We start from the raw sequence: 144179 nt of genomic DNA, 5'->3' as shown, positions 1-144179 counted from the left end.
ATTCCACATACTGTACATACCACCCTTTGTGTAAAAATGTTTCCTCTCAAGTTCCTATTAAATCTTTGTGACAGTTCTTGTCTGAACTGCAAAGATGGTACAAGAGGTAACCCCATGATGCAGTCTCTTATGCAAGATTGCAGAGGGGTCTGTGCCCTAGTGCATGATTCGTAAAAGAAACCAGTATGCAGGTATTGAAAGTAATCAAGAAAGCTAACAGAATGTTTTTGATTCATGCCAGGGAATCAAAAACATTGATGTGATCGTGTGCTGTGTGTTGTTTTGGTCTATTATTTTAAAAAATATATTGAAAGCATTTCAGATAAGGTTTACTGGTCTAATATTTGTAATGGGCAGGTTGTCTTATGAGGAAAGGTAGGTGAGGCTGGGCTTGTATCTGCAGTTCAGAAGAGTGAGGGAGGACTAAATTGAAACAGATAAGACCCTGAGGGGTTTGACAGAGTGGATGTGGGGAAGAATTTTCCTCTTATGAGAGAATCAAGAACCAGAGGTCACTGTTTAAGAATAAGGGTCACTCATTTAAGACAGACGAGGCAAAACCTTTTGTCTCAGAGGGTCATGAATCCTTGGAACTCTTTTCTTCAAAGGGTAGTAGAAACAGCCTTTGAATATTTTTAAGCTAGAGGTAAATAGATATTTGAGAAGCAAGAGGGTGAAAGGTTACTGCGGGTAGCCAGCAATGTGGAGTTGAATATACATTCAGATCAGCCATGATCATATTAAATGACAGCGTAGTTTGAGGAGTTGAAAGGCACCACTCCTGTTGCTAATTTGTATGTTTGTATGTAACACACTATCACTAAGGCGGTGTTTTTCCTTAGCTGCAGATAGACATATGCCAAACAACTTCCACTTTTGAAAAGAAAGCAACTTTATGAAACACTGATTAGTCTGCACCTGGAGTATTGTGTGCAGTTCTGGTCACACACTGTAGGAAGGATGTGGTTGTACTGCACGGAATGCAGAAGAAATTCACCAGGCTGTTGACTGGATTGGGGGACTTTAAATATGGGGAGACATTGGGCTGGGCTTGCTTTCCCTGGAATGAAGGAGGCTGATAAAGGTATATAAAATTATTAGAGGTGTAGATAAGGTAGATAGAATCTTTTTCCCATGGTTGGGGTATCAAAAACAAGGGGGATAAATTTAAGGTGAGAGGAATGAGTTTTGAAGGTGATTTGAGGGAAAAGTTTTTTACATAGAGAGTGATTGATATCTGGAAATCGCTGCTAGAGGAGGTGGTGGAATTAGATACAATCACTATGTTTATGAGATATTTAGACAGGCACTTAAATAGGCAAGGCATAGAGAGATATGCACCTAATCGGGCAAATAGGACTAGTGTACATGGATAAAAAAAGTCAACGTGGACGTGATCTGAAGGGTCCATTTCTGTGCTGACTCCATGGCTCCATAAGGTAAATATTGTTTTTCTATCAGATAACTATATTTACACTGGAGACTTGTGTACATTAATAAGTCAACACAGATCAGTTGCAAATTATATGTTTGGCTACATTTGAAAATACATATTGCAAATGAAGTTACATTTCATGAACTTATATACACACATCAAAACTCTCAAGTAGCAGGATTGATGTTCTCTGGAGCTCTTCTCAAAGCATCCTTTTGCTCTGTACCTTCGCTTACTCTGTATCTTCCAAAAGATTATATCCCTTATCCTCAACTAATTGGCAACTTCATAGAAACTCTTGTCTCTGTGGACACTGCTAAAGAAGCCTGCACACCCAGTGCATTCATTTGAACTCTTACTGTCTTACATGTCTGTTCAACAATGTATACTTGTCTTCTCAGATCCTGCTATTCCTATGCTGCTCCTCTGTACACATATGTTCTCAGGCTCTCCTGTTGTTGCAGTGCTCCTTTTCTTTGCTTCCTCTTTGAATTTCAACTTGCAGGTTACACCTCTCCATCCCTTCTGGAGACCTTTCGTTTGACTTCTGTCTTTGCCTAGAGACCTCAAAACCAATTCTACTGATTGGGTGAGAGCATAGTGAGCAGACAATATCTGTATTAGACCAGCTTCTATTCTGTTGAAGTGATTTATTGCTTGTCCTGTGTCCCAGTGCTGCCCCTATAATGGTATGCGTTCTTCTCTCAGTTTGCCCAGCTCCACCTGCAACTGGTTGATCCCTGTTAGGAGCTCTACAATGGCAACAATCAGGCTGAGAACAAACATATTGATAGTGACACGGTGTGCTACTAAACAGATACCTTACTTAGATCCTGCTGCACATGATGTCTTGCTTTGTGTACTATGTGATCCCAGTCAGCCTTGCTGTTGATACTGCTTTCCATTTAGCTACCAGGTCTCCTTGGTTGTATCTGTTCCAACTTAGCTGAATTAGTTGTGAAACAAGGGAATTGCCACCTTTATTCCTATCTCTCCAAACTCAAATGATTCTGAGAGGACCTTTCTGAGAAGTACCATACTGATAACTGATGTGTCTGCTGCAATAGGATTGCCCTTTTTATCATGGTTGTAAATTGCATTTGCAGATTCCTCTCTTGTTTGTGTCCTCACACTGACTGTGGTTTTCCTGCTATTGGGTCTCTTTGCATTGATTTTCTTTCTCCCACTCTCAGGCCTCTTTGGTTGCCTTGGTCTTGCAGGCTGTGGATCCTTGTATTTCACTGCCTATTGGATTCAAGTATACATACCCCAGTTTCAAATCTGACTCAGCCTGGATTCTGAGGATCTATCCTTTATCTCCAAAGTACCTTTCAGTACCATTTTCAGATCTCTGAAACTTTACCCATCATCCAGATTCTTCACAAGCACTGGGAAGGCCTCAACCATCCATATTCACTCTTCTTTCAAAACTTGCCACTCTAACTAGCACACAACACTCAACTTTACAGCTTGAACAATTGACTACTCTGGACAACTGAGGCATTTCTTTGGCAAGTTATGCAAACACTTGCCCGTTACTTGTTCTGTAGTTTGCCTCTTCAGTGGCTGCTGCACCCTCTTACAGTCAGTTAATGTGCAGATTTTCTGCTTGGGCACCCAGAGCACACTGGAAGCATACTGGGAAAATGTGTCTGATCAATCTGTGATATACCTTGGCATTTATTTTAGTAAGCAGAAAATCTCTGGCTGAGAATGCACAACATCTTTACATCTTGTGACAGTGGGGGTTACATCAAGCACAAATTTATGGGTTTGCACTTTACACTTGTCGTAACAAGGTGAAAAAGATTCTCTGAATATCTGTGCTCCAGACACCTTCTAAGCACCCGCAGGAGGCTTGACAAGAAATGGACCACAATGACTCCATTCACCTGACTGACAAAAATCCTATACAGTATTGAATTGGTATGGTGCCGATTAGGCAGGATGCCCACTTTTGTTGTCAATTGGCTTTTGGCCGTGTCTGTGGTCAGGCTGTAATTAAATTGCTTTGCTGAGTTTTTAGCACTAATCACAACACTGGCAGCTTGTCAATTAGGAAGGTGTGAGATATGGCTTTGCTTAAACACAGGTTTACATCTCCTAAAGGGAAAGTGCAAATTTCCACGCTGGTTCTTGGATATCCATACTCTGACCTTGCTGGCAAATTTACCTTGTGCAGGATGCCAGAGTTTCAAAAGGATGTTCCCTCCTCCTCTGATAAATGTTGACCACACAGGCAAAATATGCAAACTATGAGCAAATGATGGAAGATCACATTGATGCCATAAAGGTGTATAGCCGAAGACTCAGGCAGGAATACTGGAAGAAATTTAATGCCGTCACTAGGATTGTTAAAGTTATCTTTCCTTTCGTAACTCCTACTTTTTTCCATCCTGCGCAAACCATTTGCACCCAGTCACCCAAAATACTTCCTTTCCATGATGCCTTTGCTTTTCCTCCAATTAGCACATCACATTTCACTGCACCTCCTTCTACTTATACAATTAGCTCCTGCTACTGTCCTCATAGCTGCTGCTTTGGTGATAGTATTCTTATCTCTGAGTCAGAAGTTTGTGCGTTTAGGTCAAAGGTAGTCCATACAATGTTGTAGGAATACTGCACTGTGAAAGTTGCCATTTTTCAGATGAGATGCATCTGCTCTCAGGTAGATATAAAAGATACTGTTATCCTATTTTGAAGAAGAGCAGTTCAGTTGTCTCCCTTGCCCCAGACAATCCTTGTCACCAAAACAGATTACCTGACTATTATCATATTGCTGTTTGCAGGAGCTTGCTATCCACAAGTTGGTGGCCTCATTTCTTCCATTACAGCACTGACTAAACTTCAAAAGTACTTTGTTGGCTGTAGAGCGCTTTGAGCCAGAATGAAAGGAACACGAAAGAGGTCAAATAAATGCAATTTTTTTTCCTTTAGTCTTATCCATATTTTTGCTTTACTACACCAAACTCTTCAGCCATCATCACAATATTTCAACAGAAGGTAAATTTGAGTTCCAGCTCAGCTGAAGAGGACAGGAATGAGAATTTAAATGAAAAATGCTCTTTGAGCTGTGCAAATTGTTTAATACATTGGCTCTGTTGCAAAGGACCTTTTGCACTTTTGGAATTATCTTAAATTTTAAATTTCAAATTTTACTTACAGCGTGGTAACAGGCCCTTCTGGCCCAAAGAGGCCCTGCCACCCATTTAAAACCCCAAATTAACCTATCCGTACGTCTTTAGAATGTGGGAGGAAACCGGAGCACCCGGCGGAAACCCACGCAGACACAGGAGAACGTACAAACTCCTTACAGACAGTGACGGGAATCAAACCCTGATCGCTGGCGCTGTAATAACGTCGCGCTAACCGCTACGCTACCGTTCAGCATTAGGAGCTCCTGTGGCTTCATAATCCTGCAACATCTACTTGCCAGGTATTTTACAAACTAACATCTTGCAACTTTAAAATCTTAAAACGTATCATTATACCTCATCCATTAAACAAGAATTTGTTTTCCTGGTTATGTTTCTATTCACACACTCCATTAACACTATTGCCTGGGGCATTTCATTAAGATTGATTCCAGCATGGAGTTCAAACTAAACCAAGTTTTCAGACAGCAGCCACTTCACTCCCTGCAGCAATACAAATGTAGGTCAGGTATCATTGATCATTAAAGTTAAATATAGACTAACAGATGCCTTGAGCATATACCAAGTCATTAGTACAATCTCAGACTTCCGAAAAGTTAGTGCAGTCATCAGAGCCAGGAGATTGTGTTACAACCATCGCACACTCCCCAGCAACTGTTGTTTCATACAGTACCACCCCAGGCGGGTGGACATCTTCTTGATCTCTAACAATGTTGTTCTTAAACCAGTCACACTGTTCAGATTGGCTCTCATTGCAATTCTGAAGCATATGTAACATGTCCTATTACACCTTTCACGTCCTCAACATCAATGATTAGAAAATAAATAGATGATTGTTTTACTAGTTTGTACTTAAGCTGATAAATCACATGAGGGAGCTTGGTTACTATGATCATAAAGAAAGTAATTTTTTATATTCATCATGTCACAGGAAGGGAATAGTTTTCGGCATGTTGCTTTGGTCAAGTGCAAAGTATCTGATCCTTGTGCAAGTCCAAGGATCGAAGAAAAGTATCTGAAGACAACCCTGAACATTCAGACTTATGTGGAAAGAGTGCAGGTATTGAGATCCTATAGTAAGGCTTTCAGAAGCTAGGGAGGAAATTATAAGGAGGACCTTGAAGACAGTAATCTCTGGATTACTCTCTGTGTCATGGACCAATGAAGGTAGAAGAAGGAAGATAAGGAGATCCATGTGTGATGCAGGAGGGATGGTTTCGATTCTTAGGGCATTGGGACCAGTTCTGGGGCAGGGCTACACCTCAAGAGAATTGGGAGCAATGTCTTTGCGGGTTAGTTCACTAGTGTGGTTGGAGAGAGTTTAAATTGGTTTGGGACCAGCATACATAAGTTGAAAAGAGGAGTACCATGCAAAAAGGAGTGAGACTGTGGATAATACCAAAGAAGGAAGTAGTACCATAACTGATAAGAGCTAACTAAGAAGGCTTATAAGGATACAAAGAAACTGCAGAATCTGTGTATGTAAATGCATGATCAGTGAGCTACAGCTACAAATTGCTGTGTGCAACATAAAGCAGCAGCAAAATCAACGTGGCTTAAAAATGTTGAGGATTGGGTACTTAAATTATTGATACAAAATATTTGGAAAACTTTGATAAAACGTAAAAGGTGAGAAAGGAGGTTAATGCATTACTGATTATGGAAATTATGGCAGTGTTGCGACAAGAGCATTTCTTGAGAAGCCGAGGAAGAATCCATCGAGTGAGAGCTGAGAAGCAAAAGGGGTTATTGGGGGCATTCTACAGGCCTTCAACTTGTTGGAAGGAGAGTAGCTTAGAGAAACAAACCTGCATGGAAATTACAGAATTGTAACAGAACTGTACAGTGGTGATATTGGGGGATTAATTAGAGATAATTCACCTTAGAGTAAAAGAAAAGATCGATGGGGTTGTGAATTTCAGAAATGTGTTCAGGAAAAATTATTTGACCAATACATTCTTGGCCCATCTGAGAAGGAGATGTATCTGGATCTGGTGCTGGGAATGAGGTTGGCCAAGTGAACTAAGTGTCAGTGGGGAATACTTGAGGGCATTACGATATGTAAGACCCTGTCATTGGTCAGGACCCTTCTGCAGGGATCAATGCTGGGACCTCTGTTGTTTGTGATATACTGTATGTAATTGATTTGGACAAAAATGTAGGTGGGCTGATTAGTAAGTTAGCAGATGACACAAAAAATGGCAGAACTGTGATAGTGAGGCAGGTTGTCAGAGGATTCAGCATGATATAGATCAGTTGGAAATATGGGTGGAGAAATGGCAGATGGAGTTTAATCCAGTAAAGTGTGAGATATTGTGCTTTGAGAGGTCAAATGTAAGGGGAAAACATAAAGTAAATAGCAGAACCATTAGGAGCACTGATGTACAGAGGGATCTTGGGGTGTGAGTCCATAACTGCCTGAAAGTGGTATCACAAGTAGGTGGGGTGGTAAATAAGGCATCTAGCATACTTGCTTTGATCAACTGGGTGTTGAGTATAAAAGTTGGGAAGTCAAGTTGCAGTTCTATAAAACATTTGGCCATATTTGGAATATTGTGAGCAGTTCTGGTCACTGCATTACAGGAAGTCTATGGAGGCTTTGGAGAGGGTGTGGAAGAGGCTCACCAGGATGTTGCCTAGATTAGAGCATATTAGCTATAAGGAGAGGTTGGACAAACTCAAATTGTTTTATCTGGAGGTTCAGAGGCTGAGGGGTGACCTGATAGAAGTGTATAAAATTATGAGAGGGATTAGGTAGGGTAGATAGTCAGAATCTTTTTCCCAGGATGGAATTGTCAAATACTGGAGGGCATAGGTTTAAGGTGAGAAGGGGAAAGTTTAAAGGAGATTTGTGAGGCAAGTTTTTTTTACACACAGAGTGGTCAGTGCCTGGAACATGCTGCCAGGGGAAGTGGTGGAAGCAGACATGTTAGCAACATTTAAGAAGCATTTAGACAGCCACATAAACAGGCAGGGAATGGAGGGATATAGGCCATATGTAGGCAGATTTTCAGTTTAAATTGGTATCATGGTCAGCACAAACATCATGGTCTGAAGGGCCTGTTCCTCTGCTGTACTGTTTTATGTTCTTTGCTGTTGAGGTTTAGGCTCATACGTAGCAGCAAGTTGACTATATTGAATCCACAAAAGGTAAGCACATAATTTAACTGAGCACATAGGCAGCTTGCCACAGGCAGCAATTTCTAGCCAATTATATCCACAATTTAGTTTTAAGTTTATTTTCCTTCATGCACAGACTTGAAGGAGATTAAAGTTACCAGCAAACTTGGAAGGTTTGAGCTCATTCGGAGTAACCACCCCCAAGTATTTATGCTGCACTTACAAAAACCTTGCCATTGTCCAAGATGAGTTTTCTTTGGCTGGCTGCACTATATATCTGTGATCTAGTGTTTGACTTGGGGTGGGATGGTGTTGTGAGAAATCCACATGGCTGTCAGGTGACAGTAATGACACTGACCCCCGCTGACACCCCGGGTCCAAGCCAGACACAGGGGGTGCCCCCAACCGCCGGACCACGGGGGCTGCCCCTGCAAATACTGATATTGCCTCTGCCCCTCCCCCACCTGAAGCAGCCTCCCCTGCACTCATGGCTCAGCTCGGGACCTGCTGAGACAAGAAGTAGCCCATCTCTGCCAGTAGGAATCTTCACCTGCGGGGTGGCAGGCCCCCGCCCCCACCCCCCGCCACAGGATGAAGGCCAGGGGTCCCGGTGCATTTGTTCCACTGCCCTCTCCTGCCTGGGAGACCTGAGGCCACATATACCTGTAGCAATACACTGGGGAAAAAGGAACATATAGAGATGGATGGCACCCATTGACACAGGTGCCCAACACACCATCATCCCGGGTAACCCCGCTGCGTGGAAGGGGCCACAGATGCAGTTAGAGCGGTTGGGGGGGGGTTCCCCTTTGCCCGCCAGGGAAGTCAAGGTCCGCATGGCTGTTGGGAACCAACCTCCTTGGACTGTAGCTGTCTTAATTGCAGATTTGCCTGAATGCATACCGGGGATGAATGTCTTAAAGGGACAGTCCCTACACACCAACCGAGGCAAGTTCACTTTTGGAGTCGCCCGTGCCACGGTGGTGGTCGGGGCAGCCAAATGGGAACAGGTTGTTGTCCCCCCTCCCTCCAAGGTCATCTGCAGTTGGCAGTATAGGGTGCCTGGGGGACATCAAGATAGTACAGAGGCCATCAAGCCTTGTTGCAGGAGGGAGTCATTAGGCACACAGCCTCCCCTTTTAATAGCCCCGACTGGCCTGTCTGCAAAAGGAACAGGACGCGGCGCATGACGGTGGACTTGAACAAGACTGCCCCCCTCCTCTCTTCTGCTCCCCCTGGGGGTGGCAGCTACCCATTACATTGGACCCCCTCAGAAGGGAGAAGTCATTGCGTGCGGTCCTGGGACACTCGTTGGGTCGCGATTCCGGGTCGAACTAACCTGTCCTGTCTCCATACCTATCACCTGACCTGACGGGAATGAGTTTGTTTACCCCGCTACAGGACGATGGCACTGCTCTCTCCCCCCTCCATCTCTTTCTGTTGACTGTGATGATTGACGAGATGTCTGCTCAACCTTCCCTTGAAATTACTCACGGATCCACCAGCACCTCCAAAGACGGAACCGTGGAGCATGTGGAACGGTTGAATCTACCCCTGAATCCAGGCACACACCGTTGAAGCCTTGCCATCAATGATGATTCCTTTGGCTACTTGTCAGAATGGACTGTTTACATGGACTCTCTTGTTTTTATTAGTTTTCCTTTTATCTTTGTTGCGTCGGTGTTGCGCGGTTCGGTCTCCCTGTTGCGCCTGTCGGGCTAGTTATATCCATGTTCTGGGGGGCTGGATGGCAGTTCCTCATCATTTCCCCCACCATTGCACATTCTTTCCAGAGATTCTGAATGGGGTGGGTGTTTTAGGACCTGGTATTTCCCTTCATACAATTTGACCTCCATGCAAGTCCCGACCCTCAGAGTATTCCGTAGTTACTGAGCACACCAAGGGAATGCTGGTGTAAGACTCCACGATGAGTACAGTTCCACCTTTTCAGTTGGCCGTTGTGGGTTTGAGCGAGACTGGTGTCCAGGTGCCCCATGACAACTGCTGATGGTGCCGCTAAGCTGGGGCTCCCTAAACTCTGAACGTGACCCACTGGGTCTCCGGCTCCAGTACCTACCCGTGGCTCCCCATGGGCTGGTACAGTTGCTGTCTTCCAATGTTTGACAGTACCCTGAATCCACACTCGATGAACGGGGGAGCACCCAGCACACAGTGGGTACGGGGACAGCAGGGCCATCGCGGAGGTGGAGAGGCTCGAGAGGATAGCCTGCCCCCCGTATTGCACGGCCAGACTGTCCCATGAGAAACGACGACAGCAGTGGAGCTGGCTGCAGTCAGGCTGGTAACCCGGTGGAATCAGACGGCCCTGGATGGTCCACTCACTGCGAATGGTGGTACACGTGCGGTGATTACAAAGGAGTGCTGCACCTTCATCTCTGATAAATCCAGCAACCCCTCCAACCTGGCTGCTCACTTCGAGGACTCGGTGGCCAAAACTCTGAGCCAAGGGACCAGCTCCTCCAGCACTACACCTTACGGGAAACAAGTGGCCATTTGGGTCACTGGGGGATGTTGGGCTACTGTCACCCACTGGCCATTGCCTCCTTTTGTTGATTATGGTTTCTGTGTATCCTGATAGCTCCCCCCTTGATTGGTAAGTCGTCTAACTTCCGAGGGGTGGAATGTTGTGAGAAATCCACATGGCTGTCATGTGACAGTAACGACACTGACCCCCGCTGACTGGAGGACAGCATTGCTCCTCTGATTGGAAGTGATACCACTGTCAATCAAGATATGGCTCCACCCACCCCTCAGGTGTGGGAGTACCTTTTGCCTCTGAACTTGCCTGACCACTCTGAACTTGCCTGACCAGTACCCTTTGTCTCTGAACCTGCCTGACCATTGGCTGTGGCAGGAACCTTTGTCTTTGACTCCCACACCATTGGCTCGTTTAAATCACAACAGTGAGACTCCACCCAGCCTCTTAGCACCATAAAAAGGGCTGCATCCCCTAGCCCTTCCTCTTTTGACAACCCCAGGAGTAGTGAGACAATGCTGCAGAGATCACCAGTAAGAGTGCATCACCACATGGTCTGGGAGTGTTCCACACAGACTCCGGGTAGTATTAGAGCCAATGTTAGTGTGGGACAGGCATTGAAGTGTTATATCCTGAAGTTGTACATTGTTATTGTGTGCGTGTTTGTATCAGTGTGTTTGTGTGTGTGTGTGTGTGTGTGTGTGTGTGTGTGTGAGTGTATTTTACCCCAGTTACGACTCCCTCTCGTGTTTGTGGTATCCTGTGCGTGAGTGAGCGTGTGTCTGTTCCCATCCATTCTGTCCCGCATTTGCCTTTGTGATTAAACTAATTTTGGTCTACAAATCTCGTGTCCAGAGTCCTTGATCCTTAAGACAGTAAAGGAATGATTGCACATAACAGGTGGATAGAACCTTACCCACACCATGGTGGGTCCTATCCATCCCACCCTAAGTCTAACATATACTGTGGAATGATGCACACTTAAATTAGTTGAAAATTAAACATTTTTAATCTGGGGTCTTAATAATTGGAATGGGGCAAAGAAAAGTTAAGATGTATAAATCTGACACTTGGTTGTGACACTAGTTGGTTTGAGACTGGTCTGGGTGCAGAATGTTGGTCTCACTGGCTACCTGCACCATCAAATGACGGGGCAAGGTCTCAAAGGTGAAAAGGCCCCATGTGGCAAAGTGCAGAGGGCCCCTCCACTTTCCCAGAATGCCCCTATCAGGCTCTGACAAAAGGCAAAGCTGGTGACAGATATATTTGAAAACAATGACATCTTAAATAAAACTAAAATTGAAGTCAATAGTATAAAATGCAAAAATTAGTAAGATTGTTTAAATATAAAATGTTAATTAATAGACAAAGAAATAATAAAAATGTTAAATGGAAGCAAAATAATTTGCAATAGATTGCTTTGCCTTGCTTTGCCTCCTAATCCATGGACCTAGAATCCTCATTAAAGTGAAGGGGTCTCCTAAGCTAGGTCTGACTTAACGTAGTGTTGGGGAGGAAATTTCTCAGTGAGTGGCCAAGGATTCCCAAGCAAGACTAGGCTCTGTGTGGAGGTCAGCAACAGAGTGTAATGACAGATGAAGCTCTATTTGGCACTAAGGAATTCTTAGACTTCAGCCTCTGGCAGCACATGCACAGGCCAAGACTCACCAAAATTCCAATGACTGGAAGTCAATGGTTCTGATCAGTACCACTGACCCAGGAAGATCTAATCCCAATTTAAAGCTGCCAGGTAATTTCCCTGTTCTAACTTTTTGGCAGTTCCATGTCCAAAGATGTTAGAGTGACTGAACCACAGGTAAATATGACAAGCTCTCAATCGAGGTAAATTGTTATCAGCATGGAGTCTGAAATGGGATGTAATAGAAAGGAGACACAAGAGGCTGCAGATGCTGGAATCATGAGCAACAAACAACCTGCTGGAGGAATTCAGCAGGTCAAGCTGCTGAGCTCTTCCAGCAGATTGCTTGTTGCTCCAGATTCCAGTGTCTGCAGATCCCACAGATGCTGCTTGACCCGCTGAGTTCCTCCAGCAGATTGTTTGTGGGTCATAATACTTCTTTAGTTCAACATGCTTGCAGTAGTAAGACTCCACAGTGGGTTGCATTGGCGTGTATAATAGGACAGAGGTTGCAAAGCTCTGGAGCTGGCATGTACCCTTGCTGAAAGGCTACAGAGGGTCTGGAAAGATGGCTCAGAACCTCTTTCCCAGGATAGTTAGAGATAGTCAATATGTACTGATCTTACTATCACTGAAAGGAAAGAGAAATAAAAAGCAGTAATTTGGTCCCAATCTAGTTCATGTATAAATGAAATAAAATCCCTGTAGTAGCATCCTTCCTGCTTCTTTAACTCCAACTAAATGAATTCTGGCCCAGCCACTTCAAGACAGCTTCTCTTTCCAGCATTATCTGCCTTACTCATTACTGCATATAGCCTCCTTGCTTTACCTTCTCTGGCCTTGAATTTGCTTTCCAGCATTTCAGTGATGCCAAAACAACTGTCCGTGTCACCCAAACACAGATCCATAAAAATCACAATATCCATTGTTTCGTTTCAAAAGAACATGGTTGGGTTTCCCTGAATAGCTGCACTGTGTCAGTTTTATGGCATTGATCTATTGCAAGATCTTTGCATCTGTTGGTACTGTGTCCTCAGCTGCCAGCCTTTAAAGGAATAACTCTCAAGCTATCAGAGAATGCCGCTGCTTATAAAATAGATGTCGTAATGATGAGAAAAAGAACGGAAGAAGCTTCTGGGGGGCGGGGGAGTGTGGTTCTTGGAGGGGACGGGGTGGTTGTGGAACGGTAGGGGTCAGAAGGACTTGGACAAGGTGCTTCAACCTCGCTGGAGGTTGCCAGGGACTAATGTTATATGAGCACAGTCTATGAATGCCTGCTGTATGGAGCTTGCATAACGGCAAATACCTTTGCCTCCTCTGCCTGTTCCTATGGACTGAAGAAAAATAGATGAAGTTTCCGGGCTTTGAGTTGTGCAGAGGAATTTCTAGACTCATTATTTTTAAAACTCTTATATCCAGAGATATCAAATGCCCAGATTAGCCTTTTTATAATCCATCTTTCAGTTATTCTGTCATGACTACTTGTTGTAAAGGCATTAGCTTGACTTTTTTATATTTAATATTTTATATCCTTAATATTTGGATATTATTAAAGTTTAGTATATCCAAGAACTACAAGAAAGGATGTAGTTCTTGGATATATTAATTGTGAAGGAGGTCATGTTTCTAGAGATTTCCTTTCTTGTAGTCATGGCTTCTCATTGGTCTCAGCAAAGTATTGAATGATAAAATCATACTGTTGGTGCTGAACTAATCTGAAAGCTAGAAAGATCTTGACATTGCTTTATAGCTCCAAAATCTATAATTTTAGGTTTTGGCTGATTTAAAACCTGACACTGAGAGCATTGCTTTCAGTTATTTAGCAACAAAATATGGTTTGTGTGCAAGGTTTCCGAGATCAAAACCCAGAATTTATTGAATGAATCACCTTCTAATAATTAGCTAAATTGGAGTTTCAGCTCATTTTCAGTAATCATTTCCAATTATGTTAAACCTGTTATCAGAAAATGTTGAACAGCATTAAGATCCCAGAAATCATCTTTAAAAGTCAGGCTGTAATCTTCTGTTTTATGATCAGGAACCAGTAAAAATTTCCATTCTGATTATCAGGACATGCTACGTACTCTCTGTAACACAATTTCATATCTGAAATGAAGTTTCATATGGAACCCAGTAAATAGTTGAAATTAAGAATAGCTTTGATATTTTATGTAAAACAACTCAATATTGAGCCAGAATCAGCAGATGTTTTCTAACAAAAAGTACAAAGGCATCTTGCCAAGAATAGCAGCCATTAGGAATTCAGACTGTAAAAAAGACATACACATTTATGATCTAAGGGACTGGGTTTGATTATATCTTGTCTGACCTTGATCAGCTCCCAACTAAGCTGCTCCCTGAGGTCCATTTGGTAATAATTTTTCTAATAGAGTCAAAGATGGAAGTGCGCAGAACTGAGCCATGATCCACACCAGTGCAAGCATAATAGATCCTTATCACTTAAATTGGCAGCGACACACAATTTTTAACTCTCCTGTGGATGCACAAAATAAATACAGGTGTCTTCAAAGTGCACATGGATGTACAGCTGCAAATTTCTTTTTTTATGCAGATCTTTCAATCAAGATTTCTGTTCTGTTGCTAAAAATATCACAGGCAGAGTTTACTTTATCAAGCCAACTATCATGATGGTTACTTGAATATAACGTCTTGAATATAAATACTTGAATACAATAAACAAATCAATTTTAATTTTGTAAAATAAAATTTGTGAAAAGGACTTTAAATTTTAAAATACAGTTTTTAAATCTGTAAGAAGTCCTCTCAATCAGATGGAATTGGCTTAGTTTTAACATAAAGATCTGTTTGATTTGTATTAATCAGGTGCTATATTTCTAATTATTAAACTGAGAGCCCACAGATAAGTCAGGCTGATTTGAAAAAATTAAAGTGAGAATCTGACACAATTTTTAATTTTTAATTCACAATTTTAAATCTTTAGTATTTGGATAAAGGACAAATTAAGTTGACCTTTTATATTCCTTAATAGGATTTGGACATGGCTTAGAAGACCATTTATGACTAGTTCCTAATGGCTTTTGAGAAGCTGGCCTCGTTTAACAATTGTGATTTGTGTGGTGAAGGTACTCCCAAACTCCAGAGAATTCTGGAATTTTGACCTGGTGGCAATGAAATAATGGGAGTGTATTTCCAATCACTTGGTGAAATTTAACATTCCTACATGTCAGCTGTTTTTGGTCCTTCTAGGCACTCCTTGGTTTGGGAGGGACTGTCAAAAGAAGCCCTAGAGATTGCAGAGCCACAATGCACTCATGAGCAGGGAGCAAATGTTACAGGCGGGTAATGGATGCCAATTAAGCAGGCTGTTTTGTCTTGGATGCTGTCAAACATTTTGAATAGCTTGCAGCTGCACTCGTTCAGGCAAGTGGAAAGTTCTTCCTCACACTCCTGATTTCTACTTTATAGGTTGTACAACAGGTTTCAGGGAGTCAGAATGAGTCACCCAGCCTCAGACTTTCTCTGGCAGTCACAACACTTATGTGGCTGGTCTAGTTACATTTCTGGTAAAGGATAACCTCAGGATATTTATGGTGGGGAATTTGGTGATAATATTGTTGAATATTAAGTGGAGGTGGTTAGAATCTTTCTTATTTGAGGTGGTCATTGCCTTGCAGTTGGTTGGTAAAAATGCTACATTACACTTTTCATCCCAATGCTTTATGTTGCTCAGGTGTGGCATCTGCTGCTTCATTATCTGAGGAATTACCTACAGAATTAAGCATTGTGCATTCATCAACAAAAATTTTCGCTTCTGACTTATTATTGTGGAATAAGGCAACTAGAGATGATTGAGGCTTGGATACTTCCCTAAAGAATTCCCATGGCAAGATATTGGATCAAGAATGATTGGCCTCCATTAACTACAACCAGTATGGAGGTATGAAACCCAGCAGTAAAGAACTTTCTTCATAATTCCCAGCTATCTGATAAAAGCAGGTGATAAATGTATTATAAATATACGATCACCTAAGGAGTATGACTGAAATGTCACTTTCATGGATCCTTTGCCCTTCTTTCTGCCTTGTTTTTGTAAAGAAGAGCGATTATTTTATGGTCATAAAGTTCATATAGTTGCATGATTCACCGCACATCTGGTTAGATGTGTGTCAGTACATCTGGTGAGTGAGCTAGGGCTTTACTCTTTGGAGAGAAGGAAGATAAGAGGTGACTTGATAGAGGTGTACAAGATGATAAGAGGCATAGATTGAGTGGACAGTCAGAGACTTTTTCCCAGGGCAAAAATGGCTAACACAAGGGGGCATAATTTTAAGGTGATTGGAGGAAGGTATAAGGGGGATGTCAGATGTAAGTTTTTTACACAGAGAGTGGTGGGTGAGTGGGATGCACTGCCGGCAGAGGTTGTAGGGGTAGATACATTAGAGACATTTAAGAGACTCTTAGATAGACACATGAATGATAGAGAAATGGAGGGCTATGTGGGAGGGAAGGGTTAGATAGATATTAGAGCAAGATAAAATGTCGGTACAACATTGTGGGCTGAAGGGCCTGTACTGTGTTGTAATGTTCTATCTTCTATGTTCTAGTACATGGAGTATGTACAATGGTAATCTCATGCCTGTACAGTGGTAATCTCATGCCATGGTAGTCTATGCCTTTTAGCTCTTAGGTTTCCTTGAGAATTGGTACAACATCAAAAGCTCATATGTCAAATAGAACTGTGAAAAAATACAAACCTACATCTTGTGGGCTTGATGTAGTAATAACATTGCTCCATATTCAGATCACTCAGTATCAATAAAGTGCACTTAACTGAAATAATGCCTGTACATAAAAATGAGTTTTTGATATATCAAACTTTTTAGCATGGTGGTCTTGTTCAATATATGAACTTACCTTTTCCATGCTGCACAATGTACAACAAAAGGAAGAGATGAGGAAGAGTTGATGTCTTAGAGATTCAGTCACGTAGCACCCTATACTTTGGAACTCACCATTCAATGACCCTGCAGTGTACTTTTAACTGTGCTAATGAACTTCTATGACATTGTGAGCCCACGTTAGCAGAACAGCAAGAATGAGTACATTTATTATAGAGAAATGCCAAGAACAAGAAGGATCCAACTTGCCTCAAAGTTGGAAACCCCAAGGATCAGCGCAAGTCGAAAATTTTGGAATATTCATTATCTTTATATCCTCTTCCAATATTAATATAAACATCGACATTTACCAATTTACAGCATACTGTCTATGTGATGTGAATTTGGGCTAGTTTTTAGGACCAAACAAAATAGTAAATAATCTTGAATGAGTTGAGTTTCAGACCACTCTCTCCTTATTTTCGCAGTTTATCCTTATTCTACCTGTTGCCTTTGTCACTGGGATAGAATATGAGAAATGGAATGGGCAATTTGAACTTGCGGAGGCTGGAAGAGTACATGGTGACACTAACTGCTTGGGGATGGTGCAGATCAGCTGCTGGAAGGTGATGTTCAGGAAGGTTTTGGCCATTTACGAGCTTTCAGAAAAATAGTGGGAAGGGGTTGCATGGCAGGAGGGAAGGAAGTGTCTTAGCACAAGGAGTCTGCAACTTTCCTTGTGGCACACAAAGGAATGCTCCTGATTCCCCTGAATCCACAAAGTAAGATCAAACCTACTGCAGAGTCTCTGGAACAGCTCCAGACCTGCTTCTGCCTAACAATGATTTCTCTGCACAAGCTTAAATTAACATTGAGTTGGGATCTTACTGACTTAATAGGACACTTACTCAATGTATATTGTTGATAAATTAATCATTGTTTCAACATTCCCCAATGTACCTTGATTTTATCAAAACAATTTCTACTATTTCCAGAATTGTGCTGACTGACTTTTATTACATCAGTATTTCTATTGTCTTTCAATACAGCAACTATTCCCCATCCAGGAATGTTAGCATTTAAAACTGCAGAATGTCATTAATCTTAATTGCAGATGTTCAATTTTCTTGAATTCCAGCAATGTTCCAAAAGAATCTAACTTGTACTATTTTTCTCGAAACTCACTATGCTTTTGATCCTTGAAATAGAAGCTGAAAAAACAGTATCTTAAAGTGAATATCAGTTTCTTGCTGCTTTGGTAAGGAAGCCAACATAATCATAGAGCCCACCCACCCCAGACTTTCTCTCTTCTCCCTCCTCCCATCAGGCAGAAGATACAAAGGGCTGAAAGCACGTACCGCCAGGCTCAAGGACACCTTCTATCCCACTGTTATAAACAGTCCCCTAGTACGATAAGATGGACTCTTGACCTCACAATCTACCTTTTTATGGCCTTGCACCTTATTGTCTACCTGCATTGCACATTCTGCATTCTGTTATTGTTTTACCTTGTACTACCTCAATGCACTATTGTAATGGAATGATCTGTATGGACAGTATGCAAAACAAGTTTTTCACTGTACTTCAGAACATGTGACAATAATAAACCAATTTGCCAATTTACCAATGATCACTTTATTAACATTTTTTCCACATTCTTAAGATCATTCAGTGTTAGTTAGAAATAACAAATTGGCCAAGGATATCCTAACCTGTGCAATATGTTAAAGCAGGGGACTGGCAAATTATGAGAAAAGCTTCCATTCCTGTGTGAGGTGATACTAATGAGTGGAAGGAAGGGGACAGAAAAAAAAGAGCATCCTGAATTTTTGCTTGGTATACCCAGTATTCTTCAATTGGAAGTGCTGGAAAGCAGGAATTTCACACCAGTGTAAGGGATGAATCTAATCAGAGGATTTCATGTAATGGTTTTGTAGCCATGCAGTCCTTCTGATTGACACCTGTAGCAAATCATCATTGCTGCAACACCGCTTGAGCATGGACACATGCTCTGCAGCAGAAGTTAGGTTAGAAGGCGGCACTTTCTGGATGCTGGTTAATTTTTATAACTCCATTTACAAATGTCATACTTTTGGCTATCTTGATATTGCATTACTTCAGGGTAGTGCAGTTTAATTCATACTTTTATCTTAGTTGCTGTTAATATCCAAGGAAATTTGTCTGGGGCTGGCAATAAATCTTCCATTTGACATTTGCGTCCCATTAGGAACTTGCCTCTGTCTCATCCAGGACCTGAATGGGAAGGTTTATATCCAGGAACAGAGGCAGGTTGTTCAGGAGCTGCACTCCACAGATCCTTAACTATCAAATTCTTGAAGATGGCAGAGAATCTCTGGATGATTGCTGCTAATATTTCACCAAGGAGTGTGTCACAGAACATTAATTTCTCATTCTACAATCCTCTTCCATAACAGGGATGATGTGATGGTGGGATGGGGATTCAGTTGATTTCACTTGGCTACTTTTGAACTTCCTTTGAATGAGATCAGTATGATCAGGCAATATCAATGCATTAATCAAGTTAATGGTGCTTTGTTTACAATAACCAGATACGTTAATCCTGTGAATAATGACCATTAATAATAGAATCTCCTTACCTTTCCAGAATGGCACCTTATCAAAAGTGAAAGACCTCCTTAATGAAATCCTCATGGCCAAGGATTTCTTGCACCCGTTCATTATAATTTAAATACCAGGAACAACTCCATTCCATCAACATGCAAGTTGCATATGTCTATCAGGGTTACATTATGATTGTGATTAGAATTCCCAATACTTCAAGGCAATTCTGCCTGAGCTTGCTTGATCCTGGTCAAACAGACCTATCTTTCATTACCAATGGCTCATGGTCCAATTTCAACAAAACAAAATATAATGGCCTAGAAATTCACTGTTGGCTAAGAAGCACCTGCATTAATCTGTTGTTGTGAAGAACTAATGGTTGTTTTGGCAATGGGACTGCCACTTAAAACATCGATACCACCTGCGGCCAAAACCAGTAAGCATATCGAATCAGCCTCACATCAGTGTAAAGCTTTTCAATGACACATTGTACCATTGTAATCACATTCCATTCTGGAAGGGATATCTATTTTCATGTGCCATTTGTGAAAATGACAATGTTATTATCTCAAACTTCTATACAGTTGACCACTGGAAAGTATGGCTAAAACAAAGATCTGCACAGTCTGATGTCCAAATCTGTTGCACCCTATCAACTCAAATAACCAGGAGAGGACTCACCATAAAGAAAGGAGAAGAAGGGATCAGGAAGTATTGAAATAGAAGAAAATGTGACAGAGAGTTTGCCAACTTAACTGCAAGAGGAACTGAGAGAGCCAAAACAGATCATTAGAAACAAATTCTCTGCATCCAGACTTCTTTATCTGCTCACTGATGTTCTACTAAAAGCTCTCTGAAAGATTTGTTCAATATTGCGTTTTCAAAAGAGGAATGACCTGTGATGTAGGCAATTAAATATATTAATAATTAAGCCAGTAAATTCAGAAATGGCATAACATCAGAAGAATACTTTGCAACAGGAAAACGCTGTTCAGCCTATAAACAGTTTTTGGCGGACAACTCTATCTTGTTGTATTCCTCAGCCCTTCTTCATACAGCAAATCTACATCTTTAACACTTGATCATGAGTGATGATTCCACAATCCAAAGCTTCCCAACCTTTGCCATTAGTCCTGATAGCTCCTCAATAATATGGTTAACATGCTATTGATCCATATCATGTCAAATATCAAACAGAATGATTTAAGGGTTCAATTAGAAAATATATGGAAATGAATGGAGTAATTCATCAAATAAATTGAATTTTAGGAACATTCCTATTCATGCATTTGAAATTGACAAATATAATTATTTTGTTGTTCGCAATATATGATTCAGTCTAGTAGGCAGACCTTCATCTGCCCAATACCCAGATAAACATTGTGGCATTCAAAGACTGAATTGAGAATACTTACTATTATTCACTTGTTTATTGGTATCTACTGACTGCAGCTACATGATTTCCCCTATCTTCTGTGCATAGATTTAATTGAGCTCTGTAAGACCAAGAGATCGGTGGTTATCAAATTACCAGATCATATGACAATACATTAATTGATTAGCATTCATAAAAAACACTTTAATAATGTACATTTTTTCTTAACCATGATACAGTATCTTGAAGAGATATTCTGTGCCTTTTCCAACAAAGCTAAATCTCTGACACCATTGTTCACTTCTTACATTGTAAAATATTACCATGGAATTAAGTTCATCCAGACTTCTTGCTGACTGTAAACAGAGTATGCCGAGATAACTGAAGTCCTGGCCATAAATGGATGTTCTCCCATCCTTCGCATGGGTCTATTACTTGGCTGTCAATCAAATCTCTACCCAGGTTCATCTTGCTTCCTTGATCTGTGTAAGATAACTTGATAAACCCATTGTAGGATTTTTAAAAGATGTAATAAATCAATAAACTGCAAATTGCTTAAGTTGCCATTTAATTCAATCACTATTGTGAAATAAAATTATTGAATAATTAAAATAATTAACTTACAGGAATCAAAATTCAGATTAAAATTGACTATAGCCTATCAATGTAATTTCTGTACGTTCAAAAAACTATCCACGGTTACTATTATTATGTCTTTGCTAAGCATTTCACCTACTAATAATAAATCTAACTCAATTCCTAATGAAGACAGTAATGCTTTTTTCACATCCAACTTCTAACAAACTGAGCAAAGGGTTAAGAGTTTGAGCTCCATCCATTATTACTGTTCCACCTGACAGCTTGAAGATCCTAGAAAGATAAACCCCAGTAAACAAGGAAACTACCAAGGAGACAACATCAGTTCTTCAGCATCTCACTGCCCACTGAGATTGTTCAAGGCTTTAACAGAGGTTTACCATGCAGGAAACAAATTCCATCTGCCACTTTGCTGCTTGGAACTAAAATACTTTATTGTATGAGTGTTACTGCTGTCAGATATCTTGCATAATATCCCTTAACCATTGTGTTGAAAGCATCTAATGCAAACAGATTGTGGCATCTAACACTGCACATGTTAGTTTACACAAAGAGTTTATTCCCCATGGTTTCTTCCATTGCTGACATTATTTCCACTGAAATTCTGTGCTTTTTCCATTCACTGCTAATAATAACTGTGGTTCTAGGTGATGAGCAGCAACTTTAAGGTTTTAAAAATAGATGGTTACAATTCAAGTTGGTTTTATTACAAAGTTATCAAAAACAAATGCTGAGATGTCTTTGAAAAGGTAGAGAAGTGTTTGAAAATTAAATCCTAAAACAAGTTGATAATCCATTCACTTTGACTCCTTGTGGTGACACAGATAGGATACTACCAAGTCTGCTCCCCATTGTCAGAAATCTTTCTCCTTAATGTAAATGCATAGGCAGACCAAGTAGAATATATAAAAGGGACTTGATCTGTTACTGCCTGTTTTACAGACATGCCAGAGTTGAATGTTAGAACTGCTGTTGCAAACAAAGTCAACTGAAGGGCTTGTTGATAACCTGGATGAAATTATTTGCTGCGCTAATATTAACAGGTAAATTGAACTATAGTTTAGTCATCAACTCAATAAGTGCCAATATCAAATTGTGCATTGGGCACTAATTTGGCAATTGTAATGATGGGGGAACTGTCAATATTGCATCATTATACTTTCAGACTTATAGCAACTTCTGGCATCTTTACTTGTGCAACTAATTAGTGAAATTCAGAATTAGTGAAATCTCAGCAATATTCTACTCTTCCACAGGGTGCACTGTGGAAATCATAACAAATGGGATCCTTTATAAAATACTTAACTGATGAAAATTTCAACTATTTATGAACTATTTCTCTTGTAAAAACCACTGCAAATGCTTGTCAAATGGCGTGTAACTTGGTTTTTAACTGCTCACTAATCATAATTACTGAACTTCTTTGACTTGAAACATGAACTCTGTTTCTCTTTCCACAGATGCTGCCTGACCTGTTGAGTGCTTCCAGCACTTTCTGTGTTTATTCCCAATAGGTAACGTCAGAATGAAAGGTGAAGTTAAAGATAGAAAGAGCATTAAGTCCTTGTGGACAGCTTTCTTTAGGATCAGTGGTGAGCTTTGTCATTTTGTCACTAATGCAAAATTTGGATTATGATGAATCTGTGAGTATTCTCAGTAATGATGACCATAAAACCACTGGATTGTCATACAAGCCCATGTGGTTTACTAATGAACTTCAAGACAGGAGGTGTGTCATCCGTATCTGATCTGGCCAATATGTAACCTCAGACCAGCAGCAGTACTGTTGACTCTTAACTGAAGGGAAAATGAGTAAAACCTGGCACGAACATAAGCATCGAATTTGAACACAGCAAAGTTGATCCCACCCCACTTAATCTTGCAAATTCCTTCTTACAAAAATCTGGAGACTGGTGCCTAAATTGAACAATTGTCCACAGAGTAGTCAATCAATAACTCGATAAAGAAGCATACCTTACAGACAGTCCCTCTGTGACAATCTGAGGGCATGTCCTGTCCCACTGACAGAAAAGCCAGGGCAGTGGTAAACAGGATGGAGGATATAGACCTGGGAGCACTCAAAATTGACCCCAGATGACATGAAGTCTCATAGAATCAGGTCAAATATGGGCATGTACATTTTCTCCTGATTATCACTTACCATGACTGATGAATCACTGCCCCGTCATGTTAAGCAATCTTCGGAAGACACGCTGAAAATAATAATGACACAGAATTTACCCTGTGTTGGAAAATTCAACATGCGTCATGAATGATGGCTGGATAGTGCCATAATTTACTGAGCTAGCCAAGACCTGAAGGACATAGCTGCCAGACTGAGTCTGTGGCAGATGGTGAGCAGAACAATATGAGAGATAAACCTACTTAACTGATCCCCATGTGCTGTAGATGAATCTGTCTCTGGCAGCACTGATAAAATGATGGAATATTTTCCACTGCTTAGACGAGTGAACTTTCAACATTACTCAGGAAGTTCAACATCATCCAGGACAAAGCAGCTTCTCCATCAGCACCTCACAGCCAATGTATCATGCAATGCCTGTATGACCAGAATAATCCTTCTACTATGGCCTTGAATGTTCGTTAACCAGCTGAGGGAACTTAAAGAATTTTTATTTTGATCAGCTATTGTGGAAGTCTTTATGATCTATGAACTTTCTATCAATGCTAAATATCTGTGAATAGCCTCCGATTTCTTGTACCTGTGACTCACTCCTGTATCCCTCTGGAAATGGCCACCCATTCTTTCTCTCTTTCAGCATTATCCTTGGGCACTGTCATTGTTGATTTACTCATTGAAGCAAAAGAGAGGATGGGACTTACATTCAACATAAATAAAAGGAAGGTCCTCTTCCGATCAACATCTGTGGTACAACACTCCCATCTGACAATGAAGGTCCATGACGAGAACTTTGAAAATGTGAACCACTTGTCATATCTCCATGGCCTCCACTCAGCCAAGGCAGACACTGACTCACTCACCTTCAGTGCCTACACAGCCTTTGGCTGTCTGAGGGAAAAGGGTGTTTGAAGATCAAAACATCACAACCCAACTCAAAACTCACAGTCTATCAGGCAGTGATCCTTGCCTTCTCATATGGTTCTTAGATTGAGACTACTTACTGCAGGCATTTCAAAGTAATGGAGAGACATTACTACTGCTATCTCCACACAACTCACTCAATTCATTGTCTTGATAAACAAACCAACAACAGAATCCTCTCCCACACTGACATCCCCAGCACTAATTACACTAAGTCAGGCCAAATGGACAGGCCATGTTGTTTGTATGCCTCACATGAAATTACTGAAACAGATAAATGTTTCAGGATGCTCTCACAGTCTCCTTGAAGAGGTGCAATATCCCCACTGATTTCTGAGAATCTCTGACCCCTGATTGCTCAAAGAGGGAAAGGAACTTTCAAGATGGCACTGAGAGCTTTGAGTCTATGCATCAAGAGTGCACAGAAACCCATTGTAAGTGGCAGAAGAAATGTTCCCCTTCCCAAAGTACCCACCCACATGTCTTAACAAGTACCTCATGTCTCACTTGTGGCAAAATTTATAGGCCTCATTAGTCAGCTTAGAACCCATAGAAGTGGACTAGAATCAGGACATCCTTGATCCTGAGAAACACCTAAGAAGATATGTCACCATCTAATTACCTATTGCTTTCTCAAATATTTCTAAGCAATTTGACCATCAAATAAATACCTTTAAATGGTTACATTGAACACCTGCAGCGAAGTATATAATATTTTTAATTAAAATCATTTTAATCATTTTTTGATTAAAAAGTAGTATCCTGCTAAATCTAGACTCAACCTCATTCTGATGTTTTGTATTCCGTTGGCTTGAGATTCAACAATTTTATTTTCAAAGAACACTACCAATATTTTATTATGAAGTGAATGTTTAAGATTAGTGCCAGTGAATATTGTTCTTTACACACAGTTCATCTTATCCCTGTATTTTAGCAATTCCCCTTGGATTAAGTGAGATGGTATTAATCATTAATAAATTTCCATGACTGTCCTGATAAATTCTGAAGATCTACATCCTCAGAGATTGCAGAAGGAAGCAAATGCTGACTGAATATCTGTTGTGTTTTTTAGTCAATGGCAAATTTAAAAACAGTCTGGTGTTGAACATTACTAATCCAGACTGATTATTCTGGAAGAAAATAGCTTTAATCTCATTATAAAATCTGATCATTTACTATTGACCATAAGATACCTCCTCAGAGCCTGGTAAATTTAGCAGTGGGGATTGCAGCTCTCTTTGTTCTAGGTGCCTGGTGTCAATACCAAACTATCTCAAGTGGAATGTAGTAAGATTTTTTGCCTTAAAAAGCAGTTTTCTATGGTTTCCTATTCTTGTAACTGAAGGAAAGTTTATATTTAGCCCATGGCTGGAAAAAAAAGGATGTAGAGAAGGTGTTTCCTCTTGTGAAAGAATCTTGAACTAGGGGGTCAATGTTTAAGACTAAGAGGTCACCCATTTAAGGCACCGATGAAACAAAATTCATTCTCTCAGATGGTCATGAGTCTTTGGAACTCTCTTGCTCAATTTTTGTAAGAAAAAAATACTTGATAAGAAAGAGCTGAAAGATTACTGTGGGAATCTGGAGTTGGTGGTTGCAATCAAATCAGCTACAATCTTATTAAATGGTGGAGCAGGCTGAGTGTCTACTTCTGTTCCAAACATATGTCATATGTTCATATTTAGAATGCCATAAAATTAATCCCTATAAATTTGGTCCTGATCATATATATGTGAATATGAATCCACATAGATGATATCAGCATGGATTATGAAAGGGAAATAGTATTTGACTTTTGTTGGAGCTCTTTGAGGATCTGACCAGTACACCAGATAAGAGGATCTAGTGGAAATGGTGTATTTAGATTTTCAGAAGGCTTTTGATGAGGTCCCACACAGAGCACATGGGATTGAGAGTAATGCATTAACATGCAATACGAATTGGTTAATAAACAGAAAGTGAAGAGTAGGAATAAATGAGTCTTTCTCAGCTTGGTAGACTGTGATGTGGGGTGGTTGCAGGGATTGATTCTTGGACCCTACTTATTCACTATGTCAATAATTTGACCAAGGGAACTAAATATTATATTTCCCAGTTTGCTTATGATTCAAAACCAGATGGCATTGTGATCAGGGAGGGGGAAGTAGAGAGGCATCAAGTGGTTATAGTTGAGCTGAATATGTAGGTGAGCACATGGTGGAAGGAAAATAATGTGGAGAGTGGGAGGTCATCCACTTCTATGCAAAAAAAAAGGGGAGTATTTTTAAAATGGTGACAGATCAGGAAATGTTGATGTTCAAAGGATCTCGGTGTCCTTGTGCACAAGTCACTGAAAGCTACAATCATGTGCAGCAAGCAATTAGGAAGGAAAATGCTATGTTGGTCTTTGTTATGAGAGGATTTGAGTAAAGATGTCTTACTGCAATTGCACAGGAACTTGGTGACACTGTGCCTGGAGTATTGTGTATAATTGTGGTCTCCTTATCAAAATAAGAATATACATCATATAGTGAGTGCAAAGAAGATTTGCCAGATGATTTCTGGGATGTTGGGATTGCTTTTTGAGGAAAGGTTGTGTAGAGCAGTCTTGAACTCTCTACTGTTTAGAAAATAAGTGTTGATCTTATGGATGTGTGAAACGAAGTGTAAACTAACAAAATTCTTCCAGGGTTAACAGGGTTGATTTTTGGAGGATATTTCCCCTGGCTCTGGACTCCTCAAGGAAAAGGGATAGGACATTGAGGACTACAATGCAAAGAGAGATGTGGATCTTTGGCAGTCTTGCTCCCAGGCAGCTTTGAAGGCTCGATCATTGAATTCATTCAAAACAAAGATCAACAGATTTCTGGATATTAGGGAATGAAGGGATATAGGGATAGTGCTGGAAAGTGAGACTGAGGCAGATCAGTCGTGATCTCAACGAATGGAAGAACAGGCTCAAAGAATCTAATGCTCACGTCCTCCTGTGCAAACTGCAAGACCTCAGTTCTTATGAAATCTGAACAGATTTAATACAATGTGATCTGCATAACTAAATCCTGTCATTTGTCGGTATGTTATTGGTCAAAGTTGTCGCTGACATTTGTCAAATGGGGAATTTTAAAACTTAGAGACTTTTTTTAACAATTATTCTTACTTGACCAGCAAAGCCATATAGCCAGATGTCATTGCACAAACTTCCCTTACCTCCCATTGAGATGGGCACTTCTGTGTCAGCATTTCAGCATCTATCCTTAACATTTAATGACCTGAGATGATAGCCCGAAGCTGGGATGCAGACAATGAGTGTTCAGAGACCCTCTCTCAATGAAGGTCCACACCATTGCAGAAAGAGGGGAGTTCGTCTACATTATGCACAGTTTAGACTCAGTTCTCCACCCATTTGAGTTTGCTACAGATGTAAAATCATTGTAAATCCTGGTTGTATCTGACCTTGAGTCTTCAACTGACAAGCACATTCTATTCTGTAAGGTATCCTTGCCAAAAACGTTCATTGACCTCAACTATTTGACTTTGTCCATCTACGAGGCCAACTTAACAGTAAGTGTTGTTATCACAACACAAGCAATACATTGGCAGGCAAAATGTATTTTACATCTGCACTTGACTGAATTAAACTTGTTAATCACAAGTAACAAATAGAAATTAAAAACATAAAACCATGAATTTTAATGAAATTTTATTAACAGAAAGTTATCAGTAAAGAAGGGTATGTCCCTATGCTATGTACAATCTGGAGAGTGCATAACAGCAGCTCACCAAGAATATGTTGACAAGACCTCAATCCATACCTCAATATCCAGGTCAACAAGTAGGATAACATGAACAATCATAAAGAGGTGTCACCTCCACGTTTCCTTCTAAGACACACATATTGTGGATTTGTTTTATCCAGGTCAAAAACCTTTAATGCCCTGCCTATCATCATAGGGGGAATTTCATCAGCACAGTGACTTCAGTGTTCAAGGAAAAGGCCACCATCACCATCTGAGAACAACTTAAACTGGGGAACAAATACAGCCTTCTTTACATTGTGAGAACAATTACAGAAAAATCTAATTGTTGAAAACATATTTTAGGTCCTTTCAGACACGCATATTAATTTTACAAGTTTCCATTTGACTAAGACTCAGAATTTCTAACTCAATTAACTGTATTTGGACTGTATTCTACAGCCAGAGTTCCAGTTGATGACATTATTCAGGAGAAAGCTTAAGATGGCACACTCTATTTCTCTGCTGTTTAATTCTGCCTGCACTTAGCCCTGATGGAATATAAGAAGTAAGGCCTGCTACAATCAAACTAATGTACTTCAATGCATAAAAACCTTGTTGTTAACATCATTAAAGGCCACACTGATGATAGTTAGCTACTTGGTGGAGTGTGTTGCTATTAGCAACCATTGCAGCAACACCCTTGATTAAATAAGATAGGTCAGTGATATAGAAGGGAAACGAAGTGTAATTAAAAATTAAAGCATATTTATTACTCTCTGATATTTACAACAATTTAATAAATTGCTTATTCATTGTCAACCTAGTTAATATGGAGAACATTTTCTCATTGCACAAAGGATCAAGAATTAGCTTCTTGTTCCCATGAGCTTTTTCCAGCATTTAATGAGAATAGGAGTGATCTATAATCTAAGTCCACATATAAGATTTTGCTCCAGATCTCTAATTACCTGTGGTCCACAGAAATATGTCAGTCACAGAATTATGACTAAAATCTGATCCAGGATCAACTGCTGTTGCAGAAATTTCTAGCACCCTCAGTGTGAAGAAGGGTTTATAAATTTCATTTCTGGAAGTTATGGTTCTAATTTTTTAATGGTATTGCTCCCACCATCATAGTATGTCTTTGTGGAACCTATCAGCTTCCTTTTGTATCTTGGAACCTTTTAACAAATAATCCTTTAATTTTTTTTAATCTCTTTAATCCTCCAAGGAGTACAACCTTACTTTAAGCAATCTGACCACAGAATTTGAAATCCAGTTAACGTTCTGGTGAATATATGCACTACTGCCTCCAATATATGCATTTGATGCCTGGAGCAAAACAATACATTCCACCTATGGTCTAGTCAGGGATCTGGACACTAGCAGCTGGATAACTAACACCTGGTACATGTTGTTTGCCTTTTAAATTGCTGTACCTGTAAGTTAACTCTCAGTGAGTTGTGTGCAAGGACATCCAGGTACCCCCGAAAACCAACACCTTACAGTCTTACAGTGTTTAAAAAAATCTTCCATTTTTATACTTGTAGCATCCTACTGAAATCAGGCGTACCTAAATCTAGCATCTTAATGGATTTTCATGTTTCTCCTTTTCAAATACACCACTGAAATAAATTATATTATGTTTTCTATTGAATAAGTGTTCCCAATTCCTCAGCTTTTAGCAATATAGATTGCTGATTGCTCCTTATTAAATCTAACGTGGTCCATCTTCTAGTTAGTGATGGAAAAAACCCTGCAAAAATTCATTATGTAACAGGGATGCTGGTCTTTTTATCAGGATCTGAATGAAAGTTAAAATCCTTCATTAAACCCAATTTGCTTTTCCTATATCTTTGTCTAACTTTTGTTCTGACTTTGTTCTACCATCCTACCAGTTCATAGTAGCTACCTGGGGGCATATATGGTGGTGGTGATGTTGGGGTAGGAAGGGTGGTTATTATATTGTCTTAAATCCTTTTTCTTAATTTTTAATTATATTCATAAAGGCTCTGCAACCTGCTAAACTCTTATCATTGAGGTAATTTTACCTTTAATCTTTAATGCTATACACCCCCTTCCACACCTACACCCCATTAGGTTATCCTTCCTGTAGACTTTCTAGTCTGACAGATTTACCTCCCAGTTTTTGTCTTGGTAATGACTGCCGTATTGTACCAAGTTGATTTTGTGCTGACAGTTCATTGAATTTGTTCCTTGCGCTCCATGTATATGTCTAATATAATTACCTGAGCCACACGCCCTATTGTCCTAGCATGACCACTGATTGAAAAAAAGTGACTGCAATCTTGAAGCCCTGGCCTCATTTTCATTGGGCAGCAAACTGAATCAGGATGAAAAATTGGTGCTCTGATTCACCTCACCAAATCAAGCCTGGATTGTTCCTCTGCTGACAAAAGCTAAGCCAGTGGAGGGTGAGAAGGTTGTAATTATCAGTGCAGAATTTGGATAGTTTTGGGGAGCTTCATAGAGAGCTTCTGCCCCATTGAGCAGACAATATTCTATCTTACTGAAACTTGAACCAGATAATTGTTTAAAATATATTATTCATTCTTTTTGTTCTATTTAAGATTTCCTTATGACATAGAAAGAAACCATTCAGCCCACCGAGATAATGCCAGCACTCAGAGCATTCTTATCAGTCCCATTCATAGAACATAGAACATTACATTCCCCCCAATTATTTTCCTGTAATTCATTCTTTATCACATCCTCAGTGACACTTCACTGACTCTCAATTCTCCTCCCACCCAGCTACGCTAAGGGTCATTTATTCTGGCCAGTTGATCTCATAACTGGCATATCTTTGTGATGTAGGAGAAAATCAGAGCACTCGAAGGAAACTCGCACTGTCAGTGGGAGGACATGCAAACACCACACAGACAACTCTGGAGGTCAGAATCGAACCCGAGTCCCTGGAACCATGAAAGAGTTTCACCACATGCAGCACCACTGTGCCACCCCAGGAAGTTACCATAAGCCAACCTGTTTATGTTGGAGTACAACTAGCAATTCCCTACTCAGAGCTTGCAACTTTATTTTTGTTCAACCATTTTTTAAATAAGTTTTCATAAAATTGTCAGGTGAAGTACTTATCTGGAGTTCTCAAGGTCTCTTGTTCTTTTCTGATGCACAGATATTTTTCAATTAAAATAGGCAGCAATGGTTGATAAAGACGCTTGAAACACATTAATTAGAACAGCTATAAGCTCCTTGGCCTTTTGTTCTGCTTCCATTTCTGGAAGCATAATCCAAAAACAATTAATTAAAAGAAAGGGCTTTGTGGCTGTAGAATGAATAATCAACAGGATGCACTGAGGCAACTTATCAAGTCTGTTTTGACAGCATCTGCATCCCCCGTGACCAGAAGAATGTTGTAGATAATAGTTGGCAGGTTCAAACGTAAGGTGCAGCAAAAAGTAGCTGAGACTGGAAAGTCCAGCTGAAATTCTAGCTTTCTTGTTTTGGATCCAGAGACAATGACAAGTAGGCAGCATTCCTCAAACTATTGCTTTCACTCTTCCCAAGATATGAGTGGCACATGCATGCTCCCAAACTTTCTCTTCAGCAGCACCACCTCACTGTGTCTCAAAACTGTCCTGGCCTACAGTTCCGTTACATCCTTTGCCTCTTCTGGTATTTTTGTCTTCCTTTCAGACACCAGGAATTGCAAACTTCAGTAACCTTCTCTGTCCTTGCTTACTCCTCTGTCTTTGTTTTTACTATCCATTCTGACTTCTTCTGTCTGGTCCCAAATAATAAATCCACCTGAGAGGTCTCAGCTCCCTTACCCCCATCATCAACCCCAACCACCCCCCCCCCCCCACCCTTTCCCACACTCCCCTTACAGTATTTCAGTAAATTTCATGCTTGGAATAATGAGAAGATGTTCTGTCACCTTCATCCTTGCATCTTCATGCTCACATAACTGGCTGGGCATCTCTCCCATATGCATTAGACCCTTTTTCACATCAGCAGAATTTTAGTCTATCAGGACCCCTCTGACCTACTATCCTCAGTAGATTTTTTTCATTGCAAGGGCTGATTTGACATTAAAATACCTCAATCTTTCAACTCCACTTGCCAACTCTAAGCTACTATCATTTGTTTCACTAGGAGCAACCCCCAAATTGTCATTAGACCTGCTGACAAGGGTAGCTGTTGTATGGTGAACTGACCTCTATCTTGTTGCACACTCGTTCTTCTTCCCTCTTCTCATTTCTCCCTCCAGACTATGAGACAACCATAGAATATCACTTCCCAGACTCTCACTGATGAAAGATCATTGACGAGATGTGTTAAACTCTCTCCATGTATTCTGCCTGACCTGCTGAGTGTTCATAGCATTTATTTCACATTTCCAGATTCTCCAGTATTTTGTATGCTCATCACCAATTTCTTCTGGAGATCTTCTTGTTGTTGTTTCCAAGTCCATAGCTCCATCATCTTGGAAAGGAAGTAAAGTGTGCTGTTCCTTCCTTGAATGGAGGCTAAACCTGCCACTATCCTCCACCACCCTCACCCAGCCTGTCTGAACTTGCTCTCAATTTGAACAAATTTTCCTTTGACACCATTCATTTCCTCCAGGTATAAGCTGTTGCTATGGGAATTATATGGATCCAACTTAACCCTGCTTCTTTGTGGGATATGTCAAACATTCTTTTCTCCAGTTCTAATTAGTTCCCCTCCCTCATCCGACAAATGAGTGGCTGCTTCTTATTCTAACCTTGAGTTAGGAAATGGAATCAACCTTATTATCAATTCTTAGCCATCCCTCACCTTCACATACTCCCTCTCCAACTCTTCCCTTCCTTTCTTCAGCACTTTTATCCCTATTTCAGGGTATGGGGTAAATCTGAATCTCAGCCCATTGTCCCCCATGATTACATTTCCTTCCATGTCACTTCTAGCAAGGTCTCTATTCCATTCTCTCAGGTTTTCCATCTTGATTGGATTTGTTCTGACAATACCATAATCTACATCAGAGTCTTCACAGTGTCATACCTTCTCTTCAGAACATTTCCCCTTACCAGGGCTGTCAGAGCTTTGATCATTTGTGCTTCATTCACTGCAACCCTGCTGTCACACTTCCAACACAATAGGATTTCCTTTGTCCTCAACTTTTACCCTGGCAGCTTCCACGTTCAATGGGTGATTCCCTCAGACTGTTTCCTTTACACCAGTTCATTCTTATTAACAATCCCCTTCCTTTCCCATGCAAACATCCATGTAAGCAAAGGAGGTGCTTGACCTGCACCCTTCCCTCCTTAATGTCACTATCAGGGAGCCCACTCCAGGTTAAACAATACTTGACTTATACCATTCAATTTAGAAAAAAATAAAGACAGTAATCCGCCTTCACAACCTGTTCAGGCTTCCCTCTGCCCTGTGCGCTGGCTCGTCACATTGTGTTTCTTCACTTTGCCCGGTCCACTTCCAATCATCCCGCTCTCCTTTCTTCACTCTGCAGGTAATTACTGTTGCGCATTCCTTGGTTAGCTGCTTCTTCAATGTGCCCATCCCTGCTCCTGGTTCACCCGACGTGGTCCGCTAAGCCATAAATCTTTCAGGTCCACTAGGCCATAAATCTTTCGGGTCTGCTTGAGCAGTACCTTGGTGTACCTCTTTCAGGTCTGCTTTAGCTCCATCCAGCCATCACCCTTTCAGGTCCACTTTAGTGGCACACTAGCATTTCTCTTTCAGGTCCGCCTGGCCCATCTGGATGTATTTGAGGAGAAATGTATTCAGACGCTCAGGTTTTCAAAATCTGCAGGAGGACCTTGGTACTGAACTGCTCAGGTTTTCAAAATCTGCAGGAGGACCTTGGTACTGAACTGCTCACACCTTGGAGTCAAGGTGTCACTGATTCTTTACTTCCTGGCCATTGGATTATTGCAAACTGCCACAGGACATAAATGCCGTAATTCTTAATTTTCTGTTTGTTGTAGCATCGGAGAGGTTGTTGAGGTTCTTTACTCATGAAGAAAAGATTTCATCTTTTTTTATTTCACTGAGGAGAGAGTAGAAATTGGTGTATAGGTATTTGCCAGCATTGTTTGTTTCCCTTGTGTACAAGAAGCCATGATCTCCAAGCAATAACCTAGAGCCATCAACAGCAAGGGTCTCCATTTCCTAAATACCACTGAACATGAGAAGACTTCCACAGTGGTGAATGCCATGGCTCTTGGCAGCACCTGCGACTCCTTCATCCTGAGTGAGTCTACACTGCTGCTCACTTTCAGCGGTTTGAACTGCCCTGCAAGTTCTCTGGAAGTTGAGAGCTTTGGCTGCTGTTCAAAATCAATGGTCAATATTCACAAATGATAGCAATGTAGCTGAGAGCAATATATTGATCAGATGGGCATGTAATGGATAGGAAGATGCATCAGAGGGTGAATATTTCAAGGCAATGAAGTCAAAATTCATTGAACGATGCAAAATCACACATGGAATTTGTGTTGAAAAAGTGTGGTTCTTTTTCAGTCATAATATAAATTGACCATTTTACTCAAACCACACAATTATCATTTCAACAGACCTGGATCAGAGATGGCTGGCAGATCCAACTCACAAGAGTCTGGTCCCTGCTGTCGACACTCTTCCCTTCAGAGTTAGCTGTCTGCTCAATCTGAGCAGCCCCTGCTAGTTATGAAGACGTGTGAATGGTGGAGCCATGTTTCTGCTTCTGCTGAAGACAGATGAATTGAATTCACTCGGTCGATGTATGAAAAATGTTTGAGCAGGTTAGGCCCATCCTCATCGGAATTTAGAAAAATGAAGTTGTCTCCATCAGCTCAGTCAGACAGTGTACTCAAGGGGGTCCCCCTCCCAGGTGGCTGGCCTCAGTCCCATTCCCACTGTGGTGACTTAAAAGGAGGAGATGAAGGACATTATGTCTCCTATTTGTTATCCTGTCTTTAGAGGCTTGAAAACCCAACAATGGTCATGTCCCATCGGTGCCCCTGTTGTCTTGCACCAACATTCCATTTGCTATTTCATCTCTCCTGCCTTTCACCCCTTCACGGACCTTCCTTTTTATTCTTTCCTCTGCTCCTTGTTTTCTCCCCATCATAAAATTGTTTGATCTCCAAGTTTTTCCAATTCTGATGAAAGGCGATCAATTTGGAACATTAACCCTGTTTCCCTCTCCACAGGTGCCACTTGACCTGCTGAGTATTTCCAGCATTTCCCGTTTTTATTTAAGATTAGAAGATATCCTGGCACTCAGATACCATACCAGTTCTGCTTCCTGATCCAACTCTTCCTTTAACCCAATTTTTTGTTTGATTTCTGCTCCCTCTCTCTACTTTTCCATTTCTGCCTCTTTCTATTTCAGCTTCTAACTCTGAGACCTTCAACTTTGGCTGATACTTAAATTAGACCCAAATCTATTTTCCATGGTGTTTGCATGTTAAATATTTCTCCCATGCCTTCTCACCCATTGGCATTCTGCTCCATTCATTGGTTCAGTAACTGTCTCTGATTGAGGCATAGGCTTCCTTCCAGATCAAGGCTTTGGCCCTGGTCCCCCTGTTTTGACTGTCTTCTTTCTTGCTTGTTTCATGGAATCGGTTTATTTAGTTCTATCACTCATTTCAGGGAAGCATGTGAACTGATCACGTATAATACAATCATTGATGTCCCAGTAGGTTCTGTTGCACTGATGTGTATCAGTTGGCCTTTAGTATATCACTGCAAACAAACAAATGTGAAGCAAAAGTGTCCCGCCAGCATAATGTTGTAACCTTTACTTTGAATCTGGCCTTCGGAAGGATGAACAGGGATTGCGTCTGTGGGAGGGGATACACTTCAGGAACACATGAAGGGTGCACGAAGATCTGACTATAATGTAGAAAGAATCAGAGAACAACAGAGGGTAGTAAACAAAGAGATATATAATGCAGAGGGAAAATAACAGGACCAACATTCAGGTAAGAAATAGAATGATCCAGAATGTAGAATAGAAATAATGCATATAACCATAAACTACAAAGAGATAAATGAGAACATTTTTGAAAGTGGTAATAGATGGCGTCTGGGAATAGGTGAAACAATAATGCAGGAATATTATAATGTTCTAAACAAAACAATTAAAAAACAACAGCATAACCATCTTTCCTAATATAAAAAGAATAAATTATGTCATGAATATCAAACTTTGTAAAGCAGTAAGAAAATAAAAATTAGTGTGAACTAATGAGAAAAAATTAAATTCCATAATGCAAAAAAGAATTATCCAGAAAATGCATGATCTACAAATACTTGAAGGGTTTTATATTTTCTCCTTGTGAAGGTTGCTATTGCAGCTCAGCTAATAGTATGTGAAAGGCTAACTTCAGGCCAAGTTCAGCACTTAACTCAGTTGAAATATTGCACAATTAAATTGTTTACTTGGATTGGGCTCAGAGTTATAGTAATACTGCCCAAAACCAAGATAATGTTTGGAGCTGTCAGTTGGCACAAATAGAAAATTTAATGTGTCTCTCAAAGATTGCAAAAGAGTGTTGTAATGAAGAGTACTGATACTATATCAGAGGGCTTCTTCTAAAACACTAGTCTGTTAGTGTTTTTAAAGAAGCTGTCATGTATAGTATCAGTACTCTTCAGTTTATTATGTTACATTATTCACAGATTGTATGCAGATGGAAGCTGTCCAATTAAAGCCGACTGGAAAATCCCTGATTCCATTTGTCACTATTGTGGTGGTATTGTGGGTGAGTCCTTTGCTGCCACATTGGAGCGACAAACTTTAATAGCACCATGAAAACTGCTTCCATCAGTAATTGCTGCCCAGTATCCTCTCCAAAGAATTTGACCAAATGTTGCAGCAAAGAGCAGATTGATAGGCATTGTTAAGTTAATGCTACATAGATAAATATTTATGATAATACATTTTTAAAGCCATTTATTTGTGCCATTATTCATTCAGATCATCAACTTTGAAGATGATAAATTAGGAAAATATTAAGAAGATAAATGTTGAAGTTCTTGGAGAATAATTTTGAGCATTTCTTTTGCTTTCAAAGATATGTTATTCCAAATTAACACAAATCCTTTCTTTTGTAACAATAAATCATTAAATTTAAAGTTACTTTAGGCCATGGAAGGAAAGGGAGAGAAATCACCTGGAAGAAAAATATAGGTAATTAATTACTGGCCTGATGCAGTTCACTGGAATAACATATCTGATGATCAACCTCAATAACTTTCAATAATTTCAGTAATTAGAAATCTCCACAATCACTCAAAGCAGGTGAGTTCACATTGCAAAAGTAAACTTGCAGTCAAAATGGTTCAAGAAACAATTATGTATTGCTGTAGAAGGCTTGCAATGTATGGTAAATATATGAATGGGCTAAATTCTGATTCTAAAATAAAGTTTGTTCATTTATTTATTACAAGGTGTGATGTATGGAAGCAGATATTGTGTGAAGAGTAGTTTTTGAGGTGAAGAGTCGGTTGGCTCCCAGCAAGCAAGTCTCCCTTGGAAGTGAACTGACTGTTGTAATCTGGGAAAGGCAGCAGCCAACTTGTGCACAGCAAGATCCCACAATCAATAATGCAATAAAAATCGCATAATTTTTATCTTGTGATATTGATAGAAATATTGGCCTTGGCACAGAGTGAACATCGACGTATCATAAGATCTTATACAGCTATCTAAGAAGTAAATTAATGTTTCATTTGATAGATGAGACATTATTTGAGCATATTTGGGAGTTCAGCTAATTGCATGCAAAAGACTGGCTTCAGACTGAGTTGACCACTCAACCCATTTGAAATATTGCACAATCAAATTGTCTACTTAGATTGGGCTCAGAATTACAGTAATGGTAGATAACCTCAGGAAGGGTGTGCAACAAGGAATATGGCAGCATGAATAGGAAAGCAATGCAATTTTATGTAATCAGTAGAAAGATACTGAAGTTTGTGTATAATTACAGATATCAAAGACATAATTCCCTGAGGGTAAAACTAGCTCAGGAAGGCATCTTGTTCAGCATGGACGGGTTGGGCCAAAGGGCCTGTTTCTGTGCTGTATAACTCCATAACTCTAATTGCTGCTCTATACTTAACTCCCTTTTCCCACTCAGTTAGCTCCAAGCAATAGATTCAATCCAGGCTTAGAGCTCATAATAGAATTAGGTTGAGTTCTAGTGGAGTTGACCATTCCCAAAACATGAATAGAAAGTTCACAGACTGAGTACTTGAACTTGGAATTCCACTCTAATGAAGTTATCATTATTCAAACAGTACATAACTGGCCAATGGAATGCATTGACCTACCTTAGCATGACAGGCATCTCATAACTTTCAGTGATAGCCCCTTGGAGTTTTATACCACTTTGGTAATGAGTTAACATTTCTGATGAATTGAAATGTTTTTTTTCCTCATGTAATATTGCAGCTGTCACCAATGGCATACACAATGGAATAGTTCAATAAATTTCTGAGGAATGCATTCTTTTGAAAGAATTTAAGTCAATGACGCATTTCTTTAAAAATAATTAAGTCTGTCTTTTGACAGCTGCCAATTCCTTTCTAAATTATTCATTTAATCCTTAGTTAAATCATAGAAAACAAATTCCTAGGGAGAAGCAGAATTTGCAGGAAGTGATACCACATCCTCAGTAGCTTCCAGGAAGGTTGTGCAGCAGTTTGTAGGGGCAGCTAGTTCCAGGTGTCATAAACTGACTTTAGTCCTTGGGACACAGACTTTTCCGATTTTCATTTGCACGTGCTGCATTAGAAGCTGCCGAATTCCTCAAAGGAAATCCTTAAGGAAATGCTTGAGCACATGGCGCAATGTTTCCAAAAGAGTCACTGATCAAGAATGTCATCCTGCTATGTGCTATGCTACAGATGTTGTCATTGTCAGCACACTCTGGAAGCCCAGACATTTCTTAAATTTACATCTCAAGCACCTCAAATTTTCTCTTCTGTCCTTTAATCTTCTTTGAAATTATCTTATTCACCAAATTAAGAAAATGTAAACGATGGTACGTATGAAAACATTGAGGTTAATCCATCCAGACATAAGATCTTGTAAAGTACCTCACCCTACCAGGACATGACAGGTTACAGTATCCAGTTAGGTGATTTTATAAAAGCTTTATATAACGTTATTTTTATTTCTTCTCTTGTGGAGATTTTAACCTAAGTACAATAACAATAGCCTCAAAATAGCAACAAGCAATGAGATGCAAGAGTATTGCATGCTCATTCTTCAACTTTGCCTGTTGGAAAATAGACCCAAATTAGTCAACGTTTCGGGTTGAGACCCTGCACCAGGACCCGAAATGTTGGCAATTCCTCTTCCCCCACAGATGCTGCTCAACCTGCTGAGTTCCTCCAGCAGTTTGTTTTTTGCTCCAGATTCCAGCATCCTCCAAGTTTGTTTGCAATCTGAATGTGTGTAGTTGTGTAATCTTCTTCGTACAATACCCAGTTCTCCATGCACACACATGATAATTAAGTGATCTTAAATCTGTGCACGTGGAACTCAAGAAAGGCTAAGATATACAATCAAATTATTGGAAAGATGAGTAAAAGGGCCAAGAGACATTCCCCTTATTAATGAATTCTAGATTGCCCCAGTGTGAAGCTTGGCAGGGATTTCCAGGGACCTCAGCTGTAATCTTACCTGGCTTAATCATAGTAATTGCACCAATCAGATTCCAATAAGCACACCCAGAAACTCATGCACAATTCTCTCCAGAGCCATTAAGAAGCATGTCAATTTGTTAAACATGGCCACATCATTTTGAAGAAATTCCTGAACCTCTAGCTGTTTCAAACAATAACATAACTAAACTATTTTCAGAAACTACATAACAGACTAGAGTTTCCGCTTTGCCTGAAATCAACTAAGCCAGGCCAAAAACTGAAGAATTTTAAGGGCAAATTACAATTTGTGTTTCCATGAGCTATTGAAATAATTTAAAAAGCATTACACAGGATGTTGGCCCACCTACAAAACTGGCCATGAGCCCTGACTGAATTCCATTCTTTTGCAGGCCTTCATGGACGCTCTTAAGCTTACACCATTTTATTAAGCATTAACGGCACCAAGTAACTTTAACTTTCAAGAACCTAACTAACAAACTAGTAAATAGCAATAGTTCTACACTGTTTTGTGAAATCATTTTCATTTATTCAAAATTGGGTTACTTACACCTGGTGAACTGGATACTCAGTTTAAAATTGATTATTTTTTTGTAATAAAACCGATAATCAAAACTGCACCAGGTTATCACTCTTAAATTTGTCAAGGAATAATTGAAATGTATCTAACTAAAAATGATTTGAGACATATTTGGACTATTAAGTTGAAACAATAGATGTTTCTTTGATTTATTATTGTCTCATTGATGCTAAACATTTTAAACCACAGCATCTTAAGCTTGGCCTTGTGATTAGCAGCCCTTGTGCCGTACACACCAGGATGCATCACATTCGGTTTATGATCTTTACTAAGGTCAATGATTAAATTTAAGACATAACAATTGACCTCAGTGCACCTGAGGTACAGAGGGGAGAAAAATCACTGAATGTTCCCACTCTTTATCACTCTGCTGCTCTAATGTGCTAGTGGTGTCAGCCAAGGACAGCAATGATACTTTGTCTATAGCTGAACGCTGCTGTTTTTTCCTCCTGAGCAAGGTCACGCACTGAATGTAACCAAAATCAAAATACCTATAGGATCAAGTACAGATCAAGGAAAACAGATGGGAATACTGAAATCAATAAAGTTTTACTGAAATTCTAATCACTGGAATTCGAAAAAAAATCTGAGTTAGATATTTGAACTGTGAGGGATAATTTCTGTCTAGCAAGTTTCTGGTAGAAATTGAGTACATTTATTGCTGGGCCATTATTTCAATTAATGGTATATCAACTTACTGCATTAAATCACCTAGCTGAAAGCAGTCATATTTACTGTTCAAACTTGCCATGTTTCATTTGATCTTTCAGACTGCATTGACTTGTTACACTGATAGTGTGAAAAGAGGAGTTAATAGCAATGGAATGTGAGGTTTTATAAAGCAGAACCCTTTGTGTTAACAGTGCACCAAGTTCAAACAGGCTTCATTTGCACTAAAACAACATTTAGCCATATCAGGCTCATGCAATTCCTAAAGTTAACCAAACCTCTAATGTGATATAAAGTGCAAACAACTCTATGAAAGGCATCAGCAACAAAAATTAGGTGCCTAAATTTAAAGCAGTGTACAATAAAGAATATACTCAAGGGACACACAGTGCCACATGGTGATGAACAGAGAAAGGAAAATAGGAACAGGAGAAAAGTCATTCAACACTTTGCACTTGTTTTGCCATTTTGTTAGTTCTATCTATTCCCAAAATCTTTTCAATTGACCACAGTGTATCATTGGAATAAATGTAAAATCGTTAGAAAATATTACGAGCATTGTTATAATACTAATTTTCATCCAAGATGTTTAAGAACACTGAAGTACTTTTTAAGTTTTCATGCTATCCGATTTCTGAAATTGCTGGTTATATTCAAATATGTCCATGATTTGTAATGCATCAGTTTAAACTGACGGTCAACTCTATAGAATGAGCAGACTGAATACAGAATAAGGATAGATGAGTACTGATGCCTTGGAGCTTTTGAGAGGTTATCTTTTTGAAACATATCAGATCATGAGGGAATTTGATAGGGTAAATGCTGAGAGAATATTTCTTTTGGGGAAGGATTATAGAATTAGGGGATATAGCCTCAGGATAAGAGGTCACCTATTTAAGACTGAGATAAGGAGGAATTTCTTCTCCCAAAAGATTATGAATATTTGGAATTCTCCATCTCAAAACACTGTGTAGGATGAATCATTAAGTCTATTGAATGCTGACAGAAATGTTTATACTTGAGGTGAATGAAAGTTTATGAGGACCAGAGTGGAAAGTGGAGTTGAGGCTGAGATCAGATCAGGTATGGTGTACTCCTGCTCTTCTTATGTTCTGATGTTCTTTTTGGTTTTTTTTTTGGAAGCACTGGTATCAGGTTATAAATTGAAATTAGCAGTAAATGTAAAAATCTACGACCAAGACTTATTTTAAGTGAGGCTCAATGATTGTTTAAATTGAAAATAATTGAAATTTTCAACACAGTGTAGGAAATCACTCATATTAAAAGGATAAGTGGCTACAATTACATGGCACACTATGAAAGAGGAAAGGAAAACTAAACAGAGTTTGGGAGTTCTTCATCTCTGAGATCCTGAGAAGGAAAAAATTAGAACACGGTGAATCTTGGTAATTTCAATTCAGTGGAAATACAAAAGTGGGGACATTAGTACAGACTTATCACCCATTTGTCATCGATGAGAGAAACAGATACATTGTCACTGAATCTTGAAATATTTCCACATTCCTGATTACGATAGATAGATTAGACATAACAGAAGTCCCCAAGAGATTGATTTTACTGGGCTAAGGAGACTTTGGCTACAAAATTCAGCTTGGTAGCATCCATTGTCTTGTGTTGCGGGTATCATGTTGATTCCAATATGGTGACTGATATGGGCCAGCATATTTGTAATGTGAACCATGCCAGCTGCCATACTTGTGAGATTGTTCGCGCCTGTACAACCAACTCCGCCAGAACTATGTAAAATAAATGAGGAGTTGAATGATTTACACTGGCTGTTGCTAATATTTTACAAGGATTTAGTGTTTTTGAGTTATTTATGTTGTTAAAGTCTACAGGGAGTGGTGTGGCAGGTACTGATGGATGTTGTCTCAGCCTCAAACTTCTGCACAAATCAGTTGCTCCCAGACTTGGATATATTAGTAGACAATGCTTTGGAGAGTAGCATGTCTGTGAGAATGAACACACAGCACGTGATGGAAGATAAGCTGCTAGATGGAGGAGGAGGAGTGGGTGAAGCACTTTAAGCAGGAAATTATAGTCATCCAAGATGCCCACAGAGCAATTTTTCAACCTGGGTATCTATGTTTCAGTGAAGGCGTCCACACTGAAATGTACTAGGTCACTTAGGACTCAATTTTTAGGAACCAGAATCCTTCCATGCTGCAAATGGAAATATTAGCAACACCTCATAGTTTGGTGCCTACCCATACAGAAGGAAGGTCCCTGAATCACGATACTTCAAGACAGAGAAGTACACTTTCTTCAGTCTTCAGTCTTGCCAGGAAGTTGCAGGCGGAGCAACTGTATGACTTCACAAAGATTGCAGGATTCCCGTATTGCAGTGTGCCATTGCCTGCACACACAGGGCACCATATATCATCTGATGGTTAACTGTAACCAGAAGGGATTCCACTCTCTCAACATTCATCTGATGTATGATCAAAGCTGTATGATGTATCATCATACAGCTGACTCCCAGTTTCCTGACAGAACTCATGATGTCTTCATTGTGGAGCTGTCCACTGTGTCTGACACATTTCAGCAGCTGTGGTAAACCAAACGTTGGGCACTAAGTGACACACATCTGCTGACAAATTTCCTTTTAACTCCTGTGCATGTCATGCAGGCAGCCTTCACAGAACAAAAAGCATGATCTGTTCTGGATTGCAGTGACATTTTGCAAGCCCCTCTGAACAATGGGAATCCATAGCTGTGTTGGCTGCATCCTTTCCTTGCATGACAGAAATCTTAGTTTCAACTGCAGCACCAAGATGTTGGGTGACTTCAGCTTGTGCTATAATGGAACCTGTGATATTGATCATCATGGTTGGCTACTACTTTTGTTCTAGGAATGATAGTCTCCAAGCTCCATGCAAATCCCTGTGTAAGGTTGCAGTTGAAGTTCTCCATAATCATTGACGTTATCTGCAGATTTTCCAAGAGACCTGTCACTGTGCCAAGCATTTCATTGTGCACACACAATAGTCTTCTTCTGTCAGCTTCCCCTGTCAAATTCAGAATGCTTTGACAGAAGCATCATTAGTCTAAGTCTTATGCAGAACTCATTTGTATCCTCATCCACACCAAACTTGCACTTCTAATAAACTTTCCCTAGCATTGACTTCAATTAATAAAATCTATTATCTCATCACATCAGATCTTGCCTCTAATCTATTAAGTAAGTGACAACCAGTTTTAGTCCATGAGTTGGTGTCTGAGAGCATAGAGCAGAGATGAACACAGATCCTTAAGTCTTTTCTATTAACTCTTAGCCAGGTTATGGTTCTCATTTATCTGAAAGGAGGTAGGCATAAGAGTAGGGTTGTGATGAGAACAATGAGGAAAGGGAAAAGGTGGATCCTTGTAAGATGAAGAGATTGTAGTTTAAGCAAGAGGCAGGATGTCAGAATAAAGATTGGTTCATGTTCTACTGATTCATCTCATTCATGGGTATCTCTTTCATGGGGGAAAGGTGTAACTGTGCTCGTTCTACAAGAAGGAGCAAAACCTGTTGGTGAGTATCACATATGAGTGATCCACCTATGACAATTGAAGAACCAACGGTGATAGCAAGCTGTGAGATGTGAGTATAGCAGGAGGAGTGTGTGAGGGTATGGTGGAGTGTGTAAAGTCAGGCGTGTCCTGGCTGAGTCATGAGTGCTGGCAATGTGGTTCATTGAGCAATGTCTAGGACAAGAGGTGCCATTGGTAGGATCACTGAACTTCTTTTGATGCTGTCACACGATTGGATGGTTTTCCACTGATTTATTTGCTCAGTTTATTAATGCCCTTCCCGTGACTTAATCCTTATTCTGACACCCCACCTCTTGCTCAAACTACAGTCTCTTTTGTTTACAGGGTTCCACCTCACCACAACCCTGCAAAGTAGACAACGGAATCTCCACGACTAACATTCTTTAACTGTTCTCAGCCTGGACCACAGTTCAGCCAGTGCCATTAGCCTCTGATCCCCAGGGCTTAAGGAGAGAAAATCAGCCTGCTGGGAACACTTGGTCGCTAGTATAAGACTCTACCACAAAGTGCATGTGCAAGCACTAGATGAACACAGGATCAGGCTGAGCTGTGACACCCTCCATGAATGAAATATTCTGTAACACTCAAGGTCTTAGTTAACTGGGTACATCAGCAAAGTACAATTGGTGCCCAAAATAAGATTAAGCACACTCAGGAGAGCTAGGGAAAAAACTGAGGAAAAAGAGATATCTTCACATAGTGCCTTTCATATCTTCAAGCTATTTCTAGTGAATTCCATTCTAAAATGTGTCAATTATTTTGTTGGCAAATTCACCTTGATCCTTCACTTAAATTTGAGGAAGTTTGGGGTCCATTTATTCAATATTTTCACATGATATAGATCCCCTTATAATAACCTTTCAATTTAGAGGAATGGAGTTGATGACATAATATTGCTCTGTTTCTATTGAGAAATTTTAGTCCAGTTTTTTTTCTGATTTTGTTTTTTTAAAATTTTTTTTCTTTAGGTTAGGTTGGTTTGATATATTGTTTATAATTTTTCTTATTGTTTTGGCATTTTTTTCTTTTTTTATATTTTATAATAAATCTTTTTCTTTTATATTATATTCATTCACTAACAGATCATTGGATCTACAGATTTTTTATACTCTATTGTTCTTTATGATTATCCATGTCATGATTGTTCTCTTGATCTCTTTGTATTACATGTATGAACATTGATATATTAGTCTGTATTAATTTGAAAACTAATAAAAAGATTGAAAGAGAAGAACAAATTCACCTTTAGGACAACAGGTTCTAACAAATTTTATTTGGAGGAATACTGACTGAGGCACACAGGGTTCAATTATGAGGCCAGATAACAAAACCTTTCTTTGCAATTTTGTCTTGCATTCTTTTGAGTTTTAAAGGCTGCTAGGTTATCTTATCACTGTCTTTAAAATTGTAAAAGGATTCAAAAGGGTATTTGCAGATAAACTATCTCTTCTTGTTCAAGCATCCACAAGAAGAAAGTTCAATTATAAAACTAGACTTGGGCCACTTAAGAATGAAATCAGGAAGGATTTTATTTCTGGTAAAGCAAGTGGAAATTGGCAGTCTCCCAATAAAAGGCTGTGGCTTCCAAGCCAAGACTGTATTGAATCTTTTAGTTAGGTGAACATTTCAAGGAACATGGAAAAAGCAGTGAAACAGACTTGAGACACAGATCAGCCAATATCTGATTGCATGGGATAACAGACTCAAGGGACTTGACCTACTCACATTCCTAGGAAGCTCTCCTTTTAGCACTATGCTGAAAAAAAATTCTGATGAAGTAGTTCATTTTGACTGCTGTAGAGATGCATTAGCCTAGATTGTAGATTTAAGGCACAGAATGTGGCTTGAACCCACCATTTTCAGAAGCGAGTGTGCTAATTACTGAAACAACTCCAGTTAAATGGGAAAAAAAGATGGAAGGGAGAAAAGGAATGGCATTGGAATTCCAGCCCACCACTAACTTCAGGCCTCAGGCACTACACAAAGGGTACCACACATTTCTGTTAAAACAAATCTGCCTCTCCAGAACCAAATTAGTGCCAGGACACTGGAGGGAGAGAGTGCTGGTGGTGATAGGTGTAACTGAGGCTGAGCGTCCGATCAGTGATCAGGTAAGTTGCCGATGGTTGGGGCCCAATGGTGGTGGTGTTAGCAAGACAGAGTATCAGTGAATAATATTGGGGCTACTGGGGAATTAAGAACTAGATTGTGACAAGGGCTGGGATTGTTAGCATTCAGGTAAGAAGGTGGGGAGGAGAGGTATGGTGGAAATCATGGCCTTCGTCATGAGTCACTGGGGGTCATGGATCTCAACCAGTTTAGGATTAGAGTCTAGATCCCATCAGAAGGTCAAGAGTTGAGGCCAGAGGTCAGCAGCAGTGACCAGTTGGAGAGTCAATGTGGAGATAGGCAGATCATGGGATCAGTACATGTTGGGGAGAGGTCTGAAAGGATAACACATAAATATGGGACTTACCTTTGTGGGGCCTCAGTCCAGCACCACATTGGGAAGACCTAGTTAGAACATAGAACATTACAGCACACTACAGGCCCTTCGGCCCACAATGTTGTGCCGACATTTTATCCTGCTCTAAGATCTATCTACCCCTTCCCTCCCACATAGCTCCCCATTTCTCTATCATCCATGCGTCTATCTAAGAGCCTCTTAAATGTCCCTAATGTATCTGCCCTCACAATGCACCCACCACTCTCTGTGTAAAAAACTTACCCTGACATCTCCCTTATACATTCCTCCAATCACCTTAAAATTATGTCCCCTTGTGTTAGCCATTGTCACCCTGGAAAAAAGCCCATTGATGGCCATCCCCAATAAAGCTTGGTCTACTTTCTCCATTATTGTTTGAAAAGTATGGGGAATGGTGAAATTTGATGCAATGTCTGGTGCATTGCTCAGATTTCTGCAGTGACTTGGACTTGACTGGCAATGTTGTTACTATGTTTCACTCTATGTTCAGTCACTTGGCACTGAAATAATCTCTAGATATATGTGAGTGAAGAACAGAAAAATGTGTTAAATAGAAAAGGGAAGGTAAGTATTTCTGTGGTGTGTGAACTTCGGAGAAATCTGCATCACAAATTGCAGGTGTCATTTGTTCCTGATATTTTAAGCAGAAACTCCATTTTTAGGAACAATTCCTGGCATGTGAAAGGAATGTAGAAGTGAATAGAAAGTAGGAAATTAAAGCTTTTATGAGGTTTCAATGTTTCAAACCTACTGACAATTTTGGCAGTCTGACACGTGTGGTGAAAGAAGAAATTTGGACACAATGCAGTCAGTTCTGCGTGCTTAATAGAAGAATAAAATTTAACCTTAGAACCTGGATATAACTGTTCAGGCCTTGAAATTCTTCCAGTCTCTCAATGTCTTTGTGGACTTTTATTTACTTCATGGGCAATGACTTCTGAGAATTTGTTGTGGGTCCTTTATGCTTGTGATGTGCATCTGCAGAGACCAGCAAGCATGCACAATGACATTCAATAATGTGCAACGCAGCTTCTCACATCATGTGACGTTCTTGTGTTCATGTGAGGGTCACAAAAAAGCATAAACCTTGCATACTGAAGGAAAACTTCACCAGAGTTTTGAAGCTTGCTTCAGTGTTACTTGAAGGGGGTTGAACTTACTGGTTCACTTTCACGAATTCGGAGTTATCCACACCTTTCAAGTTGGTCTGCCTTGTTGTGCTTTTCTTATTGTTTGCTGCCATCAATGCCTTCCCTTGCTGCCAATGTCACACTTCTTCCACTGACCAACTTCACAAGTGTTACACAATCAGTTCAAGTTTTTTTCATGTTTTACTTCAATTTCCTTATTCTCCAACTAACCATCTATGCTTATTTTAAACACTCCATTTGAATCTACAACATACAGCACATATAGAATAGTTAAAACTCATTCATAATGCAGCCAGACTAATTATCCATCTATTTAAATTGATGAAAAGTTGGACATTAAGGATGTGTGATCTTCCTTGCCATCCTTCCTGTAATAAGTCACCTGTAAACCAAAATGCTAAAGAACAAAGCTGCCCAAAAGTATTCTAGAGGAATTCAACTTGCCTTTGGTATTAGAATTGGCAATGAACACTAACTGCATTTATAAACAGTAACTCTGTGATCTGAAATTTGTAGGGTGTGCATTAGATTTTTCCCATAATTCCAAAATTAGTTACTGTGGACAGATATTTCTCATGCATATTGATACAGTTATTTAGCACTAGTGCTTTATGTACACATGTACTTATTAGCTGTGAATCAGTGATTAACATCAAACATGAAAACTAACTCAGTGCTAATTTCTTCAATTGGTAATGCATTTACTGCACTGGAGGATTGGCAGATTTGTACCAGACAGCAGAGCAGATATTATTTGGCAAAGGCTGTACTCTCGGAATTGGATCCCTTTTCCCGTTTGCACACATTTTAATGTTTAAATCACATATGAGAGTGGTTTTGCACAAGATAGATCATAACCATTGGAAAACTGGTACAATGCTTCCATGCACAATTCACCATAGCCTTGAAATTCTTCCAGTCTCTCAGTGTTTTTGCTGACTTTTATTTAATTCATCATTGCCCAGCTTCAGTCATGCACTTAATGGCATCAAAGTCTGCATAGCATATGTTTCCTTCAATATCAGCAGCAGTTAAAGAACTTGAAGGCAACCTAAAATCTTGTTGTTCACTGATTGGACAAACTAGAAGCACGTGTACAGGGATCAGAAAGGCCATGATGCTGATGTCCGCACATAGCATCTGCCAGCCTCAGTTTCCAGTTGTGGGATCTGTCCACAATATCTGTCCACGGTAGCTAATTTTGGAATTCTGGAAAAAATTTGATGCACACACTGAGTCAGTGGTGATCCATTCACTGAGCACCACCTCTTTGTGCAAGTCAATCCTGGGCAATATGCCGCAAACCAGACTCCTAGTCCAAACCTGGCAGGGGTTTGGAGCCATTTGCAGCATGGGACCTGATCAGGTCAATCACATGGTGCGTGTCCAGATACAAAGGAGATCATTGTACCCCCACCCACCCACTCCCCTTTCCCCTGTGTTTTCCCTTATCTCCTTGGCAGCCTTTTATGTATCTGTTGTGTGAATGTCATGAGCAGAATTCTTAAGGCTCCGACCCTGTTTCCCAACAGTTGGCATGGCAATGACAAGGAAGTTGTTTGCCCTGCAGGGATCTCCAAACGGAAACCACACAGGTCCTGTGTTAGTGCGTGATTCTCCGCAAACCATCAAAGTGGAGCTTTCGATGCATTTCTACCCAATTTCACATCTCTTTCAGGAAACTTACAAATAACACAGTGATAGAGGGTCAGATCCGCTTTCTAGGCATATCTGAAAAACTAAAGTGCACTAAAAATTAAATTTACTGCAATGGATTGTGATCCTCAACTACTTGAAATTCATGAGGGGGAGCATGCTGAAAGATGCTCTGCCTGTGATTGCCATATGCCTGCCTGAGGGCTCCTCCACATGGTTTTGATGCAATTCAGATCCCTCTTGTTCCAATATGTTGCCCAGTCTCCAGGAAAGGTCCTGCTATCCCATAAAAAGAGGAGCAGGGAAACATATTTATGTTCAGCGTGTCATCAAGTCCTTGAAACATTTTGGAGTGCAAATTACTTTTGGATTTTAGTACAGCTGCTGCATGGGCAAACACGGTGTTAATCCCACACCAGCCATATCCCCTAAACCAGTGACCAGTGAATGATCAGTCACACAAAGAGAGAGAGAATTGCTGGTCCAGAGGACGCTGCTATTCAAAAAATATGATTTGGTCCAACAAGCCAGCTCATTCTTCAGCTAGTGTATCTCGTCAACTATCTAACCCCATTTTCTCTTTGGCATTCCCAGTTAAACATCTATTCCTCTTTTAAATGTCTCATTTGAGTCTGCATCTATAGTCTACTGCCTTGATGAATTCCAGCATACAACTCAATGTAAAGAACTGTTTTTCTGGATTTAATTAACTTTGCTCTCATTTAATATTACATCCATATGCTATTGATGATCTATTTTGGAGAAATAGTTCCTCTCTACCCAAGATAAGATATCTTTATTAGTCATATGTACATTGAAACACACAGTGAAATGCATCTTTTACGTAGAGTGTCCTGGGGGCAGCCCGCAAGTGTCACCACGCTTCCGGCGCCAACATAGTATGCCCACAACTTCCTAAACTGTACGTCTTTGGAATTTGGGAGGAAACCAGAGCAGCCAGAGGAAACCCACGCAGACACGGAGAGAACGTACAAACTCCCAGAACGGACAGTGGCCCGAATTGAACCTGGGTCTCTGGCACTGTAAAGCGTTATGCTACCGTGTCTGCCCAAAAATAATAATGATTTTTATCAGATAATCACCTAATTTCTAAATTCCAGAGAATATTGTACAAATTTATGCAATGCTTCTTCCTTAATAAACTCCTTCATTCTGGAAATCATCTTGGTTGATGGCTTATATCAGGGAACAGGTTTCATTTGGCATCTGCTGGCACTTTATGGCACAATGACACAAGTTGAAACCTATCCTCTTTTGTAAGGAAAATATAGAATGTGTGTTCCATAATCTCAGGGTGCCACCAAGTGCTTTACAGCCAATGAACTACTTTTGAATTAAGGTTGAGGTTGCAATGCAGAAATTGCAGTAAGTTGTTTGTGCACAGCAAGGATCCACAGGCATCCAAAGTGGTTCATTTAGCAGCACTCTCACCTTTGTGTCAGAGGTTGTAGATTCCAAAGATTTGAGCAAAAGAATTTAGGCTGACACTGCAGTGTCATGGTGACAATTGCAACACCATTGGCATACTTCAGGTGAGATGATTAGCAGAGAACCTATACCTGTATAATCTCTCAGTTGGATGTAAATGGTCACATATCTTTTAGGGCAGGGGAGATATCCCAGGCATACTGGCCAATATTTAACCAAGATAAACATTCAAGATATTTTTCTAGATACTGGATTCTGTACTGTTGTTATAAATAATCCAACATTCAATGAAAAATTAAATGTGAGTTGTCATGCGAGTTGCACAAACTCTGTGATTTTTGATCCGGGTCCTCCCTGCATTTGATGTGTCAACAGATGGATGACCAGGACATGTTCAGTACAGACCAATAAGATGCAATGAATATCTGGATGGCATTTCCATATTTCCAACTCAAGGAGATTCACTTTTAGATTTCATCATGTAATTTTTTTCAGAGGTGTTTGTTAAGGAATGCATATTGGCCTTCAAAGCAGCCTTTTACCTCAGAGGCCAGATTTAGTGTAATGGTTCATTCTAAAGTCAGCACCTCTAACATTGCATTACTCTCTCAAACACAGCCTAGATTATATGTATTTGGCATCTGGTATAAATGACTTCTGATTCAGTGACAAGAATGATATCAACTGGGAAAAAGATAATTCAAGTCTTCTTTGTGATGCAAAGACTGAATAACAATGTCAGGTCTGAAAAAAGCAAAATGTGCAATGCCCTGCTGGTTGAGAATGAGGAAGAAGAGTGAAAACACCTGTGTAGTCAGTTCATTCCATCTGTGAGGATGGTCTGTGAGTAATTTTCTTAGTTGCTAGTAAGTTGTTCTGCCTTTTCCCTTTGTAATGGTTCTAACATATTCTCATTATCACTTGTTTCTGGCTCATTTGCTGGATCCTGTGGTTCAATTCTTGTCAGCAAAATGCTTACATGAAACTATGGGGAATATGACTAATAACTACAATCTTTTTAGATGTGAAATAATTAAAAATCAATTTCCTTCAGAAGACCATAATTGGCTAAGTCCCTCTATACATTCACCCAACTACATAAGGGTGTGGGATGTATGTGACCTCTTATGTGCTTGACTCCCACTTATGGATCCCTCTTTGGTTACGTAGTTTCAATTTACACTGAAAGCTATCAGGGATGCCAAGAGGCAATACCTACTCAAAATAGAGTCCCAGACCAGCCGTCAGTTATGGCAGGGCTTACATGCCATAACAGGCTACAAGATGAAGACGGGATGCATAGTTAACAACAGCGCATCCCTTTCTGATGAACTTAACACATTCTATGCGCGTTTTGAACAGAAGAGAAGTGGATTGTCACCAGCCACCCTAACAGCCTCCAATGCAATTGAACCTATGATCACCGTTGGGAACGTAAGATCAGTCTTCCAGAGAGTGAACACAAGGAAAGCATCTGGTCCAGATGGTGTCCCTGGCTGTGTGCTCAGATCTTGTGCTGATCAGCTGGCAGAAGTATATGCGGACATATTTAACCTCTCCCTGCTTCAATCTCAGGTTCCCACTGTTTTAAGAAGACCACTATCATCCTGGTACCGAAGAAAAACAAGGTAAAATGCCTCAATGACGACCAACCAGTGGCTCTGATATCTACCATCATGAAGTGCTTTGAGAGGCTGGTCATGGCATGCATCAACTCCAGCCTCCCAGACAATCTTGACCCACTGCAATTCGTCTATCGCCGAAACAGGTCTACAGCGGATACCATCTCCCTGGCCCTACACTCAGCTCTGGAGCATCTGGACAGTAAAGACACCTACGTTAAACTATCATTTATTGACTACTGCTCTGCCTTCAATACAATAATCCCAAGCAAACTTGTCACCAAACTCCGAGACCTAGGATTCAACACCTCCTTCTGAAACTGGATCCTTGACTTTCTAACCAACAGACCACAATCAGTGAGGATAGGCAGCAATACCTCTGGCACGATTATTCTCAACACCGGTGCCCCATAAGGCTGCGTCCTCAGCCCTCTACTCTACTCCCTCTACACTCACGACTGTGTGGCCGGATTCTGCTCTAACCCCGTATACAAGTTTGCAGATGATACCACTGTTGTAGGCTGTATCTCAAACAGTGATGAGTCAGAGTACAGGAAGGAGATAGAGAGCTTAGCAGAATGGTGTCATGACAACAACCTTTCCCTCAATGTCAACAAAACAAAAGAGCTGGTCATTGACTTCAGGAAAGGGGCCGGTGTACATGCACCTGTCTACATCAATGGTGCTGAGGTTGAGAGGGTTGAGAGCTTCAAGTTCCTGGGAGTCAACATCACCAACAGCCTGTCCTGGTCAAATCACGTAGATGCCATGGCCAAGAAAGCTCACCAGTGCCTCTATTTCCTCAGGAGGCTAAAGAAATTTGGTTGGTCCCCTTTGACACTCAACAACTTTTACCGATGCACCATAGAAAGCATCCTATCTGGATGCATCACGGCTTCGTACGGCAACTGCCCTGCCCAGGACCACAAGAAACTGCAGAGAGTTGTGGACACAGCCCAGCGCATCACGGACACCAGCCTCCCCTCCTTGGGCTCTGTCTTTACCTCTCGCTGTCTTGGTGAAGCAGCCAGCATAATCAAAGACCCCACCCACCCAGGGCATTCTCTCTTCTCTCCTCTTCCATCCGGTAGAAGATACAGGAGCCTGAGGGCACGTACCACCAGGCTTAAGGACAGCTTCTACCCCACTTGGATAAGACTATTGAACGGTTCCCTTATACGATGAGATGGACTATGACCTCACGATCTACCCTGTTGTGACCTTGCACGTTATTGCACTGCACTTTCTCTGTAGCAGTGAGACTTTACTCTATACTGTTATTGTTTTTACCTGTACTACATCAATGCACTCTGTACTAACCCAATGTAACTGCACTGTGTAATGAATTAACCTGTACGATTGGTATGCAAGACAAGTTTTTCACTGTACCTCGGTACAAGTGACAATAATAAACCAATACCAATACCAATTTCTTCACTTTCACCCACATTCCATTATAATCTGAGTGACTTTATCAATAAAGAGCTCTTTCTGTGCCTTTCTCCCTCATCAGCAAATGGAATTGGGCACCTTATGACTGAATTGACACTACTATTTATTCCTTTTTATTGCGATGGTGGGGTACCTTCTCTTGCAAATTGTACAATTTTTCAGCAGTTATGATGCAGCAATATGCCAAGAGCACCTTTGTGTTGCTCAGAAGGAAGAAAACACTTATGATAGAAAGGAAAATTCTTGATAGCTTTCCTTCTAATTCGAATAAAAACAATCTCCAAATGCCAGTGGCAGGTTTATTGCATCACACTGCCATCTACTGGTTGAAATGTAGGAAAAAAAACAGTTTATTTACACAGGAGTATTTTATTGAATCATTATGAAACGATCTGGGTTTTCAACCAATACTTGATCTTTCTCCATAGAAGTAAACTAACGATTTTTTTTTTACATATTCCTAATCTGTACCAACCTCAGCCATGAATGCTGCAATGGGGCTCATCATTCATGTACTTGACTGTCAATCAGTAACACTTTGCCAAAAAAGGTAGATGTCAGGTGGGAAAAGGATGAGGCTGAAATTAATCATGGTTGAATAGCTGTTAAGACTTAGGTTTGATTACAAATGTGACTTAAGTTACCAAACAGAATAACTAAATACATGTAACCAGGATTCCACGTCTTTCCAATTCCAAGAAAAAATTAAAATGCAGTTGTGCATCTAGAAAATGCAAGACAACTTCAAAATGTATTTGGAAAAATAATACTTTTATCAGTACTTATGGACTGGTTATGGCTCTTATTACACCACTTTTCATCCATGACACTTATACTACATGTCGTTAAAAGGTTTACACAGAAAGATTATGTGGATAGAATTATACTTAATCAGAAATTACCACAACATCCACTTCTTCTTTTGGCTGATCAAATCACCTAAAGCAAGCTGGTCATTCAAAAACTTAATATTCCAACTATTTCAGAGAACTCTGTACGGAATAAATTTAACAATTTTCACTATTACATTACAAAACCAAGACAATTAAAAGGTAAAAATCCTCCAAAATTCATTTTGATCACTGGTGCTTTAACATAGGGCAGTCTGCAGCTGATGTTCCTCCATATACAAGCTCTTCATCATCATGGGTTTTCTGACTCAAAGGCATTCACATAAAATATAATAGTTCAATATGCAAAGGAAGTGACTTACAGCATTCAGTTATGAAACATTTCGGAGTTAAAAGATTTACACAGTGCAGAAGTATTGAAGAGGGGCAGATACATTAGGGACATTTAAGAGACTCTTGGATAAACATGAATGATAGAAAAATAGGGGGCGATGTGGGAGGGAAGGGTTAGATAGATCTTAGTGCAGGATAAAATGTCGGCACAACATTGTGGGCTGAAGGGCCTGTACTGTGCTGTAGTTTTCTATGTTCTATGTTCTATGTTAACTGAAAATGAAAAAAATGATGGATTCCTTTATCTGTGTCAGAACTTGTGCTGCAAATCCCTGAGGTTATGAGTGACACAAAGTAAATGGCAAAGAAACAGAAGCCTCAGTTGGCCATTCAGCCCCTTGTGCTTGCTCTCACCATTCAATAAGCTGATGGCTGGTCTTTCTTCTCAGTGTCACCTTCTTTCTGTTACTTGAATCCCTTAATGTCCAAAAAAATCTATCGATCTCTATGTTGGATAATGACTGAGCCTCCACAGACTACTTAAATAGAGAATTCCAAAGACTCACCACTTTCTAGGTGAAGAGGTTTTATCTCACCTCAGTCCTGAATGGCAAAGCCCTTATTTTCAGACCACGATCCCTGGTTCTAGAAACCACTATCAGAGCAGCACAGTGGTACAGCAGTTAGTGCTGCCTCTTCACAGCTCCAGGGATCTGGGGGTGGGGGGAGGTGGGGGGGGGGGGTTGATTCTGACCTCAGATGCTGTCTCTATGTAGTGTGCAGTGTCCCTCGGTGTTACTGTGGAATCCTGCAATGTGCTACTATTTCCTCCCAAATAAGTGCTGGTAGGTTAATCGGCCTCTTTAGATCACCCCTTGTGTAGGTTAATGGCAGAAAGAATCAAAGGAGAGTTACTGGGCATTGTGTCCACTGTAGACCTATTGTGGCAAAAGGCAAGTTGCAGCGGGTCCAGGTCCTTGCTCAGGCAAGAGTTAATTCTAGCCATGACCAACCTCTCAAAGCACTTCGTCACAGTAGATGCGAGTGCTACCGGGCAATAGTAGTTGAGGCAGCTCACCCTGCTCTTCTTGGGCACCGCTATGATTGATGCCCTTTTGAAGCAGGTGGGAACCTCCGACTGCAGCAGTGAAAGGTTGAAGATGTCCTTGAACACTCCAGCCAGTTGGTCGGCACAGATTTTCCGTACCCAGCCAGGTACACTGTCGGGGCCTGACACCTTGCAAGGGTTCACCTTCTTGAACGATGTTCTCACATCGGCCTCCGAGACAGAAATCATCCATGCAGGTCCTGATGAAGTCGGTGACGGCCGTGGCATATTCATTCAGATCTGCAGATAACTCTCTAAATATGGTCCAGTCCACTGTTTCAAAACAGTTCTGTAAAGGCTCCTCCGCCTCCCGAACATACCTTCACGGTCCTCACCACTGGTGCTGCGGGCCTCAGACTCTGCCTATACACCGGGAGTAGAAATACAGCTAAGTGATCGGACTTGCCAAAGTGCGGGTGCAGGATGGCACGGTAAGTGTTCTTGATGGTGGTGTAACAGTGATTGAGTGTGTTGGCTCCTCTGGTTCTACAGATGACGTGTTGGTTCTAGTTGGTCAGAGACTTCTTTGAGCTGGCCTGGTTGAAGTCCCCTGTGATGATCGGGAAGGTATCAGGGTGCACTGTCTGTTGACCATGGTGCTCAGCAACTCTAACCATGAGGTGGAATGTACACCTGTACCAGGAATGTGCCAGCGATGGAATGTACACCGCTACCAGGATGATGACGGAGAGCTCCCTCAGCAGGTAAAACGGATGACACTTGAACGCCAGATGTTCCAGGTCATGGGAGCAGGACTGAGACAGAACTGCCACGTCTGTGCACCATGATGAGTTAATCATGAAGCAAACACCGCACTTCTGCCTTTACCTGATGCCGCCGTCTGGTTCATGTGGTGGACGGTGAAGCCCTCGGGCTGGAGCACTGTGTCTGGAGTGCTGGGGGTGAGCCATGTCTCTGTGAAGCAGAGTACAGTCCCTCTGGTACTGCAGTCTTACTCTGAGGACTTCAGCTTTATTTTCCAGAGACTGTACATCAGCCAGGGGGACGGTAGGGAGGAGTTGGGGGTGGGGGGGAGGTGGGTGGCACTTAGGGCCCTGCGCTTCAGTTTTACCTGGAACCCTCCCTGGCAGCCGCATTTTCTGAAACAATGGAGAGCTCCCCTCAGCTTCCAGCTGCTGCATTTACTACCTACTATATCCCTAACAATAAACTAAGGATAGAGGTGACAATGAAAGAGAATGAACGGAACCCATACTGAGGATGTGATAATTACATATGAAAATGGATTCATGTGCGCTAATGTTAGCGGAAGTTACAAGTCATTCTGGTGATTAAAAAGATGACTCTGGTGGGTCTGCTTCTGTCCCCAACAGCCTTTGAAAGCAGTAAACATCAACAGAGTAAAATTTATTAACAATCTTTTAAAAATGTTGGTGAGCTCAGACTCTTCCCCCATCAAATATCTCTGTGAGCCTTTACCAGATTTACCTCCAAAAGAACAGCGTTCAGGCCAAGCTCAGAGGACAGATGCAAGAGGAAGCAACCTACATCACGGGAGAGGAGTCTCGGGGAGCTGGCTGATGTGAGTGAAGATGTAGGAGAACAAGCTTGATGAGATCTGAAGCAGTGAGCAAAGTTACAAGAGAAATGAAATTTGGAAATCTGTATTGAGAATTTTTAATTTCTTGGTTTCTGTAATCCCGTGGTAATTATCCAATATTGAGGCAAGGTAGTTAGAAGATTTACAGATATTCCAATCAAGTGTTTCCACATAGAAAAACTTGGTGAGACAGCGTAGAATCAGGTTCTAGTCTCTGGGTAAATTTCATCTGGGATTCTTCAGCGCATCCAATGGTATTTTGGAATAACAATAACCAGGATATTGTGAAGGGTGGAATGTGTTCTGTGGTTCACATGGACATCAGTGATCATTGATGGTACTTGAACAACTTTCCTTTTTCAACCAGCTCTGCCAAACAAGTCCACCTCCTAGCAAATGTGGGATCTTGCAGTGCTAGAGGCAGCTTCTGTGATGGAACCAATGTATGTGAAATATGATGAGATCTCACTCAAATATGCCAAGCAAAAGCATAGATACATTCATGAGAATATTTCATATAGCTTTCAACTCAACCCCAGCCCACCCTATACCATCAATCATAAAATAAATTCAGAGATGAAATAATAAAATAATAACATGTTTTGCCATCAAAATCTCTGGTCATTGCATTTGCACAGAAGATGAAGAGTAGAGCTCTCATAGAGCACCTCAGTCACACACTCTCTCTCATTTTTAACAAAGGCTTGAATTGTTCCATTAATAAAAATAATATGCTTCAAAAATTAAAACAAACATGATTAGAGAACTTTGGCAGCATTCAGTGGTGTTGCTGGCTATTTGACAGATTTGTCAGCCAATGAGTCAGGGCAGATTCTCTGTGCTGTTGCCATATGGGGCAAAATTGGCCACTCCCAATTGGAAAGGTGCTGCACTGGACAGGACATAGTGATCATCAGGGGCGGCTGAGTATTAAAACTGGAATCACGATGGAAGAAATAGCATGGTCCAAGGGAAAGTGAGCAACAGAACTGGGGAGATCACCAATCAGCAGAAGATCCAGCTGAATATCTGGCCATGATGAGATCAAATTCAAATTAAATCAATCTAACAAGTTGTTGACCAGCACAAAGAAAAATAAGCAAAAATAACCTGAGTGTCATAAGTATCATGAAGGCAGCCTGACACATTGAACTGGTCAGGCCCAACTGCAACCATGTGGTTGGCTTTTAATATCTTCAATTGATAAATAATCCTCACAATATTATGAAGAAAATTTGCTAAACTACCAAGCCCATTTATAGAGTTATTTAAGAAACAAGTAACAACTGCACTGGGATGGATTTTAGACTCTTCTGGATGGATGAACCATGGTAGCCCAAATGGTTTTCCCACTGGTAAGTTTCTGTAAACATTAAATGATATAGGTGTGAACAACCACCTTTGTTCTCACATTATTCTTTATGCTTCAAGGAAGTTACAGTGCATGCAACAAGGGTGCGAAAGATGACAAGCAGCTACAAAGCTTGCTGCGTTTGCAATCTTTGAACTTTGTACAATTGCCACCTGCTCCTTATTACTACTTACCTTAAAATGTTTGACAGAGTTCAAAGGGTTCTGGTACCAACACTCCACTATATTGAACAATTAGTTTTTGTTAATTTTCATAAAGTAAATGGAATTAAAATGTTGATTTATGGAGACTAGATATGCTAATTATGTTGGAACAGTTATTAATGATAATCAAATATTCATAACCTAGAAATTAGATTATCTAGCACTGTTTATTTCAGTCCCATGTAATTTGTAATTGTACCTACCATGTAGTGAAACATTGTGAAGCCATTTCTAAGTCATTTTGCGTCACTCCAACAATTTAGCCAGGCACGTCCTGGCTTCAACATATTTCTATATCCAAAACAGTTTCCTTTTTGTATGTGCATCCAATTGCATTGCTGACCTCCGCATTACGACTGTTCAGGTAACGGAAATTCACCCTTAGAGAATTCACAAATCATTACGCAAAAATTTGAGATACGGAATTAAATCCACTCTTACAAAATTTATGTGAAAAAAAAGTAAATAGATAAACACAAATTTATTCTTTTAAACTCGCGTTTCTTGGCGTATGTGCAGATGATGCGGATTCGTGTTACAGGTAATCACGATCCAGACCGTTTTCTAGGAACAGAACCCCCTCGTAAGTCAGGATTGCCTGCATTCCCATGTGTTGCAGATGAAAATAATAAATGTTGCTCCAAGATTAACAATTTTTGGAATTCCTGGAACAACTTTGTCTGCAAACTGTGACATTAAACTGGGACCCCATCACGACTAATCCCACTCTGTCCTCACCAACTCCTTCCCAGCCCATTCAGCTCTGGCATCAACCCACTGATTGGCCTAACCTCAGTACATCAATCTCCCCCCAACCTTCCAACTGGCTCAGTCCTGTTCCCCCCACCTTCCTATCATCCCCCACCCAAACTTCTCCAGTCCCCCAAGGCCCTGATGCAGCAATCCTGAGACATCTTTGATGGAGTTACGATCTTCACCCTCCCCAGCTGGTTATCCATTTCCTGACCTAACTGTATTCCTGAACCAGATACTGATTTCTTCCTGCGACAAGGCTTTGAGGAATCAGGAAGTAAGTCACTTACCACACAATGATTACTCTCTGGCCTGCCCTAGGTGTAACTGTAGCTATTTGGCCAGTGCAGTGAAGTTTCTGGTCAATGGTGACTTCCAGGGCAATAAAATGTGGTATTTAACAATTTTAATCCCATTGCGTGTCATGGAGAGGTGGTTAGTCTCTATCTTGGAGATGATCACAATGTATGACGTGAATGTTATTTACCATATCATCCAACATTCTTGACAGATCTGAGTATTGCTGAACATAATGAAAACATCTTTTTCTAAGTTGTGAATTCAATTGAATATTGAGAAATCATCTGCAAATGTTCCCATTTCTGATCTAATGGAGGAAGGGTCATAGATGAAAAGGTTCAATGTTTGGGCCAAGGATACTACACTGAGGAACTCCTGCAATGATGTCTTAAAGCTGAGATGATTGGCCTCCAACAACCATAAATATCTTTCTTTGTGGGAGCCGGTGCAGATTTTTCACATTGATTTCAATTTTGCTGTGACCCCTTGACATAACATTCAAATGAATGTTGCTTTGAGGCCAAGAGCAGTCACTCACTCTTTTGGACCAATGTTGTCAAGGAGAATGGAACTGAGTGACTTTGGGCAACCCAAACTGAGCATTGCTGAAGGCTATTGGTAAGCAAGTGAAACTTGAAAACCTCGTTAATGACCACTTTCGTTGCATTGCTAATGATTGCTAATAAATGAATCCCCTTATATTCATTCTCTTCCCTACAAACATGCTGGTCTTCACTACATGTACTCTGATTGGGAGAGGCTGCAGTCAATTTGACTCAGCTTGGGACTAGAGTTCCCAGAGGTTTGCTTGTTTTGATAGTCAGCATTATTGAAATATAGGCTCACAGCAAATACAGTAAATCTATAAACACATGTGTGAACTGCATTTTATATTTATATTGAATGGTTATATAAATTTGACAACCAAAGTAAATTGCTGACGGTAAAGTAAATCATAATATTAGATCAGCAGTGGAGTGATTTCTATCTGCAGTGTTTCACTGAAGCTCAAGTCCAGCATGAACCACTTTCAGGCAAGCAGTATGCTGCAGATGAGAATTTACTTATGAATGCCATATTGGATCCTGGTCTGGTTGCAGGAATCCATATATAGTATTGTACCAGTTGTTGAGTTTGAGAAGTTCATAAACGAGTACCCAAGAGCTCTTCCACTGATATCTTAGGGGTCACAGCCACTCAAGGAAAGGCCTAAAAAATTCTTAGGGGGAGTTGTTCTGAGGCCAGGAGTCTCAGGGCAACTCCTGTTGGCTCTACAATAATAGCACAGTGATGCTAGTGTCTCCTGGCCAAACCACTCCAGGTACTGCTCCTCCCTCTCAATAGGTTTGAGGTGTGAGCTGGTTCTGTATGGGAATCACCCTTCTCACCCAGAGGACTCCCACTGCACCCTGACAGCTGTCAATCAGGTCCGTAGCTGGTTCAGATAGGCAGCACTGCCAGCCTATCAAATTCCAGAGCCTTTCTGGCAGGTTAAAAATAGCATCAAAGGTTACATATGTTGCTTTAACCAGTTTAACAAACAACATATGTGGACACTTAGTCCTTTACCATGCATATAAAAGATTTTACATTGTTCCCAGTCTTTTGTTCTTTATTTAGTTCATGCTAGCCTAATAGAAATTGCAGAAGCCACTTAAGCAATCATGATATATCGTGAAGACAGCCATTAACAACACCACATCCATTAACAGCACATTTTCTTCTAGTTCAGATACCATTTTAATAAAGGGAAACTTACAACATCACACACACAATCCACAGCATCATCAGCTAAGCAGTCAGTAATGGCCCGAAGGCTTCCAGCCCTGGGGAAGCAGACGCTTCTGGCTAAGCTTCTTAAAATTTAATGGCATGGGCACACCAAACAGTATTTCAGAGAATACCAAAGCTTTTGAAGGAAACATTATCATAGTCTGACATTCCAACTTGCATGCTGATTTGTTTAACATATGGAGACTGGTAGAGCAAATTAAAAGACCTTCCCAGTTCTGTGACCAGTTGGAATGACCTACACAGAACTTTTTTAATAGGAGCCAGTCCACTGTACAAATTAAAGAAACAGACATACTGGTCATCAGCTGTTTAAAGAGAAATGATTGCTAAAAGCTTTATTTTAGAATAGGGAAGCCTTAAAAATGGTCCTGAAATTTTGGATTGTATGTTGCTGAGGTGATGCCACATGGCACATTGGTCACCCAACTGATCCAACACTGAGGTCATCTTGAAATCCACAGCCAGCAATTTTAAATATCCATGGGGTAGGCAAAAACAAATCACATGACATCTTGCCCATGAAAACAATAAGACAGACACAGCCACTTGGGAGGAAGTAGCTGATGAGCAGTCAGAATGAGGACATGGAAATGAAAAAGGCTAAGAATGTCATTCTTTTAAAAGCAGAAGAGTGGCAACCAATTTGAGTGAGGAGTCTAGGAACCCAAGGTCAGAGAGACAGAGTGCATTTTGATCTCAAAAATGAATAGGTTAAATATTAAACATCTCAAACTCAACCTCAATCTACCCACCTCTGGGTTTAATTAAGATGAGAGAACTGGCTATAGCTAATCAGTTCCCAGGAGGTTGGTTGCCCTTTTAAATATTACATTGTAGCTGGCAGCCTTGGATGTAACCTTCAAGGTTTAACCCTTGTTGGCCATAGTTCTCAGTCCTCATGAAATGTAATGGAGAAGATAAGTGCCTTTACAGCACCACCTGTGGGCCTGGAGGAGAAGGAGTAGCCTCGCACTTCAAGTTTACCTGATTCCCTTTGATCTAATCAGTTGCCCATCAGTTCCTGCCATGGCACAAATATGCCGTTCCCCTAAAGATCACAGTTGCAGAGCAGCAAACATCAAGTGATTGCACAACATCACAGTATCAGATGACATCCTCAAGGAGTTGTATTGCCCCTTACTGGGCCTGAGACCTCTCTCTTAATCCTGTGGATTCCATTCTCCCAGCTTTTCTGCATCTTTCACAAAGATCCAGCATGCATTAAGAGGGAAATCAGGAGGGAAAAGAGAAGGTATGAGATGGATCTGGCTGGTAAGATTAAGAAAAATCCCAAGAGGTTCTATAGCTATATAAAGAGTAAAAGTGTGGCTAGGGAGAGAGTAGGTCCCCTTAGAGATCAGCAGGGCTGCCTATGTCTCGAGCTGCAGGAGAAAGGTGGAATCTTTAACGAATATTTCTCCTTGGGGTTTACTGAGGAGAAAGTCATGGTTGCTCAAGAGATAAGGGAAACTAGTGGAGATGTTTTGGAGGAAATTTATATTACCAGGGAGGAAGTATTTGCAGCCTTGCTGTGCATTAATGTGGATAAATCCCCAAGGCCTGACCAAGTGCATCCTTGGACTTTCTGGGAGGCTATAGATGACATTGTGGAGGCCCTTGCAGAGATATATGCTTCATCATTAGCCACTGGTGAAGTTCCCGAAGAGTGGAAGGTGGCTAGTGATGTTCTGTTGTTTAAGAAGGCTAGCAAGGACAAGCCAGGGAACTACAGGCCAGTCAGCCTGACATCAGGAGTAGGGAAGTTACTGGAGGGAGTTCTGAGGGACAGGATCTACCAGCATTTGGAGAGACAGCATCTGATTAAGGGGAGTCAGCATGGCTTTGTGCGTGGAAAGTCATGTTTGATTAACATTTTAGAGGTAACCAAAAGAGGTAACCAAGAGGGTAGGGCAGTGAATGTTTTCCATTCGGATTTTAGCAAAGCCTTTGATAAGGTCCCACATGGTAGGCTGGTCTAGAAGGTTAGGTACCATGGAATCCAGGGAGAGCTAGTTAGGTGGATTCAAAATTGGCTCAGAGGTAGGAAGCAGAGGGTGGTGGTTGAAATTTGTTTCTCAGAATGGAAGCCAGGGGTCAGTGTTGGGACCCTTGTTATTCATTATTTATATAAATGATTTGGATGTGAATGCACATGGCTCGATCTGTAAGTTTGCAGATAACACAAAATTAGGAGGTGTTGTTGATAGTGAAGGTTATCACAGATTACAGGGGGATCTTGATCAGTTAGGGAAGTGGGCCAAGGAGTGGCAAATGGGTTTCAGTACAGGTAAGTGTGAGATGATGCATTTTGGAAAATCTAACCAGCGTAGGACTTATACTATGAATGTTAGTGGACTAGGGAGTGTAATGGAACAGAGGTACCAAGGAGTACAACTGAATAGTTTGTTAAAAGCAGAATCACAGGTAGATAGAGTGGTGAAAAAGGCATTTAGCACACTGGCCTTCATCAGTCAGGGCATTGAGTACACAAGTTGGGACATTATGTTGCATTTGTATAAGCTGTTGGTGAGGCCACCGCATCTGTGTACAGTTTTGGTCACCCTGTTATAGGAAAGACGTGATTAAGCTGGAAAGAGTGCAGAAAAGATTTACGGGGATGTTGCCAGGACTAGAGGCCTGAGTTATAGGGAGACGTTGGCCAGGCCAGGTGTTTATTCCTTGGAACATAGGAGAATGAGGGGTGACCTTATAGAAATGTTTAAAATTATGAGAGGCATAGATAAGGTGGACGGTAATAGTCTTCTCCCCAGGGCAGGGGAGTCCAAAACTAGGGGGCATAGATTTAGGGTGAGAGCAGAAATATTTAAAAGGGACCTGTGGGGCAACTTTTTCACATAGACGGTGGTGAGCATATGGAACAAGCCGCCAGAGGAAGTGGTTGAGGCGGGTACAATAGTATCATTTAAGAAGCACTTGGATAGGTACATGGAGGGGTGGGGATTAGAGAGATATGGGTCGAATGCAGGAAATTGCTGAGTGGGCACCATGGTCAGCATGGACTAGTTGGGCCAAAGGGCCTGCATCCGTGCTGTATTGCTCTATGACTCTAAAGGATATAGATGGTACAGACCTCGACTGGGGGATGCATGGGTTTCACTAGGGATATTTGTGCTTAGCCTGGTGACCTCACTCTGACAGAAGCAAGTCCAGGTCAAGATGGAGAGAACACTGAAAAAAATGTTCAAAATGTCATTCCCAGAGGTAGGAATTGTATTTGAAGCACTGCACAATCTTCATGCTCGCAAACTCCTTATTGCCACTTGTCTCAACTGATCCTGTGTAAATATTGTCTTAATATTCCTTTCTAACCTCCTCCAAAGTGAACATAAGAGCAGGAAGCTCAGAGTTGCAAAGTCAATGGCCAAAATATTTCTCAATGAGCACATCAGAAGTCAACCTGGTGACCACGGGAAGGCTGAAGAACACAAGAGACTTCATGACAATTCACTTCCAAGCAGAAAAACAGCCTAAGTTCCTTAGCCCAATTTTTCTGCCAAACATATTATGTTTTTTTGAAGATATGTCAGAGAATTATTTTTCTCGGCCTACAACATCAGTATATCTGGACAGTGCCACAAGAAGCACAGACAATTCTGCCCACCACTTTTTGACCATCAGGGGGATTTTAACCCTGATGCAGTAGAGTTGGGGATGGGTGGGGGGAGGGGGTTATGCGAATGAACCACGTTGGCCCTAATCTACTGAGCAGTGAGCCCACTGAATTTGCCCATCACTTGCTGACTAAACTCATGCTTATCTTGAGCACAACCAACAGTAGAAACTCCCTCTCAAGGAGGCTGACTCTCACTTTATGGATAAAGATGTGCACAGTTCAGGGCCATCTGATTGTAAATCTCCAATAAAATGTTTTATGAGCTGGATAAGCCTGGCCCTAGACTGCACTATTATAGAGCAATAAAGACTGTGAATTGTTCGTAAATATTCCAAAACGTTCACAACCTGTTACAAATCGAGCATACTTTTAAGACTTCTTAACCTTATTTAAAAAATCAGGAGTTTTAATAAATCGAAATGCACAAATACTGGAAACAATTAAAAATAGTCGCCACACTTAAAGTAAGTCACTGAAGTAAAAAAGATAAATGACATTATACTTACACTTTCCCTCGTAGTTATTTCTTCTTATTTAAATGAATGAGCTTACTGTTTCTACATCAGACCTAAACTCTAAGTGGCCATTGGGATTGACTGACTCCTTTAAAAGACAACTCGCTTAAAGGTGGGAAGTTTGTACATTAATCCCATTTGATTCACTCAAGCTGCATAGCGGACTGAGGGATGTCAGTCCCTCAGTAGAAACTGCCCAACATTAATGGTCAGTTTTGTGTAAGCTTGTTATGCTTTCACTGCAAACAAGGGTTAAGGTTTTTTGCTGCAGTTGAAGTGCAGTGCTCAGACAACGACTTCTTGCTTGGGACCACGGAAATTTAATACTGAAGGCTAGAATTAAGGGTGCGGACTGCCATGGAGCTCAAGAGAATCTGTAGGCAATAATATTGCCCCTGAACAGTGTGTTAGAGAAGGTTCCCCAATGTCTGTCGCTTGCCAACATCCTTGTCCACAACCACCAACTATGTTTGGGCCTCATTATCCTCTCCTCCTCCTCTACTTCCTTCATCTTCCCCTCCTACAAGAGGACCTCAGACAGTGCCTTATCCCTCCTGATGGCAAACTTGTGTAGGAAGTAACAGATGGTGATGAAGGGTCGTATTCTTAGTGGAGGTCGGTGACCAGTGGTGTACCTCAGGGATCTGTACTGGGACCCTTACTCTTTGTGATTTTTATAAACGACCTGGATGAGGAAGTGGAGGGGTGGGTTAGTAAGTTTGCGGATGACTCGAAGGTTGGGGGTGTTGTGGATAGTTTGGAGGGCTGTCAGAGGTTACAGAGGGATATAGATAGGATGCAGAGTTGGGCTGAGAAGTGGCAGATGCAGTTCAAATCAGATAAGTGTGAAGTGGTTCATTTTGGTAAGGCAAATATGTTGGCGGAATATAGTATTAATGGTAGGACTCTTGGCAGTGCAGAGGATCAGAGGGATCTTGGGATCCGAGTCCATAGAACGCTCAAAGCGGCTGCACAGGTTGACTCTGTGGTTAAGAAGGCATATGGTGTATTGTCCTTCATCAATCGGGGAATTGAATTTAGGAGCCGAGAGGTATTGTTGCAGCTATATAGGTCCCTGGTCAGACCCCACTTGAAGTATTGTGCTCAGTTCTGGTCGTCTCACTACAGGAAAGATGTGGAAGCCATAGAGAGGGTGCAGAGGAGATCTACAAGGATGCTGCCTGGAATGCGGAGCATGCCTTATGAAAGCAGCCTGAGGGAACTTGGCCTTTTCTCCTTGGAGAGACGGAGGATGAGGGGGGACCTGATAGAGGTGTATAAGATGATGTGTGGTATTGATCGGGTAGATAGTCAGAAGCTTTTCCCCAGATCTGAAATGGTGGCCACAAGAAGACATAGGTTTAAGGTGCTGGGGAATAGATATAGAGGAGATGTCAGGGGTAAGTTTTTTACTCAGAGAGTGGTGAATGTGTGGAATGGGCTGCCGGAAGCGGTGGTGGTGGATACGATAGGGTCTTTCAAGAGACTGTTAGATAGGTACATGGAGCTGAGTAAAATAGAGGGCTATGGGTAAGCCTAGTAATTACTAGGGTAGGGACATGTTTGACACAGCTTTGTGGGCCGAAGGGCCTGAATTGTGCTGTAGTTTTTCTATGTTTCTATGTTTCTAAGTAGCCAACCTTCTCCTGAGGGTACTGTAGTGCTCTGCTCATGTAGTGCAGACTCCACAACCTTATCTTGGGGACCATCACAGAACTGCAGTAAGTTTCTGGTAGTCCTAAGTTATTCTGATGTTCAGATATACTCACTGGAGTCTAGAAAGCAGCTGGAAATCAAAGATGGATGGAATTGACCTTATCATCCAGATCCAGCTCCCATATTGACAGCTCAACATCGAAGGCAGCGACTTTCCATGAATAAGTGAGTCATGCCAATACCCTGAATATATGGTGTTCACCTTCAGAGCTGAAATGGGATCTAAGAGAGCATAAGCGTGTAGTTTACCATTCCCTGAACTCTTGGGAAGCACATAATGCTTGCAAATTCATGTCCTTTTATCTCAAGTAAAATGCATCATTAATTTCCCAAAAGCTGTTATGTGCTGGCAACAGTGAAGTAGGCCTAGATCAACTGTTGTTGCCTAGACTGATCCTAGGCTAGCAAGTTCAAGGTGACAGTGACTCTGACCCAAGGCAGAGAAATCCAGGCATGGCTGTGTAGCTCTGGCTTTGCCCACAGGAACTCACATATGTCCGGCAACAATTAGAAACCCTAGCCTCTGGATACATTGCTCTTCAGGGAGTTGGAGACAGGAGTGTGGCTCCCTGCATGCTAACTGGGCTTAGAGTCTGCAGACATGAACTCTACCATCAGGGTTCTCAAGAATACACGTTTCACCTCTGGCGCCTGCTTACACATTGAACCCTGTGCAATCACCATGGGAGCACCCATATCAAAGAGGTAACAAGGGGGAAGTGGCAGTGCACCTCACCCTAAGTCACTGTGGTCAACAGCAGTCGCCTTCCACTAGCAATTAGTTTGACAGTAATCCACCGCAGACTCAAGCACTAATTATCATGTGTGTTTGTAGCTCTTCAGGTTGTACATCCGTAATAAAAAAAGGGCTGTGAAAACATGCTTCCTGGTGAGTGGCCAACAAACTGTCTGCTGTGGAAATAACATGACCCAATTTATCCAGGGGTTGCTCTAAAACAGCCCTGCTTGATGCCTCTCAATCTGCCTCCCGTGCATCAAACAATTGACACATTCTAGCTCTTGGTGTCCAAGTTAAATTATAAGATTCTGGAAGAATAACCATGTTTTTATGATTTCCCCTCCCCCCAAAACAGACAACTCTATGCTGTCTACTATTTCGTAGACTTTGTTCCACTGATATCCATCCTCCCTCCTGTTCACTTTATTTTTAGATCCAGCTAAAGTGCCATTCCTACTTATGTAATGGCTGTAATGCAGGGAATTGGCATGAACAGATGGAAACTAATCATTAGGTTTACGATGCCCTTTCTCCACAAACTCCCTGACTCCTTCATCAGATATTGCTTAACTCTTTCAGAACTTTTTCCTGCAATCTGCTTTCCATAAAGTGATTAGACATTACAAAGTGAGTAGGCAGGTTTAATTTTCAAGAGAAAGTATTTCAAGTTTCTGTCAGGCTAGTAGGTTTGCTTTTTAAAGATTTGCATTGCATTTCTGAACCCTGATCTTTTGTTTGTTTGCAACAATGTTAATGGATCTTTGAAATATGCCTAAGATACATAATAGATGGTGAAACCCTGGAAAATTGGCATTTTCTGCATTTTAGTCCAGATCTTTTTATGATCTATGAAGTATGACTCAGAGTAGGGACATCGACTCGGGACATCACTACTGCTGGATTTTGGAAATTAATTCAGTTTAATAATGGTATGAGAATGAACTAGATTACAGCCTATTACTTCAGATTCTGGTAATTTTTATAATTTAGTTACTAGTAGCACTCATTACAAATAATGGATATTAAGAAAAAAATTAATTGCCAATTGTCTTTTATAATGGATAATAGTCCAATTAGATAAAATGTTCCTGGAGTTTGCAATCTCTCCTGTGATCAATTAGTGTGACATTCAGAACAATGGAATATGTCTTCCTTATACCTCAGTTGACCTTAATTTCAGGCTTATTCTTATATTAGTCTTGCATTGTGTAATCATTATTTATATTTGTGAGGAAACTAATGTTGGTGCCTTTGCTTTAACAAACTTACCTCTGGGGGGGGTGGAGGGGGGGAGGGAGAGGGAGGGAGGGAGGGAGGGAGGGGGAGGGAGAGGGAGGGAGGGAGGGGGAGGGAGAGGGAGGGAGGGAGGGGGAGGGAGAGGGAGGGAGGGAGGGGGAGGGAGAGGGAGGGAGGGAGGGGGAGGGAGAGGGAGGGAGGGAGGGGGAGGGAGAGGGAGGGAGGGAGGGAGGGGGAGGGAGGGGGAGGGAGGGGGAGGGAGGGGGGGGGGAGGGGGAGGGAGGGGGGGGGAGGGGGAGGGGAGGGAGGGGGGGGAGGGGAGGGGGAGGGAGGGAGGGGGAGGGAGGGAGGGGGGGGAGGGGGAGGGGGAGGGAGGGAGGGGGAGGGGGAGGGGGAGGGAGGGAGGGGGGGGAGGGGAGGGAGGGAGGGAGGGGGGGGAGGGGGAGGGAGGGAGGGGGGGGAGGGGGGGGAGGGAGGGGAGGAGGGAGGGAGGGGGAGGGAGGGAGGGAGGGGGAGGGGGAGGGAGGGGGGGAGGGAGGGGAGGGAGGGGAGGGAGGGAGGGGAGGGAGGGGGAGGGAGAGGGAGGGAGAGAGGGAGGGAGAGAGGGAGAAACTGAGGCGAAGAGAGAGAAACTGAGGCTTTGGCTCAAGAGGCTACAGTGAGAGGAGGTGGAGGCTAAGGTAAGTCTCTGATAAGTTTCTTTCTTTCTAGTGCCAGGCCGGAGTAGTTAGAATAGCTCCAGGGTCAGTGGTGTGTTCATCTTGCGAGATGTAGGAGTTCTGGAACACCTTCAGTCTCCCTGATAGCTACATCTGCATGAGGTGCATCCAGCTGCAGCTCCTTAGACTGTGTTAGAGAACTGGAGCTGCAGCTGGAGGCTCTTTGGCTCCTTCAGGAGAATGAGGACTTCATAGATAAGAGCTACAGGGAGGCAGTCACTCCGAAGCTGTAGGAGGCAGGTAGCTAGGTGACTGAACATAGAACACTACAGCACAGTACAGGCCCTTTGGCCCACAATGTTGTGCTGACATATTGTCCTGCTCTAAGATCTATCAAACCCTTCCCTCCCACATAGCCCCCTATTTTTCTATCATTCATGTGTCTATCTAAGTCTCTTAAATGTCCCTAATGTATCTGCCCCCACAACCTCTGCTAGCAGTGCATTCCATGCACCCTCCATTCTGTGTATTTAAAAAAAAACTTACCCCTGACATCCCCTTATACCTTCCTCCAATCACCTTAAAAATTACGTCCCCTCATGTTAGCCATTGTCACCCTGGGGGAAACGGTCTCTGACTTGTCTACTCAATCTATGCCTCTTATCATCTTGTACACCTCTATCGAGTCACCTCTCATCCTCCTTCTCTCCAAAGAGAAAAGCCCTAGCTCACTCAACCTATCAGGACTGTCATGAGAAAGAAGCAGAACAGGCAAGTAGTGCAGCATATCCTGTGGCCCTTCCCCTGAATAACAGGTATACCACTTTGGATACTGTTGGGAGTGATGACCTACCAGGGGAAAGCCACAAAGACCAGGTCTCTGGCACTGAGCCTAGTTGTGTCACACAGAAGGGAAGGGGGGAGAAGAGGAGAGGAGTAGTGATAGGGGATTCAGTAGTAAAGGGGGCAGAAGGAGATTCTGTGGACATGAAGAAGACTCCCAGATGGTATGTTGCCTCCCAGGTGCCAGGGTCTGGGATGTCTTGGACTGAGCCCACAGCCCTCTGGAGGGGGAACAGCCAGAAGTCATGGTATGTATTCTTACCAATGACATAAGTAAGAAAAGAGATGAGGTTCTGAAAAGGGAATATAGGGAGCTCGGTAGGAAGCTGAAAAGAAGGACCTCAGGTAGGAATCTCTGGATTGCTGCCTGTGCCATGTGCCAGTGAGGGTAAGAATAGGATGCTTTGGCAGATGAATCATGGCTGAGGAGTTGGGGCAGGGTTTCAGATTTATTGATCAATGGGATCTTTTCTGGGGAAGGTATGACATGTACAAAAGGGATGGATTACACCTGAACTGGAGGGGGACCAATATTCTTGTGGGCAGGTTTGCTAGAGCTGTTGAGGGTTTAAACTAGTTTGGCAGGGGGATGGGAACCTGAGTGATAGGGTAGAGGTTGGTGCATTTAGTGTATAAGTAGATGCAGAGGGTAGAAAGACTGAGGAAGAATAGGCAGTTGAAAAGGCAAAATTCCCAGTTGGATGGGCTGAAGTGTCTACTTCAATGTGAGAAGTGTCAGGAACAAGGGCGATGAACTTAGAGCATTGGTAAGTACGTGGAACTATGATGTTGTGGCCATTAGAGACTTGGCTGTCACAAGGGCAGGAAGGGCTGCTCGATATACCAGGGTTTAGATGTTTCGACAGGGACAGAGGTAAGAGTGGGAAGTGGCTTTGCTGATCAGGGACAGTATCACATCTGTAGAAAAGGAGGATGTCCTGGAGGGATTATCTACTGAGTCAGTGTGGGTGGCAGTCAGGAACAGGGAGTGATCACTCGATTGGGAGGATTCTACAGATTCCCCCCCAATAGCAGCAGAGGATCAGATTGGGAGGCAGATTTTGGAGAGGTGCAAAAATAATAGGGTTGTTGTCATGGGTGACTTCAACTTCCCCAATACAGATTGGCACCTCCTTTGTGTAAAGGAGATAGATGGGATGGAGTTTGTTAGGTGTGTCCAGGAAGGATTCCTGACAGTATGTGGACAGGCTGACTGGAGGAGAGGCCATACTGGACCTGGTACTAGGCAATGAGCCTGATCAGGTTTCAGATCTCTCGGTGGGGGACCATTTTGGAGAGAGTGACTATAACTCTGAGCTTTACTATAGCCTTGGAGAGGGATAGGAGCAGATGATGTGGGGAAGTATTTAATTGGGGGAGGGGGAATTATGCTTTTAAGCAAGAACTTGGGAGCATAAATTGGGAACATGTTCTTGGGGAAGTACACAACAGAAATGTAGAGGTTGTTTAGGGAGTACTTGCATGGGGTTCTGGATAGGTTTGTCTCATTGAGGCAGGGTAAAAATGGCAGAGTGAAGGAACCATGGTTGACAAGAGACATAAAATATCTTGTGAAGAAGAAGAAAAGCTTAACTAAGGTTTAGAAAGCAAGGATCAGGTAGGGCTCTGGAGAGTTACAAGGAGGGAGGGAGCTTAATAATGGACTTGGGAGAGCTAGAAAGGGCTATGAGAAGGCCTTGGTGAGTAGGATTAAGGAAAACCCCAATGTGTTCTACATCTGTGAAGAATAGGAGGGTGACTAGAGTGAGGGTAGGACCAATCAGGGATAAAAGAGGAAACATGTTCCTGGATTCAGTAAAGGTAGTGGAGGTCCTTAATGAATGATTCGCTTCAGTACTCACCAATGAGAGAGACCTTGATGTTTGTGAGGATGGCATACAACAGGCTCATATGCCAAATGTGAAGTGATATGTTTTGGAAGATCAAATTTGAAGGCAGAATACAAAGTTAATGGCAGGACTCTGAGCAGTGTGGAGGAACAGAGGGATATTGAGGTCCAAGGCCATACATCCCTCAAGTTTGATAGGGTTGTTAAGAAAGCGTATGGTGTGTTGGTCTTCATTAGTCAGGGTAATAACCTCCAGAGCCATGAGGTTAAGTTGCAGATCTATAGAACTCTGGTTAGACCACACTTAGAGTATTGTGTTCATTTCTAGTTGCCTTCTACATAGGAAGGATTTGGAAGCTTTCAAGAGGGTGCAGAGGAGATACACCCCCCTGTGCCCATTGGTCAGGTGTTCTGATGGGTGTGGAACCAAACCTTGGCAGTGGTGTCTTTTGACCAGGTAATGGGCAGTGTTGTCATGTGACTGCCATGACCCTCCACAATACAGGTGTACAAGATAAGAGGCATAGATCAAGTGGCCAGTCAGACTTTTCTCCCAGTGTGAAAATGGTTAACACAATGGGGCATAATTTTAAGATGATTGGAGGAAGGAATATTGGGGATGTCAGAGGTAAGTTTTTTAAGAGCGGTGGGTGCATGGAATGCACTGCCAGCAGAGGTGGTGGGGGCAGATACATTAGGGACACTTAAGAGACTCTTAGATAGCCACATGAATACTAGAGAAATGGGGAGGTGGGGGTGGGGGGAAGAAACTATGTGGGAGGGGAGGGTTAGATAGATCTTAGAGCAGGATAAAATGTCAGCACAACATCGTGAGCCAAAGGGCCTGTACTGTGCTGTAATGTTCTGTTCTGTATCTCATGGTGCTTCTCCATCCTACAACACATCCACTGCATCACTTACATACGACATAGTTGTAAACCTTGGAAGCTAGGTCTTTGGGGTTGCTGAGGATACAAAATAGATCAGGGTCACGTGAAGCTGCCTTTCTGCCTATATGAATGGGCATTATATCTTTCTGCTCTACACATTGGTGAAGATAGAAACCCCAAATGAGCATGTTGAATTTGTAATTAGGCAAGCACAAGGATACCATGGTCAAGGTTTAATTATCCCAAACAAGGAATGAATTTTGACACTGTGGCTAGCATATGAATCATACAAATGCAGTATAAAATGATGGCTTTGGCAGTCAGTGCCATCTTCATCAATCCCGGAACTACAGTTCATTCTAAAAGAATTCAAATAGCTTCAGCACATTGGCCAGAATACTCAGCCCATTGAATAATGTGTTGTAATTAGAACTTGTCCTACTTCCACTCTTGTACATTTTCTTATGATGTAAAGGAGGCCTTAAAGCCCCTCAAATTTATGCCAGTACTCAGAGCAATCCCTTCAAATTCATTCCCTTATTTTCCAGTAATCTATACTCTCACACACCTATTAACGCCCCCCTGGTTTTCTCAACAGTCATCCAAATGAGGACCAATTAATCTAAAGCTCATTTGCTTCATTGTGTTGAATGTCCTCTACAACTTTCTGGCAATGCAGAGTGTACCTCATTACCTTCCTTCATCTAAAGTGTATTTTCATTCACAAGCTGAAATGCAAGGAAACATTTCACATGATATGCGGAATATCTCCCCCACCTATTTGCACTCTTATTAAGAATGCTTCCTGATATTTGGAAAGATGAATAATGGGCCTCACTTTACTACTTCCTTTAAAAAGAAAGCAGCTAATAGCCAGTTCTGAATGTAGGACTATAACCTCCTGTCCAAAAGCTCCATTCTCTAACTCCATAAAGATTGGAATTTTTGCTTCTAAATTACTCGTTAATTCAGATATTAGTAGTTGGAAATTTTAAAAATGCAAATGATTAAATTTACTACTTCAAACATTTTCTTGCTGTCATTTTTTGTTAGTTTAGTCTTTCTTTCCCTCTGTTTCATGGCTTATTGTTCACCTGCTGTCCTTCTGAGCTGTTTAATTTTCAACCTACAGTTGGATATGTTTGGGCTGTTCATTTCAGTTTTCAGTTATTCTAGTTCCCTCTGTGCCTTGATTAATTTGCACTTACAGCAAGAAAGCATATGAAGAAACCTATGTGTAAGTCCACATTTTACTAATGGGCAGTGTTTCCATTATAGGAAAACCTGAGCCACTATTGTGTTTTTAAGTCTTTCTACCAAGTTATTCAATCTATTTTTTATTTCAGTGTAATATTTGGAATATAACTTATTCTTGCTTTTACAATATAATAAACCCCAATGTAAGTGCATGTGTTCATTTATGATCTGTCAACAGCATATCTACATGACCTTGGCACAGCTTATTAAAGTTTGTCTCTGCATGTTTTCTCAGTTGACTGCACTGACTCCATTGTGTAAGCAGGCAGTCTTCGCCTGAAGCATGAAAGTTTTCTGCATTGCAGTCTGGACATGGCTTCTGCATATAGAAGGTAAATGCATTGACTTTCTTAAAAGCCAATTGCACTGCTATTTTAATTTTGCTATGATGTTTTTCAACATAAATTTCAACTTTGTTTAATTCCTTTCTGAAGAGAAGTTGCGAAGAACATCTGCATCTTACCAAAACTTAGGCTTCACAGACTTACAGTACTGCCAGTGAATATTGATCTAAGCAAAATTATTTAAATTGCTGCAAAATTTCCTAACAGCTGATTGTGCCTCATTGTAGCTAGATATCAACTAATATCATTTAATGAAGCCTCTACTTGCTGTGACAACTTTCAATAGTCTACAAATTAGAATTTTTCAGGGTTAATCATTATGTATGAATAGATTGTTTTGATCATTCTTCTTGCATAGCATGGGATTACTTCCAGTTTAATATTACTTTTGTATCCAAAGTCTGTGTCCATTTTTCCCAGTGCTCCTCTGAATCCTGCCATTGCGATTTCCACCCCTGCCGTGATACTGTTTTTGTCAAGTTCACAAATGACCTATTGCAACAAATGTAACCTATTCCTCCTTGCCATTCTCAGCCTGACTGCAGCCTTTGATATGGTTGACCACACCATCCTCCTCCAAACCCTTCCTCCATTATCTAGCTGGGTTAGACTGCATGAGTCTGGTTCTATTCTTATCAATCTATTGCAACCAGTGAATTACCAGTAACATTTCCTCCTGGTTTTACATCATAACCCAGGTGTCTCCCACAAAATGATCACTGGGTCCCTCTATTTTATGCCTAAATGTTGTCTCTTGTCAAGTCATTTAAAAAAAAAATTGGGATCAGTTTTCACATGTACACTGACAAATTCACCACAGCTGCCTGCAAGCTGCTACAAGTCTTCCCTGAGACCACTTTACCTTATTGGAAAATCATAACTATGACAATTTGATACAATTTCCCTTTTGAATGTACCACCTTCATTCTGCCTACTCCAGGACCATGAATTTTCCCATACTGGAATGGTAGATCACCAGACACAAACATAACAAAAATGCCTTACTGAGGGGAAACATTTGAGTTTATCATCATTCTGAAATGTTAATGTGTTTTATTCTGGTTAAGTTGACAGATCCAGAGGCACTGGAGTCATCTTGTTTATGTCATGACTTCCAGCTTTTAGTGACATTAGCCGGGCAGAGGAAAAGCTTGCATTTGTACAAGGAAATACTTCAGGATTGTTTACTTGTCAGCTTAAAACCTGTTTGACAAGTTTAGCGCTGACACTGGATTCACCACAGCATCTTGGGCTAGGAATTAAGGTTAATTTTGGTTCACCATGAGTTATGTATTCTTGCTGAAGGGTTTTTTGACTATAGCCATTTTCCTCTTCCCAAAACAAACTCCATTCCCTAGCCATTGCATCTGTCTCCCTGTAAGCTCTTTTTAAAAAAAAACAATGTGGCAATTCACAAACTTTATGGCATATTTAACCCTGAGATGTGTTTCAAACTACTTATTCATGCAGTCACTAAGGCAACCTCTTTCTATCTCCATAAAATCACCTGACTTCCATCACTGCTCTGGCCCATCTGTTGCTAAAATCTTCACCCACACTTTTCTTAATCCCTAAACATGACTATTCCAAGATACCTCTGCCCAATCTTCTGGAAACTTAATATCATCCAAAACACTGCTGCTTTTGTCTTAATTCACACTAGGTCTGATTCACCTGAGATCCCTGTGCTCACTGACTCACCTTGGCTCCAGGTTAAGCAACACCTCAATTATAAAATTCCCATCCATGTTTTCAGATTTCTCAATTGTCTTGCTAGACCTTTGAATCCTGATCTATCCAGATCTTTATCTTCCTCAGCCCTGAAACGCTCAACAGAAGCTGCATTCCTTCATTTTCAGCTTCTTGAGCAACAGAAAATCTAATCACTTCACCAGTGTGTGCCATGCCTTCAGCTGGTTATATCCTATGCTTTGGAATTATCTCCCTAAGCTTCTTCCCTTCTACTTTGGTTTAAGAAAGTCCTTTACTCCAAACAGCAATAAACTGTTTGACTAAGCTTTTGGTCATCTGCCATGATACCTACTTCTGTGGCTTCGTCAGTTTTACTTGATAAAGCTCCTGTGAAGTGTCTTGAGATAATTTGCTACATGAAAAACATTTCAATATATTAATTTCCACAACTGACTTTCAAGTGCACTAATCCAGCTATACCTGTAGGTTCTGACTAGACATTATATTGCTGTAGTTGAGCACTTGCTACTTAAAGAATATTGGATGTTAGAATGGAAACACTTTGAGGAATCAAAGTGACTCATTCATCACAAAGTTAGTATTCTTACTGTTGCTGTACATGTGGCAGTACTTACATGGCTATATCTGCTGCCCATCCTGAGTAGATGTTGGTGGGCACTTTTGTGAATTGCCACCAGTCTGTGGTGATGGTAACCTCACAGTATTGATAGGTTTATCCTAAATTGCTCGAGGTAGTAGAACAGGTAGACTAGGTGGTTAAAAAGACGCAGAGAATTTTGTCCTTTAATAGCTGAGACATAGAATTCAAATAAAGAGAAATTATTTTCCTAGAAAAAGTACTGGTTAAACTGCAGCCTGAATACTGTGTGGAATCCTAGACACCTTGTCACACAAGACACAACTGCACCAGAGAGGGTGTAGAGGAGATTTATAGAGATGATGCCAGGATAGGAAAATTATAGCAGTGAGGAAAAATTGGTTTAAACCTAGATGGTTTCTTTGGAACAGAGGAAGCTCAGGACAGACTTAATCCAGGTGTACAGAAATGAGTACATATGAAGGGCCTACTTCCCTTAGTAGAGAAGCAAAAAGAAATCAATGTGCATTAAGAGTAATTGGTCAAAGGATTAATGTGGAGTTGAGAAACCCTGACAATATTTCTAGAATACTTGAATGTGTACTTAGAGAGCAGTGAGATAGACCAAGTGTTAGAAGGTGGGATGAGTTTGAAGGGTTTTTCTAACTGATGCAGATGTGATGGCCTGACTTGTCGTCCTTCAACATTGTAACTGTTCTGTTTCTATGATTCTGATGATTCAATGATAATTACACGACTGTTGAAGTCAGGACAGTGTGTGGTTTAGGAAACTAGAATGTTGAGATGTTTCAAGATATTCACCTTGGTAATAAAGGTCATGGGATTGGGAGGGACTGCTGGAGGAAACTTAGTTTTATTACAGTGCATTGTTTACATGTACAGCCGATGGCTGAGGTCCCAAACAAACTGTCTTGAGTGGTGCTCAGTGACTTGAACATTACTGCTGATCTGAACACTGCACATAGTAAGGATTGGAGCCTGGTTTTATCCAAATTCTTCTTTCACACAACTGTACAAATATACAACACCATTGAACATTTAGATAGTTGGGTCAAACAATTGATTCATGGGTAGCAGTGCACATTGCTGTGGTAGCTCCTTCATGTGTGTGGATTGGGCATTGAATTCTTGTATTTTCCATGGTTTGTTCTGGAGAACACTGGTTTTTAATTTTCCATTACTGATTCAATTACCTGAATTTCTCAGGTTGTATAGATAGAATTTAGTGCTGCCCATTGATAAAATGCACTGCAGTTACTTGCTTTGACTAATCTCCATCCTTAAAAAGAACAAGGGCAGCAGGCACCATTGCCTGCAGGTCCCTCTTCATTTCACTCCATGCTGACTGGAAATATTGTCATTGTTTTAATATTGCTAGATTGAAATCCTAGAATTCCTTCCTGTTCAGCCCCATGGAGTACTTTCATTAGAAGGACTACATGGTTCAAAAAGTTGGCTCACCTTCTCTGGTCCTTTAGAAATGGTCAATCAGTTCTGGTCTTGTCAGTGATATTTGCATCCCAAATGACACACAAAAAGAAACAAGAGACACAAGATCAAGGGACTGTCCATGTGATGTCTACTTGGGACATCTTGCAAACTCCATTTGATTTTTCCAAGCTTCATCACTGTGGAAGATTAAGCATTTGGCACCGGAGTTTATGCAACTAACCTTAAGCAATGGTGGGGAAGAATATTCAGGTCCTGGTAGATGGGGAATATTGTTTTTCATTAATTTACTGAATTATATGCCAGTAAATTTTGGCATGAGTTAATATACCTGAATATCTGAAGTATAAAAAGTGTAAAGACTTAACATGGTTTATTGCTGTGCAATATAGTAGACTCTGAAATAAAAGAATTAAAAAGTGCTCTCTGATCCTACACATTAGCCAGAACCTGACACCATGAATTTTGAGACCCTTGAACTATTTTATATTCTTAATCTACAAAAAGTAATTACTGAATTTGATTAGATTGGTAAATAATTCAAAGATAATAATCATCAGTTGATATCTTGATTTGATAGTGTATAACCACTGAAATATTCTGATCTTTGGTCTTAAACAAGGCAATGTCCTGATTAGAAGTTTACTCCTGTGATAGCAGTTCTTACAACCAGCAAAAGAAATCCAGGTTCAAAATTGTGTGCAGTACATAAGAATGATGTTGCTCACTATCTCTGCTGGTTTAAATTTTAGCTTGTTTTTTTCCCATTTTTGATAGTATGTCCTGACTAAATCTTCTCTTAAGGGCTTCCACTGCTACAAACTCACTGTCATCTGAACAAACTGTAAGTTGACTGGTTTAGAAATGTATTTAGAAAAATATCTTTTAAAAAGATGCTGTGCAGTTGAAGACCCATCAGGCAATTTGTGCAGTGTTTGTAGAATGTATGTCCCATTAAGTGCTGCCTACAAACAAGATACTGGCCGTGTTAACAACATAGAGAACTTGCAACACATCAATAGGAAGAGTCAGGCTGGAACCACCAATGTCAGTGTCAACACAGTAATACATAGGGAAATTTGGTGAACAGCATTTGTGCTCATTTTTATGCAACTTTCAGACAACATTAGGGTGATCCACAGCATTATTTTATTACCAAAGAAAAATATCACAACTTGAACATGTTCCTCAGTTGGAAGGGAGTACATTTTCTAAATGTCCAGTTGGTGGTGGATCAGAGGATCTTAAGTTCTAAGCCTGACAGCCCACTTTGCCAGTCAGTTTTCTCATCTATCTGACACTACATTGTCCTGGAGGGTGGGGAACAAAGGCTGTCCCCTGCCCATGTGGCTGCTCCTTCCACTCAGGTCCAAATACACCAGCTGAGCAACTATAATGACAGCCAGGACAATACCAGAAGCTAAGTGGATACCACAGTGAGGTTGCTGTAAATGAGATTTCACTGTCTGCTCCAGTCTGGCAGTGCTCTACAGCCAGGGCATCTCTCTGTAGTGGTCTAACCTGCACTGCAGGAATTGGCAATCAGACAAACTCACCTATTCCTTGCAGAAGTTGACCAAGGAGAGGACCAGCAGGCAAGCCAGTATGAGGAGTAGGGTGAACAACCACATGACTTGGAGCAAGAGAAAGATGAGGAGCCACTGAGTGGTGACTTTCAACAGCAGGAGCCACATGCTAGGCTTCCCCAAAGAGAACCTTTTGTTTGTAGTGAGGCAGCATTTGATTCTGGAAGTATTAACATCAGTCCCATAACATAAGCACCCTCATTCTCAGATCACATGCACACTTTCAGGGTCAGTTTCACCATGACAATGTTCAGGAATACTCTTCAGTTGAAAAGATTCTCATTTACAGTCACTGTTACACTATCGCCATTCTGATTTTATTCATGATTTTGAATAAATTAATTACTTTAAAATGGAGACAATCTTTTTCTCCCATAAACAGCAAGCTGGAGCTCCCAAATCAGTTCTCCTTCTCAGGTGTAGACTGCAACAAGGGAACACTCAGAAAATAGTTTTTTCTTTAATAAATCAATGTTGTCATAGTGAAATACTGTATATGCCTGAATATAATTCCTAATTACACATACACCGTCTTCATTTTTTGTGAGTTAATATGTTGCATTTTGAATTAATCTCATCAGAGGGGGAATAACTTCATGGCAAGTGGGTCTTCCCATTTTCAAATTTTATAGATGCTCATCAAATGACCCACTATAGATCCAGCAAGTGCACCACCGAATATATAGGGCCAGAATAATAAAGTAGCTGTACTATTCAGTGAGGTCAAAAAGAGCACTAACTAATCCCCTCCTGATTCAATGGAATATGAAGGCATTAGATGCAGATTGCTATTGTTTCACTTTATCAAGAAATGCACTCAGTTGCCTCATAATATTTGGAACTGTAACCAGATCTCTAAAACAGCTCGTTTGGTATATCAGTCTATACAAATGCAAGTTGAATATCATACTTTGAAAGCCACATTCACATCTTTCTTGTACAATAAAGTTTCTAAGAAAGAAACACTGGAACTGTGTAATGATCTCCTTCAAGGAGATATATCTGTCTCCACCCTGCAGTGACTTTTCACTGAGCAGAGACTTCTAACAGTTCTCAACCTGCAGGCATATGGGGTGGCCTACCCTTCTGGTATGTGACATCTCGCAGTATAATCTCAAATGAAATCATCCTCACATTTTCAAAGGCATATGAATGCATGAGCTATAGGGTCTGCCTATAGGATTGGACTTATCATGATGTTACTCTGTACCACTGTTGGATTTCAGAGAATACTTTTCATCATAAGTCTTTGAAGTATCTGCATTAATCTGCTATTATTGCTAACATTATATTGTCATCTATAAGAGAATCTAATGTTAGCAGGATGCCACTAGATAAGATATCTTTATTAGTCACATGTACATCAAAACATACAGTGAAATGCATCTTTACATAGAGCGTTCTGGAGGCAGCTCGCAACTGTCACCACACTTCCGGTACCAACATAGCATGCCCACAACTTCCTAACCAGTATGTCTTTGGAATGTGGGAGGGAACCAGAGCACCCAGAGGAAACCCACGCAGACACAGGGAGAATGTCCAAACTCCTTACAGACAGCAGCAGGAATTGAATCCGGGTCACTGGTGCTGTGATGGCGTTACACTAACTGTTACACTACTGTGTCTGCCCGCTAGTAATGTCAATTGTCTTCTGATGCTAGGCTGAGTATTTCCAGCATTTTTATTTCTGTATTAAATATATTTATGCTGGATTATATGCAATTAAAGATGTATATTGATGTAAGACCCAAACATATACTTGTACCCCCTAGTCATGATGTGCTAGATTGTGCATGAAGTACTGTTAGATGGGCATTAAGATGTTGCAACACATAAATCTTTAACAATGATTGGTGTCTGTCTGGCCTAGCGCAACTCAGTAATGTGTGTTCTGGGCAATTTTTTCCACCTGCCTACGGCCAGATTGGATTTCTGACAGATCTGATTGATTGTGTTTGTTCATGAGTTTTCTCAGATATCAGTTAACTTCCTGTAAGGTACCTAAATCCATAGGTGAGAATATATAAAGGTGTAATGGGTGCACACCCAAAAGATCACAGGCATGCTCAGCTTCATGTGGTACCTTGGATTTGACTGATTCCAAATCCATAAACCAGCACCCTCAATCTAATCTATTTTGGCATCTATTTTCTCTGGTCTACTGTACTAGCCAGGTGTTCCTGGCAGCCTTAATCTGAGCTGAGGACAACTGCAAGAGGTGGCTGAGTTGACAGGACATTGTCATCTTCTTGAATGATTGTATGGAAGAATTGTATGGTAGTGCAAGGTTGTGGATGTAGGTGTGAGGGAAAAGGGGAGTAATATATGGAAGAACAAATTGTGTTGTCATGTCCATTGGGTGAGTGAACCTGTAGTGATCAAGTCATTGTCAATGTGCATGTTTAAGACAGAGTGTGACGGGGGCAAGTATGGCAGCAAATCTAGCTTGTCTGCGTGAGTGAGAGACACACAGACAGGCACAAGTGCATTTACACACAAACGCAAACAACCCCACCCCTAGAGCACCAGAGGGGCACTGGAGGAGACAGCAACAGTTGGAGGTAGGAGAGTGAGACAGCTTCTCAATGACAGTTTGAGAAGTGGAAAACTATTGTAAATTCTCAATCTTTTGAAGGCTGCCCCTTCCTAGTGTGGAAACGACTCCCCACCAACACCCCCCCCCCAACTTCTGACCCTGTGGGTCCAGCCTCAACAATGCCCATCCCACCATCCATGCTATGCAGACGACCATCCCCTCCAGCTGCAGATTCCTGATCCTCCTTTGCAAGTCCTATGATCAGTATGTGTGGTCCTGTCCCAGTGTAGCCACATTTGTTAGAGTTGTCATCAATATGCACAGGGACAGATGCTGAGATGTGACAGCAGCGAGTCTAAGAGCAGAGAACAAAATAGTGCACACTGAGCAGGTGGGAGAGACATATGAAGTGGGTGATAGTTAGACAGGGAGGAAGGGTGAGAGGACAAAAGTGAGAAGAGTACCAGGAGGGAGAGGAACAGGCAATGCAGTAGAGATAGGGAATGAGGGATAGACACAGTGTAGCAGAAACAAGGAGAGGGAGAGCAGCACAATGAAAGGGAGACAGAGGGAAAAGAATGGAGATTAGAATAAAGGAAATAGAGAAGATTCTTTGTCTAAGTGAGAGAGTAGGTGTGTTAGGAAAAGTGTTATCAGATTTGAATAGGTGAAGGCAAAAATCAGGGCTTACCTTGACATATCCGATGAGTTTGTAATATTTCTTGCAGTACCGATCAGTAATGTGAGCATTATTGCTTCTAATAGATTCCTTCCTGGCAAATTTTAGCCAATAGTGCCCGTATGCAGCTCTTCAGGGTCTGCATGGATCCCTTGAATATAGAACAGCCCTCCCTTAGGTGATATTACCCACTTTCCTCTCCAGCTTCCTTTCACCAAGCTTGGTGAAGGCACTCCGTGCCTTCTGCAATAATTACTGCAACCACATGGAAGTAATGAATAATCTCCAGTGGCTGGAAGAGAGCTGGTTGTGTTGTGCACACCTCTTTAAGGAATGGTTAAAGAGACCACAGCAGCATGAGTGCCAGCAGCTACAAACAGGTTTTAAAGGACATGCAAGAGGAAACCTGACAGCTGCTTTTCAAACTGCTCAACAGAACATGATGTCCTTTTTGGAACTTTTGAAAAAGGTGCTAAGCAATTTCTGGGTCATAAAGTATTCTTATTTCTAATTTTCTTGTTCCCTGGCACTTTCCCCTGCAATCAAAGGATGTGTAACACCTGTTCCTTCACCTCCTCTCTCACTACTATTCAGGAACCCAACCAGCCCTTCAGGTGAGGCAGAGGTTCAGCCGCACCCCTTCCAACCTGGTCTACTGCATTCTGTGCTCATGATGTGGCCTTCTCTGCACTGGTGAAACCAAATATAGACTGGGCAACTGTTATGCTGAGCATCTGCACTCTGTCTTCAATGGCCATATTGTGTTTTCATTTTAACTCTCCTTCCCATTCCGGTACCGACCTGTCTGTCCTTAGTCTTCTCCACTGCTATGGAGAGGCCAAATGCAAACTGGAAGAACAACATCTCATACTCCACTTGGTTAGCCCACAGCCCAATGATATGAACACTGAATTTTCCAATTTCAAGTAACCCACACCCCCGGGCTCTCCTCTCTCACACACTCATCTGCCTACCTATTTTCTTCTCTCTTTTTCACCTTTTTCATCTCCTCCCCCTACCTGGTTCCACCTGTCCATCATCCACTTCCCATCTGGTTCCACCTATTAATTACCAGCCTCTTTCCCACCTCTCTTTGCACTGCTAAGTACTGGCAACCTTTTCCCTTCACTCTCGGTCCTGATGCAGGGTCTCAACCTGAAATGTTGACTTGTACCTTTTTCCTCCACAGATGCTTCTTGACCTGGGGAGTTCTTCCAGCATTCTGTTTGTTATTCCAGAATCTGCAGTCTCTTTGATCTTCTGTCTTAATTTTCTCATTGCCTTATCAATTGTACATTCAGTTATTTCTTAATTTAACACTGATGTCATCAGAGTTAAAACAGTTGCTTTAAACCAACATAACTCTTGAATCCACAGAGGTCAACCAGTAAGTAATAATCATGTATTGCTGGTCATTCTTCTAGGTTTACTCTTGCTGGCAAGCAGTCATCCTCTTCATTCAGATAAAAGAAATGCAGGTCTGGTGAGAAACTGCACTGTGAGCCCTCCAGTAAGTAGCCAAGACACTGAACTCTTTAAAAAGAGAACCACATTAGGAGCTGGTTATATAAGTGATCTGTCTGGATAAAGTTGCAAACTGAGAAGATTTGAAACATCGGAGATATCATAGTTCTTATAGAACATAAAACAGTACAGCAAAGGAACAGGCCTTTTGCCCCACAATGCCTGTACCAACCATGCTGCCAAAGTAAATGAAACCTATGTAACTGCATGTCTTCCATATCCCTCCATTCCCTTCATGTTCATTCCTGTATGTCTAGAATAGTTGGGAATGATGGCTATTATTATCAGTCAAATGATTGTTAGCAGTATTTCAAGGATGGATAAATATCCTGAAGTTTTATTGGGTTACATTGGAGTGGAAACCCATAGAAAGTATCAACCTGATAAGCTTATTCTGTCTTTTCTGGTCCATCCTATTTGCCTTCCTATATTATCACAGAACAATAAAGAAACAGTTTAATTATTAGCTAACATGATTTTAATACTGAATCTAAAACTCCTAAATTAGGATTTCTCACTCTACACAATGCTACAGAAGAAATAATCCAGGAGAAATCTGAGCTGCCCTCCTTTCCTACTTCTGCTAGAAAGTGAGTTTAGTTGATCTTAGGAGAACCAATCACGGGGGAGAAAGATACTTCATGGCCTGTTTTTTTTAAAGCAAATTAGTTGCATTTTAAGAAATGCCTGTGGTTCAGGTGTTTTTTATTGGCTTGTCTGAAATATTGGGAGGGTGAGCCAGTGAAGCTGGGGTGATGTGGGGAAAAAATGTAGCAAGCCAAAAATTTTCCATAAAATTAATCTAGTCTAAAAATCTGAGGGTGCTTCAATGTAATATTTAACATTAATGCCCACTCAAGAAGATTGCACCATATAGGTCTGAGTGAGGTCAGTTACATAATTTTTAGCACTAATATTCATAACAGCAAAGTAAGCAAAAGACAGTAAGCAAATGGTGTCCTAGTATATTATAAAGATAAATGATTAGGAAATTTATGAGAAAGTATAAAAGCAAAATACAAATATTACAAAAGGAATAACTTCAATTATAAAGCTGTAAATTTAATTTGTATCACTGTAACTATCCTGGAATCATACTACAGCAAATATTTCTCCTCTCTCTGCCTTTTTATGGAATGCCTGCAACAGCTACAGATGATCCCAATCTCTTACAACCTCAAAAGTTAACTAGAAAATCAATTAATCAGTTCTGATGAAGAATCTTCAACCTGAAACAGCTACTGTTACTCTTTCCACAGATGTAGCCTACCCTGCTAAGTGTTTCCAGCATTTTCCATTTTTATTTTAGATGTCCAGCATCTGCAATTATTTTGATTCCCGAAAGTTAATTGTTGGTTGGGTCAGTGGAAGAAATGAAACTAAATGTCAAAATTAGAAAATACAGAAGTATGATCTGTAAATGGCAGAACACCATGAAATTTAATCTATCCCCTCATTTCCCTTCTTTGATACAAAATGTCCCTTCCTTGGATTTTGTTCCAAAGACACCTTCCCATTGCCATATGTCTGGTAAATGTGATTAGGCTATTTCATTGTGATACACTTTCTGGTAGAGTTCATCGGGTAATGATCAGCTGAGCAATCTTGGCTTATTTCCCACTCTTTGATTAGAGAGACAGGAGCCAAAATTGGCTGAAATCGATACTCATTATACAGAGGATCAAAATCATAGGGTACTGCAGCACAGAAACAGGCTATTCTGCCCATCTAGTCCATGCTGACCTGATCTTCTGCCTAAGATCAGAATCAGGTTTATTATCGCTGTCTTATGTAACATGAAATTTGTTTTGTGGCTGCAGTGCAGTGCAAAGACATAAAATTACTATACTTTACAAAATAAATAGTGCAATAAAAGGAATAATGAGGTAGTGTTCATGGGTTCTTGGACCATTCAGAAATCTGATGACTGAGGAGAAGAAGCTGTTCCTGAATCATTGAGTTTGGGTCTTCAGACTCCTGTATATCCTCCCCAATGGTAGTAATGAGAAGAAGGGATGTCCCAGATAGTGAGGGTCTTTAATGATGGATGCTGCCGCCTTGAGGCACTGCCTCTTGAAGATGTCCTCGATGGTGGGGAGGGTTGTGCCCGTGATGGACAACCCTCTGCAGCTTTTTGCGATCCCATGCATTGGAACCTCCATACCAGGCTGTGATGTAAGCAGTCAGAATGCTCCCCACCATACATCTATAGAAATTTGCAAGAGTCTTTGGTGACATACCAAATCTCCTCAAACTCCTAACAAAGTAGAGCTGCTGGTGTACCACCTTTGTGATTGCATTAATGTGTTGGGCCCAGGACAGATCCTCAGATGTTGACACACAGGAACTCAAAGCTGCTCACCCTTCCCACTGCTGGCCCCTTAATGAGGAATGGTGGGGTTTCTCCCGACTTCCCCTTCCTGAAGCCCACAATCAATTCCTTGGTCTTGCTGACGTTGAGTACAAGGCTGCTGTCACGACACCACTCAACCAGCAAATCTATCTCACTCCTGTACATTGACTTGTACAGCTTTGCATCATGTCAGATGCTGGATGCGCCCACTAAAGTATTGTGGGATAGTTGCAGAGGAACAGCAATATTAACAGAATACTTTTTGTTTCAATAAATGGTAAATGCGAGAGACTAAAATATTTTACCATCATTGTTTAAAATATATATTTATCACTGAATTTCACTCTATGGTTTTATCTCATAATTACCCTTGGTACATATAATTTTAGTGAGAATACAAATTCTGTTAGATACTGCTAACTAAAAATAAAACTATCATCTTAACTACTAGGTTAATTATGTATTCTTCTATATGTAGTACCTACCTCCCACAGTGGTCAATACTACAAGTCGTTTAAATGATCTCCGGAATTTGATGGATGCACAAAACATCAGTGTGTATGTAATTCCTGCCACTGACCCTCATTTGGTGAGTTTGCAAACCATTGTTTAAACTATTTATTTATATCTATTTAATATAAAATGATTTGACTGGCTGTACTTCCTTCCTTTCTCAAATTATGCTTCCTTTGGCTTCATAGCCTCAAGGTAACATACTGGCATTACTTTTTAGATTGATGGTTAATATCTATCCATCTTAAGACACCAACCAGCTTCCCAGTTCTTTGAAACTCAAAACCTATTTTTAAATCTTTCTCAACATAAAAATGTAAAATAAATAGCAATTTAGTGTTTATTGATACTCATATAATACCTGCATCCTTTTTAATCTCTATGATTCAGATATTCATTTAGTAAACCCATAGTCATTGGTGGAGATTAAATTCCACCTTTGCTTTGCTTAAGCTTTCGCTTAAAACAGATTGCAGAGTTAAATCAAACTAATGTATTGGTGCTACCAGCTTGAGGATTTTGGTTTTTAATGCAGTTCATAGACCCTGAATACTGGTCTAAATTAAAATATAATATTGTACGAGTTCTTTCCTACACTGATCTGGTACACTGTGTGGCATTGATGACCATGTATGATCATACATCATTGAATTTGAAGGCCAGTGACCTCTTGCATTACTGTTAGGCTGTCACAACCCTGGCACTGCTGAATCAAGCTATTTGTGTCTTGCTGCAATGTCTGATGCTTGACTGATGCCAAGGGAGAATACGACGTTATGTTTGATACTGGGACACCACACATTAGAGAGATTAATCTTCTGTCACATTGTGTATAATCCTGACACAATTTTAATCATTATAACAGTGAATAGAAAGATTACCAATATGTTTTTAACTCCAAGGAGCCATGTTTCAGATCCATCAATGTTGAATTAACTAAGTCTAGGAATTTATTATGACATCATCCACTGCACACATTCTGGTTTTAGTCATGGAAACTTTCTGATTTAATGGAAGGAATGAAAAAAAAACACTAAAAGCAATTTTCTTTTTTAATAAAGCAAATCAATTCACAATAATCTGGGGACTTGTGTTACCAAAATGTGTTCCTAAAGATACTCGGCAGACAATTGGTTATTGGCCCAAATAATCTCTGCAATTTTGGCATAAACCAGAGTTAAAATGATCTTCAGTTGCAGTAATGACAGGCAATCTGACGAATCCCTGAGGATGTTCTTGGTAACGGGTTTAAGATTAATTTACATTCTTTTTCAGAATGAATATATTGCCCCTCGATATGAAAGAAGAGCCTGGATGACAGGATTCACTGGAAGTGCAGGTAATGCTGATAAGAAAGGCTGGGTATTCTGATTGTTCATACATTTAGCGAGGGATGGTTTTATTTGTTCGCCATGTGGAAATGCTACCTTCTTCCAAGAATACACCAAATGTGTGGGAGAGCTTAAGAGCTGAAGGAAAAAAGCATATGACTTCTATAAAGTTGAATTATTACAATGTGATATTATAAGATGATGCTGCAGTGAGGACTTCAGAGAGACTAGTGGGTTAGACACTGAAAATAACAAGAAATGCTGTTGTACACTCCCAATCTCTCTGGAAGATGGAAAATGCCAAAATGTGAACTCAAGCAAAGCATGTATTTCAGATTTTCTGAAGCAGGAGTAAACCTGCAGGTAACTTCCAATATATCAACCTGTCTTCTGAGAACTTGGTAATGATTATGAGATTACTAGGGGGGTTCTTCACAAAGTGCTTTAGCAAAAATTACCTGGTTTGTGGAGCTCCAGTTTCTTCCTGATAGGCTGAATTAGGTGAACCTAACTGATTCCTGAACAGACTAAGAACAGTTAGGATGTCTCTGAGCAAAACCAGCACCGAAGGCACAATGCAACAGCCACAGGAATTTGACTGAATTCTGTTTCACATCTTGTCAGAGTTTGAAACTCAATTAATTATTAAGACGTAGGATAAGCAGGTTAGGTTGGTTGATAACACATCGACCTATGGATTAAAGCACCCTAACTATATTCAACAAACTGTCATAACTTCAGCATCAAGCTAGAAGCTAAAGGATGACGTTGTTCAAAATTATTTCACTTTAATTAGTCATGACCAAGAAACACTTCAAAATTTGTGCCATTTGGTTACTTTTCTTAAATTACAAGTATGACAAACAAAATATCCATAGTCTCAATCAAAATACCTTCTTCTCTACTCAAAGTCCAGAGACATGAAAATCGAAAGTATGAAGCAGCAGTCATTTTAAACTATTACAATGCTGGGCATAGTTATAGATGAATTGGAAAGATACAATTAAAAAAATAATGACATAAACAGAGGGAAACAATAACTGCCAAAGAGGGTATATTCATTTCACTGTACCCTCTCTGCTTCAGGGTTCCCTACATCCTGCCTAAGTGAAACTCTGGATTTAATCATAACAATAATAATGATCTCTATTATGTATTGTACTTTTACCTCTTATACCTAATCTTTGAGATTGGTTTCCAAATATTTGAAGCAATTTTTTGTTCTATTGCAGTTCTGATATTTCTTGTACAGCTCGTTTTCCCTCTGTATTTCTTATTCTTTCTATAGTGTGCAGTAGCTGCTTCTGTCCTTAATGGTATAATGAACACCATTTAAGGCCATGCAGCCACTTAAACAGTTTAAAACGCATGGGTATGATATTTCATTGTTGTAAATTATACAGAATATCAGGTTTGTTTCCTTGCCTGTAGATTTTCCACTACCCATGTGTGCTTTAATGGTATTGAATGTTGTTACTGGAGTTCAAAGAACAGAACATATCTGAGAACAGTAGTCTACTGTTTTAGCTAGGTCCTCTAGTCCTAGATTCCACCACTAGTGAAATTATCTCCCTTTGTTCTGTTTGTTCTTCATCAAGAGACAAACTTCGTGTGGGTTTAACATCTAAACATTTTTATTAACCAACAACCATCTGGCTTGCTTTCCCTCTCTTTTTATAGCCACTTTCTGTTTTCCCCCATGTGACCCCTTGCATTGCCTACTGGAAAATGTAGTTCTTTATTATAACTACATAGAACCATAGAACAATACAGCACAATACAGGCCCTTCAGCCCACCGTGTTGTGCCAACCTTCAAACCACACCTGAGACTATCTAACCCATTCCTCCCACATATCCCTCTATCTTAAATTGCTCCATATGCTTATCTAGCAATCTCTTGAACTTGACCAACATATCAGCCTCCACCACCACCACCCCAGGCTGCGCATTTCATGCACCAACCACTCTCTGGGTGACAAACCTCCCTCTGACATCTCCCTTGAACTTCCCACCCATTACCTTAAAGCCATGTCCTCTTGTTTTGAGCATTGGTGCCCTGGGAAAGAGGCACTGGTTGTCTACTCTATCTATTCCTCTTAATATCTTGCATACCTCTATCATGTCTCCTCTCATCCTCCCTTCTCTCCAATGAGTAAAGCCCTAGCTTCTTTAGTCTCTCCTCATAATCCATACTCTCCAATCCAGGCAGCATCCTGGTAAATCTCCTCTGCACCCCTTCCAACACCTCCACATCCTTCCTATAATGAGGTGACCAGAACTGGACACAGTACTCCAAGTGTGGCCTAACCAGAGTTTTGTAAAGCTGCACCGTTACTTCGCGGCTCTTAAACTCTATCCCACAACTTATGAAAGCTGACATCCCATAAGCTTTCTTGACTACCCTATCTACCTGTGAGGCAACTTTCAGTGATCTGTGGATATGAACACCCAGATCCCTCTGCTCCTCTACACTGCCCAGAATCCTGCCATTTACCTTGTACTCTGCCTTGGAATTTGTCCTTCCAAAGTGTACTACCTCACACTTCTCTGGATTGAACTCCATCTGCCACTTGTCAGCCCAGTTCTGTGTCCTATCAATATCCCTCTGTAAGCTTCGACAGCCCTCCATACTATCCACAACACCACCGATCTTTGTGTCATCTGCAAACTTGCTAACCCACCCTTCCACCCCCTCATCTAAGTCATTAATAAATATCACAAAAAGTAGAGGTCCCAGAACCGATCCCTGTGGGACACCACTAGTCACAGCCCTCCAATCCAAATGCACTCCCTCTACCACAACCCTCTGCTTTCTACAGGCAAGCCAATTCTGAATCCACACTGCCAAGCCTCCCTGGATCCCTTGGCCTCTGACCTTCTGAAGAAGCCTACCATGTGGAACCTTATCAAACGCCTTACAAAAATCCACGTAGACCACAACCGCTGCACTACCCTCATCAATCTTCCTGGTCACCACCTCAAAGGACCCTAGGAGTAATAACACATCTTCCCTCTGTAAATAAAAACAAACAATACTTTGTCCTTGTAAACCTGCCAAGAACCCTTGTCCACTCAGCAGCTTTCAATCAGTCTAAGGTGGTTTAATGGTCCTTTTTGGTCTGGTACTTGTTTTCACAGGTGTGTTGCTTTCATTTGCTGCATTACTATTGGTGTTTTCCTGGGAAATCTGGTCCACATATTCATTTTCTCCATATGCTGGCCCCTTTGGTGTACTGACAGGGGATGGGTTACATCTATGGGTTGGAGCTTGTGGTTGTAGATCCACGCGGTTCCTCCTCAGAGGTGTCCCTCGCTCCATCTGGATCTGGTATGAATGTGGATTTACTTCCTCTTGCACAACTCCTTGGATGGGCCATGTGCCAGAATCTTGATCTCAGATTTGCACTTGATCCCTAGGCTTCAGGACTGGTAGGCTTTTCGCTGTCTTGTTGTGATTCTGTTTCTGTTTTTCTTTCCCTTCCTCTCTAGCCTGCTTGACCTTGTGTTCTTCTTCAGGTGTCAACAGGTTTTCATGTATTGGAAGGTTAGTGCGTCTGCGTCGACCCATCAGCATCTGGGCTGGTGAAATGCCGTTCTGCAGTTGGGCACTTCTACTTCTGTGGAAATCCTCTCATCCACCTTGCACTTTCTTCATGAGGCCCTTCACCACCTTAACTGAACTCTCTGCTAGGCTATTAGATCTTGGGTGATGTGGGCTTGAGGTTATATGTTGAAACCCCCCCAAACATTGGCAAAGGATTCAAATTCACAGCTCAAATTGTGGACCATTGTCTGATACTACTTCACATGGAACTCCTTGCCTCACAAACACAGCTTTCAGGAACATGATAACTGCTTTGCTGGACGTTGGTTGCAGTGTCGCAACCTCTGGGTAATTAGAAAAGTAGTCTGTTACAACAATATGGCTCTTCCCATTACAGTCAAACAAATCCACTCCAACTTTGAAATATGGCCTGTCTGGTACAAGGTGTGATGTAAGTGGTTCTGCTTGCTGCTTTGGTCTGTAGGTAAGGCATATTTCACATGAAGCAGTGGTCTGGCTGATGTCTTGGTTCATTCTTGGCCAGTACATCACTTCATGTGCTCTACGTTTATATTTTTCCTCCCCAGGATGCCCTTCGTGTATCTTCTGGAGCATCTCCTTGTGTATTGACACTGGAATCACAAACCTGTTCCCTTTAAGACCATATCTTTCACTACTGACAGTTCAGCTCTGCATGGCTAATAATCCCGAATACGCATTGGACAGTCATCCTTTGCTGCTGGCCGTCCTTTCCGTATTGTATCATTGAGTACTTTCATTGTTTCATCTGCCTCTGCTGCTTTCCTAATCTGCTCTGTTCTATCTGAAGATACTGGAAGAGAGGTGACAATCATGTCAATGTAGGCCTGTATATCTGCATTAACCTGTTGGTCACTCTTTTCTGTCTTGTCGACTGCTCGAGACAGCTCACCAGCAGCAAACATATTTTCCCAGTGTGTAGATCATCTTCACATCATATTTCTGCAGCCTTATCAACATGCGCTGTATCCTCATGGGACAGTCATTCAGTGGTTTGGACATAATTGAGACCAATGGTTTATGGTCTGTCTCCACTTCAATAGCTTGCATCATAGATGTACTGATTGAACCTTTCACATGCATGTGTACTGGCGAGAAGCTCTTTCTCTATTTGTGCGTAGTTGGTTTCCACACTTGTTAAAGCCCTTGATGCATAGGCCACAGGTTGCCATGTGCCATCATGCTGCTGCAGTAGTACTGATCCAAGGCAGTGCTGGGGCGCATCAGATGATATCCTGATACACCTTTCCGCATCATAAAACTTCAGCATGGGCTTTTCAGTCAGGACCCTTTTCAACATCTGGAAACACTCTTCTTGCTCATGAAAACACATCCATTCATTTTGTTGCTCAAGGAGTGACCTAAGTGGTGCTGACACTGTTGACAGTCGAGGGATGAACTTAGCCAGGTAAGTCACCATCCCTAAGAAACATCTCACCTCCTCTTTGTTTTGGGCCCTCTCCATGTTTTCAATGGCTGATGTCTTTCTTGGGTAAGGCTTCACTCCCTCTTCAGATATGACATCTCCTATGAAGGTCAGTGTCTTAACACCAAACTCACATTTCTCTTTATTTAATTTCAAATTGACATTCCTTGACACGTCATTCACGTGTCTCAGTCAAATGTCATGTTCCTCCTTGGTGGACCCCCAGACAATGATGTCATCCATCATGGTCTCAACACCAGGTGTGCCCTCAAAAATCATGTAGATGGTTTTATGGTAGACTTTTGGTGCGGACAGGATCCCATATGGCAGCTGAAGATAGCGATATCTTCCCTGTGGTGTGTCAAAAGTACAGTCTTCAATTTGCCTCATCAAACTTCATCTGCCAAAACCCAGATGATGTGTCGAGCTTGCTAAACCATTTGGCACCTGAAAACCGAGACATGATCTCCTCCCGTGTTGGCAATTTAAAATGTTCTCTCTTGATGGCTTTATTGAGATCTCTTGGGTCTAGACATAGCCGCAATGCTCCATTTTTCTTTTACACAATGACCAGTGAACTCTCCCAATCTGCTGGTTCTTCAATTCTCTGTATGATATTCATCCATTCCATGCATGCTAGTTCTTTAAGTTTCCCTAAGATGAAATGGAACTTTCCTGCATGCGTGGATAACAGGAGTCACTGCCTCATCTATGTGAATTTTGTGTGCACCAGGTAAGCATCCGAACCCCTCAAAGACATCTGCATACTCTTCCATGAGCGTTGTGTGGTCATTTTTGGTATGTGAAGCTACTATGAAAACTCTTTTCACTAGGTTGAGCGTTTCACATGCACTCAGACCTAATATTGGCTATACTCTCTTTTCTACAATCAGTAGCTGTGATTTTAAGTGCTGCCCTTTGTGCTTACAGGTCACCATACAGCCCCCTTTACTGGAACTTTCCAGTGTAGCCTGTCACTTTTAACTTCACAGGGTAAATCTTACTCTTAACTGTGAGAGTCTTGTCATCCATGGATATCAGATTCACCTGAGCTCCGGTGTCAAGCTTGAGTGAAATTACTGTCTCATTTACAGTTACTGGAACAATGCATTCTGTTTTACCAGCAGCCACAGTCTTTACAGAATCCACAAAGAATTCCTCCATTTCCTCATCAACTGTGAGCACCTTTCTCTTGTTAGCCCCAGCTTTGCAGCACCTCTCAAAGTGATTCTTCCCACAGCTATTGCAGGACTTCCCATAAGCAGGACACATCCTTGGAATGTGTCTACCTCCACATCTGCTGCATTTGCTGTTTGAGCCTTCCTCTTTGCTTTGCTGTTGCTTTCGGAAATGCCTTGTGTGCTGCTTCTGTTTTCACAGCATGCGTTGTTGTGTCTGCCCTGTGCAGCTCCTTAGCTTGTGCTCGTGTGGTTTCTGCTGACCTACACATATTCACTGCCTTTTCCAGTGTCAAATCTTTTTCACGCAACAGTCTTTCTCTCTGAGTCCATTATCTGGAATTCCACAAACTATTCTGTCTTTAACTAGTGAGTTTCTCAAATCTCCAAATTCACAAGACTTTGTGTGAAGCTCAGCTAAGTATTGGTCGAAGCTAACACCTAGCTTCTGGTCACAGGAAAAGAATTTATCTCTCTCAAGTGTGATGTTTTTACTTGGGATAAAATACTCCTCAAATTTTTCCATCAAGGTGCCCAACTCAAAAGCTGTCTCATCAATTTGAAAGCTGTTATAAATGTCCAAAGCATCTTCACCAACTACGTGCTGAAAAAGATGCTTTCAATTTTTCCTCATTCCCTCTCGCTCCACTAGCATCTAAATGTGTTGAATCACTGTTTGAAGTGTTTCCAATTATCGGTTAGATTGCCAGTAAACTGCATAGGTGTGGGGGGACTTAGCTTATCCCTAACTGGAACTCTGGGGTTTCTCACCTGAATCTCCCTTGGCAAATCTGGTGACTGTTGAACTTCAGGAACAATGTGCTCTCTCGCCACGTCGGCCGGCTTTTTCTCCGTCTTATTACAGCTTTTCTTTCGTACTCACTGAATCTCTTTCTCAATTGCACACACTATTCACTACTCTCCCTGTTCAGACCTCACTCCAACTTCTGACACCATGTTATGTTTGTTCTTCATCAAGAGACAAACCACGTGGGTTTAACATCTGAACATTTTTATTAACCAACAAATTTGTTTTCCCTCTCTTTTTACAGCCACTTCCTGTTTCCCCCATGTGACCCCTTGCATTGCCTACTGGGAAGTGTAGTTCTTTATTATAACTACATAATAACACACCCTTTTTCCTTTTACACCTTGAAAAATCTCTTACAATCACTTTACTTATAATAAGCAATATTGTTAACAACTGGCACCGAAGAATTTTCTATTGAAAGTCCTTCTGCCTGATATATTTGGAAAAGAGGAGAGAATGTTACCAGGTAGCGGAAGTTCTATTATCATCATCTGTATCCACATGCTGCAAACAGAAATAAGCAAGCCGCCTTTTGGTAGATAATTAATATGCAAGGAGCCTCCTATTCCCAAAAGATTCTGGATGGTAGATCCAAAAGCACAATCTCATCTTCCCTCTTGAGTATGTAACAGCTCTTGGGACTTGAATTTATCAATTTTAAGTAACCATCCTATTCTTCCTCACTCCCTCCCTCCACAGATGTGGCTTTAACTTTGTCTCAGTTTTTCTTTTTTCTATCTCTGATTCAAACTGCAGCTTTTTAAAGTATTGTTACATTAACAACTTTGACCTGTAAACACAGACTTTCTCTGTGTTCCCTCCCTCCTCTGCCTGCCCCCTGCAATTTAAAATACATTTATTTTTTCACTTTTCCAGTTCTGATGAAGGATCCTTGATCTGAAACGTTGACTCTGTTTCTCTGCTGCCTTCAAGCATTTTCTGGTTTTGTTTTGGACTTCCAGCATCTGCAGTTTTCTGCTCCACTGGACTATATGGATGTCTAACTTGTTTTAATCATGGTTGCTTACTTAGAGACATCCTAATCACAGTATGTCAGCCCTCTGTTAAAATGCCTGCTATTAAGATACCTTTGGCCAAGTTTTCAAGCTCTAATAAACCTCACTGATTGTAACCATGGAGATTTATTTCTACATTGTCCTACCTTCAGCTGCGGTGTTCTACCATGTGATTAACTACCATGTGTTCTATATTAAGTTGGGTTCAAACCATATTTCCTGCTTTTAACTTCTTTAATTATAGAAGCTACAGCTTGAATTGTAGTTCTTCATCACTAATGTTGGCCATAAATGTTGACATTAGTAGAATTCCTTGTTACATGGTAGAATTTGTATTTTACAGATCATGAAATAAGTTAATGGCTTCTATATATTTTAATGCCTTGACCACCAGAGCTATGTGGAATTATATATTCCCTGGGCGTGCCAGTTATTTGTCTTCAGCTATGCACTTTGACACTGACATATCCCAGTATTAAAGCAATGGTTTGAATCAGTCGTCAAGAGTAATCTTACAACTGTAAACTCGTTTTATACTTTCAAACTGTTCAATTTTTCATTAGTTGAATGGATAAATAAAGCATATTAAAATGTTCCCACTGCTCCATTATCACAATCCCATCTCCAAGTTAATAAATTACTATTCAAATCCTACTCTGCAGATGACAGAATATAATCGATGTCGACACTGAGTGCCACGCTGTTGGAGATGTCATCTTCAAAGAGAAGTTAAATCCAAGCCCAATCTGCCTCTCAGTGTGGATATCAAGACTTTATGGCATTATTCAAAGAACATCAAGTTTTCCTGGCCAATACTTGTCCCTCAAACAGAATCGCTTTCAAAGGACAAGGTTATCTGGATATTTTCTCAGTACTATTTGCAGAACAATCTGCATGCTAATCGTCCAATATATTTTGTAGCTAAAAGCAATGACTGCAATTCCAGAGCATTTCATTGGGTGTAAAACATGTTGAGCTATTGCACAGTCATGAAATGAGCTAAATAAATCCAAGTTCTTGTTCTTTGACAGTACAAAATAACTGAAATACACAAAGAGCAAAAATTAATCCTTGGCTGCAAGCTGTGCACACATCCTTTGCCTCTAAGATTTGGTTGCATTGAAGCCGATTTTGAAAATTGAATACAACTTGAAGCCACTTTTAAATATGTTCAATTAATGTATGTAACTGAAGAAAAGTTTCCACCTTCCATTTGCAAAATGCTACAATTCACTGCTGAGTTCCAATCAAACAGCAGCAGATTGTTTACTCGGGAGTTGTGCCCATCTGATTATTTCACAGGTACTGCAGTAGTCAGTAAGACAAATGCTGCACTCTGGACAGATGGACGTTATTGGATTCAAGCTGAACGTCAGATGGACTGCAACTGGGAGCTCAACAGAGGGGAAAGTAAGCCTCAACAATAAGTGACTTGTTTGTTCAATTTTGAATGGCCTGGTATCATGTTAGTAACTTAATTATTGTTTCTCTTAGCATTGATCGTAAATTGGATTCTGCAAGAAACAAGAGAAGGAGATATAGTCGCTGCTGATCCCTTTTTGTTTTCAGTTGGTAAGGAAACATTCTTTTACATTCTTAGTGCTCTGTTCATTATCAACATTGTTAAATCAAGACTCAATTCAGTCGTTAATTCTAACTCGTATTTTCCAAGGACCTCCAACTTTCACATCATGCTTTGTCTAGCCTTCCTCCTGCAATCATCAAGAATGTAGAACCCAGGGTTGGATGACTATTATCTTCCCTTACTTTTGCTAATTTCATTCAATGGCTGGAAACACTTTCAAATATCACCTGGCCCCAGCTGTTGAATTCCTCTTCCAGCCACAAATTGGTGATGATCCTCCTTTAAGATTTGAAACATGTGTTTCTGAGTTTCAATTTCATTTTTCTGTAAATGAGTGAAATACCATTATTTGGTTAAAATTCCTGATGGAGCAAGGCTGCAACATGATAAATCTTCTTGACAAAAAGAGCAACAAGCTTATGAAGGGACTGCACACCCCAGCTCAAACACATTTATTTCACTCTCTTCTGCTTAAATTTTAATGTAGCACTGAAACTGGTTTCTCATATTACACTATTCTATTTCCTTATAAAACAGGAGGACTCTGTTTGGCCCATGTCTCTGCCAGCTCTCAGCAATCCCATCAGTGCCATTCCCCTAAACTCATTGCAACCTGTTCTCTCTCCTATGCCCATCGATCCTCCCAACCTATAGTGGCCAAGTAAACTACCAGCACATCTCTGGGATGTGTGAGCATCCAGAAAAACCCCCACAGACACAGGGAGAACATGTATACTCCACAGAGACAGCACTTGAGGTCATTGTTGAACCCAGCAGAATGAGTGCTGCACTATTGTACTGCCCACTGTACCACGATGCCACTTCAAAAAGGACCATGATACTGACTTCAACCCAAGTCCACACCTTTCTTTTCGTACCTCCTATTCTGTCCAAGGTGAGTTCAACACCATCTCCAACCATGAACATCATCTCTTTCTGCTCCTCACCTGGTCTCTGTCCATGCTCTGCTCGTTTTCATCATTAATAACACAGCAAGGAACTTAATTCTCACCAACACTTTCCAATGCTTCCTTGTTAACATTCTTCCATCCTGTTCTTAGCTGCACCACTGATGGCATAGACAGTATTGCGAACAAAAGAGAATAGTAGCTGGACAAGAAACATATCAAAGGGAGAAGTAAAAGTGAGTGAAGTTGAGAAAGTCTGAGGGAAATAGGTGGCTTGTCGGATGCAGGAACAAATGATCGCTGATTAATAGAAAGTATATAGAGTTCATGAAAAGTCAAATTTAAGGGACAATGATACATTTTAACACTTGTAGAGGTCAAGGGAGAAAAATTGCATAAAACAAATTTAGGGTAGATACTTGAAATGTTTTTTGGGAAGTGTTGGGAAGGAAATGGGAAGAAGTGGCAAACTGGGTTTCATATTGGGAAATACTCCACTAGGTGATCTTATGAGTTGAATAATAACAGTAAAAGTGAAATACATCCATTAATATTGTCAATGGCAATGGTCATAAAATGGAAGTAGGGATATTAATCTACAAATATTGAAGACAATTTAAGGTAAATCAAAGATTTGAATCTTTGAATATTGTAGTATGATAACATTTCATAGTTAATAAATTAGGATGCAGGAGTGTCTTCGTGTGAGATGTGCTTTAGAAGGAATCTTAAAATGAAATTCCACCTTTGTTAATTCAGGCAATAGTAACAGTCTTAGTACACAAACCAAAGAGGAACAGTGAGTTCTTCTGATGTCCTGACCAAATACTACCAAGAAAAGATTCATTGTCTTTTCACCTTTGCTCTTTGTAAAATACATCAGATACAGAATTTGCCTAGATACTTCAGAATGTATCTTCACGTACAATGAACTGAATAAAGTGTTATCAACATTTTTGATGCAGCTACTCTATACTATCAGAGCAATTAATACATTCTGATTTTTTTTTAAACAGTGCAGTGGGAGAGTTACAACAAGGCTTTGGTTCAAGGCAAACGTCAATTTGTTTCCAAAGAATCCAACTTGGTGGATATCGTCTGGGGTGAGGAGCGTCCACCAAAACCGACAGAGGATATTTTCAAAGTACCTGTTAAGTTCGTGGGTAAATTATTTTTTTAGTTAACTTTAAAAGAAAGTTCTTTCAATATTATGGAAGAAAATCATGCTCTTATTTTTGACATTTTAAAAACAAGGTTAATTATAGCTCTAACCTGAAGAAACTTAATTATGAAGAGTATCCCAGGCATTCTAAGACAATTTAAATGCAAACAACCTAATGGGAGTTTGATTGGCAAGGATTTGATGGGCTGAAGGGCCATTTTCTGTGCTGCATTTCACAGTGATGCTCTAACTTCAAAGTTATCTTAAGGTTTTTCTGTAAGCTGGGAAATTTGCTCAACCATGGTGTGGGATAGCTCTTCAATCTGTCTAGGGTTACATTGAAATGGGTGTGGTACTGGAAGACTGTTGACATCCATGTAAGTGAACCCTAGCAAGAGGAAACGCTTACAGAAAAAGTGGAGGGAAAAATAAAATTAATATGAATGAAAGCACACGGAGGCTTTATTTGGGATATGATTTCAACAGCAGTTTCTAATTTCCCTAAAAGTAGTAAATTCATGTGTTTGGTTTAGGATTAGCATGTGCTACCTGACACCAACTCACATAACTGACTCAGCCATGTGGGATATAGGCAATAAAGCATGCCATTACATCAACAGTGGTACCTGAGGGATCAACACAACAATCATAATATCACAGGAATTATAGAATGATGAGCACTTTTTTGTTAGTTCCTCCTGTACTTTCCCTACTTCAGGTAGAAATCATAATGACAACACAAAATAAAGTCTGAAAATAACACTTCCTTTCCACAGAACCAAATAAATGGTTTCCCTCTTGTTAGAACGTAGTCAATGACTCAAAGCACCTTAGCTAAAGTATCTAAATTATTCATTGTTTATTCAATGGGCTCAAAGTAATTTCTGTGACGCCCCCCCCACCCCTTCTGTTGTAAAATTAATAGGAAACTATTCAACCTTCATGGTCTCTACTCCAAAGCTAAGACATCCAAACTCTCAGACATCAATTTATAGAAAGTAGATAATGTTTTTGTGCATGCACGCCAAGAGGCAGGGGGCATCAATTCACCTTTGAAACTTCCTCTTCAGTGTATGAATAGATGGGCCTTAAGTTAAACAACAGTTAGATGTATATCCTCGGCATTCTGCCTCTATTACGCAGCACCATCCCCGACAATCAAGAAATATGATGACACAAAAACGTTATGTATTTTGGGAGCCAAGGCAAATATCAGTAATGAAATTCACCACTGCCTCCAGTGTGCCAACACAGCCTTTAGATGACTGATAATAAGATTTTTTCAAGGTGAAGATCTCAAGTGCAACACAAAGCTCGCATTCTATTTGGCAACAATGAGCTCTGCATTCTGGTCTACTTTAGAGATACAAACTGCCAACAGTAGGAATCTGATTGCAGTGGAAAAGTACAACAAACACTATCCCAACAACATCCTCCTAGTCACTGGCAGGATAAGCAATTCTACATCAGCGTTCGCTCCCAGGCCAACATCGCCATTATCGCTGGAGAGAGTGCAGAGCAGATTCACCAGGATGTTTCCTGGGCTGGAGGACTTTTGTTATAAGGGGAGATTGGGTAGGCTGGGTTTGTTTTCCCTGCAGTGAAGGAGGCTGAGGTTGATGCTTATTGAGGTATTTAAAATTAAAAGAACCATGGATAGGGTAGATAGTCAGAATCCTTTTCCCATAGAAGTATCAAGGACAATATGTCATAGGTTTAAGCTGAGAGGAAGGAGTTTTAAAGGGGATTTGAGGGAAAAGTTATTTTTTAACACAGAGGGTGGTTGACATCTGGAATTCACTGCCAGAAAAGGTGGTGGAATCAGGTACAATCACAGCACTTAAGAAACATTCAGACTGGCACTTGAAGAGGCAAGGCATAGAAGGATACAGATGTAACGTGGGTAAATGATTTAGGGCAGATGGGCAAAAAGGTTGGCATGGAATGGTGAACCGAAGGTCCCATTTTTATGCTGTATGACCCTATGATTCGATCAAAGCTCTGATTGTGCTCAACCAGTTCCAGTGGGTGGACACACTGTCTGCATGCCTGACACCACACTCCTGAAAAAAGATACTCTCCACTGGGCTCTGTCACAGTGAGAGATTTCCAGAGAAAACATTTCATGGACATTCTTCAGAGCCTCCTTGAAAAATTGCAATATCCTCACTCTTGAAATGGAGAAGCAGCATCCAGAAAGGCATTAAACACCTTGAATCTCTAAGATGAGGGCACATGAAAACCATACCCAAAAAGCCGAAGAAGTGCACAACATCCCAAACTTTCTGCTCCATCAAATACCTCCTGACCCACCTTTGGCAGAGTATCTTGCATTGGAATCATCAGACACTTCAGAACCCACAGAATTGGAATGGAAGTGAGTCATCCTCAATCCTGAGGGCCTACGTAAAAAGAAGAAAATTATGTAGCTAGCATAAAGAAAACTTTAACTCTATTTTAATTGAGATTGCGTGATCAGTGAGTGGATAGCAATTCAAAATTAGCAGAATAGGTGAGAAACAGATCAGGTGGATAGTGACTCAGGCAGACAATAGATCTGGTGAAAAGTGGACTGGTGATTGGTGGGCACATGAACAGTGGACTGTGGGGCACTGAATTACACAAGCAGTGGATCAGATGGGCAGTGGATAATGGGAAAGGTGGATTAGCCATGGATTAGACAACCATTGCATAGAACAAACTCTGCATCAGCTGGCCCATGTAATGAGTGGTGCAAACTTCTTTCTTTTTCAGAATAAATGGATTTTTATTTTAATTTTTTTGTTTTTGCCCTAATCACCCATACCTTTAACATCAAATCCTAAAAAATATTTTTCCTAAAGCTAATTCTGCAGAACATCCAATATCTGGGATACAGCCACATGTTGATAACTTCTTGATAACTGAATTAGTTATCAAGAAGCCTGGACTAATAGAGAGCTGACTCTAAATTTAATTAAACAGCTCTCAAGAAGGAAGCTAGAATAAGTAGTGATTACCAAAAAATTACTAGATTGCCAAAAAAAAAAATCCATACAATTGTCCATTAGGGAAGGAAATCTGCAACCCTTATGCTGATTGGCCTGTATGAGATTCCAGACTCTCAGTAAAGAGGATGGTCTGGAAATTCACCCTCATTCACAGCCTTTTCCTGCATTTTTGATCTTAACCCCCAATCATCCCCACCACCCCCAATCCTCTGCCTAAAGACTCTGTTCTCTGTTAAGACAGGACATTGCAGACAAATAAACTTTACCAACAACATTAGATTATCAGAACCTGGAAGCCTCACACCAAACTAGTGTGGGCTCTGTACTACACCACTTTAATAATCAATACAATTTCTTGGCTATAGACACTCAATGATTATTGGCTGACCAGCAATGGTCTCATCTTATAACATACTCTACAAACCATATTTTAATTGAAATAAAAACATTTTTATTGATAGTTAACAGGGGTTTATTTTTCAAAATTGCATCCCATTCTTGCCCGTGACATAAAGCACTTCAAAGTTGCTTTGTGAATGGAATTCTTCCAGACAAAAATCCAGTCACTAGCATTTTTAATAGATTACTTCTTATAAGGCATTAATATTAACCAGACAAAGTTTTCTCAACCAGTTGCCTGATCTCAAACTGTTTGGGGGGAAATTTAAACCATAAACCTACCTGCAGTGCAACTGGGATTTTGGACAATTTGTAACATTAAAAATGTACTTTTGCAGCTTTCTGTTTTTTGAAAACTTCTTTGTGCCAAATGAATGTAGTAGAAAGTCAAATCAAGCCACGTTACCAGCATTTAGAATAATTTTCTTTTGAGAAACAAGGGAAGAATAGGCTGTATGATTGGTGCATTCTGTCAAAGAACTCATTTCTGAAGGAGTTTGGAATGAAGTAAATTAAAATAAACATTTGCAGAAGTATATACAACATTAGTGAATTGACTTACTTTAGCTGTCTTTTATAGCAAAATCAGCAGCAGAATATTTTTTAATCCAACTGCATCATCCATACACATGGTAACCAGATATTTTGTTCCCTTAAGTTTTGGAAGACATGCAAAGTATAGGGAGTTTTACTCCATGTCTAAACTGAGATTTTCTGATTCTGACCAAAGTGCCTTCTCTTAATTTGATGGGTAAATCTGGATCATTACACAGTATCCAAAGAGTATTAATGCAAAAGTAACTGGTGAAGGTAAAATTAGAGCTGCTATTAGGAAAATATCTTCACTTTAAGGGCCATCAGCAATGAAGTGGTCTTTGAGACACAGTTATAAAGGGTTGCAAGCCTTTTTTCCTGACATATAGGAAATGTTCTGATTGCTTATAATCCTGCCCGATATGTTTAGTTTCTGGTTTTAGGAAAGCCATTCCTACACAAAAAAAATCTAGAATTAAAATGAAGTCCTGCTTAAGAGCAACTTTCTTCTTAAGAACCATTCATACAGAAATCCAGATACATTCTTCTGTGAGGAGATAATGTTTTTGATCATTTGTACATTGCACTGCAGGAAGAACGTGGCAAGAAAAGGTGAAAGAAATCCGTGCACAAATGAAAAATAACCCTTATAAGCCAACAGCACTGTTACTCTCGGCACTGGACGAAACTGCATGTAAGAACTATTCCTTTAGATAATTATCTTTTTCCCTATTTAGTAAATAAATTAATATAAATAAATAAATACTTGAGATTGCATGTGAAAAGCTTTTGGTAAATCAATAAATATCCTTTGATTAGGCTTGAATTTATACATAATGTTGAAGTGTACACAGCTTTATTCTGGCAAGACTTAATACTGATACTGGATGACCGAATTTACTTCCCTTACTTTGAGTACATCCTTTCATACCATTTTTTCTGATATTCATCCTATTCATTGAAATAAATTTTACTGCTGACTAATTTTGAATATTAACTTGTTTCATACCAGAAGCTACTTTGAAAGAATTTTAAATAAAATGGAAGTGTTGAATAAAGTAAACTATTTTTGAATCTATCTCAAATTGGATTCTAATCTTTTGACTGTTTTCATAAGGAAAATTGGAGTAAACGACCTTTCACTTTTTTCTGCATTAAATTCTGGTTAATTGTTTAAATCATTAAACTTAAATCTTCATTTAAATTGTACAGTTGAAATGTAGGCTAGAAACTATAGTTGGCAATAATGATAAATAAGTGCTCTGTTTGCTACTAAAAAGAAAGTGACTTCAGTGAAATGTCATCTAAGCATGTTAACCATGAGTCCTCTATATGGTAGTGTTGTGGTTAGTGTAACGCTATTACAGCGCCAGCAACCCAGGTTCAATTTCGGCCGCTGTCTGTAAGGAGTTTGTACGTTCTCCCCATGTCTGTGTGGGTTTCCTCCGGGTGCTCCAGTTTCTTCCCACATTCTAAAGATGTACGGGTTAGGAAGTTGTGGGCATGCTATGTTGGTGTCGGAAGCGTGGCGACACTTGTGGGCTGCCCACAGAACACTCTATGCAAAAGATGCATTTCACTGTGTTTCAATGTACATGTGACTAATAAAGATATCTTGTAACTTGAACTGACCGAGGCTTGTCACTGCCACATCACATTTGCTTTTATTGTTCCTAGCTATGAAAAAAGAAAAACCTTATTTACAAACTGCTACCCCTACTGGAAAGTGTGTGGGCCAGATTTTAATATTGGATCAGCTTTGGCAAATGAATAAGCTTGAGGCTCATTTAAACTTCTTTTGAAACATAGGAAGTGGCAGAAATTTCTGCCCAGTGATTACACATACAGCCACTAGGGCTTTCTTGGAAAGGCCTGATGTTCAGAAAGTGGCAGTCACTGAGGGTCAAATCTATGAAATCAGAAATCTAAGCTGGCCCATGTAAGATTCTCTTGCTCCTCCTAACCTCACAAAATTATCTGTTTCACCAAAGAAACTCTTCAGACCATATATCCATTTCCCATCAAACTGAGTCAAAATTCTGGGGACTGAAGATTGATATTTTTTTTTAAACATTAATCTTAATGTGAAATTATAGGTTAACTTTTGGGATTCTAACACAGAAGGCCAATTTTCCTTTATTACTTGTAGATATATATGGTAGGCCACAAATGTCTAATATGATCACAGCTACAGTTATTGCTTTATGTGCTTTTGGTTAATGATAATTTATTGATTTTATATTTGTGTACAATGTTTGCAGTAAGGTTTGACTGTAGTTGTTGACCTGGATGCAATACACATGACAGGATCTGTGATTTGGTAGAGGGCCTAATTAACACTCTCAGGAAACACATATCAGAGGTGAATTCACTTACATGTATATTTTTCAGGGCTAATGCCCATAATTAACAGAGTACTGGGTGTTTGGGGAAATTTTTTTTGTATGGTCACACTAAATAGTTTCCATAGCAGAATCAGGGTTATTATCACTGACATGTGTTGTGAAATTTGCTGTTTTGTGGCAGCAGTACAGTACAAGACATAAAGATGCAAAAATAACTATAAGTTACAAAAATAAATAGTGCAAAAAAAAAGGACTAAGGAGGTAGTGTTCATGGACCATTCATAAATCTGATGGTGGGGGGGGTAAAGCTGTTCCTGAAACATTGCATGTGGGTCTTTAGGCTCCTGTACCTCCTCCCCGATGGTAGTAACATGAAGAGGGTATGTCCCAGGTGGTGAGGATACTTGATTATGGATGCCAACTTCTTGAGGCACCGCCTCTTGAGGATGTCCTCGCTGTGCCTGTGATAGAGCTGGCTAAGTCTACAACCCTCTGCATCCTCTTTCGATCCTGCACATTGGAGCCGCCATACCAGGCGGTGATGCAACCAGTCAGAATACTCTCCACCGCGCATATGTAGAAATTTGCAAGAGTCTTTGATGACATACCAATTCTCCTCAAGCTCCCAACGAAGTAGAGCTGCTGGCATGCTTTCTTTTGTGATTGCATCAATGTGTTGGGCCCAGGAAAGATCATTCGAGATGTTGACGCACAGGAACTTGAAGCTGGTCACCCTTTCCACCGCTGACCCCTAAAATAAGACTGGTGTGTGTTCTCCTGACTTCTGCTTCCTTAAGTCCGCAATCAATTCTTGGTTTTGCTGATGTTGAGTGCGAGGTTGTTCTTGTGACACCACTCAATCAGCTGGGTGAGATGCTGGTATGATTGATGCCCTTATGAAGCAGGTGGGAACCTCCAACTGCAGCAGTGAGAGGTTGAACATGTCCTTGAACACACCAGCCAGTTGGTCACAGATTTTCAGTACCCTGCCGGGTATACAGTCGGGGCCTGACACCTTGCGAGGGTTCACCCTCTCGAAGGATGTTCTGACATTGGCCTCCGAGACAGAGATCACAGGGTCGTCAGATGCTGTGGGGATTTGCACACTTTGAAAGCGTGAATAAAAGGCTTTGAACTCATCAGGGAGTGAGTCATCACTGCCATTTATGCTGCTAGGTTTCGCCTTATAGGATGTAATGGCAATGCAAACCCTGATATAGCTGTTATGCATCCAACTGTGTCTCTAACTTCACATGGAATTGCCTTTTCGCTCTCACGATGGCCTTCCATAGGTTGTACCTGGACTTCTTGTAGGGTTCTGGATCACATGGAAGCACAGTAACTGACTTATATGTGCTTTGCTTAATGATAATTTATTGATTGTTATGCTTGCATACAGTGGGCAGCACAGTGACGGAACAATTGGTACTGCTGCCTCACATCTCCATGGACCCAGTTTAAATCCCAATCTTGGGTTCTGTCTGTGTTCAGTTTCCATCTTCTCTTTGTGATCCTCACACACCCCAAAAACGTGCTGATGGGTTAATTGGCTACTGTAAATTACCCTTTAGTGTAGGTTAATGGTAGAAAATATCAAAGATAAATTGATGCACCTATGTGAGAAAAAGTAAGTTGTAAGTATAATAAGTGAAATAAGGATAGGGGGAATGGGACTGACTGGATTGCTTCCAGGGAATCGGTGTGGACCTGATAGGCCAATTGGCTTCCTTCTGTGTCATTATAAACATAAGACAACATAAGATATTCTCTGTGGAAGGGGATAAGAATGGAAAAAATATGAAAAGGAAATAAATGATGTATTAATTTTGGCGACTGTGCAAAAAATACTTATTATAATAAATTTTCCTGAATGTTTTCCTCTAGGGCTGTTCAACCTGCGAGGGAATGAGATTCCATACAACCCTTTTTTCCAAACTTACACATTGTTGACTGCAGATTGGATCAGGTAATATTTACACTGTGACACAGCTAAACTCAACTTGAGTTAAAAATTCAATAATGATCATGAATAATCTGATGAAACTCAGAAACAATCAAATGCCAGCACAAGAATTTAAGCAACGACATTAAGAAGGCCAAATTAAACATATTATGCGTGTGTGCGCGTGCACACACACACACACACATTATTGGATGGGCTCTGTATACATTCTGCCTTGCCCCTGTTTATGCCACAGTAACACCATAAATGATGTGTATGGAAGAGGCATATACAACCCAAATATTGCACACGCATGCATGAGTGCACTTCCTTAATGATAAGGAGGGTGTAAGGGGTGGGGAAGGGAATGTTTCCCTTGAAATTCCCAGCTCACATGGCCAATGCAAGCCTGAGCTTTGTGCTCAATAGAAAATTAGACATCGTTGTACATAGAGAATATTTTTCTGCTCAAAGGATGCTGGTATGGCTTGTATATTATTGGTTAACCATGTTTTTGAACTACTGTATTCCTGATGAAGGTACTCTCACAGTACTATTGGGTAGGGGGTTACAGGATTTTGACCCAGTGATAATGAAGCAATAGAAAAATATTTCCAAGTCAGGTTAATGCACAAATTGGAGGGGAACTTGCAGGTGGTGGGAAAGGGGCTTCTGAACTCTAAGCTCAATAGAAAATAAGGTCTCAGAGTAAATAGTAAACTGTTTATATTTACTCTCAAGATCTGAGTGTCTCTGGCAAGGCCAATAGTTATTGCCCATCCCTAATTGACCTTGAATTGAAAGGCCGCCTGAGCTATTTCAGAAGGACAACTATCGTGACCCACATTTTTATAGTTCTGAATTCACACTGAGCTCAGTTTAAGGACAGCAGATGTGCTTGCCTAAAGTGATCCATTTGCATTTAGATGGTAAACCAATGCAAGCCTTTTTTATTCCAGATTTACTAAATTTAAATTCTCAAGCTGGTGCAGTAATTATTAGTGCAGGTCTCTGTACATTAATACTAATACTAATCTGTAATAACCATTTCATGGTTTTAAAAAAGAAAATCAGAACTTAGGAGGACATGAATAGAATAGGGAAATAGCAGATCTGATTTAATACAAAAAGTGTGAGTTAATGCAAAACATGGAGAAACAAGATGGAGAGACATGTAACAACAAAGGGTCTGGAATACACATTCATTAACCTTAGAAGTGACAAGGTAGGATGATAAGACAAATATGAAAGTGAATAATCTCTCACATAGACCCAACTTGCTCAGTTTCTTTTTTCTCATAAGCCAACCCCTTCATCCCAGGAATCAAACAAGTGAACTTTCTCTTAATTGCCTCCAATGCAAGTATGACCATCCTTAAATAAGGAGACGAGAAGTGTTTCCAATTCTCTAGGTACTGTAGACTTGTAAGAAGAACAGAAAATGCCAGAACAGGTCTGGCAGCATTTGTGGAAAGAGAAAAGAAGTTAACATTTCATGTCGGAGACCTTTTATCAGTTCCACAGATACTGCTTGATCTGATGATTTTTTTTCATGCATTTTCAGTTTTTATTTCAAATTTCCCACATTGGCAGTTGTTTTTTATTTCTATCACTTGTCCTCTATGTATAATAGCATATCAAAAGAGCATTGCACTGCAGTGTTATTTAAACTTAAATATTAATAATATGGAAACATGGAGAGGCTATCACATTAAGGAAGGACATACAAAAAATGTGAAAGATTCGCACTTTATTCTTCCCATTTCGGATAGTCCATTAGTTTGCCACCATTCTGATGGTCTACCCTCTAATAAATGTAGATCATGTCTTCATCATCCTTTTCTCTGGGTGTTTAGGCCTCCAAAATTTCAAAATTCATCCATAATTTAATCTTTGAAAAGTAAATGTTTCTGGTCATATACAATATGCAAGCTTTAATACTGAAGAATATTAGATGTATCGATACTGGTACTGAGGCATCAATAAGATAATTATCAGTAACTGATTAGCAAATAGTAGATATTTTACAAAGTACATAAATTAAGTAATTCAGACAGGTTAAAACCAATGATTGTGTATTTTTGTTGTCTAAAAATATATTTCAATGAACAGACTGTTTGTGAATGAATCACGACTGCCTCCAAATATCAAAGAAGACTTGAATACGCGTTGTACCACAGCTGAATGTGTTCAATTGAAGCCCTATGAGGATATTCAACAAAATGTGGAAGAATATGCTAAAGGGGATGTTACCATCTGGATCGGTCAAGGATACACAACCTACGGTGTTTATAAGGTCATTCCCGAGGTAAATTCAGAGTTTTGCAATTAAGCTTAAATGAAGCCTTCTACAAATACAAAGTGAATATACTTGCTACTTCCTGAATATTTGCCATATTGAAATCACTGATCACTCTCCTTTTAACTAAATTCCTCCACCGTCACTGCTTTTATCCTCTTGTAATATTCTGAGGACCTAGGTGTGTTCAGCCAGTAGTACCAGCCTTTGTTTTGGCCCAATTTTTAGAAAAAAAAAATGAGAAAAATTATATGCAAGTACAAAGTGGATAAATGTAAACGAAAAACAAACATTGGAGAATTTAAAATTGACTCTGGAAGCTGCAACGTTCACAGATGAGGTGTTGTTCCTTAGGCTTGCATTGGGTCTCATCGTAACTGTGTAGGAGACTACAGATAGGTCAGACTGAGAGGGAGAATTAAAGTGGCAGGCAGTGTGGATAGCTCTGATTTATAGCATTCTACTTTGCTAAAATAAAAAATGGAGGAAAGCATGCTTTGAGTATACTGTCTCCTTCTAGTATACTCAAGCTTGATGAAGTCCTGGACAAAAAAAATGAATTCATTTCTCTGTTGTTTTACTGTGTCTATTTTAATAATTTTATCATTTTCTAAGCTGTGAATGGCTGATCAGAATCTATATTGTATTTTATTATTTCAACTAATTCCACCTTACTGCTGTTCCAAATTTCCTTCCCATTTTCATATGCTGCATCTTTCATCCCACAATATCCTGCTCTCCCATCAGTGTTGCCTTTTCCAAACTCCATTGGCATCAAATATCCCAGCAAACTGAAATCCAGATTTTTTCCCTCACTCTGAATCCATCCAGGCCTTGATTTATTTACCTTAGTGATTTTCCTCCAGCTAAATATGCACACACCCTCTTTCCCCACTCACTCCTCTTCTGGAAATTATTCTATCTAGTACTTAAGGGTATAATAACTTTGAATCCAAACTTAACATTTGAGATTTAAAAACAGAAAATGCTGGAAACACTCAGCAGATCACACAGCATCTGTGGGTAGAGAAGCAGCATTAAGGTTTCAGGTTAATATTTCTTCTCCAGCCAGGCTCTCAGGCCTGACACACTAACTCTTTTACTCTTTCCACAGATGCTGCCTGACCTGTGAATACTTCCAACATTTTCTGCTTTTATTTCAGATTTCCAGCATTAGCAGTTTTGTTGGAATTTTTTTTAATATTTCTAGTCAATGACCTTTCATCAGAATATATTATTCCCTGTAAGAATAATCATGATGCTTCTTAAACCTTGCTTGCTCTTGCCTTTGGCACAGTTGATGATAACATCCTCCTTTGATATAGTTCAGTAGACCTGCCCTTGCTTAGTTCCACTCTTAACCATCAACAAGTATCTCCAGCAAAAGCTTCTCATTAGGCTGCATGCTCTACCTCTGGAATCCCCAAAGGTAAAATGTTATCCTCTTCTCATCCTCATCCACATAATAATTTCATTAGTACTGAAAACATGATAAGCACTTGATAGAGTAGATGCACAGAATTATTTTCTTTGAAGGGATTAGGTTCTGTAAGAATGTGAAAGACACCCAGTTCTGCCTAGTATTTGTCTTATTGTTTTTTTCATCCAGTAAAGCCAATGTATAAAAATTGTTGTTACTTATTAATTCACAAACCTGCCAAATGCAAGGGCCAGTAATACTTGTGTCACTTTTGTGAGGCATACTGTTGTTGGAATTAACCTAACTAAAAATAAACATACTCAAGACCCCTTTTGTTTTGTTCTCAGACTGGTACAAAATTTTCTGATATGTATTGTCAGTATCGACAAGGACTTCTGGTACAGAAAATCACAGGTCTAAATTACATAGCATCATTTTGCAATCCCCAAGGCAGACAATTATGTCAAGACATCCCGACATGCATTGAAGCTGCCATATATCTTCCTACCGAAACATGTTATCTGTAATTGATAGATGACACACCAAAAAGAACATAATAATGTATGTACAAGCTCATTATGTCATTGTACATTCTTGCCTTCTGAGAACTTAGGCTGTAAGTGCATGTGTTTCGCTGTATGGGTCAATGCTACCTGATAAAACGAATGGTACTTATTGTGTATCCCCCCCAAAGTCACGAGCTCAACATAACAACCATGAGAGAGAATTATGTTCCAAATTCTTCCATTTCAACATAGGGCAGAGGCTAAGTTATTGAAAGACGGAAGAATTTGTATTTCAAAATTGTAAAGTGGGTGTGCTTAATGCTCCAATGTGAGACACGAGGAGTCAAAATATAGATTACTCAAGGGCTCTTCACAAACTGCCCCTGGAACTTTCTACAAGCTTTGATGTAGGCCAAAGAGCAGTTAGTCACATGACACAACCCTTATCAGGATGACAGCCTTACATTAATAATTAATGTTCACATTAACATTACATATGCTTCAAAATTGCATACTAATAAATACTTGGAAATTACATCAAAAGAAATGCTTGCATTCAGATTGTCTAACTTCTATTCAATAAGAAAAAAAAGTTTCAAGGTAATTAATTGCTAGCTTAAAAATTAAGAATTCTATCTTTCAAAAGTAGGCCTCAAAATCAGTTATTGATGACATCTTTCCATTTTTGCAGTCAAAATTACTCATTGACAGGTACTCTCCAGTTCAAATTACCAAGGCTACTAAGGATGCCGTAGAGCAGAAAGGAATGAAAGCAGCCCATGTGAGTATTAAAAGAACTAGAAGCACCTACAAGGTGGTTGAGCTGGGATCTGAAAGCCAAGATGTCATTCTGATTCTGTTCATGTATCGGTAGTGATAAAAGATGCACTTTAAGCAGATGCATATATTAGGCCAAATAATTAATCAGTGCAAATTGATTTTTCTTTGCTGGGAGAGTCAGAAATACCAGTTGTGTAATTAAAACGTGGAAACAGTAAGGAAGAATAATAAACCATCTTACAAGAGCTAAAAGTGATATGAATTTATTTTACATTGAAGTGAACACTCTTGTAGTCCCTCTGACAATGCAGCACTCACTCAATATTATACTGAATTATCAATATATATCAGGGGTTCAAGTCAGGCAGCATCGAAATCTATATCTTAAGGTTGTTGACCCCATTATTGTTTTATGATTAACCAGCAACTCAATTAATTGTATGTAAAACTGAAATCCTGCTTGGGAAATGAATGGAAAGGCATCTACAACTAGTATAAATGACTTTCACAAAGCATAAAGCACTCTCCAGCTGAAACTGAGAAAGTATTCACAACAGGAAAAATCCCAGCAAAACTATTTCCTTTCAATGATTGAAGTCAAAGCATTTCCTGCATCTTCAACAAATCCACCCAGCAAAGGGGAGGTGGGGTGGGAGGGAGGTGGTTGAAGTTTCTTTCAGCATTATTTGTAATTATTTGATAAATTCACTTGTATAATTCAACTATGCTTGTTTTGAAGTCTCATAAACTACTAATAGATTGCTAAAATGGTCAAAGTAACTTCTATACGAGGGAGAAAACAATTAAAGGGCTTGAAAAGTCCATATGACATGGGGAATTCTGGACCTAGATAGTGAGTTTGTGATTGTGTTGGTGGTGGTAGTAGGGTCTTCATTTAGGGACAGTGATGGTTGGGTAGATTATCATATTCTGCAATATTTGCCTTTACAACTGCTGATTTTCCATAGGTGCGTGATGCAGTCGCTCTCATATGTTACCTCGTATGGCTGGAAAAAAATGTTCCAAAAGGAACAGAGACTGAACTGTCAGGTGCACTTTATTTAAACGAGTTACGCAGGTAAAATCCTACAGCAAGTTTGTAAACAAATACAATGATGTGCTCACTGGCTGATTCCCCGTTCCAATGTTAGCGAATTCAGTTAAATCACAATCTACTAACATGCAATATCATAGAAGCAATATTTTCAAAACTAAGGGCATTGTTATCAAATTTATTTACTTCCACTCCTCAAATATAATAAATTATTCATCAGCCTTAAATAAAATGTAATCATAAAATCCCTGAATGTAAGTCTTCTGAATGCTTAATCTAGTCACATAAAATTATTTTGTCAATGTATTTTAAAGTAAACTTACAGACACCCAGTTAAAATTTGAATCAAAGAAGTAATTTGCATTTATAAACCACCTTGCATGATCTAAAGAGACGCAATAGAGACTGCAAATGCTGGAAATCTGGAGCAACACACAAAATGCTGGAAGAACTCAGTGGGTCTCGACCCAAAACATCAACTATCTATTTTCCTCCATAGATGCTGCCTGACCCGCTGAGTTCTTCCAGCATTTTATGTTGTTACATGATCTAAAACTGATTTGAATTTATTTTACATTAAACTGAACATGCAGTTACAGAAAATTTAAAAAAAAATGTAGTCCACATCTATCTATAACTACAAGCAGCATTTATTTGCATTGAGGTTGCAAGGAAGCAACTCCAGAAAAAAAAATCATCATACACAATTTGTTTTACTGAGGTGTTATATTTACTAAAATGCATTTGAAGTAATAACTCCTATTGCTTGCAATGTGATCATCTGTTTCTATGAAAACACTGTCAAAAATCAGTATGAACACAACGGACTTTGCCATGTGAAGTCTAGATTGTCATCCTTCTGCGATGTGTTTCAGTTCTTCCTTCCTTTTATAAGGGACTTTTCTGAGGGAACTTAGTCTTTTACTCTGGGGAGAAAAAAATAATTGGAATATTGCCATATGGAAAAGAGCCATGGTGTCTCCTCTACCAATGTAATTCCAGAATTGAGTGTTGGTAACATTAGTATACAAACTATGTACCATTTTAACACAACACAATAATTGAATTATCTTAATGGACAGACACCCAATTAAAATAGTGGTCCGAGGAATGTCATGTAAATGGATGAAGCTTCTAACTCCTATAATTACCAAATAAAATTTTCAGATCTTTGATACATGAAAATAATTTTACTGTGTGATCATCACAAACTAATAAGCATGGTGGTGTACTAGTTAGTGTAACACTATTACAGCGCCAGCAATCCGGGTTCAATTCCAGTCACTGGTTGTAAGGAGATTGTACATTCTCCCTGTGTCTGCGTGAGTTTCCTCCAGGTGCTCTGGTTTCCTCCCACATTCCAAAGACATACATGTTAGGAAGCTGTGGGCATTCCAGAAGCGTGGCAACGCTTGCGGGATGCCCCCAGAACACTCTACCCACAAGATGCATTTCACTGTGTGTTTCACTGTGTGACTAATAAAGATATCTTAATAAAACCAAGGATTAATTTCTCCTTTGCTTTTACAGTAAACAGAATTATTCAAAAGGACCCAGCTTCGAGACCATCTCAGCCAGTGGGTTGAATGCAGCTCTTGCACACTACAGGTTAGTGGACAAGAACGTGAGCAGGCAAGATAAAGAAATAACTGATTCCGATGAGATGTCTTGGTCCAAATAAATCGGGTCAGTGGGGCAACAGGTGTAATTATTCACTAACATTGCATTTCTACACTAGGCAAAATCCTGGTAGCTGTGACCACCATTTCTAAAGGGAAGTGCCAGTTTTAGTAATTTGAACTGAAATATGACAGAGTTGTGCATTTGCTGTGAGACTGAGAGTTGGGAGCTGTCTCTGATCTTCCCAAGGAATGCAAAAGTGGAATCCAGTCTTACTTCAATTCCCCTGTAGTATTCTAGGGAACTGCCAATCAAATCCCATACCAGTTGGATTTGACACAGGTTCTGACACCTAGTGAACTTAACGAGAACTCTAGATTTGTGGTTATGGTGCAAAAGGGAAGGCAAATTACCTTTCCCAATTTTTCTGCTTCATTTTAATGATTTTTAATAATTCCTTGTGTTTTCATGTGGTTTTGACCAAGCTGTTTTAATGTTTTATGTTTTTATTTGTTTTTAATTATTGCAATTTCATTAGTATTTAAATATCTCTGAATGTCATTGGCAACTTTCATATGAGGCTCAACTCTCCAACCCACCCACCCTTCTCCCTTACAACAGGTTTCTGGTTTTCAAACCCTCACAGGGGCTTTAGGGGCAGGGTAGTATGTCACCTCAGACCCAATTTCCATCCAAACAATTTTTCTGGCACTGAAATTAATTTTGTAGCCTCATTCCTTCACAGCTATTTTGTCCATCTTCCCATAATCATATCTTTCTTTTCTTTCTTTTACTTTCTATATATAATTTGCTATTGAATTAAAAAATTCTAATTTACCCTTCCTGTATCAGAGTTTGTGCTGCTCATTACCAAACCTTCAATTTAATTGGTTAAGGAAATACCCAGTTGTTTGCTCGGTTCAAACAGGTTCCAGATATCCTTTAGAGGGTACGTGCCATTTGGATGAAACATTGACCACAAATTGCAATGGAAAACACCTTTAAGAAGTCCATGAGCAAGTGCAAGCCTAATTAATAGTGCTGCCAAAGCAACGTTCAGCTTAATTTATCAGGTCAAATCAAACTATCTTGTTGGCCTCTTTCTCTCATTTTTCTGAAAACATTTTGCACTATTTTTTAAGAATGATAGAATGATTCAAGTTTGAAGGAAAATTCAGTTTTCAATTACATCTGCAGTAGAACTAATTAATTCCAGTTCCCCACCCCTTTCCTCAGAGGCCATATTTTTTCCCTTTAAGTATTCTCTTTCCAAAGTTACCATGACATGTGCTGCTTCCACCCTTTCAGATGGTACTTTCCAGATCATAACCGAATGTGTAAGAGTGGCCTGCATGTGGCTGACTGGGACTGCAGACCGGATTCACTGTTGCAACACATTGATATTTCACACTTACTTTGTCTTCTTCCGGAAAGGTGATCTTGCTGGCCAACACCTGCCTGGGGCCTGATGGCAAGGCCCTTCTCTGCTGTGAAATTCTGCAAGGTGACCATCAGATCAGGCAGTCTGTTGCTGGACACCACAAATCCCCGATAGATGGCGCCATATTCAAAGCGATGTTGGGAATGAGATGAGCTCCGTTCTCTAGCCTAGTAAATCTTTGTGGGCAGCTTTCCTCCCCCCCCAAGGTCAGCAGTGGGCCTATCCCTTCGCTGCTGATCGCAAATCAAGCTATAATTTTTGCCTACCATTTGTCAACAATTTTTTAAACCTTGTTTAGGATGCAAGTAATGTTACTTCCTTGCCAAAACCAATTGACTTTGATTAGTTGCATTCTTGCATATTCCCTCTACCTTGGAACTTTTGATGTATTCTAATTATGGCTTGTTTTTTTTCCCTAAGTCTATATTTTTCCTCCCTTACTACTTAAAATGGATTTGAACCTTTGGATCAAGATTTGTTCAAGGCTTAGTATTACTCAAAGAGACATTTCTAATTTTAACTGACTGAATCTTTGGTCTTATTTATCAGAATTGTATACATTTTATATTTCTATTCAGCCCTGATGGTTACTTTTAGGTCTGTAAATGAAGGAAAATTACAGTTGGAAACAGAAGAAATTACTGTGATTTGATTGGTCATTTACACTAGTTTGCCTGATTATAAATGGTAACTTCAAAAACTAATGAGGGCTTTGATAACTGTTACTGCTTGTTGTTACTGCCTCTTCCTGCTGTCAATTGGATATGTGGTATTTGAGTGATAACACATAAATGAATATTTTAACCTTATCATTATCAACCTTCCCAACACTGGCCAATAAATTAGATCATGAGCACTGTTTCCTTCTGTGCTCTGCACTTGAAATTTTTCTTTTCTTGGTGAGAAATGTGCTATAAAACACATCCAGGTTGTTTTGCCTCACTCTAGGTGCATCACAGTATGAGTTATGCTTGTGCATCTGACATGGTTTCCGTGTAATTCATGCATCAAATGGCATCCTTTCTCCTATGGAGCAAAGGAAACTAGTTCATATTATCCCAGGACCACCCGTCATTGGGCATTCTCAGGACAACTACTAACACAATATTGGGCTGGGCTGTACTCAGAGCTACTTACCTTCTGCACTGGTGCCAACCCTCACTCCTAATCCACTCAACCCTCTGATGATCTGTAACTCCAATTCCATCCACCTGCCCATCCAATCCCCAAACACTGATTTCCAAACCCCTCCCCCAATACCACTTCCCCTCTGTGAGGTAGAGATATCCTCCCTGCTCACACAACTCAACCAAGGATCCATTGGAGTCACTAATGTCTATACACACCCCTTGGCCGAGGACCTGATCAAATCTCCAACCGTTTTCTTCTGAGCCTACCTAACCTCTACCCCACTGGATTAGGCCTCAGTCCCAGAGGTCATCTTTTCCTTTATATTTTTGGTATACAGCAGAGTTTAATGGTAGTAATGTGGAAAGAGCATGGGACAGGAACTCATCCTCTTTTTTTTAATGTGCTAAATATGTGATATAGTGAGAGATCTGCTCCAGTGAACAACAATTTCTAAATCACCATCTGCACTACTTTATAACTTAGAAATAATATTGGGAGTAAGGAACATGTTACTTGCTGCCAAATTACTCTTTGGATAAATAGTTATTGAGCTTGGTAACTATTGCTGAAACAATAGGTAATTAGATACATACTATATTACAAAACACGTCATTGCTAACTCGCACATAAATCTAGAATTGCAGCATAGACATTAAGCTGGTATAACACAGCTGAGTTGCCACAGTCTGGTGTAAGTGTCCCTTATTTGTCCTCTGAAGAAGGATTGACATGAGCAGAAAAGAGCAGTTTATGATAATTTAGCATGAAGTAAGTTGGTCAAATGTTCCAACTCTCTGGAAATGAGAAAGTGAAAAGACATAGAAGACTGAGGCCAAGCAGGGAGATTGTGACAAAACTGCCAGTTTCATCAGTAAACTCCCAGACATACAGTACATGCCAACAGTTAGTGACATGCGGTTGAGTCCGAGTAAAAATATTGGGGATAGTTAATGAGATGAAAACTCTGCTTTCAAAATTTGACTTCCTTGATTCAATAATTGGAATTGGTTTATTATTGTCACGTACTGAGGTACAATGAAAAACTTGTCTTGCATACCATTCATACAGATCAATTCATTACACAGTACATTAAGGTAGTACAAAGTAAAACAATAACAGAATGCAGAATAAAGTGTAACAGCTACAGTGAAAGTGCAGTGCAGGTAGACAATAAGGTGCAAGGTGACAATAAGGTGCAAGGTCACAATGAGGTAGATTGTGAGGTCAAGAGTCCATCTTATCGTACTAACAGATTTGTATGTTTAGCCATTAGTTTATGAAATATTTGGTGCCTACAACAGTGGAGAGATTTCAAATCCATTCTCTTCCTTTGCCACTGCTCCTCCAAATCCAGCCTTTAATTCTCTCTGCTCTGAAAGAATGGCAGGAATCCTCACAACTATAGGAAATCTGACCGATGCAACTCGACATTTGAAATGATACTTTAGGACTTGGGAATGAGCAGCATTGAAAACAGCATTGAAATGGATAACAATAATGGGAGGAACATGAAAAATATAGCAACTGAAAAATTGCTTTATGTTAAACAAAAATCCTCAATAAATTGTGTGCAACCTGACCATCAGGGACCATAGCAGTAATGAACATGTTGAAATTAAAAGGAAGCTCATTTTTAAGTTCCCCTAATATACTCTTACTTTAACGAGCACTAAATATCATTCCATTTAGGCTTGACAAGTTTTTAGGCTTGACAAGTTTTTAGCCTTGCTGGCAACAAAAATAAGTGTTGTTATTCCGACCTTAAACCAGCTCCTCCATTTGTCATAATAGACCGAATCTGGAGGTCAGTGGCTGAGTTGTAATCTTGACATAAGCAGTTAGTTTAATCAACTTCAAACAAATATAATCTCATAGCCAGTCCTCATGAATATTTTCAGAAAGCCTATTTAACTAAAGTGGTCAAAATGTTTAAAATTCAGAATGCATACTTTTAAAAAGGGTTGATAATTCCCTTTTTAATTAGATGTAAGAGAATGCTTGTTTTCTGATAATGAATAGCCCTCTAATGCAATCATACCCTTAGAAATTGGATGTTTCTGAGCATACCTTCCTGCAATTTCATTAGTGGGCCATTAATTATAAGGAGTAAATGGTACCATTCATATTTTCTTGTTAGGACAGGAATTTTGCCTCTTGTTAACAAGGGTCTGTGATTTATTGTTGGCCAGATGTGCATGAAAAACAGAATTTTTACTTCCTCTGAGACATTTCATCCAACATTGCAAAACTCAGGCAGCAAAATATACCATAGGCAGTAAGTGTAGAAACTAGAAGGATCTGTAAAAGATGCCACTCCTCAACAGATCACTGGCTCTGGTCACAGATCATATTTCAGCTACACATTTCACATAGCTGTTCCAACTCCAGCCATGTGGTGAATTAGTTCATATACAATGAGAAAACAGCATAATTTAAGAAATAAAATTAAAGTTAGATAATTTGTTAATTGTGAACTCCAAATATTTACGGATTATTGGAGCCAAGTAGAATAGCTCAGGAAACATGAGGAAAATCCTGGGACTGACCTCCCCATTGTGCTGAATATATTTTTAATAAAACCATCAGATTTGTTATGGCATTGTCCAGATGGAATCCAATTTGGACGAAACTCAATGAATGGTGCACGGGGGCACTACCTAAACAGTGTGGTGTGAGGTACCTCCACTATTTAGACTCAACCTTCACTTTCATTAGGAAGCAACACTGCAGAGACTAAGAGGCAACTCACCTGCTAAAGTCCCATTAAAGACCAGGCCACTGAAATACTAGCAGTAACCATTAATTGCAAAATATGAATACAGCATCGTCAAATTTCAAAGCCAAATTCCTTTTTAAGGACAGAAGAATTCTGTCAATCAATTTGCAAATTTTTATTTCCATTGCTGAGGTGCATCTATATTTGACCTGGTCTGCTCCTTAAGGCCAAAAGATTATTATATCCCTGGAACAGCAAGAAGTCAACTTCTGATTGTGACATCAAATTCAAGTTTTTAGAACAAAGTGTCCTCCCTGGTCTAAGAGCTTATGTTTCTGAAAATCTTCCCTTCCCCTTCATAAACAGAATAGACATACACATTCATTGAGCCATACAGCATAGAAGCAGGCCCTTCAGCCCACCATGTCCATGCCAGCCATCAAGTACCCATCTGCACTCATCCCATTTACCAGCACTTGGTCTCTAGCCTTCTAGGCCTTGACAATTCAAATGCTTGTCCAGATACTTTTTAAATATTGTGAGAACACCTATCTGCACCACCTCCACTAATTAGCTAAAAAATTACTGTGATTGGTCATAGGTGTCAAATTGATAGGGAATAATATAAACTAGGAACCACTAGGTAAAGAAATATCCCTGGCAGCTGTCTATCTAGAGATCCAAGTCCCATTCGAGAAAGGTTTTAGGCAATCCACGATGGTTGACAACAACACTGTTATGCAGTCAGTCCCATTACTGTCATTTCGCATTGTTTGCTGTCTTATTAAGCGCACTGTATCAGTGCATCAAGAGACATTTCACTTCCATATGCTATTTCAATCTTAGTTTTAACACTCTAAGGGCAAAGTTCAGAAGTTAGGTGGTTAGTCAGCATTGTGGAAGGCATACAAAGGAGAAACACTGACCTTTCAAAGAAGCTGTGATCAAAATAGAAACAAACACGTAGTGAAAGAGAGGCTAAATGTTCCAATGTGTTTTGTTTAGGTTCCTCAAATGCTATTCCCCATTGTCTCACAAAAGCAAATACCTAAGATATTGAAACTGAGTTTGAAAGATCAGTTATTAGGAGAAAGAATAATGGAATTAAGGAATTTAAGTTCCAGGAATTTGTTTCAGTTCATTTCTATTTTCTAGTATCACTGGCAATGCATTTAGTGTCCATTATTATTACCCTTGACAGGGTGGAAGTAAGTCGCCTTTTAGAACCATGGTCCTTGTGATGAAGATGTTCACACATTGCTGCTGTGTAGAATGTTCCAGGATTTAAATCAAATGACAAAGAAGGAACAATGATATATTTCCAGGTCAGAATGAAGTGTGAAGCATGCCTTCTTCCCATTACTACCATCAGGGAGGAGGTAAAAGAGCCTGAAAACACACACTCAATGTTTTAGAAACACCTTCTTCCCCTCTGCCATCAGATTTCTGAATAGTCCATGAACACTACCTTGTTATTCCTCTTTTGCATTATTTATTATTTTTTTGTAACGTAAAATAGTAATTTTCGTGTCTTGCATTTGCAAAAACAACAAATTTCACAGCATATGTCAGTGATAATAAACCTGATTCTGATTCCAATTTGGAGATGAACTTGTAGATGATGGTTTTCCCTAAAGCCTGCTGCCCTTGTCCTTTCAGGGGATTGAGGTTATGTGATTGGGAGGTAAGATGAGCTTTGGCATATTGCTGCAGGGTTCTCTGCACATATTGCAACCCTTGGTGCCCCAGTGGTGGAAGGAGTAAATGGTTAACATAATGGATGGGATGACAATAAAGCTGAATGCCTTATATTGAGCTTCCTGCGTGTTATTGGAGCTCACTCTCCAGGCAGATGAAAGCTTTTCCATCATCGCTCTATTGATTCTGTAAAGGATTTGTGAAGACAAATGGATACCCAGCCTGTGATGTGTTCTTGTAGCCACAGTACTTTTATGGCTAACCCTGTTTAGTTTCAAGGTAATGATGGACCTGAGGTGTTATTGCAGAGTGGGTCAGTGATGGCAATGCCATTGAATGTCGAGGGAGAGGGCCAGGACCTCTTTTGTTGAGTTAGAATAAGTGTATTGTTCAATGTCTCAATTTCAGCATTTTGAGGATGCATAAGGAAGAAAAAAAACATTTTCTTACAAATTCAAGATGTGCTGAAGTAATTGTGCTGCTAATTAAAACAAAATTGCAGTTAAACTCTGTCAGTTCATTCAAACCTGCGGCTGTTTTCCTGGATCAGAGCTATCAGTGTCTCTGACTTCTTGTTCACTTTTTGGCTTAGCCCCAATGAAGAAACCAAAAGGAAGCTGACACCTGATGAAATGTATTTGGTTGACTCTGGAGGCCAGTACCTGTAAGTATCAACACGCACAAATGGACAGTGCAAAGTACCAGTCTATGTTAAATTAATATCCCTTTTATTACATGACAGAAATAATTCATGTTGGTGAACATTTACCCTATATCTATGCAGCAGGGCAAATTCAGCAATAGAAGGTCATCCATTTATGTCCAAGACTGAGGCATGATCATAAACAGTAAATTTAATTTAGAACAACTCTACAGAATAATCAGGGGTTGCAGGCGGCAAGTTCCTGGTCAATTCTCCCTGCAAACATTGCATCTTGACTTCCAAGCCCCATTATAAATTAAGACTCAAGCATTAACTCATCCTCCCCCATAACTTCAAAACATTGGAAATCCCTTCCTGCTTTGGTCATGAATTCAAACTTATTTTTGTTTTCTTTTCTCCACCTCGACAATTGGGCATTGCCCAATATTTCAATGAAACACAGTGAACTGAATGTAACTAACGATTTAATCTGAGTCCTGTTTTATTACACAATACTTTGGAACATTCATACTAATTTTGAGGTGATTAGTGAGGTGATTGTGGATTTTGCTATATTAATCCTCTTTTAACTAAAGGTGTCCTTTTTTCAAATTATTGGCAATTTTCTTTAGATTCCATCATAGATAAATTTAGATTATTTTAGGTTAATTGAACAAAGTTCACCTCATGTTTAATACATCGTAGTTCTTTTCATCTAAACCAAAATAAAGGGTGGGTTTCAGCTGTAGAGGATTATCAATATTAACGAAAGGTGGAAGATATGGGTTAAATAATAAAGCTACTTGTGAGAGACAGTTGAGTGTTTAGCTCTAGATAAGAATGGCAGAGTGTTGTAATCTGCAAGATTATTCTTGAATTCAGCAATGAAGATGTATTGAAGTGGGAATATATGTGGAAGATAGATCTAGACCTTGGATCTGTCATGCTGGATATTGTTCACTGCAGCAGGATCCAATGTGGATGAATAAGTGACAAAATGGTAGTTGTAATGTATTTTTGTCTATTTTACCAGGCAGCTCCAAGAATGTGCAACGCCTTTTCTATCTCACCATATTTCCACTATCTCAACAGTGAGTCCATGACCTAAATAGGCATGGATGAATTGTATTACTCTTTTGTAAGCCATTGCAGCAGCATTCTCTAAAACCTAGGCCAACCTGTTTGCCACTTGCTAAGAACCAAAGAACAGTAGACAACTGATTTTAATCATACTGTAAAATAGAGACGAGGATGAAATTTTTCTCTTGGAAATGGATTGCATGTTAATTCACAGAAAGCATTGGCCCTAACACTGCATAATGCTGTAATTTTGTCAAAAAAAATCTCATTTGGTGATTCACAAACACATTTTCAGTCTCCTGTATATTAAGAAATCATATTTCGCTTTACCTTTTGTCAGTCAAACCTTATCCAATGAAAACATGGAATTGCATTACAAGATGCTCCAAAATATGAAATCAATGATTTCAAGTTATAAAAAAACTTTCTGCCTTTCAGACCAACGCTTAGATATCAGAACAGCCAGTGTGAGATACTTTGATGTATACACTGGGAAGGGTTTTCTCTGGTTCTAATGCTTTAAATACAGTAAGATTTCCCATGTTCTGAATCACTTAATCCCAAAGTTTGGAGCTCTCCTTCCCTCAACCAATGCTAATGTTTGCTCATTCACTTCATTCCTGTTTGCAGGGTCTAGTTTTACACAAAACAGCTGCTATATTCGCTGATGAAACATCATGAAATGACTGTACATCAGACTTATTGAGTGTAAAATGTTTTGGGATCTTTCCAAAGATGGGAAGTTAGCGGATAGAGTTCCCAGTGCAGTTGCCAATTCCAGTCTAAGTTGTGCTCATTTTGAAATATTTCCCTTGCTCCTGATTTCCATTCAACCACATTTGCTTGTTGCAGATATAGCATTTGCTGTGAAACAGGACAATGTTTTAAAATGTAAACACATTTTAAATCCTGCTTTAAAATATATTTTTGATCTAGAAAAAAGTGATTATGTGAATTCCGATTAATGTAGCTGAAAATGGATTTACCAGAAAAATATAAATTATAGCCCTTGCAAGTAACTAACATAAAATTGTTTAAAATGACTTCTTAAAAAAAAATAGCACTATTAACTGGTTAGATTGGCGTACAGTATTGGTAAATTTGACAATACCAACGTGTTCCAATAAGTGTCCTTGCACATCCTGAAGCCTCCTTAAAGATCTGCATATAAGAAAAATTAGCAGAAATGTTTTAATTAATCCTGAGGGTAAATGTAATGACTTAGATGAGGGTCAATTGTTAGCATGATGTTATTACAACTATTGCAAAAGATGAAGGAAGATTCTATTGTGCTGAACACAATCTGTGTTTAAAATTCGGTGGAAAAATGCCCAGTTGACTTTGCTAGAAACACTAGTTGGAAGAAGTCATTTGTTGGAAGCAATAGTGATGGTCAAACACTTTGTGCCTTTTATGTAAGAATGCTTTGTTTTAATCATTCTTGCTTTGTATTAAAAACTCAGAGATGGTACAACTGATATTACCCGTACAGTTCACTGGGGAACGCCAACTGATTTTCAAAAGGTAGGTGAACTTGGAAGTCTGTCTATGTAATCACCTCATTGCGCTGATTTCCATGGATATGATCATTAGCCCTGGTTTCACTGTGCCGGGGCCTGAAATGAAAATAAATAATTTTCTGTTGAGCTTGTCAATGAACCAGCATCAATCTTCAAACTGTATGGGGTTAGTTGATACCAACTAAGGTAGCAATGGATTACCAGAACTGTTTTTAACAGACCCACCTCAACCACCCCCCCCCCCCCCAACACATCTAGCAAGATATTCCTTTTATGATCATATTCCAGCAAAGTTTTTCCACCAGAGTTCTAGGAAAATGTATAAGGGATACAAGCCAGGATTGTAACCTCAACTCCCGAAGAACCCGATCAAAGACATTCCCTTCCCTCACCCCTCCCTGCAGCCTAACAAGCTTCTTTTGTCCTCTTCCCAATTCTGATGGAGGATTTTTAATCTGAAACATTAACTCTGTTTCTCTTCCCACAAATGCAACCTGTCCTACTGAGTATTTCCAGCACTTGCTGTTTAGATTTCCAGTATCTGAAGTTTTTTGTTTTGATTTTCCCAAAGAAAATGATTGGAAAAAGTAATTGTGGTTCTCCTTAAAAAGAGGAGTGCTGGAGATAACTTTATTTTTTTTATTTTGCATTTTTCAAGATGAGGGTGTCACAGCCTAACCCCAACAGCCCTTGAGGAGGTTTTTGTAAACCAGCTACTTGAAGCACTGCAGTCCTTCTCCTAAAATCCCGTTGAGTAGAGAGCTCCAGGATTTAGACCAAACAAAGATGAAGCAACAATGATCTTTCCAAGTCAGGATGGTATACAGTTTAGAGGGAACCAGCAGATAATGGTCCTCTCCCGATCTGCCATTTCCTTCGATTTTGGTATGAGGTTGCAGGTTTGGAAGATGCTTTTGGAGTACCCTCAGCGACCAATAGCAGTGCATTTTGTACATGGCACACACTGCAGCCATGGAGCATAAGTGGTGGAGGAAATAATATTTAGGGTTGTGGATATGTTCTGCATTCAGAGGCTCCCTTGTCCTGGATGATATTTAGCTTCTTGAGTATAATTGCTGCACTCGTCTAAGCAAGTGGAGGGTATTCTATCTCTTTGTAGGTGGAGTCCAGCCCATGGTGCCAGGAGGTGAGTCACATGCCACATGGTACCCAGCCCCTGACCTGTTCTGGTTACCCCTCTTCTCGTTACTACCATCAGGAAAGAGGTACAGGAGCCTGAAGGCCCAAACTCAACAACTCAGGAACAGCTTCTTCACCTCTGCCATCAGATTTCTGAATGATCAATGAACTCATGAACACTACCTCATTATTCCTTCTTTTTTGCACTACTTATTTATTTTTGTAATTTATATGTCTTTGCACTGTAATGTTGCCGCAAAACAACAAATTTCACGTCATGTGTCAGTGACAAAAAATCTGATTCTGATTCAGTGTGAACCCTCCAAGTCCCAGGATGTCAGTGGTCAGGAACTTGATAGTAATGCTATTGAATGTCAAGGGTAGATCATTAGATTCTCATTGATGATGGTTATTGCCTGGCACTTTCTACAAGAGGAATAACCTTGCACAAGCTTGATTCCAGGCACTTCTGCTGGACTTTCTCCCCTTTTTGTAAGGGCTAGAGCCATTAAGAAGCAATCCTAGCTTATTCATCATTACTATTCATAGCACAGTGTCACCCTTGGTGCCATAAATTTGGGCAGCTGACTGGCATGACTCATGGATGGGTGTATTTTAATATTCACATGAAAACAAGCCATCGTCAAGGCAGCATATTAAACCCACCGGTAATTTTGAATATATCTTTTATCATCTTCAATGCAATCCAGAAGTAAGCCTTAAATGCATTCTGGAAGAGGTCAATAACCCCCGCACAGGTAAGTGCTACCTACATGTGCAGGAGCTACCGAGCCATCAGTATTAGACAAATTTCCACCCATAGTGGTGCACTTATTGCATGTTGTATTACATTTTATTACAAATTTGGTTCCATTAAAGGACAAACTCCTTCACTCTGGTACTTAATGCATACAATTCAAACAAAAGAAGTTTTTACAAATTATCTTCTGGTTTACAGTTTTGTATATCCAGAATACACACCAAGAATCTGCAGAATCAATACCAACATTCTTTCATTCTGGAGTCAAATCATCTTTACAGATCAGATCAGTTTATTATCATGTACACCAGGGTGCAATGAAATTCCTTGCTTGCAAATTTCCAAATGTAAGACACCCCAAATCACAATGATTGTGGAGTAACTAATATTCATCATCCTAACTGAAGAATAAATTTTAGAAAACAGTTCATCCATTTGATGGCTTTTTTGCTCAAACTCCTTTTAAAAATTTGTGTAACTTTTGGTCTTTGTTCCTCTATTCAAAGGAACAATTGTTTTGTTTCTATCTTCTCCTGTATAAGTTTTACTATTACTTGCTTAAACTTTAATTAAGTTATAATAATGTTTAAAGATCTTTATAAAAAAATCTATATTTTTATTCAAATATTCCCATTAGAGTATGCATTCTGTACTTTTTTTCTTGAACAGATTTCTGAAATTATGCCAAAACATTTAGAACTGTTGAATTTAATTAAAATGAAAAGTTCCTCAATAAAACAAATAAAAAGTTCACTTTAATTTACGGATTTAGAACAATATTGTTCTTTAATGATTTGTGTACATTTAAATATTTATCAGGAAGCTTACACTCGGGTACTGATGGGACAGATTGACCTGGCTCGATCTATCTTCCCTGCAACAACAACTGGTAAGGCAGCAATGGAGTGAACAAGCCCTGCTTATGATTGAATGCTTTCAACAGGAAGGTTTGTCTGCTGAAAATCAAAAAACTTTGTGTACACTACCAATGGCTCTTCAACCACACATATGCCATAGAAAGTATTCATTAGATCACCCTGAGTTTTGGCTTCAGATAGTGACATCCCTGTTTCCATCAGAATCGGATATAATTAGTTTCTTTGGGTTGATTTCAAAACACTAACCAGTTTGCATGATGTTACCATCACTCTATTTTATTGTGAAAATCACTTTATCAGATGTTTCTGAAGTTTAGGTCTGAGATCTTTATAAGTAGAGTGTGTGGCCTATGTATAGTATGTTGTTTAAACTGACATCATTTGCTGCATAACTATACTTATGATAAAAGTATACTTCTTGGCTATGTCCAGCTATAAGTGCCACCCTGCCTATAAATCATAACTTGGCACAATAGTAAACGGATACATTGCAATGATTAGGGGTAACATCGGTTCATTTAATAAGAAAATGTGGACACATTATTGACCTACAAGAATAGTTAGTACAGATTATGACTAACATTTGTAAGTTCTCCAAACCCCACCAAAAAACAACAGCATGTGTGCTTTCAGAATTTCATGCTTGCTGTTTGGGGTCTTTTTCATTTGAGGTATGTCATGCATCAGCTAACCCATTCTGTCATTTCCAGTTCACTGTGAATTTTACACCACCCACACATACAATATTGTGCTTAAAAACATCCCCTGTTTTGATTTTATAAACAGGCCACTCAGTTAGGGAAAATCTTGCTTCATGTTTCTGATTTGATCAGTTAATCACTTTGAGTAAGCTGTTGTGATTTATAATATTACAGTGAGGTTATTGCTAGAACTAAATACAATGTTACTTAGGCCATAACTTGTCTATATATAACCACAATAAATGTAAGATATCATTGCATTGGAGAGGGTGCAGGACAGAGAAGGTTTATGAGCAGGTTTTCTGAACTGGAAAATTGTACCTTTGTTTCTTTGGAACAAACAAAACTGAAAGGAGACGCAGAAGAAGGAGATACATAATAAGATTATGAGCAACCCAGAAAAATAGGAAGGAGATATTTCAAAGAGTCACTGAGTTATACAGCATGGAATCAGGCCCCTCAGCTCACTAAGTCCACACCAAACATTTAGCTACTGCTTACATTGATCCTACACCAATCCCATTTTATTCTCCCTTCATACCTATTAACTTCCCCAGTTGAGCTCGGGTCACCTTAGCTCTTGGGCAGCATTTCTATTAGCTGCACCATTCAGTCACCCAAGTGTTTCCTTTAGCAAAGGAGTTGCTTCTTTTAACACAGGAGTTTATCATTCTCCAGTACTTAATTACCATCCATAGCCACAGTAATAAATGTTAGTCTTACCAGTGAAACCAGCCTATCTGAGAACAAATATAGAAAGAGGAGCACTTTATCCAATGTTTGTGAGCTTCATGAAAATATTTATGAAAAGTAATGTGTGCTCAAAAGTATTTTAGGATGTTTACTGCCTTTAAATCTGTAAAATTCTGTCTATGTTACTTTAATAATGTGTTTGACATCAGGGGATTCACTTGATGTATGGGCTCGACATGCATTGTGGGAAGTAGGACTGAACTACAAGCATGGAACTGGACACGGAATCGGCATCTTCCTCTGTGTTCATGAATGTAAGCATGTTTGAACTAATATTACACTCCTGCTTTGTAGAGCAAGGAAGAGACTATTTCTTTGGGTTGGGCTAAAGTGCTGAAAGCTGCAATAGCAATATGAGGATTTCTCCTTCTGCATTTGAAAATACGAAAAAATGTTATAGTTTCAATTCTAAAGCATTTGTGTATGAGAATTTTCAACATTATATAGAAACTTGACAGGAAATCCTTCACTATGGAAAGTTCATAAAACCAAACTATCAGGTTGAAATTAGTATGTTAGCAACCAGAAAGCAATTCAGATATTGGCTCAAAGGAAAATTCAGTTGTGATCAGGAAATGCCATTGAATCCAACAATATTGGGATAAATTTTCAGCTAACCACCCTTTGAAGAATTGCATCTAGAAGAGCAGACATTGCATATGAATTTCTGATGAGAAAGTTACTTCTTTAAAACTAAATTGAATGGGTCAAGAGATTAAGAGAAAGGGGAAGAATGGGCTTTATCAAAAAGAGACAAACTTATTTGATGTAAGAGAATTTTGCGAGAAGATTGAAATGTTGCCATTATGCTCATTGTGTACTGTTGCTTTGAGCTTTGACCAATATTCTAATATTTGTCAACCAGAGTGGTTGGGATCTCAGAGTTTTTGTGGGTTCATAAACAAAATTTGGCCTTGAAGTTATCCTATGGGATTACGGAGAAGTACTCAATGCAACGGTGCTATATTCCTGACTCCACTGTTTCAGTAGAAGTGCTAGCATATCTATTACCTCTTAAAATATCAGAAATTGAATTATCAGACAAGTGAATTAAAACCTTATGTGCTGCCATTACACAGCATGATCTTAAATCTTTTGTATACTATTGCCTAGAAATTGGTTCCCAAGTGATTTATTTTAGTGCTACATGATTCAAAATTGATTTTACTTGGAATAAATCACATTAGGAAAATTGTACCAGGCACTTCCAGCTGCAATCCATGTTAGCATTTTGCCATCATTAGACCTGTGCTTAATGACATTGATTGTCATGTGTTGCATGTTTCAGTCTCCTGTGATGTAAGTTGGAACTCCTAGGCCCAGGAGATCACTTTGGTTAACAGTCACAAAAAACCCCAAAGAGAATAAAGCACTGCATTTATCATTTAAAGGGTCACTCTGCTGATGCTGGGACACTTCACAAGGCAGCCTCAAAACTCACTGCATTCAGACTGCTCATGGTGTTCAGACAACAAAACCAACTGCATTCCAAACTAACGTTTGGCTCTTTGAGAATGTAACTAGCAGGAAAATAATGTTAAATTTGGCTCAACAATAATCATACAGGGATCAAAAATATGGGGCTAGATGTACTAAATGATACCGGGGTAGATAACCCTGTGAGAAGAGGCACAATTGCAAAAACTCTTTCTCTTGTAGTGTCCCTCTTCCCCATAGTGACCAATGTCATTGTGTCACTACTGGTGTCTTGGGAATTGTGCCTTTAAGGGCTGACAATTTTTTCCAAATGCTGAGCTGGGGAAGCTGCATTACAATGATACTGCTTCTGTCAGGAATGTTATGATTCAACGCATTCTTTGAGGCGCAAACCATTCTCACACTATTGCAGACTTGTTTTCTAAATTTTTTAAAAAATTTTATTTACAGCGTGGTAACACGCCCTTCCGGCCCAACGAATCCACGCTGCCCATTTTAAACCCATATTAACCTACCCGTACGTCTTTAGAATGTGGGAGGAAACCAGAGCACCAGGATGAAACCCACACAGACACGGGAGAACATACAAACTCCTTACAGACAGCAGGAATCAAACCCCGATCACTGGCGCTGTAATAGCGTTGCGCTAACAATGCAATGCACCCAACAATGTCTTAGAGAACAAGCTAAAGTGTCATCCAATTTCAAGGCAATTATTCCTTTTTAACTACGTAAAACTATAAAGATTGCATTGAGAATTTGTGGAAAAAGATAAAATATAAAGAGAATGCTTATTAATAAGCAATATTATCTGAAAATATTAAACACCATTAAAGAAGCTTCCACAGTCCAGGCATGCATATATCTGATGCGTATATCCATGTGTGTTTATATGCTCGTGTGTGTGTGCAAGAGTGAATCAGTGTTTTTAAGTATGTGTATGAAATTATTAAGTCCATTGAATCTTGAGCCTTAACCAGTTACTAGAAATATCTGAAAATAATTACTTTATAATAATAATCTTGATTTTGCTTCTGTTTATACACAGGGCCAGTTGGCATTGGGAGCGGTCAAACATGGACACTTGAGGAGGGAATGTTTACATCTATTGGTAGGCATTGCTTCTAAGGGGCTTAGTTTAACAACAGAATACTCTCAGAGAAGCGCATAAAAAAAGCCATAGAACCTGTATATTTGATATTGGTTTGTGGAATTCTTCTATTTGAATACTAGTGAACTGAGGGAAGGAAAACAATGAGGTTTCAAGAGAGGAGACTAAATATTTAACATGTTAGAGTCAAGAAACATATTAAATTGTACCATAAAAGAGGGAAGTTGCATTCTTATAGCATATTATTACATCCTTAAGCTAAACCTGACAACCGAAATCTCACAAGCAACAAACTATATATTTGGTTTTTTTGCTCTTTGTTGAGCGACTAATGTTGGCAGAATACCAGCAGGGCTCCCTGCTGTTCACTGAATGGGGCTTTTTAACATCGTCCTAAATGAACAGAGCTTTAGTTTACATCTCATCTGAAATATAACACCTCTGACAATATAGTTGCATTAACTTTACAGCAAAGGTTCACATTCTCAAAAATGTGAATGTTCCAGTTTAGAGTGCAAGCAACTGTGCCAAGCTGAGATTTTCATGAAGGACCAACTTATTCACCAGCTTTTAGAGTAACCAGTGGCATTCTGGATAAGGAATCAAAACCCAATGGAGAACTTATATTAAGCAGGATAAGAGGGCCAAAGAATTAATGGAATCAAACAAGGCAATGAGGAGGAAGAAGATGGAAGTACAGAGGTAAACGTGTGAACAGCCTGTGGGGTGAAGTATGTAACCAAGTATAAAAAGATTCAAGTTCCATCTCCTTTATTAGGAACTGGGCCATTTTATTTTCCTCCGTACGAGAATGGAGCAAGAAATTTTGATGTTACCCTATCTTTGTATGCTGAGGCAAATTTAAAAAAGAAGCAAATCAGCTCATCAGCTCTTGGTTTGATATATGCTGGGAGCATGATGAGAGGCATGCCCAAGGCAGTGCAGCTTCACTCCATTGGGGCTTCAGAGCTCTTAAAATGTTAAATAGTTTCATGTCCAAAAATACTTCTCATGCTTCATCAGGTAACAATCAGTTAACATTAAGAAGTGGCGAGGATGTCTAGATCAACTTTCTCTGGTCAAAGGTCATTTTCTATCACTTCAACATTCATAATAGCAGGTTTTGTCACAACACTTTAACAGCTGTGCGGCACAAAGGTTTATCTCCTGACCTGGCTACCACTTGTCGCAACTTTTAGGACAAAGGGAAATCTTAAAAAAAAAGATAAACAGGGTTAGTACTTTATTGATAGTGGAAGTACCAAAGTTCAAACAATCTAAAGCTGAGCAAAGTTCACTTTAACTCTCTTCTATGGAAAAACATCAGCAGTTCATTATCATTGTATCAAACTCTTATTAAATGGCTCCAAGGATTTTTTTTTACTTCAAGGATCATATGGCAAGTTTTAACAGCTCATTTACCCAGATTTTACAGCACTGTGCATATCAATGTTAATGAAATATAAAACTTAAAGGAAAATCAGTGTCTACCTGCAAGTTTCACTGCATCCTTCTGGGTCTATCATGCATCTGATGTGCTTATACACAGAGCTTCACAAATGTGTCCCATGGCATCCAACATGGCTGGGCTTCATTTCCAGGATTTTCAATCACATGTGTACCTGCAGACAGAGACGACCAATTCAATGGAGTGTGATGTCTGCCATTTTTTAAAAAGGGACACAATTTACTCCATTTTATGGGTGGGGCCTCGTTTGGTCCTACCCATGTGGCAGACGTAGCGCCAGTTGATGATGTGCAGGGCCTAACAGTGAGGGATGGAGCCAGCTCCAGACTATAAGTTCTGTTAAGTATTGATTTACTTATGCAAAGTTTTTTTTCTTGAATGCTTCTGTTAATATGGTTTAATGCTCGTGGTTTTGGAACAGATGTTCATTTTGCAGCATGACCAGGCACCTGATGCTGGAGGTGAGCCAGCTTCTGCAGCAGGAACATTTCTACCATCACTGCTTACAAGCAGTGGCCACCTGGCACCACGGCCCATAAAACAGATGGAGCATTCACTCAGAGAAGGAAGAGAGCTTGGCCTGTTAGGAGCGGATGATGAATCTTGTAGCTTTCCCATCCCCTTCTTATCCCTTTGTGGTCTTTGACCCCCTCAGACCCCTCACTGCCCATCTCCACACTCAGGATCTCCACCACACCCATCTCAGGCACTCCACTTCTGCCTCTGTTGCCTTAACATGCTCCAAGTTTGTTTCTTACCTTACCTTCTTAGGCAGTCCCTTAAGATCAAGAATGGTGTCTCCACTGCAGTTTTGTGGGTTTTAAGGTGACTGATGAAGTCTAGGCAGGATCTGCAGATGAGGGAGGAGGTGCGAAACAGAATGGGCAAGTGGGTAGTTTATTTGGTGGTGTGGTCCTTATGCTGAGCTTCCGTTCACTGCTGATGTGTAGACTCGAGGCTCTAAGTTCATCCCAACTTCTTCCAATCTATGTTGAGCAATTGTGGATTAGGAAATCCTAGGAATTAGTGGGGATATTGAACTTTTTCAAGGAGATATTGCAAACATCCTTGAAGCTTTTAATCCATCCATCTGGTAATCTCTTCCCAGTGACAGAGCTTGGAATAGAGTGTCTGTTGCAGAAGTATGGTGTTGGGCATGCAAATGATGTGGTCTGCCCAACAGAACTAATTGAGTGTAATTAGGGCCTCAGTGCTGGGGATGTTGATCTGGGAGAGGATGCCAATATTGGTTCACTTAGCCCTCAAGTAGACTTGGAAGATTTTGTGGAGACAGCATTGGTAGTAACTGGAGGTGCCTGCTGTAGGTAGTCCAAATCTCAGAAGGATACAGAAGGGAATGAATTACTGCTGCCTGGTTGACAATGAGTTTTGTGAAAGGTTTGAGATCTTGATCTTCCAGGACCTTATTCCTCAGTCAAACAAAATCATCTGCTAGCAAACTGAAGGTGATTGTGAATTTCATTAATGACATCTGTTTTCACTTTGAATTCTCTTGAGGTATGGGAAGCATGGTGTTGTAGAATGGGGACAGGTTGCCAGAGGACCATTTTGCAGATGTTGAGCATCAGGCCCATCTTCCCATATGTCTCAGTGAATGAGTGGACATGAGTTGAGTTCAGTCTCCAAGTATGCACAAACAAGCCTGCTGTTAACTGACAAAGTGGGTGGGATTTATTAATATTAATCTGCCAATCAGAATCAGCCTCACTGGACAACAATGTCAAGATTGACTCTCCAGTGACCTCTGACATCACTGCAACATTTTTTGTGCCACAACATAAGTATAAAGTCAGATTGTAAGAGGTTCTGCGGGTATTTAAAAAGAAAAAGACTTGCAAGGGTGAACTTGCAACTCTTACATATAGGGAGAGGAGAATTTATACAGTAAACCCTTAACTTTCACAAGGGTTAGGTTCCACAAACAGTCTCAAGTCCTAAAAACTGTAAATACCACTTTAATGTAAGTACAGAAGCAAAGAAAGTATGTATGTGAAATGTAATAAGTAATAATATAACTGTAAATAAACTTCTCACTATAACTTATCTACTTCATGAGCTGGCACACTCCTGTAAACACACTTCAGAGCCAATATTGATGGAGCTCCCAAATGAATACGAAACAGTGCTGGGGGAGTCCACAGCTGACATCGGGGCAAGGCTCAGCCTCCCAATGACATCAAGTTAACAGGCATAATTGATTATCCAGTGATGTACTATAATGGGGAATAAGGAAACCACTTTCCTGGTTTAAGGCCTATTCAGTAGCACACAATGCTACTGAATTTTCCAAATGTTAACCCTTGAGCTTTTTTTTTTGGCCGCTATTCACCTGGAGTTTAACATTCTTTAATCTCTAGGCATTTATGTAAAGAACAGTGATTTCAGATCTAAATTTGCATCCTTGGTATTATTCTCCAGGGCAACCCTTTATGGCATATGTTGTATTGGTTAATTTTCTTCTTCCAGAGCCTGGTTATTATCAAGATAATGAATTTGGAATTCGGATTGAAGATATTGTCATGGTAGTAAAGGCAGACACTAAGGTAACACTTGATTGTCTTACATATACCTCAAGCGTTCCAGTCAGACAATCCTGTTCAGCTAACAGAAAATATCCTTATAAAGGGATTGCACTTGGATCATATAAAAGTATTTTGCATTTTCAGCAGCATTTAGAGTTTAGAATGCACTCACCTAAGAACCCCATGGAAGTACAGTCCCATAGCTGTGTAAAAGTATGGCATTGAATTGAAAGCAAATTGCAGCCATTAAGGTGGAAATCCTTATGAACAAAGATGAATATTTCATGAAATAAATAAAGCCAAAACTGAAGAAAATGGAATATTTCAAAATTCCATTTTCTTCAGTTTTGGCTTTATTTATTTCATGAAATATTCATCTTAAGAGCATCAGCACTTAAGAAGAGAAACAAAAATAGTCTAATGCTTACTTTTATTTCAAAGGTGTTGAGAAATAAAAGTAAAGAAGTCAAGTATACAAGGCACTGATGAGACCACATCTAGAGTATTGTGTACAGTTTTGATCCACATATTGAAGGAAAGATATATTATCTCTGAAGGAAATTCAAAGATTCATTCGGATGATCTTGAGTATGGAAGGATTGTCTTATCAGCAAAAGTTGAATAGATTGGGTCTGAACTGATTGGGATTTGGAAGAGTGAGAGGTGATCTTCAAGAGTTTGATAAGTTGAATAGTAGAAGGTTATGTCTCCTCATAGGAGAGCCAAGGGCCAGAGGGCATTGTCTCAGAATTAGTGGGCACCCATTTAAGATTGAAATGTGCAAGAATTGCTTCCTTCAAATGGTTGTGGTTCTTTGGAATTCTTTGCTCCCAGAACACTGTGCAGGCTGAATCATTGAATATATACAAAACTGAGGTAAATTTTTAATCAGCAAGGGAATCAAAGGTTATGGGGATAGGAAGGAAAGAGGACAAGGAAAGTTGGATCAGCCATGATCTAAATGCATGGTCAAAATGAATGGCCTGCTCTTCCTTTTTTTCTTATGATCTATTAAGTGGGTGGGCAAGAATATAGCAGATCAAGTAAAATTGGGAAAATGTGGTCAATAACAGAATGGGAGTAATAAACAGAATGTTTTTAAAATGATTAACTGTAGTTCAGAGAGACTTGTGTGTCCTCATATATGAATAACTAAAAGTTAATATGCAGGACAGAATGCAATTATGAAGGCACATGGCATGATGATCAATTCTTCAAGGAACTGGATTGCAAGAATCGAGAGTTTTGCTCAATTATACAGAGCTTGCTGAGACCATACCAGGAATGTGGTGTATAGGTTTGGTCCTCTTATGGGAGGAGGAATATACTCACTTGCCTGGGATGTGGTATAACAAATGTTTTCTAGGCTATCTCTCATGTAGATTGAGTAAAATGGGTCCATATTCTGTACAGTTAAGAAGAATGAAAAGAGATCTCACTGAAGCATATAATATTCTTAATGGACTTGACAAGGTTGATGTTATGAACGTTTCCCCTAGATGAAGAGTCTAAAACTAAGCATTTTTTTTCTCATTTTAAGATGTCAGGTATTTGGGAGTCAGGTAAGAGGAATTGCTTCACCAAAACTGTTGGGGAAAATTTGGAACACTCTATCCTAGCATCTGTGGATGCTCAGTCATTGAATATTTTCATGGTTGAGTTTAATAGGTTTTGGAATCCAGGAGAATACAGAGATATGGGGATCAGGCAGGAAAGTGGAGATATGGTAGCAGATCAACCATGACCTTGTAGAATGCTACAGCAGGTCAGAGAGGCTCTCTGTGTGATTTACAGCTGTTCCCTTTTCCTTTGTTCTGGTGTAATCCAAACTTCCCAGTGAATGTTTCTTTTATTTTACTGAAAAATGCCTCACATTAGCCAAACCTACATTTGATAGAAGACAGACAAGATTGCTTTCCATTTTAATACACTTTGTTAAACAGTTAAATGCCTTTCACCACATGACATCATAATCTCCTCTATTTGAATGTTAAAAATTCTAAGAAATGGAATTTTGATTCTGATCAGAGTAACTTATTGAAAAATTGGATTAAGACTAGTATTTAAATGAGTTGATGCTGAAATGCAGTTTCATAGGAAATACTTAGAATGCTACCACACATGATTCATGTATCATTTGAAATGCAGATGAAATAAGAATCATCTTAAACGTTCTTTTGTGCAGTATATGTTTGGAGGAAACCCCTACCTGACCTTTGAGCATGTGTCACTTGTTCCTTATGAAAGAAAACTGATTGACCTTTCTATCATGAATGAGCAGCAGGTGAGTGATTAGTTGTTTATTTGCAAGAAAATGTATTATTGTTGATGTCTAAGCCCCAAGCTCAAGTATTCCTTCCCAAACCTCTCCACCTGTCTATCTCTCATTCTTCTTTAAAGACATTTCTTAAAAACTAAGACTTTGATCAAGCTTTTAGATACTGGTCCAAATATCTAATGTTGTCTGGTAACATTCCTGCAAAACATTTTGGCGTACGTTTTTCAAGTTACAGGTGATAAAAATTGAAAAGTTTGTATTTGTGCATTTAAACACATTTTTTGTTCAGATCATCACACATCTCATTTAAGCATTTGGAAATTGCTGAGAAAAGAATATGCTAATAATTTATCTTTATCATTACATACAACACTATTACCGAGATTATCCAATCAAGGTATTTTCACTCTATTGTTCATTCATTTATTTCAGACAGGTTGAGATAACATTGATGGGAAAACCTCGGATTCTCCTTTTCAGATACTTTAACTAAAGAGGGCTGCAGCTCTCCCTAAATTTCACCCTACACCATTTTGCACTTTATTGCTTCAATAACATTTACAGCAGCAATGTGTAGTACAGACAGTGCATTCCACCTGTGCTCGTCTAGATTTCCATGTTTGAACTAGTTAAGTTGGGCAGATGTTCATTTGTCAAGGCACAGCCACTACCAACTAAAGTTAAGGATGAAGAATGACCATTGTCCAAAAACAATATCTAGCACCCTCCAGCATTGGGCCTGGTTCTACTTTTACAGAAAATGGCAGCATTTGTCTTCTCCCTTACTCTTATATTTGCCATTCAAGCCCAATGAGAATCCTTTTAACTGGGCACCATTAGAAAGAAAAAGACACGCCCAACTTCCTCTGGCCACTCTGAATAAGCTTAATCAAAAAAAATAAGAGGAGGGACACGCTATCATCTCACATAAGAGCCTATTTAATGTTCATGTCTTTTCCACATAAGTATTCTGCTCCATTTCAAAGAAAATATTGTAAGTTTTCAAAATGTGAAGGAAAACCAGCAGAAGAGTCTTCTGCTTTGTGACTGGGAACTGAGCATTGCCTGAGTGCAAACCAAAACAATAGGATTTGCAGAGATGAACACATCCATTGATTGATAGTCTTGCACCTGCTTAGCGAGGTAACTAGAGTCAAATTCCCACCCCTATTTCTTGTAAAGAATACATTATCAGTTTTATTGCCCATAGCCTGCAGGTGGAATCAAGAACCTTCAATCTTTTTTTTAATTTGATATTCATCAGGCTGAGAAATTTAATTCTGAGAAATGAAAACATTCCCATTTTGGACCTCTGAGGTAGCCTCTGATCACTTGAATTGTTAAGAGTGACATATTTAGATACAGAATGAAGTTCCCTCTTGAGACCCCTAACCTTATAGAAGTAACCTCCACTCCATCAGCATAACATTTTCTAATTTTCCACACCAGCCTTCCTGTGCATCACTCATGCAAATTTAATTGCCAATTAGAAATAGAAGTTTATAACCATCTCAGGAAAAAATAGATTATATAAAGTGGGTTGTAATGAAATATTTAAATAGCTCTGAATTGTTCTGGCTTGAGCAGTGTCATATTTTGAGTGCTCTAAGATAACTGTTATAACATGACCAAAAAAAACACCCTTGAATGGGAACTGAGTAGCCAAGTTTAGAGGCTTCTTTTGGGAGAAAGGTTTGCTCATGTCATGCTGTGCTATGACAGTGGAATGTAATCAAAAAGAAAATGTTTACAAATGCAAACCAGGGAAATATTTTCCCATTAAAGTTCTTTTGACTGAGATAATGAGTTTTCTTAGGACTCCATTTTTAGCAGCAGTTGTTCAGTTCAATGGACAGTAAAATGCACAGTTCTAAGTGATCTCTAAAGCCAGCAGTCTTAAGGAACATAGGAAGGACATGCAAAGCACAAAATACTTCAAATCAACTCATGCTTCTTGCTAGGATGTCAAAAATTGGAATTTATGGAGCTAAATTTATTTCCACCTCCATATGCTTAAATCCAATGAAATCAATGCAATGGAATATGCAGAGGTGAACGTATTATTGACTGATGTGCTCACACTTTTTAGTGAGGTAACTAGGGATAAATTTCTATCCCCTCCAGTCTAAGTCTCTGTCTGCAGAGTATAGCACAATGATACAGCTACCACTTAAAATGAATTTGAAAACAAATTTAAAGATGATAATATTCCTGTTATTGTGCCAGTACTTAAAGGTGTTTTTTTCCTATGTTCTCTTTTCCAGATTGAGTGGCTTAACAATTACTATGACAAGATCTGGAAGATAGTGTCTCCTGAACTAAAAGCACAAAACTTAATAGAAGAGTATAATTGGCTTCAGAAACACACACAACCATTTTCACACAGTGCTATTGTGACATCATCATTGCCTCTTCTGGTTGGAGTCCTGATGGGAAACCAAATGTTGCAGGGAAATCTTCAATAACAATGCTCAACATTCACAGTTCTAATCTTTTTTTTTTACAGCCTTCTGACTGGGTCTTTCTTTAACTAAAAGAAATCCCATAAATTATTTCCATTGCAGTGTATTGGGTTCTTCCAGGTACATTAGTGTGAAGTTCAGGTGTTGCTTTAAGATCCACTGTGATTTTAAGGTAACACTTGCACTTGGTACTAATATTCAACTACAGAAATATAAAACATACCAGTTTGTCCAGTTTCAAAAAATACTGCAGTTATACCCTACTTTATAGGAAGTGTCATCAATTTTTATATAAAATTCCCATGAAGAGAAG

At 40.0% G+C, this 144179-nt stretch overlaps 1 protein-coding gene across 1 annotated transcript; it reads left to right on the top strand.

Moving 5' to 3' along the window:
- The first annotated feature begins 57193 nt into the window (after positions 1-57193).
- On the top strand, positions 57194-143869 carry xpnpep2 (X-prolyl aminopeptidase (aminopeptidase P) 2, membrane-bound). Its single transcript, XM_052022309.1, has 22 exons — positions 57194-57304; positions 60256-60319; positions 86251-86336; positions 89182-89292; positions 90492-90555; positions 99865-99972; positions 100057-100134; positions 102072-102218; positions 106733-106834; positions 110370-110451; positions 112540-112735; positions 115344-115433; positions 116401-116510; positions 118017-118094; positions 125685-125756; positions 128279-128339; positions 131055-131124; positions 132717-132821; positions 135053-135115; positions 139071-139147; positions 141312-141410; positions 143669-143869. Exons 1-22 carry the CDS (start codon positions 57194-57196, stop codon positions 143867-143869), a joined length of 2175 nt encoding a protein of 724 aa, XP_051878269.1.
- The last annotated feature ends 310 nt before the right edge of the window (positions 143870-144179 follow it).

This window comes from Pristis pectinata, chromosome 8, assembly GCF_009764475.1.
Source record: "Pristis pectinata isolate sPriPec2 chromosome 8, sPriPec2.1.pri, whole genome shotgun sequence".
Taxonomy (NCBI): domain Eukaryota; kingdom Metazoa; phylum Chordata; class Chondrichthyes; order Rhinopristiformes; family Pristidae; genus Pristis; species Pristis pectinata.
The sequence above is the reverse complement of the archived record's forward strand: the minus strand, read 5'-3'. Positions and strand labels throughout refer to the sequence as shown.

What these genes read in the sequence shown, in the direction of transcription:
- xpnpep2 (XM_052022309.1), top strand. Translation starts at nt 57,194, where the DNA reads ATGGTGCTCAGCAACTCTAACCATGAGGTGGAATGTACACCTGTACCA. An exon ending in GGAGCTCAACAGAGGGGAAA is followed by an intron (nt 99,973 to 100,056) that starts GTAAGCCTCAAC and finishes TGTTTCTCTTAG; the next exon opens with CATTGATCGTAAATTGGATT. An exon ending in CTTCCCTGCAACAACAACTG is followed by an intron (nt 131,125 to 132,716) that starts GTAAGGCAGCAA and finishes GTTTGACATCAG; the next exon opens with GGGATTCACTTGATGTATGG.